A 143,889-nucleotide genomic window follows, 5' to 3' on the forward strand; every position below is an offset into this window, starting at 1 on the left:
GCCAGCCCCTCCATGTCCTTCTTGCACCGAGGAGCCCAGAGCTGTCCCCAGGCTTTGAGGCGCAGCCTCAGCAGTGCCAGCACCGGGCCGCGGTCACGGCCCTGCTCCTGCTGCCACAGCCCGGGCGCCAGTGGCCTTCTCACCCACCTGGGCTCACCCTCAGCCACGGCTGAGCAGCACCCCGGGTTGACCGAGGGATTCTGTGTCTTCCCGAGCTGGGACCCCGGTCCCAGAGAGCCCCGAATCCCCCGCTGTCCTGCGGGGCCGGGCTGCTGGCAGCACACCCCTGCCTGGGGTGCGAGGGGGACACGGGGCTGGGTCAGCCTGGGCAGCCGGGCCAACCTCTCCTGACCTCTGCGGTGCTGGAGCACAAACCCGAGGTTCTCACAGGATTTTATTCGGTCTCACAGAGGCGCTCACGCTGTGGATGCTCCAGGGGATCCCGCTGCCATGCCCGGGGCAGCCGGGCACAGACACGGCCTCTCCTGCCGGCTCTGTCACCGCGCTCAGCCCTGCTGCGCTCAGCCTCGCTACGCTCTTCTCTCCAGCTAGAATTATTATTATTTTTTTTTCCCCTGACAAAAGGAGCTGGAGCCCTCTTGTGTTGACTTCTGCGGCTTGCAAGGATCCCTTCGGAAATCCCCTCGGATGAAGCCACCCCAGCTCCACCGGGATGCTGCAGGCGGGCTGCTATTAATAGGAGCCCATCTGCGCTGCTTGTCTTTGCTTCTGTAGCAATGCTGTGTCGATGTGTTCGAGGCTCCCCAGGACAGAGGGAAGAGATGAGGAATAAGACTCCATGTTTCAGAAGGCTGATATTATATTATATTAATTATATTACATTATTACATTATATTATATTATATTGCAATATATTAATTACATTACATTCTATATATTAATATATTATATTACATTACATTACATTATGTTACATTACATTATATTACATTACATTATTAGATTAGATTACATTACATCATATGAATATTATATTATATTGCATTATATTAATTACATTACATTCTATAGATTATATTATATTATATTATATTATATTACATTACATTATATTATATTATATTAATTACATTAAATTATATTAATATATTATATTACATTACATTACATTACATTATATTAATTTTACATTACATTATTAATTTATATTACATTACATTACATTATTAACTTATACATTATTATATTACAGTATATATTACAGTATATACTACATTATATTATATTACATTACATTCTATTATATTATATTATATTACATTCCATTATATTATACTATATTATATTATATTATATTAATTACATTACATTATTAATTTTACATTACATTATTAATTTATATTACATTACATTACATTATTAATGTATACATTATTATATTACAGTATATATTATATTATATTATATTATATTATATTATATTATATTATATTATATTGCATTATATTATATTATATTGCATTATATTATATATGCTATACTAAAAGTATATTAAACTATAGAGAGAAAGGATACATCTGAAAGCTAGAAAGGAAAAAATAATAAAAACTCGTGACTGCTCACAACCTTGACACAGCTAGTTGTGATTGGTCATTAAGAAAAAAACAGTTCACATGCAGGATAAACAGTTCTCCAAATCACATTCCAAAGCAGCACAACATGGAGAAGCTGAAGATTCCCACCTTCCCAGGAGAAAAAGTCCTGGCAAAGGGATTTTTCAGAAAATATGACAGTGACAATGTTGCACATAATAATGGGAGGAAATGGATTTCAGCTTCCAAAGCCAAGTGTTTAATTATAAAAAGATAAATAAAAATCCTATGATTAAAAGCCCTCCTGCTCTAATCCGATCTTTTGAAAAATGTGTGTTTTCATAGACTCAGAGAATCACAGAATTGTTTGGGTTGGAAGAAACATTAAACATCATCCAGTTCCCCCCTGAAGGTGTCCAGGGACACCTTCCACTATCCCAGGTTGCTCCAAGTCTCATCCAATGTGGCCTGGAACACTGCCAGGGATGGAACAGCCACAGCGTCTCTGGGCAATCTGTGCCAGGGCCTCCCCACCCTCACAGAGAAGAATTTCTTCCTAAAATCTAACCTAACTCTGCCCTCTATCAGTGTGAAGCCATTCCCCCTTGTCCTGCCATTCCACACCCTTGTCCAAAGTGCCTCCAGCTTTCCTGGATCCCCTTTGGGCCCTGGAAGGGGCTTTAAGGTCTCCCCAGAGCCTTCTCTTCGCCAGGTGAACACCCCCAGCTCTCAGCCTGTCTGCAGAGCGGCTCCAGCCCTCTGTGCATACTCATGGCCGCTGGATTTGCTCCAACAGGTCCATTTTTTAATCCCTGCTGTTTAATTAATAGGGTACAGTATGCTCCCAATAGGTAGGAAGCATGTGCTAGAAAGATGGCTGTAGGATTTGCAATTTCACTCGAATTTCAAAGGTGCATGAGATAATTAAATCTGCTCACACCTGCTACAGAGCTGTGCAAAATAACTGATTTCCACTGATTTCCACTCAGTTTGCCTAAACCTGATCTTCCACTTTGTGGCTATGGTAGAACAGCACACATATTTGGGAAGGGGCAGCACCCTAATGGCTGAGAATTTCTGAGATTATTGGAAACTGATGCAAATTTGGTGTTACTTTTCATTATTTTTATGCATAAATAATGCATTTCTGCCTCATTTAGTAATAGCAGCTTGACAGTGAAAACTGATATTGAAACCACTTCAAATAGAAGCATCAGGGATTTATTTTGAGAAGTTATTAATTAAACAACAACAATCATTAATTTGCTCAATGTTGGGATGATTTTTGCTTTAGGTTTGTGTGTTTGGAGATACTTATATTTGTTGTAATACCATTCTGATAAAAATGTATCTGCAGCAGTTGGAGATTTCTGAGCTGGTAGGACAACACAGGGATGTGGCTTTCTATGACCACCCCTCCCAAAATTCAGGCCATTTAAGATGCTTCCAATTGTTTATTTATGAAAAAAAAACCCCAAAAACCCCAACCATTAATCACTAAAACAAAATCTGCCTGCATTTGGTTGGAAACAGATAAATTCAGTACAGGTGAAGGTCATATTTGATCCTTCTCCATTTTGCCTCCTGGTTCTCACCTCATGTCAAAGCCCTTGATTATAATCTGCCACAAAAGCATTTTTGGCACGTGATGCATTTCCTCTGCCTGTGGTTAAACACAACACCTACAGACAAAATGATCTTTTATGGTTCAGGACTGCTGTGGCAGCACCTGGAAGAGGTGATTGGTTTGTATTTCAGCTTTTATGCTCTGGGTTTCAGAGCCATCAGGGCCCGAACTGCTGTGAGCAGTGCCTGAGTCCCACCCAGCACAGCTGGAATGGAAATAATTGATGCTGATGGTACCTTTAACTGAGAGAGAGTCCTTAATACCTCCTGCCAGCAGCAGCTGAGTGTCTGAGCCAAAGCAAGGAGGGAAAGCTCTGACAGAAGACATTATGGTAATGTGCTCTAATGGGACTTGCTGATTTGAATAAAGTAGCATGTTAAACACTCCTCAGCCTCCTTGCTGCGTGCCATGACCCTATTTACAACTCCATATTTAAGATATTTGCACTCAATACAATTTGAGACAAGCCAACACGCCCACATTACACTATTTTTCCATTTGTTTTATTCTTAAAAATTTAAAAAGGGTGCATAGAAACTTTGTCCCTTGGTGGAAACCTGACAGCTCAGAACAAGCTTTGCAGCAGCATTCCCATCATTTACCTCTTGGATGCACCTTTGGCAGTGGAATGCTTGTCCCAAGCCCAAGGTCAGCACAAAGTCACCTGTCACTTGTAGGCAGCACTACTGATCTCAGGAAAGAGCTAACACTTGGGTTTGTAGCTGTTAGAGCAATCAACATGCTTTATTACCCACTCATAATGGAAAAGAAGAGCTAATATTAATAACTGCACACGCTACTGGCTGCAGAGCACCATAACCTGTGTTACACAGGCCCTGGAGAGCACTCATGTTCCAGCTGAGTCAGAACAGCCCCAGATGGGTGTGATGATAATAATGATTAAATCATTAAAGATTACACTCTGCTGCTTCCCTGACCTGTGCAGAGCTTTGTTCTCCAAACACCCTTTGCAATCCAGCCTCTCCTTTCACATCCAGATGAGAGCATCCATTCTTCCTCCTGCTGCTGCACAACTCCTGTCCCAAACACCTCTCTCTACCACCTTCACCTTCTTAAATCATGGTTGGCTTCAGCACCAGTGGGCCAGGGGCTGTAGGTGTCTGTCTTGTGATGGAGCTCCTCCTGCTCAGCCCCTGCACGGCTGGTCTTGGACCAGAGGAGAATTAGGGCCTGATCCTCTTCCCAGAGGAAAATTAGGGCCTGATCCTCTTCCCATCCCTTCCATCCCTTCAGATTTCAGCCTGCATTTATAAAAAGCCAGGGTTTCATTAAGCTGCAATTGTCGTTTGTGGTTTTAATTTTATCTTGTGTTTAACTTGAAATGGGAATCCTTTGTTTTCCTCAAAGTTCCTTGATGCAGTTTTCCTTAAAATTAAAAATTCTCATGGAAATAAAAATGTTTAATATTACTAATGGCAAAATGGCTTTTATTAACAGCTTAATTGCATCAATATGATTTATAACTTACTGAAATATTTCAACCAGTGATTATTTGTTTACTCATTAGATACTCATCTTGGTCGAGACATTCTGAAGCTAAATCTTTCTCCCTCTTTTACCTGAGGAGGCTGCTGAGCTCTCGAGCTCAGAGCTGTGTGTCACACAGTGATAGAATAGTTTGGGTTGGAAGGAGCCTTAAAGATCATCTCATTCCAACCCCTGTCAAGGGCAGGGACACCTTCCACCAGGCTGTCCACAGAAGTTGTGGCTGTTCCATTCCTGGGAGCCTTCAAGGCCAGGTTGGATGGGACTTGGAGCCACCTGGGAGAGTGGAGGGTGTCTCTGCCCAAGGCAGGGGGGATGGAACAGGGTGATGTTTAAAGTCCTTTCCAACCCAAACCCTTTGAGCCTGTGATTCTAATTTGATGGCTGAGGGTTGTCTCTGGTGGCTGCAAATGGGTAACTCTTGTCTTGAGGAGATCAGTGCTGATGAACACGTTGCTGGAACCTGCTGACCGTGGCCAACTCAGGCTCTGCGTGCAATTTCTCTGCCCCTCCTAGAGGTGCAGATGGTTACGAGCTGACACCATCCACCACAGGATGCCATGCCATGGGCTGTGAAGCTGAACCAACCCCAGAGCCCGTGGTGGGGCAGTGCCCAGCTCTTCCCAGGCTCCTGCTGCTCCAGGAGCCTTCTGCAGTGGGAGTGGTGGGATGGGAAGGCAGGCAGGGGCTGGCGTGGGGGCAGCAGTGACACTGCACTGCAATGTCACGGGCTGCTGCTGCTGCTGCTGCTCCTGGGGCCCTGCAGAATTCATGAGAATTGACAGTGAGGTCAGGGAGATAGTCTGAAGGAGCTAAAGCAGCTGGAAACCTGGAGAGAAAAATGACAAGTTCTTTTGCACTTCTTGAAGCTGAACCTTATTTACTTCTGGGGACAGAGGATCAGAAGGACTGATGCACACCAGTGGCTAAGGCAGAAATTCCAGGAGACTAAGAGAGCATCCCTTTAGAAACATGTGGGTAATGAGTAGCGGAGGAAAAAAATGCAAGGATAATTTTGGATCTGAGATCAATGCTGCTGGAATTTTTCTTTTGATTTAAGAAAATTTGCAGAAGATATCTCACAGTTCAAAAACCCCAGCCATATACCCGGATGCATTCAAGCATGGCTAGATCTGAAGTGTAATTCTCTCAGTGACACGACCGTCACCCTGGGTTTTTTCAGCAAATATGGGGCAGGAAGGAGACAGCAGTGAGGAAGAAGCTTCCCTGAAAAGGCAAATCTTTCATTTTGCATAAACCTAAGGTAATTCCTTTCTTGCCTCTGAGTTCCTGGTTTACAGCCCTCTGTGAGCAGGTATTTTAGGGCACAGGTTTGTTTAACACAGAAAGGACTTGCTGAGTGTCCCAAGTTTAAGTGCATCACCTTTTGGGTTCTGTAAATGCAGGAATACAAACTGGCCAACAAACTTTTGTGAATTGGACCATGAGTCATGATTAATTTATCAAGCTGTTCTAAATGCATCAACTAAAATAACAGAAATATAAACAGAAGTTATGCAATTCCTCCTTGCCTGTGCTTGGGCCTTGCTAGTGATGGTGGAAATATAAACTGAACTAGAGGGTATAAAAAGATTTCCAAGAAAAAGCCTTTGTTTAATGTTTCCTATGCATCAGATATCCCACTTGCCTCCCAGACACATATATTCCGAATCATGCTTTTGCTGTAAATTCCTCCATCTATTTATACTTTCAAATCTATGATCTTATACATTAATAAATAGTAATGAAGTCCCAAAGTAAATACCAGTGTGACAGTTTCACTGGAGATCTTGCTGACATTTATAAATATCTGCAGCTTTCATGGTTCAGGACACTGGCAGAGCTCACAGATTCTGTTAAACTTTATCGTATAATTGTACATATGGTCCCTCTTTTGAAAGTATAATGCACAGGGTTTATGGAATATTTCTGTTAGGCAGCACTGCCTGTGTTTGCCTGCTTTATGAAAAGCCATGTTCCTGTGCAGATGTATTTTAGCTAAACCCACCATTTTTCATCTCAGCTGACACCAAACAGCACACACAGTCTGGACTTCCCCAAGCTATGGAAATGCTGCTATCTTGTGCTTACTCACTGCTCTGACTGAGTCATCCATTTATGTGTCTGTGCATTTATACTCCAGGAGATAATCCAACCAGACTAAAAGCCATTGCACGCCTTGTGTGTGCCTTTGTCTGTCAAAGGGATTGCAGGACTTAGGTCCCCATGGTGGAAAGCTCAGCTCAGTGACCCAAGAAATACCTTCCAATTGGATTCTGCCATTGCCCTGCTCCAAAGGTAAACACAGAGGAATTTCACAGGACAGCCCAGAACTGAACCTTGCATGGGACAATCCTGGGCCAGGGATTTTGTTGCTGGGATAAGCCAAGGCGAAGAGCTGTAAAGCATCAGTAGCAATGAGTTTGAGTCCTGCTTTTCCAGATGTTTACGTGACCAAGAGCAAAGGACTGCAGATGGAAATTCAATTCAGCCTCACATTCAGGGGTGGCACAGGGATTCCTGGCCAGTTTCTTGCTGGAAACATTCAGTACTGCCTAACTGTGCAAAAAACCAAATTTCTCCATAGACAGAGCCCTACACACTCAGTGTCTCCCAATTATACCATGAGATGGGGAAGTGGGAAGGAATTCTCCACTTCAGAGAACTCTGACAAAGTAGGACTTTGCTCCTAATGCAGCAGAATCACAGAATCACAGAATTTCTAGGTTGGAAGAGACCTTTAAGATCATCGAGTCCAACCCATGTTCCAAGACCTCAACTAGACCATGGCACCAAGTGCCACATCCAGTCTTTTTTTAAACACATCCAGGGATGGTGACTCCACCACCTCCCTGGGCAGATGATTCCAGTATTTGACCACTCTTTCTGTGAAAAACTTCCTCCTTAATTCCAGCCTGGATCTCCCTTGGTGCAGCAGGGAAGGTCCTCTCTGGCTTTAGTCTCCCGAAGCTCCTGTCATCTGAGCAGGAATCAAATCATTGCCATCCCTGATGACTACTGGCAGGAAATTGATAGCTTCCATATAAAATAATGGCAAAAATTCCCTTTTTGCAGTTAAAGTTTCACATTCTGAGGGAGTTCCATGCTCAGTCGTGCCCCACCTGACATTTGGTGGAGGCTTTGGGACAGCCAGAACGGGGGAACTGTTCAGAAAAAAACTCCTCAGTTTGTGTGCAGAATGGACACAGACAGAGCTGCTCACAGTAACTCTGGGATGGTGAAAGGAACTTCCATCTCCTGCTAGATTGATTCTGCCAGCACTTCTGAAGCCCCAGCACTGCTCACATTTAAAGTCAGTTTAAAGTGTTATGAGCTATCTCTCTGGGAAACTCCTTAAAAACGAACTTCTGAGAGCAGTTGCTTTAATCCTCTGTCACTAGGGACATGAGACCTGTGTTTGCCACTGCTGCTGCTGAGGACGAGACTGGAAGAGAGCAGCCAAGGCAAATGGGGTGGGCTGCTGTTGAAGCAAACAGTACACCCCAGGTCAGGTGGGATTTCTGCTTGCAGGCTGCAGGATGGAGGCTCTGAGCACACTACACAAACCCAGCTTTTTCAAACAGTGCACAAAGCACCTTTAGACTCTCTCCAGATTTCCAGAGATGTATTTATACTGGTCTAAAATAAATGTAACACAGAGGAAGGGAGAAGGGCTTGTGCATATGCCACAATACAGATCAAGTCAAGCGAAAAAGCCAGTGTTGGTGGCACATGAAAAATTAGCTCCCTGGAGCAAAGTAGGCAACAACTTATTTATGCTGGCTGGAAAAACTGCTTGTTCTACACACTTGTTTTCCTCTTACCTACAGCTCTCCCCAGGTAAGGGTAACCAGCCTGGTAATTTTGCACGTCACATCATTTTGCTGGTAATGTTTGCAGGTTCCAGATGTGTGAGTTAAGCAGTGATTCACTGCCCAGTGATCTAAGACTTGTAACCCATCCCCAGTTATCATTCTGATAAAGGGAGGAAAAGCAGAGATGAAAGTGTGTGCCTAAAGAAAGGTTGTGAAGTCTTGTTCTGGTCTATATGTCATAGGTCACAGGATCAGAGGATCCTGAATTGGAAAGGACCCTCAAGGATCACCAAAGTCTGACTCCTGGCCTTGCCTCTGCTTTGCCTCCTCTGTGGCTGAAGACTTTGTCCAATTTGTAGACACGTGTGTGACTCCAACAAATGCTTCATGTCACCACTTGAGACCCAGGGGCTGTGCAGGGCAGCTGGTTGGTTTAAAACCTGCAGAACTGAGGTGTAGGGTAACCTGGGGCAGGAGGGAAGGGTGAGGGCAGCTGGGTGTGCCACCTCTGTATCCTACCAAGGGAAAGGTAGCCAGGGGCAGGAGGGATGGAAGGGGCCTCAACTTGCACCAGGGGAGGTTTGAGATACATATTAGGGAAAAATTTGTGACTGAAAAGGAAGTTGGGCATTGGAACAGGCTTTCTCAGGACTGTGGTAGAAACACCATCCCTGGAAGGGCTCAAAAAAATGTGTGGATGTGGCACTTGGGGACATGTTTTTATGGTGAACACGATGGTGCTGTGTTAATGGTTGGACTCAACAATTTTAAAGGTCTTTTCCAACCTTAATTACTCCGTGATTCTATGAATGTTGCTAAAAATGACCACTGGAAAAATGAAGCTTAAACATCCTTAGGTGAACTCACCACATTAGTGCCCTGGTTGCCTCAACGGATGGATCATGAAATTTCTCAAGCTGTTCTCTTGCTAGCATGGATAATTACTCCCAGCTCAGATAAGCCCAAAGGTACAAAAATAACATCCTTCCCACAATAAAAAAAAATAAAAATTGATTCTCCAAAGACGAGGTCTTTTAAAGGTCATATCTTGACAGAATTCCCCTTCCCACCCCCCTGTTGTGCTAAACCAGATCAGTATTATTGACCTTGACAACAATGCCTGAAAGGTTTAGTGACAATCCCTTCTGTATCAGCGAGCACACAAAACTGCTGTTTATGGGCTGGGGCGTTCTCCCCGCACAGAGATCGGCTTCTCCTGCCAAGGCAGGGAGTAAAAAGATTTAATGTATCCATCTGAATGTGAATTGGATCGTACCCTCCTGACATGAGATCCCCAGCCCCGGGGAGAGCCCTGCCCGGGCTGTGGTGCCGCATTAGTGGCTCCACGAGAAGAAACAGAGCATGACAAGAGCTAAATAACATCGGAGAGGGGAAAGGGCCAGGGTTCCCCCAGCCCCTCTGCTCCTCCAGACTTTTTAAAACGTGGAAAGCTATGAGATGCGTTTAAACGGGGTTTATTTTGCCTTTGAAACAGCTCTTTTTTTGGAAATAAGCAGTGTGGAGGTGGATGTGTCACGATGAATAACAGCATCCACGGGTGGCTCGTGTTCAGCTGCTGTCCTGTGAAAAATGCCAATCGCTTGTTTTTAAAATTTTCAAAGTTTAATAATAATAAAATGGTTATAAAAATAGCAATATAATTAGAGTAATAGTAATTTGGACAGTTCAGATTAGGAAAATATGAGACAATAAAAACAAAGAGTTACAGACAGTCCAGGTACCTTTTCTGGGCAAAATAAACCCAAAAAAGGACACATATTAACCCTTAAAAACAACAGCCTGTTGCATATTCATACATCTCATACATGATGCATAAATTCCATTCAAACACAGGATTCTGTCTGTTCAGTGTCAGCTTCTTCCTCCGAATCCTGACGGCGTCTTCAGGGCTGAGTGAGGTGGGAAGAAATTAATTTCTTCTGATAATGGAGCAATTAATTCTTTTTCTCTGAAAGATTTAGGTATCCTGTGGCTGCTATCTCACTGAGAGTCCTTTCTTTAAAAAAAAAAAAAAAGTACCTTACATAGCATAGTTTCTATTTTAACATTATGTTATAACCTAAAACTATATTTAACACACTACTTAAGAAAATTAATACAGCATAACTTTCTAACATAACACATATAATATTCATTTTAATATTTACAAAAAGCCAATCACAAAATACATATTTTTCACATCTCCAACACTTAACTCCAGCCCTCAGCCTGTGTGTGCTCTTACACCTGCTCTGGGGCAAGAGGTCCCTGTTAATCAAATTCTTCTTCTCCTCTTTTCTTTCCCAATGACCTCTCCAAAATGATCAACAAAAAGAAGAGTTGAAACTCTGGCCTCAACAAGGGCAAATTGAATGTGCCCCTGGTGTTGGTGGGGGCAGGATTTCACTTGTTCAGTCAGAAACAGGTTTTGCCAGAATCCTGACGCTTTCCCCTCGAGTTATGGCGATTACTGGGGGAGAGGGGAAGGGGGAAGGGAGAGGGAAGAGCTATAATAGATAAAGAGATGCATAAAACAAACAAAAAACCCCCACACACAGTGGTAAAATGTACACTGACTACTGCTGTTCTGGTGGTTTATAATAAAATTTGGAAAATGAGGCACATGGATTAAAGCAGACAAGATAAAAAAATTAAGGGTTTTGTTTCAGAGTTTACCTTCCTCTGGTTTAAGGAGTTATAAATAATCCCTCCTAAAGGGCTGGGTTACCTCCCATCATCAGTCTTATCTCCACAATGCCTGTTTCATCATGTTCATTTCAGGGTCAAAAAATCCACCTTGAAAAGCCAGCAGCAGCCAGCAGCTTTCCCCAAGGTCCATGCAGGGAGGCTTGTTTGTGGAGATTCCTGGTTTGCCAGCCCTTACACTATTCCAGCACTGGGAAACCAACCCAGGCTTTGTGTGTTTGGCCTCAGGGTGCCTTTCCCTGGATCATTGTGGCTGGAAGCAGCATGGAAGCAAAATAACAGCTCTTCGTGGGCTCTTCTGGAGATGCAGGATTGTTGCCCAAGGAGTCTTCTCTTTCAGTACATGTATTATTGAATTGGCATGATTGAAAATAACATTTGGGAAGAAGAGGGGTCATTCACTGCAGCACAAGTCCCAGGACTGGAGAACAGTGAGTACAGGGACATCACTGTCCAGGGAGGCCACAAAGGTGATCCAAGGGCTGTACCCCTCTGCTAAGGAGACAGGCTGAGAGAGCTGGGGCTGGTCAGCTTGGAGAAGAAAAAGTTCCAGGGAGACCTTAAAGCCCCTTCCAGGGCCTAAACTGGCTCCAGGAGAGCTGGAGAGGGACTGTTTGCAAAGGCATGGAGGGGTAGGACAAGGGGGAATGGCTTCAAACTGACAGAAGACAGTGCTAGATGGGATGCTGGGAAAAACTTCCCTGTGAGGTTGGGGAGGCCCTGGCACAGGCTGCCCACAGAAGCTGTGGCTGCCCCATCCCTGGCAGTGTCCAAGGCCACATTGGACATTGGGGCTTGGAGCAGACTGGGACAGTGGAAGGTGTCCCTGCCATGGCAGGGGTGGGACTGGATGGCTTTTAGGGTCCCTTCCAACCCAACCCAACCTGGGACTCTCCCAGAGATGGGGCAGCCACAGCTTCCCTGGCAGCCTGTGCCAGCGCATCTTTAAGGTTCCATCCAGCTCAAACCACTCCCTGGTTCTCTGATTCTTCCCACCTGTGTGGGGATGAGAGACTAAACTTGAATGAGCATTTGCCTGCACACACATTTCCAAGCCTCAGTGTTTATGCAGAGACCCCTAGAAATCCCACTCTCCTTTCCTTCTCCAAAGGAAGAGCACAGTGTTACTCTCTCAGTTAAAGATGTTTCTCTAGTTCATGTTTCACCTACACGAGCTCATTTGATTCCTGCGGTGGCAGAAAGTACAAAGAATTGCCAAAAGAGAGTTTTGACCATGGTGAGCTCAGCAGCACTGCACATCTCTGACAAGCAGAGAATCACCACCACCACTTACAGCATTAATTTAGTGCCACAGCTGCTGCAGGTCCAAGAAATCCAGCTTGGGTGGCTGGTGGAGCTAATTCCTGCTTCAGTCATTCAGCCAGTTTGCAGATCAAAGGGGTCTTGGTGAAAACTAAGGCACAGGTTATTTGAAACTCAATCTCAGCTGGAATAAGCCACTGTAGGGTTTCCTACCTCCAGTTGTTGCTCTGGGAATGAAAACAAAAGGGGGAGGTAGCAGAGGATGAACAAAGCCGCCCAAAAGTCAAGGAAAGAAGGAGGAGGAAAAGAGAAATTCCATCACCAGCAGACTCCTGAGCGGTCCATTTGTTCTTCCAGCAGGAAAAGTCCTTCCTTTGCCATCCACAACAACCACCTGGCCTCTGGCTTGCCTTCAGCCCTTCCCCCGCATTTCAAGCCCGTAATTGCCGGCTCCAGGTGCCTCCCTGCAGCCCATCCCTGGTGCCTCGCCATTCACAGCGAAGGATTGCGATTCCCAGCCTCCCTGCAGCCCATCCCTGGTGCCTCGCCATTCACAGCGAAGGATTGCGATTCCCAGCCTCCCTGCAGCCCATCCCTGGTGCCTCGCCATTCACAGCGAAGGATTGCGGTTCCCAGGGCTTTGTCCCGGCCCGGCCGCAGGGCTGCATCGACAGGGCCACGGCACAAAGGGGAGGGAAATGGAATTTCCCGCGGAACAAAGGGAATTAGTGCTCCCCGCCTCCTGCCAGGTGACCCGCAGAGCTGCCCGCAGGATCTCTGGGGAGGGACAGGGCTCGGGGAAGGGAAAAGCCCGGGGATGGCAGCAGGGCTGGCAGGCAGCCACACCTGCGGCAGCCACAGCTGCCTGCGACCCCGGGGCCCACAGCCCCCCGTGCCATCGCTGCGGCAAACACTGCCCGGCCCATTCAAGCTGTCATTGCTGAAGTTGTTGAATTGTTTGTTTTGAATTGTTTGTTTTGAATTGTTTGTTTTGAATAATTTCCTGGTAGGATGCTGCTGATGGAGGGCGCTCAGCCCAGGCAGCGTTCACCTGCCTGGTCCAACACCAGTCGTGCCCCTAAAAGGAGAAGATTCGCTGTAGAACCCTCCTTAGACTCTTCAGCCGTCAGCGTTAGAAGCTCCAGATTAAGAAAATCGGGCCACTGAAACGACACAGAATCTCTTAAAATGAAAGAACCTCTCCCTCCTCACTTACCTTTACTATTAAATCACAGAAGTCACAGAGTTCACAGAATTACTAGGTTTGAGAGGAATGACAGATTTGTCTTTACAAACAAGCTGTGGGTCTGCTGGTAGATAAAACTGGCACTGGGAGATAACAAGAAACAATGGGGAGGATTCCACTGATTGATGAATGGAAAACGATATTTGCTTTTACAAACAAACTGTAGGTTGGCTGATAAATGAAACTCGACATGGAAAGATGAAAGAGACAATGGGGGAAACCCCTAAATTCCGTAAGAATTAAAAATTAAAAGGGAGGATTATACATTAGAGGGGAATCTTTGGTATCAGGCATTCTGGGAAGTCTGTACCCCTCAAGTACCTCAGCCAATGGGGAAAAAGAGAAATGAAATACAGCCAGGAAATTGGGATAAAAAGGGAGGCTGCATCCTCCAAAAACGTGAGAGACCCCAGGGGAATGCCCCATGGCCTCTCCCTTTATTTGAATAAAGTAAAAGGGCTCCTCTGCCTCCTTTTTGGACATAAACCCCTGATGTTTGTGCATTGTAGGATGCTGCTGATGGAGGGTGCTCAGCCCAGGCAGTGTTCACCTGCCTGATCTAACACACATTGTGCCCCTTAAAGGAGAAGATTCATTTTACACCCCTCCTTAGACTGTTCAGCCGTCAGTGTTAGAAGCCCCAGATTAAGAAAATCAGGCCACTAAAACGACACAGATTCTCTCTTAAAATGAAAGAACCTCTCCCTCCTCACTGTCATCTTACCTTTACTAATAAATCATCTTACCTTTGCTATTTCCCACACCTCCCAGCCCCTGCCAGCAGGGTTTCCCATCTCTGGGTGCCTCCCTGGCTGCTTCATGCTGCCTCTTTGTTTCACAGAAGCTCCTGGAATTTGCCTGTTGCACCCACACGGGGCAGGAGCCATCCCTTTGTTGAGTGGCAGGAACTCTCCTCAGCCAGGGCTGATCCACGGCTGGTGCCCCTGGGCTCTGCTGTAAAACAAATTAACAGGGACCATGATAATCACAGGAAAGTGAGAACTGAGATGATTTAGGCTTGCAGCTCTGTCCTTGGATTTGGTTTGATGCAGCAAGTCTAGGCATGGATGAACGAGGGAAGAAGGGATGAAGTGCTCCCCTGTTAGCCCTGGCTGAAGGGATGAAGGGATGAAGTGCTCCCCTGTTAGCCCTGGCTGAAGGGATGAAGGGATGAAGTGCTCCCCTGTTAGCCCTGGCTTTGTGGCACGTAGAATCACAAGTGGTTTATGTTGAAGGGACTTTAAAATTCATCTCCAACCCCTGCCATGGTCAGGGACATCCTCCACTAGACCAGGATGCTCAGGGCTCCACCCGGCCTGGCCATTCCACTGCATGTGAGATTTCTTTGCACCTACCTGAATCAAAGGTGTGTCCTGTCTTTCCATCACAGAAAAATCCAAACAAAAATCCCAATGGCCTTGAGCTGAAAGTCAGTAGGTTTATGTGGGATATTAGGAAGGAATTCTTCCCTGTGAGGGTGGGGAGGCCCTGGCACAGGGTGCCCAGAGAAGCTGTGGCTGCCCCTGGATCCCTGGAAGTGCCCAAGGCCAGGCTTGGAGCAGCATGGGACAGTGGAAGCTGTCCCTGCCCATGGCAGGTGGGTTGGAACAAGGCAATCTTTAAGGTCCCTTCCAAGCTAAACCATCTGATAATTCCATGGTTCTGTGATCCAGGGGAGGGCAGCAGTACTGAAGTTGCTTTCTCTGAATGTCCCTAAGGCAGCAGCTCACAGCAGACGAGGAGAGCAGCTCTGGGCTCTGCTGAGCTGAGCACAAGCTCCCCCTAAAGCCCCTGAGTTTCCCCTGCCAGAGCTCTGCTCCCCCTGCCAGGAGCGCGCCTGCTGCTGGCTCAGGAAAACTCAGCTCAGGCACCTTCCTGCTCTTCCTGCAGATGCTTCTGACTCATGCTGATCTCCCAAAGATTAGGGAACGCAGCTTTTTGAAGTGCTCTGAAACATGTGTTATAAAAGAAAATAAATTAATTGAAGCAGCATTGGTCTGAGCCCTATCAAGGCCGAAATCAGCCAGAGGCAGGAGGAATGTCCTTTTTTCCGTGGCTCCCTCTGACCATGGGCTGGAGGAGGAAGTGGGCAGATATTTATAACAGAGACATTACATCACCATTTTTTTTTTTTACATTCTCCATCTGTATGAACTGTAGGACAAAGTGGAGCCAAGTGTAATTATTCCTAAAGAAATGAAGGCACGAGCACATGCACAGCATCAAGGTGGAGACCCCAGTATAGGAATCTTCCCAGTTTGGCTTCTCTCTGGGCCAAATGAAGATAGGTCCCTCTTTCCTACCACCTTCACCTCCTCCCTACAAACCTGCAGTTACCTGCAAAGCTCCCAGGACACCTGGCCATGCCCAGGACCATCTGTGAGCTCACTGAGACCGGTGTGACTTAAAACAGGGAGCCACTGGGAAATAAATCTCTTGAGGGACACTCCTTCTGTTGGGTATTTGAAACAGCAGTCTCAGCCTTGCCACTTGATGCAGTAAGTATTTCTCCCATGAACAAGTTATTCTAAATTGGAAATCACCAGAAAAGAAAAAGAAAAAAAAAAAAGAAAAATAAAGAAAGTAATAAAACCTGTCTCCAAATTGGACGGGCTCACCAGTGGGATGAGGATCTTATTCCATGTGAAGCCCTCCCAGGTTTTTGCCTGTTTCTCCATGGTTTGCCCAGGTCACCCCACAATGACCCTTGGAGGTTTTCCTCAGCTGCTGGGCAGAGGAGCACAGAATGGGTAAGAGGCTGCTCTGCAGCATTCTTGGAGTTTTCAGGTTCACCTGGGTCCCAGACATGACAACAGCCTGTCTGCCTGTCCCACCCCACTGCCTCCCTCTGCCTGCCTCTCCCAGAAGAGGATTTTTCCAGCCCAGGAGCAGAATTGGAGACATCATGGAAAGGCTTTGACATCCCTGAGTGAAGGAATTTGCTCAGTGAGAAGCACTGCAGACCACAGGTGTGGGTTTACCATATGGCAACACCCTGATTTTCTGAGCACACTGAAAATGCAAGGTTTTTTTTTAATTTTTAATCAAAGACTACAGGTATAGCCTGTATAAAAACAGGAGATCACCAGCTTTTGTTTGTCTATTAATTTTCTATTTATTACATTTGATTTACTATTAACTTTTAATTAATTCTATCTGTTTTTCTATAATCTTTCTAGTTTTAGTTTTCCTATTTTGTTTTAGTTTTTTTAGTTTTCCTGTTTTGATTTTCTGATTAATTTCCTCTGCTGCTTTTTCATCTTTCTGCTTTATAATCAGCTGAGATGAACAGACAGTTCTGGCCTCTTCCCATTGATTACATGGGATTGTTTTGGTTTTCATTACCTTTTTTCTCTCTTTTTGTTCTGGAAATCACACCCTGTCTGCAAAGAGAAAGAGAAGGCAAGAGCAGCGTTTTGACCCTCAGATTTCTCTCCAGTTTTCTACTGCTGAGATGTCTGGACCTTGTCTTCACATCAGCTGCTTTTCCTACTGCTCAGCTCAGCAGCAGCCAGCATCCCAGATCCAGCATTCCCCACTAACCAGGAGAACGAGGCCATCCTCTTCTAGGACACCTCCCTGAGAGCACACAGAGAAATTATTTGAAGCACAGGAGGGAAAGGGGTGAGGAAACTTCAGCAGTGAGAGAGAGGTTGTTCCACAAGCTTTTACAAGTCTTGTTTATAAAGAGGAGATTACTGCAGGGAAGTTCGGTGTTCACAGCTGGCTGGAAAAACCCCTCAAATATAGTTTCCTTTGACTCTCCCTTCTGCAACAGTTGGGACTCAGTCTGAAATTCAAATTAACTTTCATACCCGGCCTACAATTCCATTTTGTGCCCCAAAGCAAAATCTCCTGCATAATTGTGTGTATTTAGGTCACTTCTCCATTGTTTGCTTCTGCAAAGAAAATCGCTGATTTGCCAGCGGAGAAAATTCCTAATACAGTTTTCCAAAGCACTTCTTCAATTAGAGATTGTCCTCCTAAATGAGACTGGAACATAGGCATGGATTTGCTTGGGTAATGTCTTGAGACTTTTTATGTCTGTTTTTGACAGCAGTGACTTCATTTAAACACAGACTGTATTTGACATTTATACAGGGCTGAGCTGTTTGCCAAACTTTATTAAAAGAAGTATTTATCCTACTTTCATACTTTAATCAAATATTAGCCGTAAGTATGCAATATGCACAAATATGAATCTAACTAATTAACATTTAATCTGGAGAAATAAAATCATCTTTTGCTGTTCTAAGGTGCTTTTCACCACAAATTTTTCCCTGCACTTAATGTTGAGTGAAGTTCTTTTGTTTCTAAATTTCTGCTGGGGTTGGTATCTCCTGTTTATGCCTGACTGTACAGCACCAGCCACATGTATGGGCAGATCCATATAAACATTTTAACTGCTCCAGGTATCAAATTAAAACATTCTGAGCTGACTGCAATGACAAAGAAACTCTCCTGGAGGCTCAGTTAATTGGCTGAGACCAAGGATCTATGAAAAGCAAAGCTGTATCTCTGGGTCTTGCAATGAACTAAGCAGCATGACTCGAAATTTATATTTTTTTTACATCTTAGAAACCCATGGCTTGTGGCTTCATAAACATTTTTTGTGAATGTGCTCCAGAGCAGGCCCAGACATTGAGCAAAAGGCCCCACCAGGGCTGCACTTCAGGGCAATGACACCAAAGGTTGGGCGGTGGAAAGTCAAAAGCTGGTGCTGCATGAACATTTCTAGGCACTAATTAAAAAATCAAATCAAATCACTGCCACCCCACCCCCTCCAGATGCGTGCTAGGGACAACAAAGCAAGGCAGATCTACCTCAGGATGCTGGGGGAGAGGGGAAAAAGAATCAGGTCAAAGCACACAATGTACAAATCCTTGCGATGCCGCGGGGCACAGTATGCAACGACCTCAGACTGTTCTGAAAATCGATTACAGAAGGCCTTCAGCTGAATGGAGTCAATGACCCTCTCCCTGCACGGCAACAGAAAACAGCCACATCTTCCCTGAGCTCACACAGACGAGGGGTCCCAGCCCAAGACCCTCGTGGTGGCAAGGAAAAGGGGATAATGATGGGAACAGCCCCTCCCAGCTATCCTTCCTCAGACCAGGAGATGAAAACATGGGCTTTCTTTGCAAAAAGATTTGATGTCCATGAGATCAAAACAGATGAACCCCAGTTTTCCTCTTCCCCTTCGGGAAAACATCACCAGCTGTGCTGGGGGTCAGGATGTAATAGACAAAGAATGTGTTTAATTCAGGAACTACAACTGCCTAGTGAAATACATGTCAAAAGAGACAGCTGGCCTGAAGGCTTGGGCTGCCCTGTGCCTTTGTCTTAAGGTTTTCTCTGGCTACAAGTACAGGAGAACTGGGACTGGTGAAATGGGGTGAGTTTCAGCTGGTATGTCCAATTGCCAGGGTCTGCACTTACAGGATTTGTAACTTCTGGCCAGTTACTCTGGATTTGTAACTTCTTCTTACAGGATTTGTAACTTCTGGCCAGTTACTCTGGATTTGTGACTTCTTCTTACAGGATTTGTAACTTCTGGCCAGTTACTCTGGATCTGTAACTTCTTCTTACAGGATTTGTAACTTCTGGCCAGTTACTCTGGATCTGTAACTTCTTCTTACAGGATTTGTAACTTCTGGCCAGTTACAGCTGCTCTGCTCAGCCAGTGAAAGCTGTGACCAGCACACAGTGATGAGGTTTGGTGCCAGGGAGCAGAACCGTCAGACACAGGAGAGAACCCTGAGTCATTCTCTGGGGAGAATAGAATGGTGATTTGGGTAGCAAAGAAGTGGCAACTCTTAGACTCTTGATGCTCCCAACAGACACAGAAAAATGAGTTTGGTTGCGTTTCTGGTGGGCAGATACTCTGCTTCTGGTAATTGTTTCCATCATCCTCATTAGAGAGAGGACTGGTGAAGTTTTTGGTTCAGTGCCATGCATTGAGGCCGCTCTCTCCATCAGTGCTGCACCTCGAATCCTTGGGTCAATTTTGGGGCCCTCAGGACAAGAAGGACATTGAGGGGCTGGAGTTTGTCCAGGGAAGGGAACAGAGCTGGGGAAAGGTCTGGAACTGATGGGGAGCAGCTGAGGGAGCTGTGGGGGCTCAGCCTGGAGAAAAGGAGGCTCAGGAGGGACCTTCTGGCTCTGCGCAACTCCTGACAGGAGGGTGGAGCCAGGTGGGGGTCAGGATCTGCTCCCAGGGAACAAGGGACAGGACAGGGGAAATGGCCTCGAGTTGTGCCAGGTGAGATTTAGATTGGGTTTTAGGGAAAAATTTCATCAGAAGGGTTGTCAGGCACAGGAACAGGCTGCCCAGGGAAGGGGTGGAGTCACCAACAGCAGGGGTGTTTAAAAGATGTGTGGATGTGGCACTTGGGGACATGGGTGAGTGGTGGCCTTGGCAGTGCTGGGTAAACAGCTGGGCTTGGTGATCTTAGAGGTCTTTTCCAATGCAAATGATTCTATGATCCAGTGAATTGAGAATCAGGTTGGAGAGCATTACTTCCACAGAACTCATAAATTGGAGCACAGGGATTACATCACTTAAAGCCACACGCTCTTCAAACACTGAGAACATGATACAGCAGCACCAGTTCACCAGACAAACATTTCCCAGGAAATTGTGCAAAAAAAACTTTTGAAGTCAAGCAAGTACTGAAATTAAAAAAAATCAAAAAGGGTCAGAAGCAGCTCCATTAATCTTTTTTTGCGTCAGCTAACACAGACTGTGCAACTGTGTCTTCTGTTGTTTCTCTTTCTTCTCTCAGAAAAATCCCCCAGAGCAGCAGAAGCAGCAGAGGAAATGAGTTGTGAGTTCCTGGCACACAAACATCTCAAGGGTTTTACTCCTGAGCACGCGAGGAGCTGCCTGGCCCCAGCTGGGAATGGATGCTCAGCACATGCTGCAGGGCTCTGCCAGCAGGGATCTGGCCAGCGGGAAGGGGCACAGATGGGCTGGGAGGGCTGCTCACACCACGGTGTGAGTTACCTGCCTGCAGGAAACTCAGTTTGGCTTTTTAGCAGTGCCTCAAAGCCTGGGAGAGGGTCCAGCCTGCAGAGAACAGGGGAGAACCTGATCACTCTCCACAGCTACCCGCGGCCTGGTGGGAACATGTAGAATGATACTATTCCTAGAACTATTCCTGTTCCTAGAAAACGCAGAGAGGATGCAAGAGGGGACACAGCTCCCAACACTGAGGGGATTTTCAGACTTTTACAGAATAGTCTGGCAGCTTCAGGCCAAAAAGAGATGGACAAGGGAGAAAAATCAAAGGGATCGGGTGCACAGGAGAGGGGGCAGGAGGAAGGTGCTTCACTCCAGGCAGGGCAAGAGGCAGCCACAGGACAAGACCCAGCTGATCCCTGGGTAAAGGGAATATAAAAATCAGGCTAAAGGCTACAGTCTATCTAGAAACCAGGTGATAAGGTGAGCACACCCCTTATCAAATGCTAATATGAAAGCTCAGCATTGGCTATTTGACAATAAAAGCTGGGCTGTGGCCTGGGGCAGGTTTATTCTGGCACTGAACTCATGCCCATGCTGAGGTTTTTGGGTGCAGGCAAACTGAGACCCTCAGCCTAATATCTGAAACAGGGCCCATAGGGCTGGCACCTATCAACATTTCCTTACAGAACAATAAAGTTTTCATACTGAAATTCCCATGAGCTTTAAGAGTGTAGAAGCATTAAGTTAATACATTTCTGCAATTAAATATTTACATTATTTAAATTCATGCTGCACATTTCATTGATATTACTATCACTAAAAGCCTTCTAAATCAGCCTTCTGCTTTGGTTTTATTTTCTCCCTGAAATTGATTCTTGACATCTGACCAATCTCCAGTTCTTTACTGGGAGTTAACAACAAGCAGCTGGGGGGTGACTTCACTTGCTCTCCTATTCCAGTTACATATAGTTTGCTAAGGCAGCTGTAGGTAAGCTATAAAATCCCCCAAATAAAAAACCAAACTTCATAACAACTGCAAATACAAAGATCCAAAAACCACTCTGAAGTGCACACTTCCAGATACTTGCAACATGAGCTAAAACATTCTCAGGATTAAGACTGATTTAAGCTGACGGTGTCACTTCATATTCTTCAGGTAACAGACTCCTCTAGCCCTGACAGGGATGATCGCCAGAAGAATAAATTACTCTTCTAAAATAATACTTCAAAATGCTTCTGGCCTTTTGGAAAAGGTAATTTGGATAAGAGGGAAATGCAGGGGGGAAAAAAACAAACCCACAGCTCAAAAGACTTGGAGGATAGACTTGTTCAAATAATCCTATTCCTCTTGGCCCAGAGACTCCACAGGTTGTTTTCAAAACAGACCAGAAAATGTTTTGTTTCCTTAAAAGCCTTTTAACAAAATGTTTTATTGCATGCTTGTGATATACCCTGAACTGTTTTGCTACCTTCTTATAGCATGGGACAGGAGGAAGGTGAGTGTTCTCACTGAGTTCCACTTGGTGCTCACGAGCCAGAGCAAACTCTGGTGCTCTGTTCAGAGCAAGAGGGGAGAGCCACGGTGCAGCTTCAGCAAGGTGACACCTATAAAGAGACCAGCAGGACACTGGACAGTGCCACAAACACTTCTATTGCTGAGGAGCAGAGGTAAAGACAAGAAAACACAGAGCTAATTGTATTTTCATCATATCTGCTCTACTGTTCAAATAAACTCCCCGTTTCAAATGTCTGTTCAGCAAATCCTTAATTCCAGACAAGTCTTAAGTTGTAGGTCACAAAGTTTTCAGTCCTGTTTAATAGGATTAAAAACCTGTAGTAAGCATTTTCTTCAAGTAGAGCACGTACCCCAGAGAAAGCTGCTAATTGGGAAAAGAGAATAAATCTCTCCCACAGCTGTGGCTAAGAAGGACATTTGAAAGGCTACAGATAATTTTAAGCTCTCCTACTTCCAGTAAAAACACAGGAAAGTTTGCACTAAAATTGGTATGTGCAAATTAACTTCATCAATATAGGAATTCTCATTGTATTGGTGAACTTCCAGCCCTGCAAGCTCACAAATGACAGCCAAGCAGCATGTTCACCCAAGTCCCAGAGCCTCTCCTGGGTATGTGGATTTGCAGGGACAATTGTCTGAGTATTTTCTATCACAGAATCAGGAAGGTTGGAAAAGACTCTGAGATCGAGTCAAACCTTCAGTAAATGTAAGATCATCTTTCTATTTTTTGCCAAATTCACCTCTGTTCCTTCAGAAGTTGTTAGAATAATCTCCTATATTCTTAAAAATTGCTGAAGACTAAAACTGAAATGAGTTCAATGACTTAACCAGGCTTCAGGGTTCTGCTTCTTTTAAATTAGCTCACATAAATGCAGCCTCATGAAATTCAGCCACGATGAACATCTGCAGTTGACCTAATATTTCTATCTAAACAGCTTGGATGGCATTGAAATTTATTATTACATGTCAGGATTAAAAAAACCCCATTTAAACAAACCAACAATGCTATTCAGGGGTATATTATTCTTTGGCTTTGAGGGAAAACACATAAAATGCATATTTTCAGTTAGATCAGATAAACCAGTCTTTTTGTACACTCTGAGCTGGAAAATGCAGGGATATATTTTGTCTCCCACGTCTGCTCCATTAATGTGAACCAAGGCTAACAGTCAATCTTATCATAGCAATTCCATTTTTTTAATCCACAGAAAAGACTCTTTTCTTTTGCTAGACAATTCAGTGGTTCTGAGTTTTAATCCTTAAAGGGATGGGGCTGAATCTTTAAGTTCTTATAACAGACAAGTTTGCTCCAGGTCTCAGGCGACAGCAGAATCCCCTCCGGCCCCCTCCCCAGATTTAATTTATTGAATCCAAAATCCTTCCAGTTCTGTCTATAAAGATTTCCACGGATGACAAATGTGAACTGGTTACATCCAGGCTCATTTTTCCTTCCAATCATAAAGGCTAAAGCCATATTTATTTTAGCCTTTAGCGACCCTAAATTCTTAGAAATTCTATCACAAAGGTCTAGCTTTTATTTTACAGTACTGAATTCGAATCAGGGCAAAAGATACAAATGTATTTTGCTCCTGCGTGATGAAGTATTCCAGAAGTTGGGCATCCTAATCCATCCCTAGTTCTCTTGAAAGCCCCAGACCAGGTGGCCTCAGGGGAATGCTGGGGCTGGAGCCAAGCACATGCAGCTTTATCTTGGAATTTCAACATGAAAGGGAAAAAACAGCAAAAAGGAGGGATTTTAATAATTGTAACTAAAAGTGATCACGATAAGCCCTCAGTATTTCATTTTAATCTAACTCCCTTAAGCCAGGAAACTGAAGGAGGCCTGGAAAGTTTGTAAATCAGGGACAGTAAAAGAGATGCGAGGATGGTTTGTGTAGCACTCAAATACACACACACGATGTAATTGCCTGTTTTATTTAGTGGAATCACTTTTGTAGATTAGAAATATTTCCAATTCCCGTTTACTCCAATGCAAGCCTCCACCATCGACAGGCGTAACGCAGTTTGTTCAACTGATTCCAAACCAAAAAAAGAAAAAAGAAAAAAAAAAAAAAAGAAGAAAAAAAAAAAGTACAATCTCAAAAGTTAAGTTAGAAACTAAGTTCACACATTTTCTTTGGGACCAGGAATCTGTACATAGTACAAAATATACATTTATTGAACTTTCTGTAAACACACAGTTTGAATTGTGTAAAACTGTAAATAGTGGGTGAACTACGTGGAGAATAATTTATTATATATTGTTATACATTCTACTTAAGGAAAATAGTTATGCTCTTGTATATTACTCTGTTAAATTTATAAATTCCATAATGAAGCTGTGTAATCTGCAAACATGCTTTTCAAGCTTAAATCTCTCCATTCGTAACACACATTTATACAGGTCATCAATGAAAAAAGTTACACTTTCCACAAAATAGATATAAAGAGGTCATGAATTTTCTAAAAAGACAGGCACAGCATGTCACTACAAACGAGACTCTTATGGTACGGTGTGGAGTCAATTCTGTGAGAAGACAGGTGAAAACTCTCTAATTCAGCATGTTTGTACGTGGTCTTAGGAACAAGACAGATGCTAGAACCCAAAATCTCTGCTTATAAAGATTTATCAAACAGCTGGTCCTGGAAGTCAAAGCTCACACGTTTCAGATATGCAGCACTCCCCGGCTGGGAGAAACTCAGTTTTTGTCTCCTATCAACTCTTGGTCACAAATAATTGAGTTTTCCAAGCAGTGAAATACCCGGCACCATTTGCTGAGAACATTTGCATAATCCAGCACTTACTCCCAAAAGTGGATTCCTGGCACCAAAGAGTTAGATCTGGTTAATAAATACAATTTAACTCTTGGTGCCCAAGGTCATCAGCAAGAACAGGCTGGGAAACCCCAACTCCCACGGGCTGCAGGGCATTAACCCATGGAATGTGGGGTAACAGCATCCCAGCAATGGGGACTCTGGTGTGCAATGCCCAGTTTCCAATTTAAGGGGCTGGAAATTCCAAATTGCAGCAGACTTCTCAGTCTGGCGTCACTCAGCAAGAATAGAAAGTTCCCCTATAAACACTGTCAAAGATCCTTTCACAGAATGGTCCATAGAATGGTCTGGGTTGGAAGAGCCTTAAAGATCATCTACTTCCAACCTTTCAGGAGTCCATCACTGGGCATGGATATAATTCTATGTATATTCAGGACATTCATTCCTACATTTTCAAGGTCTCATTGTCTTTCCATCCTGGATATGTCATTATGGATTTCATTTATTTACAGCTAAATGCACTGCATCAAAGATCAAATCTCTAAAACTGTGCTCTTCTGAGGTTTAAAAAGCAAAAAAATTCTCAGACATTTAAAGAATTAAGAAATTATCTCAGATTAACCAAACATTTTGCTTTAACATTACCACTGTCTTCCCTTTGGCTTTGAAAAGCTTTTTCAAAACCTAAACTGAATAAAGATTACATTTGTTTTTCATTCCAAGAGAAGTGGGATAGTTAAGGCTCTAACAACATGTGCAGAATTTGAATGTTGTGAGCAAAAGCTCCATCGACGTCAGCAGGATGTAAAGTTAGGTTTGTGCCTGATTTTCCCAAGCCTATCTGACTCTAATTTTCCCCTGTAGTGTGAACAGAAATATTGTGATCCAGCCCGAAATCCCAACAGTGAAAATGAAATTGGGTACTCAGTATTTGCACTGCTCAGACTGGCTGGAATTCAGTAACAGCTGAACTGAAACTCTGGCCCTTGCTCTACAGGCATCAACAGAATAAAAGCATTGAATGTTTGAGGACCTGCCAGTCTGTTTTCTCATTATTCCTAAAGGTATTTCTCAAAATAAATAACAATGGCAGCTCCTTCAACTCCAGAGGCCTCCTCACAACACACATGGGGAGTCCTGTCCACCTGGAAAAACCCCACATTCCCACCAAGCTCTTCAGAGCCAACACTTCAAGGGAAAAAAAAGGCATTTCAGCTTTGCCTCGATGTTACTGAGCAAGCTGAGAAGTGCTGATGTCGTGCTCCTGAAGGAAAATGGTACTGCCTGACACAGCACCCACACCTCAGACAAATGGCTGGTCACACAGTAGTAAGGATCATTGGTTTTGTTCTTCCCATTTTGGAAAAAAAGGAAAAAAAAAAAAAAAAAAGCAGGTGCCTAGTGATATTTTAAAAAGTACTTGGGCAGGAATCAGTTCAAGTTATGTGTAAAAATCTGGCTATGCATAAACCACTCTAGAAACCACCTGTCATCCCACTTCTACCCAAGTTTTGACACTTCGAGATTTTCTTGGTTCTATAAAAGGCATTTGTTAAGTTAAGCCCACTTCCCCAACTCCTGTGGTGTAAAAGTTGAGGGGTTTTGTGGTCATTGCATTTAAAGCAAACCTCTCTCAAAACACTTTCCTAAGACATCAATATCACTCCTGTTCCCTTAGCCTGGAAGCAAAGACATTAGAAGAATGTGTACAGGAGATGGGGAAAAGAAAGATCTGTATCACTGCTACTCAAAAGGAACATCAAACAAAAACACAGGGCAAATGAGGAATATGCACAAAGCCTAAGTAACTACAAGTCAACACCTCTGACACAATCAGGAGATTAAAGCTCCAGACATTTTTTTCACTTATTAAGCAAACAGTAGAAACACTTGTCATTTTTCTAGAAACAAATTGTCAGTGGGAGACAATGTAAACTCAACTTTTAACATGTCTATGTCTATTTTTTTTTTCCTACTTGGATGCATTTAGTGGTCCATGATGCTAAAGAGAAGCTTCAAGTTTTCCTACAGCTTCCTGACCTCCTGAGAACACGTGCCACAGCCCAGGTGGCTGCTACCTCATTTATAAAGCAACGTTATTAAGCAAAATAAGGCCACAGAGTGCTTCAGATGTGCACACCTGGGTCTGCAGAAAGCTGCAGACTGTGCAAGCACTCCACAGAAAAAGCTCACAGAAGACTGGAGTCTCTGATCAGTATTTCAGACAGGTCAGTCAAAATTATTTAGCCACAGAGTGATACTTTTAAATTCTGCTCCTTTCTTACAGCTTATAGCAGGAATCACACTCATTTTTTTGCGCTACAGCATCCTGGAAATTCATGTCTGGAGCCTCTTTTCACCACTTAGAGAGTCAAAAAACCTCTCCAGCCAGATGGAGAGTTTACACCCTGAACTGGTCCATCCAGGCTCAGCTATGATCACCTCAGACACAGGTAGTTGTAGTAACTAGGAGCCACACTCATTATCTAGCAGACATTATTTTCACAGCTGGTAAAGCTTGGCACCAAGTAACAATTCATTCTCTACACAAGAATGTCAGGTACAGCCCTGCAGCTCTACAGTTTTGCTGTTTCTGAACCTATGCAAGGTACAATGCAAGGTCCATCGGGTTTGTACCCAATACTGTATTTGCCAAAGGATGAGGAAAAGGGCACTGCCTTTCCTAAAGGTTAGCCCCTTTCAGCCATGGCCAACTTAAAATACCAAGGAATTGAAACACACCAAGTCATTTGTGCACAAAAGCAGTTCAAGAAGGTGCAGGCAGAGATGGAGGTGAGCATCTTGGCATGATGAAATCCTGATGTACATTGAACTAAGGTAAGCTGTAACAACCATATCATTAACCTAATTGTGGCAGCCATGCTGTCTCCCACGGGACAGAGCTACAAACCTCCAGAGCATGTGAACACAGAGGAAGGTTGTCAGCACAGAACTCACACACAAGACATGGAGACTGAAGTTTGATGGTTCCAGTTTAAAGAAAAGAAATGTTTATAAAAAAATATTTTTGTCTCAAGTGGGGAAAGATCTGCAAAGGCTTCGATGCTCCCTACACAGCCATCATTTAGCTGGGTGTGGTTTCCCAAACTGTGGCAGGAGGGGTGGGGCAAGCATTCCTTTGCTCTCCGTCCTGTCTCCCCACTCTCCATTCTTCCCTAGCACCAGCACCCCACAGCTGGATTATCATTTTATCCAGCTCAAGAGGACAGTTTTTTCCTTTCTCCTAACTGCACACGCACTTAAGGACAAGCACTGGCACAAAAAAAGGCAGTAGGGGCAAACGAGGAGCAATGGTTTAGTCTTGGCCTAAGATCATGAAACCATATCCTTAAACCATAAACTACTAAAAATGGAATGCAGGAGGAAGTGTCTCCTATCCCGGTATAAAATTAAGGCGGGATTCTTATCAGGGAATCAACTGAAGTGAAAACTGATCCCTAATTTTGTTAAATCATCTTAAGCTTCCAACCCTTGAACTGAACAAAATGGCTCAGACATGAACCTATATAGTGACAGCACCAGCTTTGCAATAAATAATGTAATGGACATTGAAGTCAGTTTGCTACAAGTAAATGTTGAAAAGATCAGCTTTGGCACCTGCAGGGACTCTCAAGGTAATGCTCCCATGACTCATCTGCTGCTCAGAATTCACCAGGCACCTCGCTGACACAACCTACGCCTGCCGCAGTTCAGAGCACTTGAACCACAAGCTGATGAAATTCCCTCTCCAATTCTGACTCCAGCTCAAAGTTTAACTGAGTGGTGGCTGTGCCTCAAGGTGGTGGTGCTGCTGCTCCTGGGCCAGCTGAGAGCAAGCCCAGCTGAGAGGCTCAGGCTCTGTTCCTGCCCCAGCAGAGTACCAGGGACTCTACGGATACAAAGCATTTACAAAGCCTTGCAAACCTAGGATCCTACTAAATGTCACTGCATTTAGTTCATCCAACACTGGTTTAAAGCACATTTTAGAAGCCTCTGTCTTGAACATATTTTCAATGCTGAATTAGCGAGAATTATTTGGAACAGTTGTCTATAAAGCAGTTACAGGTATTCTCCCAGAACGATCAGCCAAACATTTAATCTGACTATAACAAAACTCACAGAAACTGTAGCCAGTGAAACTGTCAAATGTAGAAGGAAAACAAAGTTGCATGGCATACGAAGCAAAGTAGCTTTACAAATGTCATTTCCTTTTAAAAACAAGCAAATCGGGACCATCCTATTTGAACATGTATTTAAAAATACATCTGTTAACATCACACAATTTTCATTTTTGTCACACATGAATCTTTTTCCAAGAGGGAAATAAATAGCACACAATATTTCAAAATAAAAATTGCTGCCTTGCCCCTGAGGTGCTAATGTTTTTAGCATTTGAAAAAAAAAAAGTTTCTGGTGCAAGAAGGAGATGCACAAAGGTGCAAAAGTGCCTTTTTTCTTTTCAGAGCAGTGAAAAAAGTACAGCTTGCCTCTTTTCTAGGACGCTTTATATACTTAACTCGTTTATTCTGTAATCAAAGTCTGTATCTAAAATGGCAGTGTTTATGCATACATCACAGTTCAGTGCTCTGAGCTCATCAAAACGCTGAACGTAGGCGGGAGAGAGAAAGGCCTGAAACGGGCTTTCTGCCACTACCCTCAAACCTACTCACATCACCTGTAGCAACAGCAGAATTATTTTCTTTCTAACCTTCAGGAGACCTCGTCTGAAGAGGCGTCAAAAATCTCCTTTGTCACTGAGACAGTTTAAGTGATTATGGTTTGAAGTATGGCTTTTCACACCACAGTTTTGCTTCCGATTTTTAAAGTTTAAAACTCAAAGGTTCCACAGTCCAGTTCAAAGTTTTGCAGTTTCCAAAACTAAACTTTAGTCTCTATGAAAAAAAAAGGACAGAACTTTATCTGCCTACTCCTAAATTAACTTTAGCTTTTCGCACTAATACACCATGTATTATTAAATATGCTCGTTAATTAGGTGCCTGTGAAGCTATAACTTAACATCATTATAGTTTTGCACTCTACAACAAAATTAGACATTTTAAGCATTTATTCATAGGTAGGTAAGGAACTGGTTCTTTAAGCAAAAATTGCTATAAATTTATAAATACAAATAGTGCTTATGTTTTCTTCATTCATGCTTGAACAGATTACAAACTGAATACAATGAAGTTACGTTTAAGCACCCCACATAGACAAGAGGGATAAAATAAAAGTTTGCTGGTATATACTATACTTAGTTCCAAGACACTATAAGTTACTTTTTCACTGTTCAGTGTTCCCTAACTCTGCATTAGTTTTAAGGCTATATATACAAATATGTATATGTCAAAGTTAGGGAAAGACAAATATAGCAAAATGCATTGTACTACATTTTCCTATCAAAAAGTAATTATACACCAAGTTCTGATTCTGTTTAACTGCAGTAAATGTTACAATCTACTTGTTTTACTGATTTTCCTTTTGAGGAATCTGCCTACTAAATGAGTAAACTACATATTAAATACAATATTCTCAACCAAAAAGACAATACAAGGTGCACAAAACAGCAGTTTTGCAAACACGACTGACTTGAAAACTTAATTTTCGTATGCTCAATGGGAGAAAGCTAAGCTTAAATCAAATTAGTTTATTATCTTATAAAATTTTAAATTAGAATTTTAAACAACAAACAGTTAAATATTGTCAACATGCTATACCTCAAATCACAAGTACTGTTTAACCACTAGTCTCTCATTCTAAGTAAGTGGGTCAATTAAAAACACACACCATAAAATGTTAAAGATTGTCAGGCTTTGACAAATGTATTTTTATCAAACAGTAGGCAAATTCAAACCAATGCACATCTTCAGTAGGGAGGGAAAAAAAAAAAAAACCAACAGCAAAAAGCCTGAAAAAACCCACATTTGTAAAAAATAGGGTAACAGATTAATCCCACATCATCCTCTAGCATATGGCTATGTCTTGGGCAATAATCAAAATCCTTCCCATTTTAAAAATGGGCTACCAATTAAGAAAAATATTCTTCCACAAGTAAAATATCATTTACAATGGCACTGACATTTTAAAAGGCAGGAAAAGAAGGAATTACACATTTATGGGTAAATGTCTTGTTTGTTAAATCAAGCTTTATTGATAAAATGGAATTCAAGAGTATTTTTCTTGGAACAGCAGCAGACCCAGCCAATCAGGATTGTAAAAATGCTGCAGACTCCTACTTTATGTAGAAAGTTGTCTTTGTGCTCAGTGATTAGTAGTTTCAGGTAAGGGTTAATGAAAAAAGAGGTGCAAAGAACCAAGGTGTTCTAATCCCAAGATTGGTACGTGTATGAACAGGATACTGTTAACAGGGCATGATTTAACTCCCACTGAACTCAAAATCACAAATCCCTTCGACTCAATGCGAGAGCAGGAGTGCATCCAAGAAAATGATGTATGTTTGTTGAAGAATGTGCACTACTCCTAAGTTATTTTTCCATTGCCAAGCGAAATTCACACACTGTAATTTCTGGTAGGTTGCCCATGAGTTCAGCTTCCATATAAACCAAAAAGTTATCTTTAACAGTTTTGTGCACCTCTTGAGCACCTAGCTGGCTAGGCTGCTGCTCCTTGCAATCCAAAACCACAACATGATTTTTAAAAGGGATATATATTGTTGCATCACACAAGCCAAAACATTTCTTCTAACCTTTATAGTGATTTAAAGCGGTTCATAATTAAATATGAGCATTTGTACAAAGACAATTGCACTTTACAAAAACAAAATCATACAACATAAATTGCTGGAGTCTGATTTACAACATGGATTTATGGTTTGAAATCACGTTTACAGAAGTCTGTTTTACAAAAAAAGATCAGTTCCTGGGCTAGATGTTGTACTGCTGTAGTCACTCTCACCAACACATCATATTCCCTTCTTTAATTAAGGTTGAGGATGGATGTTAAGAAGGGTCACTGAGGTTGGGCTGCACTTTCATTTGCAGGATGAAACGTGAACTCCACAGCTAGATGAGCAGTTTTACCACATATCATCAGTTGAGGCAGAATCCTTAAAGAAAAAAGAAGGAACCCTTTAAAGTCTGGAGTGCCCATCCTTGCGGCAGTTTCTGGATAATCCAGACTGAAAAGGGTAAAGACTTAAATCATTTCAGGAGTCTCTTTTCTCTCCCCTTTCATAAACAGCTTTTAAAAAGTATCTAAACCCCACATATTCTTAATTAACAAAACATCAGAATCAAGAAATTTCAAAATATGACTGAGCATTTCATCAATCCTGAAAATAAGATCCTAGGCATGTTACTCAAAAGCATTTCCAGAGCCTTTCTAGCTATTTCCTGAGCAGTAAGAAGTAACACAAAATGGATACACTCAGCTCACAGGTGTGAGAAAAGAGCAGGATGTGCTCATGTCATGTGTTATCACCATTATCATCTTTTGTCTTCTCAGCCCTCCCTCGTTGCATGGGAAGATACAGACATCAACTGACACCCTGTTATAACTCAGAGCTATTTTAACACTTTTAATTTAAGGTTACAGAAGTGTAGTTTAGGCAACTGAAGGAAATTGTAATTTTGGATGGTAATAAAACTGCAAGGGGAAAAAAATAAATTTATATAACAAAAAAAAATATTGAAAGTAGAAGCATGCTTTGCTCCAAGTCATAATTGTATGGTCACACCATTTGGTATTTCAACTTATCCAATAACTGAGTGTCCTGAAAATTCATTCCATTAAGGCCCACAGGCAACAGCAGATTTTGTATAACTACCACAAGCCTGACAAATGTTTAACCAAATCCTGGTTTAACCAGTATTTAATTTTACCAAGTGTTTTTTAATCCATTTGCCTTTGTGTCAGGCCTGTTTCCTTTTCCCTTGCTTAGACTGCTCTGTATTCAGCTTTCTCTGCCTCGTCAGGTGGGCTCACAGGTTAACCACGAGCAAGCGGGGCCACAGCTCTGCAGCTGAAGTAACAGCTGAATCAGCAGCACAGGAGTCAGAGCAAACTGCTCCTGTGCACCACTTCGGTGGTTCCAGCATCATCTGCTCCTTTTCCCTAAGCAATTAAGGGGCAGGATGGGCTTTTACAACAGCTCATCCTGGTGCTTCCACAGCTACGCCTCCCCATCATTACTGAGGCTGCAGGAGGTAGAAATATTATTACTTCTCTTCAAAAGCACTGCCTTGGTGACTCCTTGGAGAGGAAAGAGGCTAATTAAGTCTCAAGCAATGCCACACATGATAATTTCTTAGCACTGAAATTCTGCACCCTTCATTCAAACTTGCACACAGAATCCATTGCAAACCAGAGAGGAACAGTTGGCACGGAGGTGTACTTAAAAAAACACAAACTGAAATTGCCCTTTGCAAAAGTACCACCTCCAGCTTTTCCTTCAAGACCAGAAGTAGCAAAGGAGAGCAATTATATGCAAGAGCAAAATGGTTGTTTCAAGAATGAAGAATAAAAGCAGCATGAGTAAAAATGCAGGAGCTGCTTGCCAACTATTCCATATGCAAATTTCTGTATCCCGGTTGACAACACGATCACAAAGTTTGTGTACTGTACGTTTGTAGAACAGCAACATATTACAGAATGTATTTTGAAGGTAAAGCTTCCTCTTTCAGCCCCTATTTAGGAATTTTAATGCTAAAAATAGAACGAAGGCTGCCAAATAAAACTAGTGCACAGTTGTAAGGCCAACGCACAAGCTTTATGTCTGGCTGCATTTCACTTCTGTCACATCCAAGCATGGAAGAAATTTCCGCTGATAGTTAAAGGATCAGTTTAACTGCTCCATGAGATACTGTATTTTCAGTGACAGAAAGTTGTTTCTGGTGGTCAAACTGCCACTGGAATCATGCTCATGCTCACTGTTTGGTTTCTCTTCCCCTCATCCTGACAGGGGATTTATGCCTCTCTCAGCACTGACGCGTAAGAACCCAAAGTGTTTGCTTGCTTGAAGATGCTCTATGCTTAAGAATAAAAGTGTTTACACAGTCCATTTGGTAAACTAATACATTCTTAACACATCCATTTAACCTTTAAACATAGCATTTTTCTTCTTGATATTTAGGAAAAAATGTCTCCTATAAAGAAGAGGAAAAAAAGGCCCCCCCATGACTCTTTCCACCATTTGGCAGCACTTGGAAACCCAACCAGGACTGAAATAATGAAATTCCAGAGGATAAATGAATCAACCCTACTGGAGTTTTGAGATGATGATCAGCAGAAGGCAGCAGAAAACAATTACAAAACACAATCCAAAAAGCACAACAGTGTTATTCCTCTCTTGGGGGAAAGGGTCTTTAACAGGAATTTGCAATACCTTTCTTTATGAAACAGCTCAAATAATTGGGGTGGAGAGAAAGAGAATGTAAGAGAAAAGATACTTACAGCATCATCATTCCTGTAGGGGTTCAGTCTGTTATACACAGCTTCAATCACACTCCGTCTAGAGCAAAGAAAAAAAAAAACCCACGAGATTTTAAGGCTGTGTATTTCTTTTTTGTTTTTTTTTTTCCAAGTCAAATTCCCAATTTTAATTTAAATGCAAACTTTAGAAGATTCCAAATTCACAGAACCATTTTTACTGCAAGTCAGCACTTAAAAACCTTTAAAAAAAAAAGGATTTTTAAAAAAAAACTTCAAAACCTTGAGGCTCAAGACAAACAAGGCTGAATGTCCCTTGGAGTTCAGCTGGAGAAGGGCACAACCTGACAGTCAGGTCTTCCCTTTGAAAAAGGGCAGCAGAAACCTCAGTGGACACTGAATGTCCTGGTCATTTGTGCCCAAAAACCACTGCAGTAGTACCTCATGTATTATGGCATGTATTTTGTATTACTTCCATAGGGGAACAGTGTTGTGTTATTTTCTGGACACAAAAAAATTACATTCTGAAGTACATTTTTGTTTATGTTATGTCCTAAAACGTACTTCCCACGTGCAAACATGAAAAAAATAGATCTAGAACAGTACTTTTCTACCATGACACGGCCAATACTCTCCTGCAATTTTTTAATAAAAAAAAACCAACAACAATGACAAAAAAATTGCAGGTTTGTGTATTGTATCTTCAGAAGGAGATAAATTTTGTCTGGTAAAAAAATACCAAAAAATTTATTCAAGCATTTTGGCAGTTACCTCCTTTTAAAAAGACCCCTGCTTAGCACACTTAAGACAGCTTGAAATTAACCTTAATCTCTGAGATTCTTGACTTTTCTAAAATTGATAAGAAATAGATTCATAAAATATGAATACATTTGAAATCAACATGCAAATGAGCAAAGTGATTTTTATTTATTTCTTTTAACATAGGGTGAAAAACTGAGAGTCAAAAAACCCCTTGAAAACAGGTAATAAAAAAACCCCAAAAAACAAAACACAAGCGAATGTGAGGCTGAAGGAAGAAGCTGTCTATGCCTTTCCCAGTATATAAGGAAAAAACTTTGAAGGGAGAACAGGAAGGAAAGAAGGGAGTAAAAACCAGAAATGACATATTGAATTTAAATGCAACTTTCTTTTGGATCCCCTTCTGCAGAACCAAGTAAGATGAAGTAGCAGATTGTGATGCAAAACAAACTTCAAAGAGCAACCTTTAAACTGTTGATGAATGCATGCAGAGCAATCACAAAGGAGTGCAAGAGAAGAAAAAAAGCAGATGACAAGCTCTGTAATCATCCTGCAACACTGAAGAGTCAGGAACTACCATGTATAAACATCATAGTGAATGGTTATAGGGCATGAAAGAAGAGGTTGGATTTAAAGCAATAAAATCAAGCAATTACACACAAGGTACATTACATACATGGATTGGAAAGTTTCCCATATCTTTCAAGAAATAGGTATCCTTGATTCTAAATACAGGCAGGTTTCTTGGAAAGCATTATTTTCCTTCCAAATTGGCAATAGTGCTTTAAGTTACATAAACATCCAATTAAATCAATATTTCTACAAGTCCCTATTCAAACTAGCATCACTGAGACACAAAATCCTGCTGAAGTCACATCACTTCAGCATTTCTTCACAGCCGTTCTCCTTCCAGCCAAAGGAGATGAAGAAAAATCAATTTGTATGCTGCATTTCATGAGTAACTGACTCACTCATACTTCAACACTACAGCAGCCCATCCTAAATAGATGCTATTATACTTTAAATTGCCATCTCTTCTTCTCCTAGTCAAACAGTTCCTGTAGGAACAATATTGTTTTCTAGAAGCCATCTTTGCCGTTATCACTTTGTAAATTATTCAATTTATCCCTTCATAATTTATTAAATTTTTTAATTTATTCAATTATGTGCCTAAAGTTTTGGTGTAACAAGACAAAAATCACACTCTGAAAAGTCAAAAACACTCTGTATCATATGTGCCCAATCCACTTTAACACAGCAGAGGCTCATGAAGAATCTTTTGAATCAAAAAGCACTTGGTTTAGGGTGCAAACAAGCTGAGCACATTGCTTCCTTAAAGACTGAATATTTGAGAAACAACAGAGCATCACCACCGAACCCTTCAAGGACAAAGTCAGCTATATAAAGCTACAAATTTAACTTCCCACTTTTCTTTTTTGATAGATTTCTATCTCGCTTGAAGATTTGTCACAAGCAGAGAGGAACAAAAGCAAATTTTTAAGCAATTACAACATGGCTACAGACAAGAAAAGAAAGCTGCCAAGCAAAACATTTTATGCATATCACTTCTTGCTGAAATGTATCACACTTCAACCCAAGTAATTAAAGTCAGGGCATTATTTGCACATGTTCAAATGTAACATTCCCCCAGAAACCCCAGTTAATTACAAAAAACAGACACTCAGGCCACCCTTAAAAACCCCTCATTCCTTCCCAAAACTTCAGTTTGACATTTAATTTTTGCAATGATTCATAATCAACTCCATTCTCAGCCTTGTCCTTTTCATCCAGAACAACTGAGTAATCAAAACTGGAGAACAGATCATCACTTTTTGTCCTGTGCCCTTCCTCCCCTCCCTGCCCCCCAACTTTTTTAAGAGTGGCCTTGCAGTTACAAAGTGATTTCAATCAAACCCCACATGTACACTGATGTGAACTCACTTGCTTGCCAACTCCCCCCCCGGCGGGAGGTTTGGGATGCTCTCAGTTGCTAACGTACGCATCACGTGGACTAAGTCTGGCACTCCTTCACCCTGCTTCTTTATGATCTCTGGGAATCAGAAGTACTTTTTTTGTAAGTGCAGTCCAAATTTAACTTCAAAAGATTGAAACACTCAGTTTTATAAAAAGGCAGCTTAACATTAAAAGTTATAATAATAATTAAAATAATAAAAAATTAAAGCGACAGACCGTACTCAACATGGTAATTGTTAATTTTGGTTCCATAAGTAAAAACCTGTAACAGATTTGACAGATTTACTGCTGTTCACATGCTGACTTGGTTTTAGAAATACACAGCTACCTAGTAACGTTGGGGAAAAAAAAATCTTTAATGGCTTTCCTGCTATATATTAGACAGAAGATGTAATATCTTCCCACAGTATGCCCAAGGCACGGGGCAGATATTAACATCAGCTTTATCACTGCAACACAAGATAAAATATTTCTGCCATCACAGAAAACAAAGTATTTTCAAGAAATAAAAGGTTAGACATGCCAGAAGTAATTCCCATGGCTGTATGTGTATTAACCAATACTTGTACCTCACTGCATTACAGCAACATGCAAATTTTAAGGACTATTACACATAAATTAAAAGCCAGGGACATCACATTTAATTGACACTTTTATCCTTCACTCAGGTGATATTTAAATTCAGGGCAGAAACTTAAAGCTGATCCACTCCAGCTTCTGGGTGAAGAGACTCTGTATTGCAGCCACAGCCACATTTGTCAAGACATTAATCCTTTATATTCTTGGGCCTGGTTGGTTTGGGTTTGGTTTTTTTTTTTTTTTTTTTTTTTTTTTTGTGTGTGTTTCTTTTTTTCACTTTTCTCCTCAAGTCAAAAGCACACAGTTTTATTTGAATTCAAGACATTCAAGATCACACCACCCCTGAAGAGTCATTTCTTAAAGAGGTATTTGATGAAATTTAAAGAACAAGAACATTTTTTAAAATGCATCTCATTCATTTCTCTGTAAACAGGAGCTCTCAGAAGTTGCAAAACGTGAATTATTAAGACCTGGTGCTTTTCACCCTCAAGTGAATACTGCAACATGCATACAATAATGTGTACATATGTGCACATCTATACATGCATGTACATACATGCACACTGTTCTTCATGTAATAAAGCATTTACACAGTTTGAAAGTAGTTGGAATTCATCAGTACCACTTTTGAAAAATACTCAAGCATTCAGATTTTGCCCTAAATTCCAGAAGAACATACCAAGTTTCCATTTTATAATTTGTGAGATAAGACACATTGAAAGCTTTTAAAACCAACATGTATCCAGTCCTTTTTAGTCAAAACAAACAAAACCTAAAAAACAATTGTGAATTACTTTTTGTGTATGTAATGGTTTTTCAGGGCTGTGTGTGTTTACAAAAACCATCAGCTCTGTTTTGCAGTCAGGCTGTGTAAATTATTTGCAAGGTATAGTAGAAACACTGCCTAGTCCTCAACCAGCATCAAACTCTGCAGCACAAAGCTTTAAGCTGAATTTTAAATACATGACACTGCACACCAGAGACACCTCAAAAACTTGCCATTTCCTCAAAATCTACAGCCAAAGTTCATTTTACCATCTTACATTTAGCAAAGAAATAATCTATGAATCTTAAATCTGAATAAGAAGCCAAGATCTCAGATTTGGTTTGCCAAGTTCCTTTATTGTGCAATTTTGAACATCTAGAATATGCTACATTGTGCTAGTTCTAAAGTTCTGCTGTACAAAAATAAGGAATTTATAGTTGACCTATGCTACACAGTTTCACAACCTGTAACTGCAGTACATTTAACATACAGTCTCCACTAAATGAATACATTTATATTTTGATAAAACTATAGATACAGACTGAATGAACACTGAAGACACAACAAATGGAGTCGGTCTGCTAGCTGTGTTTAATTTATTGGAATTATCTTGTTTCAATACATCTTCAACCCTCCCCCCAGTCTTTAATTTACTTTGAGAACCTTCTACACATTTTCATGGCATCAAGTACTGGAAAAATGTACTCACAACCCTAAAATAAAGGATTCAAAAATGGGAATTCCATACAAAGTTTAAGAAAAAAGCCAGAACTTTGTTTATGTGAAAATTAGGGAAGGAACATGTAACAGCTAACTTAAAATTATTTACCTCTACAAAGGTATAAATATTGCAGGGAATACCTATTATGGAATGGTTTTATGTAAAAAAAAAAAATAACAGAAAAAAAAAAGCTTAGACAAGTTTCTGTTTAGAGGCAACACATTGATAACACATATTAGTGCAAATAATAGCAACACACTTTGGAATGACTGATTAGTTCTACCATGAAGTCCACATGATACTTTAGGAGTAACATTGATTTATTGCAAGTAATGGCACAAGGATGCTTCTCCACACTTGCTGCTTCTTCCATTATTTGTTGCAGCTACAAATCTGGACCACAAATACATCAGGAGAGTCTTGACATAGTAGGTAGAAAAGTTTCTACATTTTTAAAAATCTGAATTATCTCTCCTTATTCAAGATGATCATCATTATTAAATCCTATTCAGTCTTAAAATTTGCACTAGTTTTTAACAGTATAAAGGTATATTCTGGGCCAAGGGGATAAAAATACAACCAGAAAAAAATGCACATTCAAAAGGATCTACTGTCATTACCTGTTGGACTTCACTGAGTACTGAAGTGCATAAAAATATGTAATATGCATTTTGACCAAGTTTCCATTTTAATGATTTTTAAATTTAAATTGATATTACAGATTAGTAAGATCATTCTAAAAGTACTCTTTATAATTTTTAGTTCCTTCAGCCAAAAATCAGGCTTTTAGAGTTAAGCACTGCCACTCTTATACTATCCTAAGATAAGAGCAAGATTATTCACTGTAGTGTATAAAGTTTCAGATGCTGCAGCAGTCCCACCTTACTAGTCAACAAGGCATTATCCACTTCAGAAACAATGCAATGGCACATAAATGAATTAATTATATATTAAATATAACAAAGTTATCAACTCCTGTTCTTGAAATTCTGCCTTAGTTCAGGCCTTTCAACTTTCTTCATGCATAAGTCCTAAAAGGCCACATTCTGCAAACAGCTGATACAAATCACTGCTGGGTTGAGTAGTGTTTACTAAATATTCATTCATTTAAATAATATTTTTGTGCAACAACAGACAAAAAGGTTGAGGATAACTCTAAAAATTAAGCAAAGACCCTTGAGAGGAAGTACAATATATTTCCTCAAGTTGTTCAGACATCATCCTATTAAATTATTATTAAAGTGCTTTATAACTACATACAGAATCCTTCTGCCTCTATGCAATTATCACACTTTCATCATTCCAGCAAATTTCCTATCTGTATAAATGCAAAGTACCAGCAGCCAAATTGCTCGTATGTACCATAACCACATGCAGGTCCAGTGTTTAGGCTGTTCCTTCACAAAATGAAGCAGCTGTACAAAAATGCCAGCTTTCCTCACTGTAACATTCCTGGGGTACGATGAGGCCAGCTGAAGATGCAGCCTTGGCTTCATCATATTTTCATAATCTAGGTCACGGGTTTGTCTGAGCTCAGACACAATATCTAAGATAAGAAGGCAGCACTTGCCCAGATAAGGAGAGTTACCACGCTGTGAATCAATGTGTGAATGTACAGCACACTTGTTCTTCACCAGATCTGTGGGTGGGCACACACAGCGAGCTCCTCACACGCCTGGTGCCAAGCTGCTCCCTGCTCTGCTGACACCTCCCTCCCGCAGTGTGACTGCACTGGGACATTCCTGCCACGCTGTCAGGGAGATTCACACCAGCACTGACTGTGCACCAACCTCTCCTCTCAGGCAAGTGTGGAGATTAAAACACAGAAATGTCTGCCTGGGCATTTGTTCAGGGGCAGAACAGATGCAGTTTGCTGAGACCTGGCGAGCGAGGCCTTCGAAAAACGTGGTAATTTCTGCAGGAGCACTTACACAGGTTGTAAGTGCTTTAAAAATTGCACATGGATTTGTCTGAGCCCAAAATCCCCATGCAGGCAAGTTCTCTGTGAAATTTCTGGAGCTGCACTGCGTTACCATCATGCAAGTTAAGGAGGAAAAAAGTGCATAATGTACTCCTCTAACTTACTAACCACTGCTACCATAGCTGTGGAGAACTCTGCCTATCGTGCCCTGGGTGCTATTAAGGATTCTTGGAAGTATACACACACATAACTAGACTTGTAACATATAGAGGAGTCCACTTCAAAAATAGACTTCACCTATGCAAATAATGCATACAGCATGTCTTAGATTTCAGAAACAAACTCCAAGATGTAGTTGGTTTTAAATATCAAAAGGCACTATAAATGCAGTTTAAATCAGAAATTATTTGAATCTAATTGATTTCAAATATCATTTTTATGTGATCCAAAAAGCCCCAGACTCACAGTTTCAATTTTTCAATTTAAAGTTTAAGAACTCTTGAAATACAAATTTAAAGAAAAAATTTTAAGTTACTATCAGAGTAAGATGAGTTCCCAGCTTTTGTCATGAATGCTTAAAGATTAGCTTTGACAAATTTCTCATGTACTTTCAAATAAGTAAATATGTAAGCAGGTGCTTAAAGATTATAGTAATCAAATTGTAACCCTATTATTACTGGATAATAAAATATTACAACTAACTGATTTGTACTTAACTATAAATGGCACTCAAATGACCATCTTCACAGACACTTCATAAGATATTCTGATTATTTTCTTTAACTCCATCTGACAGGAACCAGGATTCACTGGTCTGAAGTCAGTGCTGTCAACAGACTCAGGAAGAACACTGGGCACAAATGAATTCTCTGCCATCCTGAATAATTCTCAGGGTTACAGGCTGCTGCACTTTCATAGCAGAACTTTTTCAGGACATATATGAGTGCCTTTTTCAGAGGTACACAGGATGGCCAATGGCACTTGAAGGTCTATTAAAAAGCCTGTAGGTGTTAAGGGTTTAATTGTTGGAAGGGGAAGGGGGCCAGGGGGTCTGTTTAGAAACAAAGTTACTTATTTTTTTTTAAATGATCCACCTTCTACTCTGCTTTCCAGGTACTTGTCCAACTCTGCCTCTCTTTTCACCGCCTCTGGTGATACCTTTGGTGCATTCGGAAAACAGATCAATATCACACTCATGTTGTCTCGACTTCCCTGGTGGAAAAGAAAAAATGATTTGAGAAATGTATACACACCAGGCTAAAAGCACATCAAAGCATTTGAAATACAGAAATTCACAAATCGTATGGTATCAGAATCCAACTTGCACTGTTATGGATTAATATAATCATTAGAATTAATCCCCTCACAGAATTCCAGGCCCATTCATTCAGTACAACTCTTCAGTCATTGTTTTTTCCACTTTTATGGTCTGAAGACTACATGGAGCCAGTCACAGACACCCCGTTGGCATCTAAAAACTGACATTAGTAATGAGTGATGTGTAATTACAAAGTTGTGCTCCATCTTGTTTTAAGTGCCACCCAATCATTTTGGGAGAACAGCTGAATGAGTGAACAAAACCATTACTGCTCAAAAGCACTAATCAGGAAGGTGCTGAAGGCAAACAGTGCTTCCACTAAAAATCACAGCTATTAGGTTTTTTCTTCTCCTTTTCATTTAAAACAAGAAAAGCTGAAAGTGAGAGAATTTGTTAGAAAACCAGCTGTAAGGTACCCAGATCTTTGCAAAAAAACGTTTACATTTAAAACTCCAAATGAAGGAACTCCAATAATTGAATATTTAAAAATACAAACACATTCTGCTTATGCAAAGTAACTGTTTGGTTTACTTTCAATACCCCTGTGCTTTGGCCTACAAACATGCATCCACAGGCTTAACTTTTAACACTAATTAACTCCACTGATGTCAGCAAGATCAAGAACAAGCCAGTGTGCAAAACAACAGTATATGGGTGTGGGGGGATGCTGACAGTTGGCTCCTGCAAAGCTTACAGCAACCGCAAGCCGCTGTTCCTTTTCTGATATTTGCTTTTAGGACTGCCAAAGAAAAACAGTAACCAAAATTATAACCATTATCAATCTGCCAAGGTGTTGGTAAGCAATTACAATTTTCCAGATGGGAAACAATGATCCTGTTAGCCATGTGGGAAGAGCAGGGATGTTGTCTTGTTTCTTTAGAAAAAAGTTGGCTCTTTTGCTCTATGACTGCCAGTTTGCCTTCGCAAAATAAGTATCAAGCTATGAAACTCAGTAACTGCATAATGCTGCAACTTATTAATACAAAGTAGAAGTTAATGCACACAAAGTTACATAGTTTTGTTAAACCAAATAGTTTCCATCTACTAGAGCTGGTTTCAGAGCCGTATCACAAAACAGCGAGTAAGAAACACAATAATTAAATCAAAATAAAAAACTAACTTAGGAAGCCAGGTCTTCAAAATATGAAGTCAAGGTTCACTGATTCAGCATTTATCTTGATGTAAATATGACATTAATGTTAATGCTACGTGCCCAAGAAAGCAGGGGAAGATTAGGAAGGGGAAATATACTCTCTAGCCTGATTAAGACTTAAGAGTTGAGGTTTTGTAAAGTACATTATGAAACAGAAAAGGGCAGTTATTGTCTTTAGCTTGTCCATAAATTCCCATTAGCTTCTAGTTTTCCACTGATCACAGTGTATCTGTACATGATTATAACACCTTAATTAACCAAAACCACCCAGAAAAACATTGTTTCTGTTGGGTGTTCATTCCCCCTCTATCATTTTTGTAGGAAACATGGTCATCACTGTCAAAGTCATGTTACCATAAACCATTGAATATTTATAGACTGGAAGCAAAGTTATTATTAGCTTGCTCATAAACTTCTAATAGGGAAAGCACAGTAAACTCCTTCTCTCAAGTCTGGCTACCTTGTACAAGCAGGTGTCAACTATCTCATTGCAAACTTTCTCAAGGTCATCAGTGACTTCAAGTCTGGATCTTACAAAGTCACACAGCTCTTCATTTCCCATAACATCCCAGATACCGTCGCAAGCCAGGATGATGAACTGATCATCTTCTTCTGATCTCTCAATTTCATAAACTTCAGGCTCGGGTGAGACCAGCTGTTCTGTAGGACCTTTCCCATGGACACATTTGTAATCAAAGTCCCCAAGTGCCCTCGAAACAGCAAGGGAGCCATTCACACGCTGAATCATGACGGAGCCACCTGCGTTCTGTATACGCTCCTTCTCCAGCGGGTTACTTGGTTTGTGATCCTGTGTGAAGAAGTGAACTTTCCTGTTTCGACAGAGCAAACCTCTCGAGTCTCCACAGTTGATGAAGTACGTGTGTTGGGGAGAAATCATGACACCCACAGCTGTTGACCCACTTCTGTCTGCGCCATGCTTCTTCTCAGAGATGACTCTCATGTGTTCGTCAATTTGCAGAAAACCTGTTCTGATGCCGTTCTTTACACTTTCCACAGATGGTGGCCCATCTGGCCCTTTAAAATCCTGGTTGCTCGTGATGTGATCTAATAAATGCTCACAGCAGTACTTGGCAACCTGGGATCCAGCGTGCCCATCATAGACAGCAAAAAACGACCATCCGTCAAGTCCGTTTGGCAAACCAATCACAGCCGTGTGCGCATCCTCCATTTCCACGCGCCAGCCCTGCATGCTGCTCAGACCGTAGCGCAGCCCATTCCCCTGCCCCTGGGCGTTATGCTTCTCCATCTTTGGCTTGTCTAAAAATGCTCCCATGGTGACCTTCCTTCAGTTCTACAAAGGAAAAAAAAAAAAAAAAAGATTATTAAGATATTTCTTAAATGCCTAGTTTAAAAATCCTCTTGGAAGACATTAAATAATGGTACAAGTAATGTTAAGATGCCCAAAGTACACAGCTATAAAGCTGATTTTTCTGTGTCTCCAGTCAAATTTGCATTGCTTTCATCTTATTGAAACAAGGACACTACTACTAGCTGAACTGCACTTTTCATAATTTTGTATGTTCAGCTGCTTTACTTGAAAAATTTATGTTCACTGTCATTCATGGTTCTGACAAAAGCCTCTAAAAGAACTATGTATGAAACCAATTTGAAAGAGGACTTGTTAACTGGCACACATCTGAATGGCTGTTCCCTGCAACTACTGAGCCATGAAAGAGTTCAATGTTTCCAGGACACTGGCATTCCCTAGATCCCTACCTGCTGGCCACAAATTCTTGCTAACACTGCTTTTCTGGTAGTGATGGGGAAATGAAAGCAAACTGATTTTTAAGACAGGGGTTTCACAGTTTTTTGGGTTCGGTTGTTATTTGGCTTTTTTTAAACATTTAAATTATAAGAATCACCCAAGAGGATGCCAGAGTCTGCACAAAGGAAAAAAGCAACACTGGATAAACTAGCAGCAGGACTGGGAAGGAACAGAGCAGCTGTCCCTTTAGGCAGCAGCAAGCCATTAGTTTGGCTCAGCCATCTTGTGAAAGCTCATCCTTAGATTTTCGGTTAAATTACGCAGCAGCTTCTCAGATGTCTGCGCTGCAGATTTACTTAAAACCCTCGTGTATTCATGCTTCACTGAAAGACAACTGCCCCGGACAAATCTGAGGAAATCTGTTTGGAAATAAAATCACATGTATTGTGTATTCTTGTGTGAATCAAGATTCAAGCCAGACCCATACACTGCACACTGTCTCCTCCTTCACCTCCTCCTTGGGATGTGATGCAGCGAATATTCATGCTTAAGAGAATAAGTGATATTTGCAGGCAGTGTAAACTGACTGGTTTATCTTCATGGTTTTCACACCCTAACCATTCAACCCACCCTTCTAATCCACATCACTTTATTTGTGCATTCGTTATTAAAAAATCATACAAAATAGGTCACACATTTTACATACTTGCAAATTATGCCTTGGGAAGCATCAAAGAGTCTGCAAATCACTGTTATACAATACAAAGTAATGGAACCAAACGATGAGCTTTTCTGTTTGAAGACTGTAGACAAAAATTAGCTGTGAAAAGAACCTCAGAAACAGATTTCACCTGAGGCCCCAACTAACAGCTGCACTAGCAGAAAAATCAGTACACCAGGGGTTTCAGAAATGTTTAACTTGACCATGGAATATATTTGATCAGTTTTCTAAATGACAACATCACGTCTTTATAACATGCTTTTATTGCAATACAGCACCAGCCATTAGTGACACCATATATCCAACAAAGCTCTTCACACTGTCTCTTCCAGCCACTGTCAACCTTTCTGAAACATCTGTGTTAAAATAAACAGTCAAGAAATGTTTATATTTGATCTCACCACAACAGTGATTCAAATGTAAGGCATGGGGACTGGTTATGCACTCCTTGGCTCACATGCTTTGCTAACAAAAACAAAACACATACTTCAGCTGTAGGGGGATGGCAGCAGTGATTCACCTCTGCTTCCCCTCACCCCAAACCCTGCTCTGGAGTTCTCCCTCTTCTCAAGTACGCAAAATATTGATGCCCAAGCAAGCTGTAACTAACCAACAAAACAGAGTGTGCACCGTGTGTCTTGTGTCCCAAGCACATGCAGGAGGTTCACATTACTGCAGTTGCTAGGAAAAAAATACGACTTAAGACTTTTTTATCTTCACATGCAACTCTAGTGAAGTCAGAGTGATCAAAATAATTACAGAATGCTGCTATAAATCATGTGGGTAATTATTTTGCAGAATAACACTTTTAATTCATTCTATGATAGGAGCAGAGTTTAACACTGAACGTTCTCTTTGTTGAGGAGAGCATTAAACAGAATGCAGATATTCAACTTTTTCACCTTAATTTAGAGCTCAAAAAGCAGGAATTGCCCTGGCAAATATACTTTTGTGAGGTATTTGACATCATTGCTGTATTTAAAATACAACAGGAAAACATTAAGAGCTGTGCTTCCTAAACTGTTTGTCCTGTTCAGTAGTTTATCACATAAATTATAAATACCCACAGACAGTCTGGGTGAAGTTCTAACAGCTACAGAACTGCCAGCACACCTTCTAAGTTAACAAATCCCTCTCCATTTAAGTACCAAATTGCCTTATCCTTTCCCAGAAGGCAACCTGAAAGCTGGTGGTCTTTGAAGCTAAGCTTTGTAGGTGAGATGTTGATCCAGGATTCTTCAGGGGTGAGAGTTGCCCGCCATGGATAAGAATACAGCTGGGCAAAAGGAAAACCACAGTGTGGCCACGGAACAACTCCTTCAGAAGCTGCCCTCAGCAAGAAGTGATCCCCCTCTGAAACTGCAATAACAGACTGCAGTTGTCTTCCCTGCCATATTCCAGCTAACCAGACTTTTTCTAAACCTGCAGGAGAATCGGGCATGTTTTCAAAATCCTCACTGTATCTGCAGAAAAAGCATTGCTTACTTGTGGATAGGATGAATGTGCCAGATCTTTAGGGTTTTTCCCAGAATTCCAATTCTCATTCAGAAAAAAATTCAGTTAAAACTGACCCATCTGAATTCTGATGAATTGGAGACTACCTGCTACTCCTCCCCCCATATCCTTAATGTGTAATTAAAACCTAAAGAATTTCAAGAGTCTTAGCTACGAACAAAAAGAATCTTAGTTTTACAAGAAGCTATGGACACACACAAAGAAACGCTGACATAAGAAATCCATGCCTCCTTCCTACTAAAAATACCTTTCAGACCTGGTTTTGAGTTCATATCTACGGAAACATCTTTCACACACTGGTGTCTACCTAAATTATGAGCACATTTGTCATTCTTTGATGAGGTGCTTTGTGAGCTACGGTGATTGAGTTGGAATGACACCTTTGGTTAAGCACACAACTCTGTATGCAAATCTGATTAACCTATAGCAGTGCAAGTGTCCAAGTTACAGCATGACTTTGTTATGTAAAAACACAGACCCAGAACAGACTGCATGCAATGCGTGCAATACATAAACCAGACCTTGAACACGGCTTAACTCGGCCTCTCTTCATGTCTTTAGTCATCTTGCTTAAGAGGAGCCCTCATTTTATGATCTTTATTCTCCAAAGAATTTTACTCTCTTAATCCAGTCACACATTTCTACAATCACGTCAGAAAACTGCAATCTCATGGTAGGAGACAGAACCAGTCCTCTACCCTGGAAGCCTCAACTTTTGGAAGGCTTGAATGATGCACATATGTACTGAAGGAGACAGACATTCTTCCTCTTCATTTAAAGGCAAAGTAAGAGAAAAGGCACTTTAATCATGAAGTTTAGTGGCAAAATACACCACCATTTTTTTTTTCCTTAAAGCAGGACCATTCTGAACAGTTTTGTAAAGGTGGTGCTTTGTAAAAAGGTCAGAGGTGCAACATTTTCTTCATAAGTGGTGATTCTCACACGTCACCTGGTGCTACAACTGCACAGCCATCAGCCAAGCAAGCTTCAACTTTAATCTAAGATGATTCTTGGATAACCATTTCCAAATCAGTGACTTCTATTAGTTTTAGGTCCTAAAAGAGAAGAGCTTTCTGCAGTCAAAGTTTCTGGATTTTGGCTCTGAAGAAGAGAAAGGCATCTGAACAAAACTAGATATGAAAACGGACCCCTGTGAACAGAAATGAATGTGCAGGGGGTGCATCTCTGCATCTGCAAGTGCATTTTAACCCCAATTTCTGAAGCACTGATTTTGTGGAGGTCAAACCGAAGGACAGCCTCTTCAGAAAGTGCACAGAAAACTCAAGTTGCAGTTTGCAGACAGAAAAGTAAGAACACTGTACACAACCTAGAAAAATCAACACCAATAATAAGGTCTTGGATAAAACGCAAGAGTGCCAAAATTCAAAGGACTGCAGCATTAGAAACAAAACTGAAATAATGAATGGAGCATGCCAAAGAGTCAGTAGCTAAACTCCTTGAAAGTAGATGCAACTGGAGAACAGAGTGGCAAAGAAAAAGGAGGGTAATTAGTATACTGGGCCATGGACAACCACGGACAACCACAGATCCATCACTGGAATGCATGAAATCTCTTTGCCCCTTCATTTGTTCCTCAAATTGTGCTATCCAGGCAGCACAACTGTAATGCTTTCTGCTACACAGGCAAATAAATTTTACTGCTTTGCTATTTGCCTGTTCATTCACCTGAAGGTTCAAATGAAGATAAACCCTAAACTGTTCACAAAGAACAGTTAATGCAATTCCACATACCCCTACAGAAATACAAATTTACTTCTCCAAGGAATTTGGACAAAGATTTGATCATTTTGTCCCAGAAAACTAACCACCCCCATCTGAAACTTTCCCTTGAACAATATGTAAATTAATAATCCTTTTTAAACAAAGTTCAAGCTGTATTCCTTCCACTAGGATAAGCTGCTTACATGAACCACACTGAAGTCAGGCACTTGTTCTAACTAAGCTGAGAAATACCCCCACACTCCAATTTCCTGGAAAAATTCTCTCAGTGACACTACACCCCATGTGTTGTAATGAGGACCAAAGAGAAAGATTACAACCTTTACTTGAACTACAGGACACGGAGCAAGTCACCAAATCATACAGACTGCTACTGACTACAAAAAGGGTGTTTGTTCACTTCAACTGCAGCCTGATCCACAGTACTTTTCCCTTAAGAAGGCTGGATGCAGTAGCAGACAGCATGTAATAGTGCAAACGTGGAAACATTTTCAGAAGTTACAGCCTCCTGAATGAAAAACTGACAGTACATACTGGATGCACCAAATCAATTAATTTTAACAAACAACATGTCAGAGAACATCCCAGGGATCGGAAGAATGACTAAAATAAAACAGAACACGCAGATGAGGAGACATAATTACACCACAGTCATGGGCTGAATGAAGTCATGAAAAAGCTTCTTGCCAATGAAACTATTTAAAAGCTATTGGAGGCTATATGACTGAGTTCTGGCACTCACAGTTCGAAACATCAATAAAACACAAAAAAATTACAGTTGATGTTTCTGAATGTGTACTTTTAGACACAGGGATACATGGCAGCTAGGAGACATGAACCGTTTATGTAAAAGAAGTAAAAGAAATAAAATACAGAACTGGGGCCATTCCAGTAAACACAGACTAACCCACCATTTCCCCACCAGAACATTTGTTTCTTGGGGATGCAACTGTAGTCTGTGTTCTACTTTCGTAAGAACTGCAAAAGGAAGAACATAAACTACCCATGTGGGTAAGAAAATTTCTATTAACATTAAGAACTTTTGGTTCAGAACAGATGTATGAGGTATGGCTTGTGGCAGACTAAAAAAAAAAACCCAAAAAATAAAACAACAGAGGGAGCAAGTTAATAACTCTGTGTGTATGGAGGAAAGTATGAACTGTTCCAAATTTCCCCAACTTACCCTCCCTCTCTCCCAGTAATTAATATGCAACAGTGATGGCTATTACAACTTCACAGCACGGCAGAAAATACTAAATCACTGCACTCTGATACAAACACCTATGAGCTCTGACCTCTTAATAGCTGGTGCACAGGCACTGCCATTTCACTGAGCTAAGTTGTTTGGAGAGTTGTTTTTTTACACATCTGCTTAAAATCCCTTCTCCTTGCTAGGAGCTGACAGCCTTTCCAAATGCCTCCCTGTACTAAGCAGCAAAATATTTTACCCCACGTGGTGTGTATGGCAGGGCAGGTAGGATTTGGGAGAGGATTATTAAAGCCTTCTGGAACACAGAAGGTAACCATTTCTAAGTTAACACCCTCCCTCCAACAACATGTTTCAGCTTCTTCTTCAAACATTATCTTCTGCTCCTACCTACCCTTCCTGCAGACAACTAAACCTGTTCCAAGGTTAAATGAGAAGCTTCTCAATATGAGTGTATTTTGGCTGAGGTTCAAACTCTCTCCAGCAGAGACATGTGTAATCTGATTTTTGCAAAAGGAAGCCCTGGACATTGAAATGGATAATTCACCTCTAACAAATTGTTCCTTCAGAAGTTTGAAAGATGGTGATGTAATTTCAAGACTTTTTTATGGAGTTAATTTTGCAATCTGGTCAGTTATGGAAGAAACGAAGTTCTTTCCAGAATTACCAAGAGCACTGCTGGGAATGAAAAAAATCACTACACTGATTCTGAGAGGAGACACAACTTGCATCCATGAGTGCCAGTCACTCATCAGGAATCCTAGCATGACTGGCACCCTCAGAACACGAGTAAGTGAGTATTTCTTGGCCCAGACAGAATTCTTGCTTCTTTCTAAATATCTGTACTACAAATTAGAAGTGGGAAGGCATTAGAGAAAAAACCACAGCAGCATCAAAGTATGAGCAGCCCTATCACTACGAAAAACTATGTAGACAACCAAAATGGCACTAACAAGAACTATGAAAATCAATGAGGTAGCTCTGCATAAATTCATGTGCTGCTGTCTGAACAGCATGAGAATGAAACACCAAGGTCCTTGCTTGAAAGCATTAATAAGCAGAAAACATGCCCATGCTGCTGCTGAGTTCAGCACCTTTCTGGTTATACTTCATCTTCCAAAGGTTTCTTACTTAGAAGTGTTGGAAATAAACAAAAGACACCCATTTGAGACAAAAAGCTTAGACAACTGCTTTGTTAACAGTGCAGAAACTCCCGCAGGCTCCAGCCAAAATTCAGAGCCCCATTGAAACAACAGAAAAAAAGAACTGGAAGATCCAAGGAAGCTGCAGTCTGTGTAGACAGAATTTGGGAGAAAGAAAGGCCTTGCTTCAGTTTATATATCAAGGAGATGCAGTAAGATTCATTTTTTTTGAAAGAGCAAGGCAAACAAGTGAATTTAAGGATTCCAACCAAGCTGCTCATGACAGAAGGAGTACACAGTGCTACACAGCCATTCCAACAGAACTCCACACAGCAACAGTTTCACCACAAAGAAAATGTGGGTGAAAAGGAAACAGAAAGAGGCAACCCAGAAGAATGGACCTATGGTGTCATAAAAGTTGAATTACAATTTTTTCCAGTATCTGTAATACCACGAGTGCTCTGCCACTGTCATTTCTCATCACAGCAGATCATTTCCCCACTCCTAAACATTGTGGGCCTAACTGAAAATTCCTACTCGAATACAAGCCACTCAGAGTGCAAGAATTTAACAAATCTGAACATACCAAATTATTCAAATAATAGCTAAAATCCTCCTTTTCTCTAAACTGCTTTTTTTGATCTCTTATTCACAGCTTGCAGCCTCAATAATTTCATTCACTGTCAGTTTTACCAATCAAACAATACCTGCCACAAAAAAAGAAAGTTAAAGATTCACAGAGGAATGTTTTCTTTAAAGGAAGGCTCACATAATTCCACTGCCATTTCTGTGTCAAAGGAAAAAAAAACCAAACCCAACCAAACACAAAGCATTTACTTTTTTTTAATCAAGTTCAACTAAATCTATTCAGAAAAATCAAGACAACTGGGGTGTCCTAGCCCATCCTGCCCCTACCCAAAAGAGTGAAGATATTGGATAAAGAGCCTCTAGAGCAGAATGGGTTTTGTCCACGACTGTTCTGGTTGTTCAAACGCACCTGAAGTCAAACCACTGCCACTTTGTCAGTGTTTTAGCTAAGTGTTAAAATAAACCAGGAAAAAGATGCTCCATGGGAAAAGGTCCCAATGGGATTATTCACTGAGACTCCAAAAACAAAGGGAGGCTCAAATAACAATAATTTTAAAATCAACAAAACAGCGACTGCATTGACTGAACTATTCCTGAAATATGGGGAAAAACTTATACTCACACAGTCACTCTCAGTTCAGGAAACTGCCATTTTTTTACCGTTGATATTGTTTGTTGCCTGTGGCAATGTGTACAAATTCTTACAGAACGCCACCATCCCTCTGCTGTATGGTTTCACTGATAACCTCACCACAAACATCTTAACAATTTAGTTAATACAGTCCTAAATAGTTCAAGAAAACTGAACACATGGAATCATTCCTCTATCCGCTCCTTAATTTCTCCTCTCTGTGTTTCTAGTTCCTCACCAATGTCACTGCTTCTTTTAAAAACTAATTATTTAAAGCTTTCAAACTTCAGATCTTCCTAACTTCAACAAGAAGCAACAGCCAACTGTTTATGGTTTGTCTTATGAGCAATTTATTTTAACAATACGGCTGAATGAAACCCAAGTGAAAATAAAGTTTATACAGATAGAGCTTGGGAGTAAAATAAAAATAAACTATTTTGAGAAAACACAACCAGTATGCCTGTGCCCAATAATTAGAAGATGATGTTTGCATGCAGGCCCCAAAACTTCCTGTTTAGTCAAGCACTCAATATTATGAAATAATACACAAGCAATTTCCCAGACCCTTCATTTCACACGAAAACATTTGTGGGGTTCTAATCTCAGCAACATTAACACTACTCTGGTGAGGATATAGGAAAAACAGCATACAGGAGAGACTTGAAACCTGATGACTACACACGGGAATAAAATGGCAATAAAATAGGAAATGTTTGAAGTTACAGCTGGAACCTGGCTTTGCTTGCAAGGAAATGACATCAAAACTATGCCAGAAGCACATTAAGACCTGGAAGTTAAATCCTCAAAGCTGAGGAAAAGCTGGAGTTTGCTCATTTGTACATACACAGAGCTTTTATTTACAAAGCTATTTTGCCCTCACGTCCTCAGCATTCCCATCTCAATAAAAGAACAAGGACAGAGAACGACTGCTGCAATAAAACAGATTTTTCGCCCAAGACTACATAAAATATAAAAAAAGAAACCAATGGAAAAAACAATCCTTGTTCTTAGCCTTTTATGCAGACAGAAGTTTTCAGGAGAGAAGGCTTTCCTCTGAGGGCACACTGATTGCCAAGTCCACTTCTACCACTACCAGCAGAGAGGTGATTTGCCCATGATAAACGAGGCAGTAAAGGTGCTCCTCTCGCTCCAAACCAGAGTTCATGACAGCTCCAAACATTCTGATCACTTAATGAGGACACTGTCAAATTCACCTGTTTTTCAAAAATCAAAGCAGTGCTAATGCCAGCATCTCCTAAGCTTACAGGGCCTTGCTCTGTAGCCTCAGAATGGTTTTTTACAGAGAGCAGCAGCAGTTGATTTTTAACAAGGGTCTGTCCAAATACTTACTGTAATTGACTGAGGGGACCAGAAAGTTATTTAGTGACAGCAGCTGATTCTTTCTTCATTAAATTTTCCTACAATTTAATGCTAGCTGCTTAACCGCCCACATTTTTCCACATTCTGCACTCCTTTCCAAAGACTGGGTTTTACTTAACAGCTGGAGAATTCCTTAAACTCATCTCCAAACACAAAGAGCTCAGGCACAGTTTACACAGTTCTTGTGGCTACTGGATTTTAGAACATTTCTAAGGAAAAAATACCACAGAACTTACTGGACAAATAGCTATGATATATGGTCAAGAAGAACACAGGCTGCCATTTGAATTTCAGATGACAAGGACAGTTGGCAGTAAAAATGAATTGCACGCATAGATACAGAAAATCCTTCAAGTTACAGCTGAGACCCAAACACGAGAGCACATTTCATTCTCTAGGTCACAATCCAGCAAGGCATTGAAGATGAGAGAACATCACAAATCTGAGTAGTCCCACATCATTCAGCTGCACGTGGCGTATCACCACAAGCACACTGAAGTGCTTTGCTTTATTTAAACTGCAGCTATCAAAATACAAGTCATGTTACGCTTGAGTTTGTTTGGTTTGTAAATTATTATCTTAGAAGACTTTAGAGACCTTTTCCTCCACTAAAAATTCTTACTTTTGAGAAGTAACCTGTTAGCAATGAAGAGGCTAATGTACTTTTTCCTCTCTCTGTAAACTGCATTTCTCTGTGTTTCAATACTGAAACATGGTTAGCCAGTTTCGCTTGTTCCTTTGTAGCACTCTTAGATGCTCTTTTGCAACATATAGATATATTCTGCTATAAAGTTTACACTCTAAACAGTAGAAGTGTACTTCATTGGAACTGTCTGTCAGTGAAAGAAGTTTTTATTCTGTTGTTTTAGTCACATATAAACACCTTTTGAGAAGAGCTGTTAAAAAAATCTGAGCAACTGTTTCATGTATTTATAAACACACTCTGTTCTGTAGACTCCAACAGGCAGCTGAAATATCCATTAGTGAATTGTACTGGTATTTGTGTTTAAACACAAACAAAATAAATACGAAAAAAGATAGCAACTTGACAGAAATCTGTAACTTGGTATGTGGTTTAACACAGACCAGAGTTTAGCACACAAATACAGAAAAGCAGACCTTGCAGCAGCAGCTTAACACCAGTAACACCCAGTGGTTACTGCCTCTACCCAGGAACAAAAATCAGCCTATTCACTCCCACGGTATCACCCTTGCTTTCTCCTCCTGCCCTGATTACGATTCCCTTGGCCTAAACATTCCTCCCAGTCTTAAGAGTCAAGTGATTTACTCTAGAAACATTAAATCTTATTAAATGCTAAATTGTTCCTTCACAGACTGAGAGCAACATAAAGAAGCTCCAAGTTGCAAATGTTATCTCCACTGTGATCTGCACCACATCATGGCTCAAATATACGAATCTTCCCTTAAAAATATTTTTAGCTGGTGAATGGAATGCACATAAAAAATGCCATAAAATGTACATTTATGCACGTTCTCTGCATCTTCTAAATATCCTAAGAACACTGTCATTTTTTCAGGGATTACATATTGTACACACAGACTTGATACTTTGCATTTGCCATTCATTCAATGAAGAGGACTGTCGTTAAGCATGTGTAAATGTTACAGAAGTTTATTTCTTATCCTACTATTCTAAACTGAAATTTGGATCATAAAACTACAGAGATCAGTAATAGTTCAGCAACCAAGTATTATCCAAAAAGAGACTAATTTCCAAAAGAACAAATGAGACTTCAAGTTGTGTCATTTAGAATGAAACAGATGATACATAAATTTTTTAAAATAAAAAACTACAAGTCAAGTACGATTTATGAGAAAAGAGGAGCAAAAATTACAAAGGTCCACATGCCATCGTAAGAATAAATGCAGTTTGGCTCAGGTTTAACCATGATAATCCACTATTGTCTTGAATTGAAACATTACTACTATTTAAGTCCTTAAAATGTCTCTGGTTTGCAGAGGTAAAATGAAAACAGTTATTTTACAGTACTTCCCATTCTAAAACTTGTTTATTTCTTAGCACAACCTGCATCATTCCATCACTTAATTGCAATGCCGGTCTGCTCAGCCAATTACGTAATATTTTGTACATCAGAATTGACCTGAACACATGAAAATTAAGCCAATATCCATGTCAACATTTCAGTAAGAAATATGCTATTCTTAAATTATTTATATTTAGGTCATCTTGTAAAAGCAGCTGCTTTAGATTCCCTAGTTCTACTAAAAAAGAAAAGTGCAATAAGATCTCTTATTGACAGCTGCATTCAAAAACACACCAGTTACATAAGTTTGCAAATTATACTGTGCCAGAGTTAAATATCTAAGCATTTTAACGACAGTTCTCAAAATGCTATCTCAGCAAGAATGACTCAACTCCACTGTATAAGCTGCACTCCAGATAAGAAGCAACCAGCTCAATTCTATAGAAATAAAAAAAAAAAACAAAACTAAACGCAACTTTTTAGTATTCTGCTTGAATTCAAATTGCTCTGAGTGAGTTCTGCTTGTTTGGACCTGCAAGCTTCACCAGTCATTTGGCATTTCCATCTCTCCTCGCTTTCAACAAAAGTATCCCAAGCATACCTAGAGACAGTTAAGGAAATACTTGGAAAACAGGTATAGTTTTCTACTGTACCTCCAGGGGAGAGATTTACCTGACAACCACCAAGCAGAGGACTAGACCTGTACACCAGAGCTAGGCTTGCTTGTATGTGAGAAAACCATGGCTATGCCACAGGAGAGCGAGAGGACAGACAAACTCTCTCCACGTTCACCCGAGGATTTTAACAAAGATCTCTGTGAGGAAAACATTAATAACTGGCACGATGCATCAGCAAGCCTTTTAGCCCAGTCTCATATACAAAAGGGAGACCCAGAAAGGCCTGGGAGTGAAAACTTTAGGAGCAGCTAATGCTGGTGCACCAATCCAAGCTGCTGTCCCTTAAGACCTTCCCTTGAACACTGCTGTGATGGATAGGTAGAGTGCAAAACTTCCCTGGCCCACGTTTTCTCTGATGTTATTCACAGAAGAAACTATGAATAGCAACAGATGGGAAGCTATCAGAGAAGAAATGTGGCTAGAAATTGCAAAAGAAGTAACCAAATTCTTGGTCATTTGGCAACTCAGGGTGCTGAGTAACAGTAGCCATCCAGCCTTAGTGCCACCAGTACTTCACAAAACCTGCTTCAGCCACCTGATCACTGAAACAGCTCAGGAAAGTGCTACAAGGGCTCATATTTGGAAATTCATTTCCTAGAATCACAAGAGTTAGAACTTCTACTTCATCAATTGATTATGCTTACTCTGATGCTAAATGTCACAATCTAAGGAAAACATATCACCTACCTTCTTTCCAGCTACTGCTCTCGTGATCTAAAACTGCCTTCTGCTTAACAAAATAAAAATTTCCTTTGGATTAAATACCTTAAGGACTTTAAACTTTAGGGTTACCACAGAGGCCACCCCAGAGCACAGCACTTTTCCATTTGACAGAAGATACAGCTCAAAAAAATTTAGTTTTTCCCAAGTGCTACTGTAAACTTAAACATTAGTTCTACACCCACAAAATTTTGCCATCCTCATGGCAACACTAAGAAATATTTTAATCGTACCAAATAAATACAAACTCATATTGAACAGATGTCTGCAAAATCAATTCTCCTGAAACTGTCAACCTCTAGCTGTTGTATCACAGCTACTAGAACACAATCTAATGCAACAAAAAGGTTAGACCTATGCTCAGAACCTCTGGCATTTCACATGCAAGCCCAAATACCCAGCAGAACTTTCTCACCGAGGACAGCATTTTCTTCCAGGGACTTTTACCACGCACGCCGTGACAGATCACAGATCGTCAGCGCAACCTTTGCTCACGACATTGTTTTCAAAGGCACCGAAATCTCTCACAAACTTTAAACGCCCGAAAGGCGTTGGCGAGGGAAAGCCGCCCGCCGCCTCACAATGTCACTATTTGGGGAGCGCCTGATGCTCCGACCCTCACCAGGGTGGGGTGCTTTATAAATAGATGCGTGTTGGGGGTTTTTTTTTGGGTTTTTTTTAGGGTTTTTTTCCCCCCCCCATCCCAGTCAGTGCCGTGCCCCGAGCGTCAGGGTGGCGATGGGAGAGGAGGCTGTTTATAGCCTTTATTAAATGAACTCTGGGCGAGGAAAGGAGGGGGCAGGGAGAAAGGGAAAGCTGCTGCTCCTACCTGGGCCAGGCCCAGACCCCGCTGCTCACCCTCCTCCCGCCGTGCCCGGGGGGCTGCGGGGACACCCCCACCCTCGGCAGGCGCCTGCAATGCAGGGGCTGCGCAGGGGGCTCCCGGCGGCGGCATCCCAGCGGGATCGCTCCCCCCGTCCCCTTCCCCATCCATCTCCCTCCCTCCCTCCCTCCGGCCGCCCGACCCGCTCCCAGCTGCGCCGCCGGGGATGGCGCCGAGCTCCCGCGCTCTCCGCGCTCCGCCGCCCCCGGTTGTTTACAGGCCCCGGGGCCCCGCAGCGCCCCGGCCCCGCCGCCCCCTCACCCCGCCCCGGCCCCGCACTGCGCAGCGCCACTTACCCCCCCGGCCGCGGCGTCGGCGCCGGCTGTGCGGGCAGGGCCGCGCTCCCGGCGGTGCGCGGGGGAGAAGGGGAAGGAGGGGGGGACGAGGAGGAGGAGGAGGAGGAGGAGGAGGAGAAGGAGGGGGGCACCCGGCTGGCGGCCTCGCCTCAGCTCATTCACAGGGCGGCTCTGTGCCCAGGGGGAGCCCAGCGCTCATCTCGCCCCCGCCGCCGCCGGCCCCCCCCCCCGTCCCCGTCCCCCGCCGGAGCTGCTCCGCGCCCACCCGCGCAGCGCCGCGCGGAGCGCCGGCCGCGGACGGACGGACGGACGGACGGGCGGACACACAGACACACTCGCAATGCGCTGCCGCCGCCGCCCCTCTGCGCAGGCGCGCACGCCGCAGGGGAGGGGAAGCGGGAGCGCGCGCGCGCGTCCCCGCGCCCTTTCCCTCCTCGCCGCCTTCCCTCCCCCGTTAAAAAAAAAAACAAAACAAAAACAAAAACGAATAATTAAAACACCCAAAAAAGGGCAAATGGAGCTTTTCAGATGAAAAAAAAAAGAGAGTAAAAAAAAAAAAAAGGCGGAAAAAAAAAAATAGCAGCAGCACCCCGGCAGGGTACCCGGATGTCGGACGGAGCAGGGCCGTTACGGGTATTACATCACCCTCCGCCCCGGGTCCCGCGCCGCGCCGCGCGGGGCGGTGACGTCATCGGCCCCGCCCCTGCCCCTGAGGGGGAGAGGCTGGAGCGAGCGCGGGGGAGGGTGTTCCCCGTCCCGATCCAAATCGCCATCCGAATCGCGGTCCCCATCTCGATCCGAATCCCGAGCCGCATCCCCATCCCGGTCCTGTTCCGATTCCCATCCGGATCCCGGTGCCTGTGCGGTGGCGGCAGCAGCTCAGCCCACCTGAGCACGATGGAGCGCGCAGTGGGTCCCGAGGCGCTGGCGGGATCAGCCTCGCCTCCCTGAATCACAGAATCCTTTAGGTTGGAAAGGTTCTCTGGGATCATCGAGTCCAACACCACCGCGTCAACCACTGAGTGCCGTGTCCAGTCGTTCCCTAGCGATTCCATCACCTCCCTGGGCAGCCCATTCCAATGTCCAATCACCCTTTATGTGAAGAGATCCCTCCTGATGTCCAGGCTGGCACAGCTTGTGACTCTGTCCTCTGCTCCTGAGGGACTCACACTCGCCTGAGCCGGAGCCCCGCAGGATTTCCCGTTGGAAGCACAACCGCTGGCAAAACCAGCAGCGGATTACCAGTAATGAACGCGTAATGGGTTTAATAATCCCACGGGTTTCAGCCCCCTTTGATGAAGGCTGGCCTGTGGACAAAAGACATGGGAGTGTGTTCATGAAGTGACTCCCCCATCAGCCCGCGGGGAGCAAATTGAGAGGAGAAGCTTTTAGACAAACCTCTTTTTTTTGTCTCAAGGAGGCTGCGATGGGAGGGGGTGATTCTGGGAGGAATGGCTGATTCCAGCAAGCCAGGGTTAAACCTTGTGGCTGGGGATTTCTGAGATGGAGTGGGTGCCAGGAGGAGTGCTTCAAGGGGAGGATTAGGAATGCACAGTAGCTCTGAGGATGTGAAGAAGGAATCGAATACAGAGGGAGAGATGCTGAGGATTGGGAAAGGTGAAGTGGGTGCTTGGCAAGGTTGTCTAGATAGTTTCCATCTCGAACAGTAATCGCAGCAAACAGCCATATGTTAATGGCTTTAAGATGAGAGTAGTTTTAGATTGGAAATTATGAAAAAATTCTTTACTGTGAGGATGGTGAGACCCTGGCACAGGTTGCTCACAGAAGCTGTGGCTGACCCATCCCTGGAAGGATCCCAGACCAGGCTGGATGGGGCTTGAAGCAACTGGTGTAGTGGAAGGTGTCCCTGCTCATGGCAGGAGGTTGGAACTGGATGGTCTTTAAGGTCCTTTCCAAACCCAAGCATTCCCTAAACTGAATGTTCAGAGAGGCCTCCAACTGCAGGTTGTGTTGCCACTGTCGACAACCATCAGTGCAGTTCATCAGTGACTCAGGGCAGTTTACAGCAAAACCCTACCAAGAGAGGTAGAAGAGCTGTGAAAAATACAACCAAACCTCACTGCTCCATGACTTTTCTGTGCTAGATAACTGACCATGTTTGGTCCAATTGCAGAATCTCCATTTCCAGTTGCTGCCTGTGGCTGGATGGAATGTTTGAACCCAATCTCCCTGTATTCAGCCTAACTGTGATCCTTATCACAAAACTGAGTGCTGCTCAGTCCTGCTCCATGTTCTGGTAACTATCAAGGGCCTTTAGTTTAGAAATTTCAGGCCTTTGTAGTTAAATGCAGTAAAATTTATTGATGGAAACAGATCTTTAGAGACATTTAAATGCAAGCCCTAACTCTTTCCTTCCCAAGATTACAGAGTTGTTCCTGCAGGCACATGACATATTCCTTTACCCTCTCCCTTTAATTTTTCACCCTTCTTTTCCACTTGAACAAAGCTCTCCTAGCATTTGGAATTATGTACAATCATGGATTTCATTTAGATTCCATGTTATTACATCCGTGTTTTGAGTGCTTTTTAAAAAAATAAAACTGAATGAAAACATGGCCCTGTATCTTTTCGGCAATGCCCTCATTTTAAGCTGCAAGAAAGTAATGACAGCAGAGAGTTTGCTGCTCTCATTTGCTATTTATACATTTTTCAGGGGAAATTGGACTAAGTCGAATTACTACAATATTTTCTTAAAGCATAACTTTTATTTAGCTCCCTAGATTTGCTTGGCCTGTTGCACTGACAATAGTAATAAATATTTACAAGAAATTCAAGCATCACTTTTAATTAGGATAAAACAGCTGTGTATATAATATCCCTCTACTAAATGTATTTGTAGTTGATAAGACTACACCTCCCAGCGTACAACTATTTATTTTCTCTTTAGCTGTACATCAAGTTGTGATACAGATGGTTGGGACCTGTAGTCACCACACTCATTAGCACCACAGTAACAAGAACCATTGTGAAACTCAACCCTGTATCATAAATCATTTATGAGTTATTGAGAAGGATCATATTTCACTGTTTGGAACAAGAAAATTCTTTTAGCATTATAGTCATATTTAAAACGATCTGCTGCTCCCCAGCCTATTTATAGAAAATATTATTTGGACAATTATAATTCCATTTCCTGTTACAGCTTTTTAAAAGTCTTTAGATGGATGGTAATTGCCAAGAGTATTTGTAAAAAAAAGTATATATATATATATATAAACCCCTGTGTATCTAAATAAACAGCTTTTTGTCACCGATGCACACTCAGTTATTGCAGGCAGGAGCATGACTTTGTCCTGTCTATTCATTAAAACTCAATTTAGAAAATTCCACGCTTAGCCCGATGAAGCTGTTCCCAATGACATCATTTCCCATAAAAAGAGAAAATGGGCCTGCAGTTGCTGCTGGGGTCACATGGCAGTGTAGCTGCACTTTGGAATCAGCTTCCATCGCAGGGGCCATATTCTGTACGAGCCTGCTGTAACCTCTGCATGCTGGATTGCCCAACACCCCTTTTAACTCTTCCTGGTTTAATACCAGTGATTAAACTTCTTTTATTGTAAGGTGTATCGTGAAGTACCACAGTTTTGTCTGTGTTTTTGCCTCAAACAAGGGACATTTAATACCAATATCACAGAATCACAGCTTCACAGGATCACAGAATCATGGAACAGCCAGGTTGGAAAGAACCGCTGGAGATCACCCAGTGCAACCCCCTGCCAAGGCAGGGTCACCTGGAGCAGTGACACCGGAATGCATCCAGCGGGGTTGGAATGTCTCCAGAGAGGGAGACTCCACAACCTTCCTGGGCAGTTTGTTCCAGTGCTCTGCCACTGTCAACATGAGAAGTTCTTCCTCGTCTGGTGGTGAGCCTTGCTGTGTTTTAGTTCATGGTCTTTTCTCCTCATCCTGTCTCTGGGCACCACCAAAAACCATCTGGTACCATCCTAATGGCACCCACCTTTGAGATATTTGTATGCGGTGCTGAGATGCCCTTCCAGTCTCCTCTGGACTAAACGGGCCCAGCTCCCTCATCTCTCCTCATAAGAGGGATCTCCAGACTCATGATCATCTCTGTGGCCTCTGCTGGACCCTCTCCAGTCTTTCTTGAACTGAGGAGACCAGAATTGAACACAGGGCTCCAAATGTGGCCTCACTAGGGCAGAGTAGAGGTGGAGGATCCCTGTTGTAACTGTGAACTGTTATATTGCACCATTTAGATTTTTTGACTTCTCAGAGAAAAAACCTGAACTTCTCTCATCTGAAGCCTTCATTTCATCTTCCCTTACTGTCCCTGTTCCTCCTCTCTTTTATGGTCTGCCATGAATATCTGATGTAGGTGGGAAATAATACATTTCAAGTTACTCTGCAGCTAAAAAGTTGGTAAACTGTGGGGTTTTGTTTGGAAAAGGATTTGTATCACCTGGTAATACTCATCTAAATATTAGGTGTATAATCAAGCTGTTGTCCAGGTTGCCTTGGTTTGGTGGAAGGAGACAGGTGATCATTACTGTCATGTTTTTGCCAGTGCCTGGAGCAGGTTGGGTGAGTCCTTTGAAGGTGACTTTTTTCTCTTCTGTAGTTTCTGTGAGTTCAAAAGAAGCGGAGATGGCTACTGAGACTAGATCCTTAATTTTTAGCTTAAATTAATTAATTACCTTAGACATTGGAGATATTTAGTGGTTATCTACAGAAATCTTCATATTAATGACATGTGGGACCTGAAAGAGTGGGATGTTGCCATAACTTCATGCTTGACTTGGGAAGTACTGATGCCCCGCCCCATCCCTTCTCCGGGGGGCTGCACCTATTTTTGGGATCCCAAAGCCAGATGGATGATTATCCTGCAGGCTTTCCATCTTCCTGGTGCTATTCCTGCAGCACCCTGGTGTGATGACACCTGTAAGGATCTGCTCAGGCAGCTGTGCCTTTGGGAACTCCATAAAATGCTGGCACTGTGGCGATGATTAATAACCACATGATGTTTAAATCATCAGAAGCACACACCTAGGGTGTATCCTGCATTCAACCTGAATTTATCTGAAGGCTGTCATGAAGATTTTGGTTATCACAGACAAGCATCCTGCATTCCTGAAATGTAGCACTTTTGATTTCATTCCCTTTCTGACAGACTTTTGAAAAGTGCTTCCCAACCTGACATACTTTGTTGCCTCTGAGACCAGATCCATGCTCTGCTGATCACTTTAAAAAACAACAGTTATGACCTCATTTAAAAACCAAATGCTGGTAATTTTTCAAACTACAAAATTAGGTACAAAATCATTAGAGCATCACAATGTGGTTTTCTTATTTTAGCTGTAAGAGAAAGCAAGTGATGCTCAGTCATGAGTTTTATTTTTCCAGGGAGAATTTGCTGATGGAAGTAACCTATAATTCAAGAAAATCAGCAAAAATAAAGTACAATAAAGACCAATATATCAACAGAAGCAAAATCTTTTTATGCTGAAAATTAATATAAAACATACTCAATTTAGAAACCTAAAAAAATTCAAAGCTTGTAAAAATAAGTATAATAAAAAATATAAAGCATAATAAACATAAGCATAATACAAAATAAAGCATATAAAATGCAAGCATATAAAATCTATATTATAAATTAATAAAAGATTAAAAGGGGTATAAAGGCAATATATTTACCATTAATGTAAATTAGTATATAAAAACATTAATATGCTAAAATATTGGGGAAGGGTCATCCCACCATTTTTCTCTTTTTTGTATATGAAATATGGGAAAAGCATGGCCTCTCCCAATTTCTTCAAAAGCCCAAAGACAACAAAAATCCAGGCAGCTCAGAAAGAGAAATGCAGTTTATCGAGGTTTTCAGAGCTCGTCTGCACAGCACCTGCATTTCACATGGCTCCTTCTATCTGTAGCAAAATGTCACTGAAGACCCAGTGGCTAGAAAAATTTGCTTTTCCTGTGACATGGGGAAATTAAAAAAGAATGTCAATATAGTCTACAGGAATTTTAAAGAAAATGAAAAATGTGGGGAAAGAAGAAAAACATTTAAACAATGATTCTTTCCCCTCCCTTTAGAACCTCTGCTGCCTTGTTAGTTGAAATGGAAAAACCTTGCTGGAAAGCCTGTGTGTCCAGAACTTGTTATGGAAAAAGGGACAAAATAACCATGTTTGGTGTCTGAAGAAGTGCTGGCATGGCTTGGCTGCCTGTGCCAATGCATTTTGGCCCCTGTCCCTGAGCTCTCCACCAGTTTCTCAGCAGTACAATGCATATGGTCTCTTTGGGACCATCTGTGCTTCTCCGCAGCACAGAAACCATCAATCAGCTTAAAGCCACATTAGGAGACAGCATAAGTTGATTTGAAGTATTTAAAAGGCTGGGGCAGATTAGAACACACCAGGACTCCAGCAGGGATACCTTCCACAGCTCCTTCCAGCATGGAGGGGTACACATCATTTAATCCTCATCACTGGACACCAAGAAATAGCTATGTCTTGGTATTCCATTTCTCAAAGTCTGATTCCCTTGACAAGACCATCTTTTGCTACAAGACAAGCTGTGGAGAACACCCAGAATACTTTATCAGCCAGGTTTTCACCTATTCTGTCCATTAGACTCTCTTCTCTTTTCAAAATGTGAGAGAAGTTGCTGGTTTTGTTTGCTCTTGGTCCGTGCAGGGAGGCCGGTGACAAAGCTGCCGCTGACCTGGAGCCGCAGGATCAATCCCCCAGTCATTAGCGCGTTGTAAAAACTGCTCTTAGCCAGCCAGTTGTAATGGGCCTGCCCACAATTGCCGGGTGTTTAACCTAAGAATTAGCTTAGCAATCACAGCTGAAATGACATGAGAGACTGGCGATGCGTAAGAATACTTCATCCTGAGTCATCGAGAGTCTTATGATGCTCTTAGGGGCTTCAAGATTATTAACATCCAGGCAAGACACTCTGAAATTTGATAAAGACTGAAATTCCCAGATGTGAGGGAGATTAGTTTGGATGAAAGGATAAGATTTCTATTCTGTAAACTCCCTTTTCCCCCCTTTTGTCTTACCAGTCCTTTTCTTCTTTCAACATGTAGTCATCTTCTTTGTGCAACCACACACAATTCATGCTTTGCTACGTTCATTCACATAAATGTGTTTAATCAGTTCTCTCTTTTAACAAGCTGTTAGCTGGGACACAGCCGAGCAGAAGAATTGTTTTTTTTTTTTTATCAATTAAACAGTTAAATTAAGCTAAAAGCAACATGTCCGAGTCAAATAACCAAGGCAGGGATATATTTAAAATTTAAACATTACTCAGTATTTTGCAAAATAAGTTTTCTGCAGTACCAAGGATTCTGGAGAGTCCTGTATTTACAGGATAATCCTGGTCCGGACCTCGATTTTTGTCACCCATGCCTTTTTTTTTATTTCACAGAATAACCAAAGTTTAAATTCAGTTTCATTACATAGGTGCTGAAGGGGTATGACTAAGAAGCAAAGACATTGTTTCATGTTTGCTGGCATAAAGGACATGGCAAAAATGGATATGAGATCACAAGTTCCATGTGTTGGCTTTCTTAGGAAAGCAAAACAAGCAGCAATTTGGATTTTTAGCATTTTATGACAACCCTCTCCCTGCAGTGATGGTGTTCTGTTTTGTTGGGGATGGTGCATAAGAAAATATTATCAAAACAATGAATGAATGTGAATGAAAAGAAAGTGCTCATTGTGCATTTCAAGCCCAGAGGTATCAGGAAAGGAAGATCTGTATTGCAGGTCACATTAGCATACGTTCTTTTGGAGAACATTTAAGGTGCAGCTTCATATCAAAGGATTACTCAAAACATGGATGCTACTTGGAGATAATCCAAGTCTCCACCCTAACCAGAAAAGTATCCTTCCTTCTCAGGAAATTTCAGTTAATCCAAGGGATTAGGTCAGCTACTTCTTGAGGGATTGTGAATGTGATTTCTTTTAAGGATTTGAAACAAGTTTGTTTCCTTGCTTGTTTTCTTTCTTTGTAGTATATGACTCCCATATTTATTAAAATAAATCTATGTTTCCATTCTCTTTGTGTGTGTAAAGGCATTCACTATGTTTTTACAAAGTCATTGGCCTTTTTTCATTTTTAACCTTCAAAGGAATTATCAAAATAATTGGCTAGTACTTGACATTTATTGTGTTGTAATTACTCCCTTGTGTTGTTTCCCTTGTGTTGTTTTCCTCTGTTTCATGTTGAAGATAAATAATAGGATCCCTTGTGAGAGACAAGATAAGGAAGGAAGAGGGAAAAAGCTTGTCTTACAAAGAAAAATGATGAGGTGAAAAAGGGAAAGCAGTGGCCATGTTAATTCACAGCAGTCTGCTGAAAACAGGATTGGAACCATTAGCTCACTCTGCAGAGGTCACAGGATTGCCAATCTATGACATAAATTTCAATTATTATAGACAGTGTCTCAACATGAAAGCAGCAGTTGACCTGAGCTGAACCCACGTTAGACAAGAGGCTCATTACCAATAACACCTGGCAAATGGGAATTTTCCTGCAAGTGCAAACTGAAAAGTGGGGTTACACCTGCCCCAGAACACTGAACAAAAACTCCTGCTCTGCTGGTGACCCTCTGGGCAGGATTTGTGACTTCTCAAAAGAGAGCAGTTCTCATCTAACTGCAGAGAAAACCTATTGAGAAACTCACAGTCTAAAAAAAAAGGCAATTTCTAGTGTCACCTACAAAACCAAAGTTTAGTATCTTTTTTGAACATGAATCCTGAAAGCATTGAAGTTGATCCAGTGCCTTTCAAGTTAAGCTCAAGATTCCCACTGACTTCAGTGAGTCTGGATTGGGTTTGAATTTCTTATTCACTAATTAGAACTGTCAAAGTAACTTCCATCAGGTTAAGCTGGATTAATGATCCAGTAGTCACTTACCATAAAATCATGGAATATTTTTGGTTGGAAGGCACTTCTAGAGGTCACCTAGTTCAATTCCTGGCTCAAAGCAGGTCCAATGAGGAGTTGCTTAGTTTTTTGTCCAGCTGAGCCATAGAATCTTGGAGTATCCTGAGTTGGAAGGATCATGGAATCCAGATCCTGACCCTGCACAGAACAACCCCAGGAATCCCATCCTGTGCCTGAGAGCATTGTACAAACCCTCCTTGAGCTCTGTCAGCCTTGGTGCTGTGACCACTGCCCTGGGGAGCCTGTTCTAGTGCCAACAACCCTCTGGATGAAGAACCTTTTCCTGATATCCGACCCAAATATCTTTGAGAATGGAAATCTCACCTGACTGACCCGGCACTAGTTTTTGTTTCCCACCAGAATTTCCTGTGTTATAATTTGTGTTGTGTCTTATCACTGTGTATCTCTGAAAAGAGTCTGTGATTGAAGGCAGCAATAAAACCTTCCCTTACCTTCTGCCCTTACAGCTGAGCAGTGACAGCTCTCTTAAGTCTCTCTCCTCCTTGGCTGGCCTCCACTGCACTTTCTCCAGTACTTTCAAGAATTTACTTACCCAGGGCAGGTAACAGGAGGCTGCTTAAAGAGCTTTGATTTAAATACCCGTGGCCAGGATCTTGCCTGTTTCTGTGACATGTGAAATGCTTTTTTACCATAATTAAAAATCCTGCAAACCCATGCAAAAAAACCCCCATTATTGTCCTTTGTGACTCTCCTGAACATCTGTGGGTTGACACCTGCGCTACCACTCTTTTCTGCCTGATTCTGGGCAATGCAGGAAACATTTTTAGGTGCTGGTATTAGTTAGAGCAGTCTTGGAGCTTCTTTTCCTTAGTTTTGGGTAGCAGAAAGGAACTCCTGGATTAGCAGGTGCACCAAACTTCCTGCCTTCCAATGCCAGCATGTCCTGCCCTTCACTTGGTTAAGAAAGCTTTAATTCACTTCTCTGACATCCAGGGATTTCCCCAGATAATCAGATCTCTGTTTTACAGTGTTGCTGGAATGGGTGCTAATATTTAGCCACCTCTTTACCTGTTTATCTCCTTCAAATATGTGCTGTCTGAGCAGGACTGTGGCCTCTGGATTTTGTTAGTGAGATACACAGAAAAACCCCATCCCCAGCAGCCTATGCTTCTCGAGCTCCTTACATAATATCTTCATTAAAATGCCAATCACAGGGTTCTGCTAAGAGCCAGATCAGGCTGGGATCAGCTTTTCAGGCCATGTTCACTTTTGGACTTTTTGCCTGAGAAATTCCACAGGTTCACATGCTTGATTATGCAATTATTTTCTTGAATTGATTTTTAAAACTGCCCCTATGCTGAGTTCACAGCCCCAAAGCTGATCTTCCTTGTGATTTAATCTCTGCTTGTAAAAGGTTAAGAAAGAGAAATCTGGAATTTTCTCTTAAAAAGGTTTGTTGGTAATGAAAAATCCCTGGTATTTTGTGTTTTGCTTTGGGAAGACCAGCAGAGGGGGCCTAAGCCAGAGAGCAAACCCCATCCCAGATTTGTGCTGGAGTTGTGAACAGTATCAGTGTAAAAAACCCAAACCAGCCCCATTTATTTTAATTGCCTATTAAAACCAAAGCAGAATACACCTATGAAAAGGAAGGGAAAGCGGCTGTCTTAGGAAAACTGCACTATAACAGGCTGTCCAAAAAGTGGTACTAATTATTAATGAAAAAAAAATTGGCAATTAGGAAAGAAATTTTAATTACATGATTCTGTCATTGGCAACAGCTACTAAAAGACTGACTACTTGAAGTATCTCTTTTTTGGAAGACATTCCCTCCACAAGCTACTCCTTAAGTTACCTCTGTGTCAGGAGAGGCAGGAAATTTCTTTCAGTGCAGGATTCAGAGCAGGCTCCCAATTTATGTTCCCTGGCCACCCCCACCGTGGAGATTTTTTTTCTGCTGATTATTGCAGGTGCCCAGTGAGGCAAAACTCTGCAGAATCAGCTTGTTGGAAATACTCCTTTTCCTCCTCCTGCCCCTCACTCACAATATTCAATGTTGCAAGAGAGAAAGTTTTCCCTGTGCCCTTTGAGTAATCCTTCCAGTTCTAGTGCACTGAGAGAGACCACATGGAAAAAAACCCTTCTAGAGTCATCACAGCAGATTTAAATGGAATAAATATTGTATATATACACACATGTAGAGATATATAAGTATATAAAATTCCAGATGTGGAAAGGGAATACAAACCTTTCCATTAAATTTGGTGACCTTGGAAAAACCACCCCAAGTTGATAGACACAAAACAGGGATCTAAGAATCAGAGTGTAAATAACAGTGATATTGTCTGCCTCTTCACCAAGAGAAGATGGTTTGTTCTGTAGCAAGAAAGCTGTTCCTTTAAAGCAAAACAGAATCAACAACTTCTATCTTGACTTCTTCTAATGTTTCTTTTGAATAATCATAAAGAATTATGTAGAAGCAATGTCACACAAACAAAATGCTATTATCATCAGATGGGATTTTCTTCAATTTACCTGGAGATGTTCTCTATTTCTGTTATTTAAATAAACACAGGTGATTTAGTCACATGCCTAATGTAAACTAAAAAAAGTATGTTATGAAAAGGAAATGGATAATATGACTCAAGAACTCTGGGTTCCATCACTGTCCCTTCATAATAAACAAATCTTATCTTCATATAGATGGCCCATCTCCTGCAAACAACGTTGAAGTTTTTCTGGATTTGTCTTTTTATTATTTCTCTGAGTAAAAGTGCTTTTACTGTCAATAAACAGGAAGAGAAGTCAAAATAGAGTGGTCTGGAGGAATGTGCAGGTCCCAGGCAGACCTGACTTGAGTTCACCCTTATGTGAAGGACACATCTGGATCACTTCAGTCACAATAAAATATCCTGTTGGGTCAGGGGGGAGACTTGATGTGCAGGAATCCTTTGTCTGGAGGCAAACGTTGTCCTTTAAAAGTAATGTGCCTCTTTTAAACAAATACAGTTAATGCAGGTGTCAGTGAATGCTCACAGAGCACTTTGCAAACAAAACCCAAAGCCAAGCAGTTTATAATCAAATTGAAAAGTCATGGATGTGAAATTGGGAAGGAGGGCAGGGCCAAGTGGAGCTGCAGGTGGCCGGGATCATTGCAGAGTTTTACTGCTGCAAACACAAGTGTCACACCAGGTACAAGGTGGAAAATGGCTCTTGCTTCTTATACTGAGGAAATCCTGCCCAGGGTATGCCACAAAAAGTCACTGACCAACACCCAGGAATCATCTTCTGTGCCAAAAGATGCTCCTATTTTTGTCCTGGCTGTCTGAATAAGCATTGTCTTACCCCTGTGTATTTTATATTGCTATTTTCTATTTTTCTGTGATGCTTTGTTGTTATAAGACATTTTCCTATATATTTTTCTTTTTCTTTTCTTTTTTTTTTTTTTTCTGAGGGAGCAAACAGTGAGATGTAAGGAGGGGAGAGGAGGAGAGAATGATTTACTCACCACTGCACTTCACTTACCTAAACAGTTGCAAAGACTTCTGTAATCACCTTTGCTCTGTCTTTGCTAGCAAGTAAAGCAATCTTTGAGCTTTCTAGTACTGAGATCAGCTGGACTGACCTGTCCTGTGTGTGTAGCTGATGTCCCTCAGACATGCCCCACATTCCTGGGGACAGTGCTTGTGTGCAAAGCCATACCAGGAACCTCAGAAAGAGATTGAAAGTGTGGATGAGCATATGCCAGTGTACAACTCCACACTCTGGCCCTGTTTGACTGACTGGTACAGATGCAGCTCACTCTGGCAAAAAAAAAAGTGCAATGTCTCTAGTTTACCATCTACTGCTTGGGAACAGGCTGTATTGAACTATAAAACAGTGGCTCACAGCTGTATTTACTGTTTTACAAGTGGATAGAAGACACAGTATTTCATCTTGTCCTAATTGTTCAGCCTGGAGAAGGGAAGGCTTCAGGGAGTCCTTAGAGAACCTTCCAGTGCCTAAAGAGGCTCCAAGAGATCTGGAGAGGAACTTTGGACAAGGGCCTGGAGTGACAGGATAAAGGGGAATGGCTTTAAACTGACTGAGGTTAGATTAGAATTTAGGAAGAAATTCTTCCCTGTGAGGCTGGTGAGGCCCTGGCACGGATTACCCAGAGAAGCTGTGGCTGCTCCATCCCTGGAAGTCTCCCAAGCTAGGCTGGATGGGGTTTGGAGCAACCTGGGATAGTGGAAGGTGTCCCTGCCCATGGCAGAGGGGCTGGAACCGGGTGATCTTTAAGGTCCTTTCCAAGTCAAACCATTCTATAATTCTATGATAATTAGAATTAGACTTCAAGTTTTAAATTGATGGAAGCTCGCACACAAAAGTTTAACTAAACAAAGTGAAATGAAATGGATGCAAGTCATAAGCAAAATTAGGGAATGATTTGAAGGAAGAAACAATGGGAGTTATTTTCTTCAAGTCTCTAAATTGCCTGAGAAAGGCAGCAGGCAGAAGGGGTTGTGTGTGAAAAAACATGAAGGTGGGTGCTGCTAAAAGCTGTAATGAGAGGCAATTAGGGGAGATAGGAATGCAGAGGCTTAAGTGCTGAAAACCTCAGAGACTTGAATTCAAGAAGGTAACTTGGATGCAGAAAGCAGAGGAGCTTGTGCTGTTTGTAAGCAAGAGGAAAAATTTCATTGATGTAGTGTCAGCAGAATTGTTCCTTGTATCAACATCAGGTCACAATGATTGCCACATTTAAAGGGCTCAAATGGATGATTCTTACCTGGGATACCATTTTAGGTTTTCAGTAAATGCCATTACAAAAGAGATGACACCTTCTGAAATAGTAATATGTGGTTAAACAGGGTATAAAATAAAATCAATAGAGAAAAGGTACATATCCATTGTCTGATCAGACAGATGTATGTAAGAAGTATTTTTGGCACTCTGTTACATTTGCATGGGACTGTCTTTGCCTGGATGTGTGTTTCTTTGTCTCCTCTTCAGGCAACACTAAACCATACAGCACAGATCACATTCTGAATCAGATGGGATGGAGACATGGCCTTACTTCACTTGCATTCATTTTATGAGAGATTATCCCTAAAGTTTTGTTTTCCCAAACAAAGCAAAGAGCTTTTCTCCTTATAAAGTATTCTGTTTTGCTCATGGTGAAAGAGAAAATAGAGGAAGAAGGTGCTCTACTTACTGCTGTTCATTTTAGTGTTATTGTTACTACTCTCATAAATAATTGAGTGAAGTAAGAGCGTTTTTCAAATCTATGTTTTACACAGACACTGAAATAATCTCAGATAATTGCTCTGGAGCTTTATTCACTCTAATGTGGATCAAAGAAATTGTATCACAGCATTGTGGAAAATACTCACACCCATGCTGTCACTGTATTATTAGCAGGGCTGGCAGCAAGTCATGTGAGGCCCACCTTGTGAATATTCCAAGAAGAAGCACTTCACACATAAATCTGTGCAAATTTACTTATTTTATAGAATCCCAGAATGGTTGGGGTTGCAATGGACCTGAATGACCATCTCATTTCAATCCCTTGCCACGGGCAGGGACACCTTCCACCAGACCAGGCAGGTCCAACCTGGCCTGGAATACTTGCAAAGCAGGGGCAGCCACAGCTTCTCTTTGCAACCTCATCATCCTCACAAAGAAGAATGTCTTCTTAATATCTAATCTAACCCTGCCCTCTTTCAGTTTAAAACTGTTGCCCCTTGTCCTGTCACTACAACTTTTGCAACCTTTGTGTTTCTTAGAAGTCCCTTTATATATTAACAGGCCACAATAAGGTCTCCATGGAGCCTTGTCTTCTCCCAGGTGAACAACTCCAGCTCCCTCAGCCTTTTGCCACAGGAGAGGTGCCCCAGCCCGCTGACCATTTTCATGGCCCTCCTCCAACAGGTCCACACCTTTTTTGTCCCAGAAATCCATGGCAGGACACAGACCTTCTGTCTTACCAGTGTAGAATAGAGGTAGAAAACGTGGGCTGCAAGCTCCTATTGCTGCCTCGTGTCCAGTTTTTCACCCATCAGAATCCCCAAGTCTTTCTCTGCAGGACAGCTCTCAGTCCTTCCATCCCCCACTTCTACTTCTGCACAAAGTCTCCTCAATGCTGCACAGCTGGAGAAAAAAATAAAAATGCAGAAAGAGCAAGCCAATCAAATCTATATTTCTGCCATATTGCTTTAGAGACAGAAGGCACCTTATCTCGCTTTTATTTACGCTAAGTGTGTCAATATAATTTGTGTAACTCTTGAAAATAAGGCTCCTTATCATATTATGTGCTGAGTTTAATTGACCTGTTATCTGCTGCCACCGACACAGCAGGGGAACCTCAGCAAGGCTCACGGAGGATGTGGGGCAAGACTGTGATATCCCACATCAGTAACTGCTTGTGATTTTGTTTTCAGGGCCTCTCACTCCAGCTTTACATTGGCTCTTGCACTTCCCAGCTGGAGTTAAGCACGTTGTGCAGATATCAGAATGTGTTTGCTGAACTCCGAAGTGCCATCTGCATCAGCCACAGGGCAAAGTGCAGCAGAGCTGTCACTCCTGCTGCTGATGTTCAGGTTGACTTTGGTTGACTTTTAAAAGCTGGTAGCAGTGATGGCCTCTTCAGAAAGTGAAAATTAGCTTCTCATGTGGAAACTAAGTTCAGGCATTATAAGGAGAAATTTTTTTTGGTCTTCCTTGGAAACGAAGATGTTGGTCAAATCCAAGGGCTCCATTATGTTGTTATCCTTTCAGAAATTATAGAATAGACTTGAACAGAAAATTCCTTAAGAATTTTCCCAACAACTCCTTAAGAATTCTCCCAACCTAGCTTGGGAGACTTCCAGGGATGAAGCAGCCACAGCTTCTCTGAGTAACCTTAAGATAGACTTACCTATCATTAAGATAATACTAACGAGATGAGTGTATTCACTTTTTGTAGGTTGTAAAACAGCAAGAATGGACATTACCTTGTAAAGGATGTTTTAAGTTTTCTGAGTGCTCTCCTTCTGAAGCTCAGGTTGACACCAAGCAGGAACTTCATGCCTGTCTCAGGGCAGGACATAAAATCTCCACTGATGGAGACTGTGCAGGTGTACAAATGCACAAAACCTTCCTGACATAACATTTTTTTAAACAAGAGAAATATATTTTACTCTGCTTTGTTGTAAAAGAAGGGTTGAAGCACAGAGTTAAAGCAATAAATTCTCACCACTAACCAATCACAAGGTGCTGGAACTTCATCGCAAGATGCTTGTGAGTTTCTCCTCATCATCTTTTCTGTGCTCAGCCCCAGCTGCTGCATTCCTGTGTCTTTGGGGGTAGCTGGGAAAACCCCCACTGGGAACGCACTGTGCAGCTGCAGTTTGCATCCTTTTCCAGCTTGATGCTGCCTGTTTGGGTGTGCTGTGGCACAAAGCTCCACAATTGTGTGTGCACCCCCTGCATTTAGCACAAGTAGGAAATGAGACCCAGAAAACAGTTTAATTACTTGCTATTTATTTATATTATTTATATTTTCTATGACATTAGGGTTCCATTACTCTGTGCATTGCATTAACACAAGATAAATAGTTCTCAACCCAGTAAAACAGGAAAAAACAGAGGAATGCAGAGAATAGCTGTTACCTGTAACTGTGTAACTGCTCATAGTTTTGTGACTTCCTTTATAACATTCAGAGAGACCTGTTTCTATTCTGAACCACCACGACCATTTAATTCACAATTATTAGTTTGGACATGGTTGATGACTGGGGCTATTTACAGAAACAAAGTATGTTGATGGTGTATTTTTATTTTCTGTCACATTTCCCTTGTTGTCTGAATTACGTTTGGACTGATTTGCTGAAAAATCAGTAGGAGCCCAAAGGTTCAAAGGTAGATCATGGCTGTGTTTTGCCTCAAAAAGCTGTAATGCAAATTTTATGGTAATTCAGGAGGTGATTCATGAATTCTTTGCTCAGTGGTGGAGCTGGAGCAGACTGAACAGCTGCGTGTGGTAAAGAGCCATCCTGTGCTGCATCTGCTGACAGATCAGGGGCCTGAGCCTGTGGGATTTTGGGAACAGGATGTATGTCCTGCCCTACATAAGCTCTGCATGCATTTGTGTCGTATCTGGTGAGGAGCCAGGAATGACTGTGGGTTACCCTTTTCACAGAATCACAGAACAGTTTGGGTTGAAAGAGATCTCTCAGATCATCTTGTTCCAGCCCTGCTGCCGTGGGCAGGGACAGCTCCCACTATCCCAAGGTGCTCCAGGCCCTATCCAACCCGGCCTGGAACACTGCCAGGGATGGGGCAGCCACGGCTTCACTGGGCACTCTGTGCCAGGGCCTTACCACCCTCACAGGGAAGAATTTCTTCCTAATACCAAATCCAAACCTATCCTCCTTTAGCTTAAGGCCATTCCTGCTTGTCCTATCACTGTGTGTCCTTGTGAAAGGTCCCTCTCCAGCCTCTTTTTTTGCGTCTATACCTCCTCTTGTGAAATACTTTGGTACATTAAAGCAGTAAGAACAGAGTTTTTCACGTCTGCACATAACCGCTAACAAATCTGTCATTAAGAACTGTAGATGAGTGACGTGATGACCAGAAATGCTGCAGTCCCTGGTGGTTTTAGTACTTGGGGGTATCCACCACCATGAATTTTGGAGCCCAAGGTCTGAAACATTGACCAGAGTGGGTACATGTGAGAACTGGGGTGGGGAAACAGAAGGCAAGTCCAAGGGCAGCATTCCTGTAGGAACTGGGCAGGGAAAGGATGTGACCTGTCACAGGGGCTGGGGGTGGCTGCAGCTGGGCTGGAAGCCTTCGGAGAGCTCCAGAGGGAAAAGGAATCGCCGGTGTCTCGTAGAGATAGAACGAGGCTCTCCAGGAAAACGGGCTCTGGTTTTTGTTCTCGGAGCAGCGTTTGGTCTCTGCACACCGAAGCCAAGCCCTGGACGCGGTCCCGCTGCCCGGGTCGCGCGGTGGGCAGCGCTCTTTGCCGCGGGGAAAGGTCGGGCAGCCCCGGCTGCCCTGAGGGCACGGCCGGGAGGGGAAACAAAGCGCTCCGCTCCCAGAAACCGACCTTCACCGCCGGCGGCACGCTCGGCCTGTGCCCCGCGGACCCCGCGCTTATCGCCGCAGCCTTGGGGCCGCGGGGCCGGGCGGGGAGCGCCTCCCGCCGCGGGGGCAGCGCGGCCGAGCGGAGCGGCCGGGGAAGGGAGGGACGGGGCTGGAAGGGAAGGCAGGCAGGAGGGAGGCGGGGAGGAGGCCGGCGCTGGCTGCGGCAGCGGGGGCGGCTCCCGATAAAGGGGCGCCGTGCGGGTGGGTGGCGGTGCGGCGGCGATGGCGTGGGGGTGCGCGCTGTGCCTGGCGCTGGCGGGAGGGGCCCTCCTGGCGCTGCTGGTGCAGCTGCTGCGCTGGCTGAGGGCCGACGGGGACCTCACGCTGCTCTGGGCCGAGAGGTGGGGGAAGAAGCCAGGTAATGCCGCCCGCCAGCAGCCCCGGCAGGGCACCGCGGTGGGACCGGGGGTGGGAGCGGGGCGCTCGGGAAAGGGGGTGGCGGGGAGCACAGGGGTGCTGGTGGCATCAGCTGTCCAGTGGGGTTATCCATAAACATAACCATGCCATAAACATACTCCAAAAGTGTGCTTTACCTGCCCTTTACCTGGATGAGGCTCGTGGTGCCCCTCGTGCCGGCAAAGCGGCTCCCAAAAAGCCACTTCGGGGCAGCCGCGAGCTCCCGCGGCTCTGGCCCGAGGGCTGGGTCCTTTGGCCCAGAACTGTTTGTTTTGCACAGTTTCTGGGCAGGTTCCCGGCCCTGGCAGGGTCCCACGGAGCGGCTGAGCACAGGGACGGTGTGGAAGGAAAGCTCGGGAAGGGACGAGGGTGCCTGGCCCGTGTGGCCCAGACGAGTGGCTTTGTAGCCTGTTTAGCTGCTGCTGCAGCCTGTCCGGCGATCTTGAAGCAGATCTTGCGTTCGCAGGGCTGTCGGCAGTGTTTACGGTGAAGTAAACATGAGTGTTAGTAATGCTGGGGCTAACAGGGTTTCCTGTTCCGTGGATTGTGCTCCGAAGGGCTCCAGGGAGCAGCCCCGGCACGCGATGCTGTCAGGGACTGTCCCTGCATCTCCGTAAGCGGCTGCCTTGGTCACCAGTGGGACAAAAGTTCAATGAAACGCTGTCAGACAGGCACTTTTGGCTCTTGCTCCTCTTGAACTTTCTATTCTGACTGCGATTCTCCCTATTTCTGGACCTAGAAACCTAGAAATCAAAACCCTAGAAATCATAGGTTTTGTTCGCTTAATAGAGGCTTTTGGTCAGAAAAGGCACAAATTTGTGACTGTCCCCCCTTGGTTTAGCCTGCTGGGGTGGTTTGTGGCTGCCGTGAGCTGCTGGCTGTGGGTGTTCAGCTGGAGGTGGAGATCGGGGCCAGAAGGTGGGGTGAGAGGCACTATAGGATATCCCATGTGGGAATTGAAATGGGCTGTTGGGTTGAGATAGGGAGAAGGGACTGCGTGGAATGAAGGTGGACCGGGAGTGGTGGAGTGAAGGTTTGAGCTTGGGACCATGGTTCCTTAGGGGATGGTGGTGCAGGTGAAGTTTGGTGTGAGGAACAGCTGGAGAGAAGAGTGGGACAAACTTGAGACATCCTTGTCTCCTGCTCTCAGTAGAAGCTTCCTGCGAATGAGCATCCTTTTCTGTTCTCCATTAGGTGGACTAGCACAAGTAATAAAGCACTAAAAATACTGCATTTAAATCAGTGTGAACAATCTCTTACAGCTAATTGAGTACTCAGCCCAAACTCCATCAGGACATTCCCTTGCTGTAACAGAACTGCAAAAAATCTTAGTGTGTGGACTTTGTAAAGAGCATGGAAAGAATCCGGGCAGAGAAGTGAGATAAATCTTGACTAATACAAACAGAACTGAAGTTTTGTCCTGAGGGATCTATGTGCAATATGCATCAAGATGTAGGAGCTCTCTTGGGTGGACAAAGTGTTATTTGAATGTAGCCTTCAGAATTATTGAAGGCCTGTAAACCCTTTAAGTAGTCTAAAAATTCCCATGCAAAGACCAGTGTAGTGTAATTTTATGATGGGGTTGATTTAACATGTAATACAAAAAGAATCAGGCAAAATTTTGTCAACATGAGAGGTCAGCTGTGTTTTGGCCACCTCCCCTTTGCCCCCAGTGCCTGTGCTTGTTATTAAGTAATATATTTAACTGAAATGGTGTCATTTAACAAACCAGGTAGGAAAATACAAGAGACAAACACTAGAAAAGACGTTTCATGAAATCCCCCTTTTGCTTCTCCCCATATTGTGCATGTAATGTAGGGTGCCTAGGTAAATAATGTGTGGATCCCTTAATTTTTAATTAAAGGTGTTGTTAGAGACAGACAACAATATAATTCTTGCAGACAGATAATATAATTCTTGCAGACATTATATTGTGTTATCACTTCTACAACATTATTATGGGTGTTGAAGTTCTTGGAGATGAAGGCATTTAGAAGAAAGTGGACTAAACTCCTGTGCTTCTTGTGCTATGAACTATAATTATAAAGAAAGGCCTTAATATAGGTAAGACTTGTTCCAATTCAGTGATTCAATTCTATAGGGAAATTTGACTTTTGGATTTATTTATCCACGTGTTGGATTGCTTCCCATCCTCTGAATATGTGTGTGGCCAGGACAGGAGGATTTTTGGGTGCTGGATGCCTTTCCTTGTTTTGTGTTTCTCTGCATAGAAGTCACCCTAAACCCTGTGCTTTTCACAGGCAGCTTAATATTATCAAACTAAGGGGAAACCTTCCATGTATGAAAACCCGGCTCTTAAATTTAGGAATAATGGTATGATTCTTTAGGGCTCTGGAGTAGATGTTCTGTTTTAAACTTCCCTACTTCTAATAATTTTCCTGAAAGAAATGACACTGCAACCTTGTGCTATAAGAGCCATAAAATGTTGGAAAAAACTCTAAGCAGAACTACAAACCAACTTTTTGGGTTACTTGCAGTGCTAGTCAGTTCAGCCTCTCATTTGTTATGCCTTGTAGCACAGTAGTTAATAGTTAGTAATGGCATAATCTACTTTTATTTTTTAATTTGGCATGGTTAATTTTTAAACTCATTTCCAACAACAACAGGACATTTATTCTGGAGCAAAGTTGATGGTTTGGTACTTGTTCTGCACCAGCATTTGAGGTTTCCCATTGTGTTAACTCTCAGCAGCTCAGTGCTTGGACACAATCAGCTCTGGGGAATTGGTGGGAAAACTCTCCTTATCTCAGTTAATTATTCTGTTCACAGAACAAGATCCTGAATAACTGCTGAGAAGCTGCCCAAGACAGGTTGGGAACAGGGAAACTAAGTGGTAGGAGGAGGAAGCGGATTTGTTTTCAGTAGCAAGAGGAATGAGTGTGGTAAGCAGGGCTGAAGTTATGTCTGTGTGTTGTTTTGTTTGTGTAGTGTTTGTGTTCCCGGGTTTTCTGCAGGAAAAAATGCTGTAGGAGAGGCAAACTCCCATGTTTATTGTGTTTAAATCAATGAATTTGGAATATGTTGGAATAAAACTGTAGGGAAAGGGTGTGAATAAGCTTTACAGACAGCAGCCATTTGTTCTAATGATGAGCACAGTGGATATTTCTACAACTTCAACAGAATCTCTTTCCACCTCCCTAGTTCATCACCTTAGAATCCATCTCTCCTTTGGGAAGTGGCTCCTGTTGCTGTTTTTAGTGTTTTTAGAAACAAGAAACTCCAAACAACCCCAAGCCACAAAAGCCTGGGTTTAGGAGGGATTTTTTTGGCTGAAATGCAGTCAGCTTAAGAAAAGACAAATAATACTTACTGCCAGCCCCACAAAGTCAAGCTGAGCTCTGACAGTCAGTCTTGAGTGCTCACTGCTTTTGTCTGAAGGGTAAAGGGCTTTGGTGCTGGTGTCTTTGTGGGATTTGTGTCATTAAGAGTCCAAAAGTAGAAATTTGAAACACAGTGTGGTGTAGAGAGAACCAGGAACTGATTACTGGAGAGAGCAGGAAGTAAAAGCAGTCTCAGCCACAGTGGAAAAGGAGTATTTTTTCCTAAATTAAATTAGTGGTTAAATTTCAGTGAGCTGAAAAATGCTACTCTGGGCCTTTTCAGAATGGAACTGGCTTTAAGTCTCAGGAACTGCATTTGGCTCGATGTTTGAATTATGCCTTGAAATCTTTCTTGGTTGGCTAGATGTTGGAATGCACAAACTTGAGAAACAGAGGGAAGAGCTCCTGTCAGGAGTGCTCTGAGTGAGTCAGATTTTCCCCAAGACTGATATTCACTATGGCTGATCTTGAGAAACCCAGACACGTGTCAGGCAATGATTCCTTCTGGAAAGTGCTCTGATATTTGTGATCTTTCATCCCTAAATCATGTTCTAGAATTACCTGAGTGATTTTTCAGCCATCTGTGGTATTGGATGATTTTGGATGTAGGTCTGGAAAGCAAAGGCTTTTCCCAGTGCCCAGGTGTACCATGGAGTGGCAATGATTATAGGCAAGTGGGAACAGGCATTATCAGCAGAGCTGTAAACAGAGCAGGATGCTCTTAATTTTCCTACAGGTTAAAAACACGTGTCAGGGCAGGAGCTGGGGAATCCACGTGTGAATTTACACCTTGGAAACTCTGTGTGCTGTGCCCTGGCCAGTGCAGGAGCTAACCTGCATCAGATGCTAAACAAAGTGGATGGAAACACATTTGGGTTTTTGTGATTAGCTGTCTTTCTGTTCAGAGAATTTTACTCAGTCAGCAATTACTCTGGAACATTTTTTTAGGATGAAACATTTTTTTGAAAGACTTGCTTAGGCTTTTGTTTGTATTTGCAATACAGTAACTGCTTCCTGTCAATTCCAAGAATTCTCTTCCCCCTTTTCCTCTGAAACTGTTTTTTATGAGGTTAGTGGAATTGTTATGTGTGAATGACCTGCAGAAATGCAATCAGATTCCTTCCATCAGGTAAATAACCTGTGTTTATTCAGATCAGCCTTGGAACAAAGTTCAAACGGCAACAGAACAACTATGAACAATTTCACAACTGCATGTGACTAAAAAATAAAGAGGTCAGGATTTTGTAATACCCCCCAAAATGAGCATATTTCTTAAAAACAAAACCAGATTCCAACCCTGCAGTGAGTTAGATGTTTATCCTAGCATTGGCAACGTGTGAACTGCTGTCTTGATTCTTTTGATAGAACATGAACTGCGTGGCAAAGTTGTCTGGGTGACAGGAGCCTCAAGTGGCATCGGAGAAGAATTGGCTTACCAGCTGGCAAAGCTGGGAGCCTTGCTTGCCATCTCTGCCAGAAGGGAGGATGAGCTGCAGAGAGTGAAAAAGAAATGCCTTCGTAAGTACAACTTAGCACTTCATGCCAGCAGTTCCGCCCTGGCTGGGCTGGAATTGCCACAGGAACACTAACCTACATATCACCAGAATAAATTTAATGGGCAAAGTTAACTTTATACAGAGCTGGTATCTTCTTTTTGTGAGTGAGAAGCCTTTGTATAGACATGCATTTCAACTTCCTACATCAGCCACTGTTACCTAAAAATCTCATTATCAGTTGCAAGTGCTCTTGTGAGATACTAGATTAAGAAATGGAATAAATACTGTGGGGAATGGAGGAAACAATCCCAGGGGTATCATCCTGTAAAGAACCAAACCACCTAGCTGCTTGCAGCTAAGGAATATTCTTTCTTCAGATTTGTCAATGTTAAAGGCAGAGAGAAAACTGATTTTGCTCTTCCCAAAATGGACTAATAAAAATGTTCAGAAAAAGTTGTTCTAAGAATGTGGAAGAAGGAGGATCTCCTGTAATCAAGAGAAAAAAAATGTGGAGCAAAATTTTTAACTGTTCCAGTTATCTTCCAGTTAGCTTTAAATATGCCTGATGACTCAATGGTCTGGCTTCATTCCTCCTGTTTCTCTTTTTCCCTCCTGTTTTCTGGCTTGGCAGCAAGAGGAATAGGCAGTTAATTCACGCTGATAGATAGAAGGTTTGAACATGATTAACATTATGCATTTTTTCAGACTATTTATCCTCTACAGATCAGGATGGAGTATTTTATGTGGAATGTGTTATCACACCAAGAGTTCAGTCTTAGCAATGTCGACAGAATGTCCACAGTCTACTTGGAATGTGTACTAGAGAATAATCAGATGTTTTTCTTGGATTAGCACCTAGACATGTCTCGAAAGCTGAAAGCTGCAGCAGCCTGCTCAGAAAAGCTTTCAAGGAACTTTCAAAAATTCACAACTCCTTTTATCCTGGTTTTGTTTTCTGAGGGCTCCAAAAAGCAGTCACCCAAAGAGTCTGATATTTAAAAAGAGGCAGGGGACATGTGATGACAGTGTGGTGAAGTGGCAGTTGTGACAAAATGCCAGTGCTGTGTGATGCAATGGTCAGCAGAAGTCTGCAACACCATTTACGTCCATGGCTGTTTGTTGTGATTGCAAAATTGATGACACGAGACAGGCTGGCAGCAGCTGCAGTCCTGGATAGGCACTTTCAGGAAATACTTGTGGGATGTGCTGAGGAGTATTCAGAAATATTATTTCAAGTCATGTGGGCCAAGAGCGTTGATTTATCTGAGATGATTTCTGCCTCTGCCAACTTTCACTGTCCCTGTGAATGTCTGAGCTGTGCTATACATACATCCTCGGAAGTCTTATGCAGCCCTGTGCTTTGCAAATGTTTGCTACTGAACTTTGCTTTAACTGAAGGTCTGATTAGTAGGAATATTGGAAACTCTTCAGTAACACAGAAACATAACCAGGGCAGGAAGTGACAGGACAAGGGGGAGTGGCTTTAAACTGACAGAAACCAGGTTTGGATTAGATATTTGGAAGAAATTCTTGCTTTTGAGGCTGGTGAGGCCCTGGGACAGGTTACCCAGAGTAGCTGTGGCTGTCCCGTCCCTGGAAGCATCCGAGGCCAGGATGGATGAGTCTTTGAGCAACCTGGGATAGTGGAAGGTGTCCCTCTCCGTGGCAGGGGTTTAGAATGAGGTGACATTTAAGGTGCCTTCCAACCTAAACTATTCTATGACAGTTCATGTTTTCTACAGCCAACTTCTAAGTAGTGGAAGGTAGTAATTGGACCCACATCCACTCTTATCCTTTCCTTCTCAAGGCTGTGTAAATCCAGCTTCCGACTCTTTCCTTGACTGTTATGTGTGCCAGCCCCCCAACCAACTTAGCAGGCCTATGCTCCAGTATCTCCAGTTTATCAGTATTTGTTTTGAACTAGGGGGTCCAAAATTAGGCACAGTGCTCTAGGTGCAGTCTTAGAAGCTCATAAAATCACTTTCACTCAGTGTGCTTTCATCAGTGCAGCCCATTAGCATTTGTCCTTGCCAGAGCCAGCTGCTGGCTTGCACTCAGCTTGCTGCTGTCCTTCCATCAGGACCCGGGTCCTGCTTGGAGATCTGACCCTCTGGGTGTTGGTCTGCAGTACTGCAGAGCAATGTCCTGTCCCAGGTGTGAAAAAAATCTGCATTTTCATTTATTGAGATTAATGAGGTTTGTCAGACTATTCTTAGAACTCGTTAAGGTGCCTCTGCATGGCAGTCCAACCCTGCAGAAGGACTGCTCCTCTGAACTTGATGTTAAAACAAAATTTTATGAAAACCTGTGTTTTTTTCCCATCATCTGGGTCATTAACAAAGATATTCAAACATATTGATCATGGAGGGATGCCACAGCTGATCACAAAAAGCAATTGAGTTGGTCAGGCCATGCTAAATCTGTGGTGGCTTTTCCCACACACCTTCTTGTCCTCCACTTCCTTGGAAATTGCTTTCAGGAGGAATTGTCACGTCATTTTCACAAGGACCGAGATTAGGCTTTGTGACATTTGTTTTCATGCTGTCCCTGGGGAGAGGAAAATTCCAAAGAGGAGGGACATTGGTCAGCTGTTGGAAATCACGGGTGCATATCTTGCTCTGCTTGTAGGTGCATTTTGTCCCTGCTTTGTCTGACTCTGGTAGTGTTTCTTTCCCCAGAGTGTAGCCTCAGGAGTGTGGGAGACCTGAGAGGAGATCTTGCCAGAGAAGACTGGGGCAAAGAAGGCATTGAGTACCTCAGGTTCTTCTGTGCATTTCTTCATTTCTTCCTCACCATCCCTGTCCAGCAGTGAGCTCACTCTGTCTTTGGCCTCCCTTTTGTTGCTGCTGCACCTGAGAAGCCTTTGCTGCCCTTCCCATTCCTCAACTCCAGTGGAAATTCCAGTTCCAACTCCACCTGGGTGTTGATCTTCCCGATTCCATCTCTGCATGCTTGTCCATGTGCTTCCTGGGTGGCCTGTGCCTGCTTCCACCTGCATGTTTTCTTTTGGCAGCTGAGTTCAAGACTGTCCTGTAAGGTTTGAGCAGCACAGGGTGGATGAAGCCTGAGCAGCAATGTGCAACATCAGTGTGAATTTGGCTGATTTATGGGGCATAATTTGAGCTCATGGGCTGCAACATGCCTGCTGAAGAGGTTGAACACAGCAGCAGCTGAGCAGTGCCAGAAACGAGCACATATATCTTGTTCAAAGTTTAGTGACACCACCCTGTGGTACAGGTTTGTGCATTCTACACTGCTTAAAAGCTGAGGGGGAGAGAGAGAGAGAGGGAGAGGGAGAGGTAATCCCTGTTGAGTCATGCATATGCTCAACACTTCACTGCACTTGGGCAGGAGGGAGAGAAAACAACTTGTATAACTCTCTCAGCTCCTGTAAGAGGCTTCTCTATTTCCCCCAACCACTCTTTCTCTTTCTTTTCTCAGAAATGTTGGAGGCTGTTTTCTCTCAAAAACCCCAATAAGAAAAAAATAAAGTAGGAGGGGATGTTTCTCTGTTTGGCAAAGGTCAAATATGATTTAATTATGGATAGGCCCAATGAGTGACAGGCAACCTATAAATTCAAGAATTATACAGTAATTGAGGTTGAAATGGACCCCAGGAGGTCACGTTGATCAGCCTCTGCTGGAAGCTCAACCTCTGTCAAAGGCCATTTATACAAGGGAGAAAGAAAAGACAGAAGAGAAAATGCAGAAGAGCTGGAAAATGCTACTCTGAGCTATAATCTTTATCACGTTATGAGAAACTGCTACCTGGGATTAACATCTATTGAAAGCAGTTGTTAATCTGAAATTCAAGCAATGAACTTTAAACTAAGGTCTCCCACTTGGGACCAAATGTTTTTTCTGGATATCGTAATTGTTGCCTTTAAAACCTCACTTTGGTAGCAGGCAAAAGGGGCAGTGGAATATTAGGGTTTGTAGGTAAAAGCAATGAGGAACACCAATTCTGGCAGTGCATAAATTGGGACCTATATGTGCCTTCTGCACCGGGCACAGTGCTGCTCATCAGCCAGAAAAAACAGTGGGATAGTGAATGGGAGAGGGAGTTCAGAAAAGGGTAACAGGAATGCTTGGTTTTTGTAAAAGCTGCCTGAAGCAAGGATCCCTCACCCTGCAAAAGAACCAAGGAAGCTGCTGGAGATGCAGTTTGAATGTGGAAATCCTGGTTAAGGTCTCTGGTTGAAAGTTTCCTGATGTCAGACATTTCTAACATCTTATAAAAGAGCACCTCCTTCCTTGCCAGCAGCCCGTGTCTCTTGCTCTGCTCTTTCCTTTCTCCCCTGTGTAGATTTCACAGCTGGGCTGGTCCTGTGGTCTTGTTAACCCATGGCAGAAATATCCACACCCCAACAGGTATCAGCCATGCAAATCTGTTTCAGGCAGCCTAAGGTAGAGGTGTGCCCCTGAGAGGGCAGCTTAAACTACATTTTACTGCTGTGTTTCTGGAAGAAATGGAGGAGAAAATGCACAAGGAGCAGTTGGAGGGAGCAATAAATGGAAATGCTACTAGCATTAAACCAGACAGTTGGGTTTATTATTTATTTATTTAACCAGTGGCTTAAATACTTACGACCTTTGAACAGAGGCAACTCGTGGGTTTAAGTAACCTCTTTATTTCTATATCACTGTTAAGACAAAGTTCAGCTTGCTCTGTATTTGCAAGAAGTAGTAATTAAAAAGTCAAAGCCTGGGGCTCTCTGAAGAGGGCAGCTGCTTAAAGGGGAGCAACCACACCTAGATGTGGCTAGGAATTGATTCATGGAAAAAATAGCACTAACAAACGAATAGAAATCATGTAAAAATTCTTGTTAGATGTAGTTTAAAAAAAAGCTTGAAACGATGAAGATTTTGGTTTTGTGAGTCATCTGCCCCAAAACCCCAGGGTAACCAAATCACTGCTCAGGAAATGCCTTCTGTGGAAAAGGTCAGTTGTTCTGAAGAGACAGTGGGGGGAAAACGTGACAAAAAGGCTGGAACTTGATGGCAGCTGACTTTTATTTCAGGGCATGGATATGTTAAAAGCTGCCAGTTAAACAAAAGTCTTCTACCTCCTCCCAAAAAGCCCCCAATAATTCAGCTTCTGTAGACTTTGCCTCATAGCTGCTCAGGTATGTATGTTGTGTTTTGGGTGTGAATTGTCCAAGTCCTGCTGTCAGGAATAAACATGCTTGACCTGTTGACATCCAAGCAAAGTGTCAGGGCTCCCAATATGCTTCTGAATCCCTCAGTGGAAATTTCAGTTGGATTTTGCTCCTAACTATTGCAATTTATTTGGAGAAGTGAAACTTCTGTATTGTGCTACAAAGCCTGTTTAATAAAGTCAGGCTTTTCACATACTAAAACATAGTGAGAAAAACACTTGGTAGGAACAGATTAAAAATAGATTCTGTGAGGGGGTCAAAATGGAAACAAAGCAAGCATTTTATTTCCAACTTGATGTTATGGTTTCTTGGTGTCTTCTTTGTGAAAATGTGGTGTTTAAAAGCATGCTATGTTTCCCTCAGTTCTAATGTTGGGAATCTTATCAGCTCCCTTTCCCTTGATGGTTGTTTTTTAGAGATTAGCAGCCTGAGTGAAAATGATATCCTTGTTCTGCGTCTCGACCTGACTGACAGATCCTCTCATGAAGCTGCAACCAACAGTGTGCTCAAGCACTTCGGCAAGGTAAGATGTGCTTCTGGGGTTAAGCTTTTATTTCTTTGTCTCCTAGACCTGCATTTATGCTCATATTTCACTTTTATTTTACTGTATGATAAATTCAGAAGCCTCTACACCTTCCTTCAGCTTCAGTATTAAACTTGCCAAAACGTACCTGCATTTTTATCCCTTCTGTTGCTTGCTTCTGGTTTTCATCAGCAAACAAATAATCACCGCTCCTTCCCAAGGACTAAACACTCACTGAATTGCCTGAGGAAGCACAAATATGAAAGGAAATTGTTTTTATATTAATTTATCTTCTTATCTCTCTGGAGATTGACGTGCTGGTCAACAATGGTGGGCGCTCACAACGCTCCTTGTTCGTGGACACCAACCTGGATGTCTACAATGCCATCATTGAGCTCAACTACCTGGGCACCATCTCCCTGACCAAGTATGTCCTGAACCACATGATCCAGAGGAAGAAAGGGAAGATTGTCACTGTGAGCAGCGTGATGGGCATCATGGGAGCTCCTCTTGCCACCGGCTACTGTGCCAGCAAGCACGCTCTGCAGGTGAGTTACAGGCTGGAAGTTAATTAAGTTAATTAAGAGGACCAGTGCCAGTGCTGCAGCAGAGGGCTTTGTTCTGTGCAGAGAACACAAGTCTCACCTGAAATTTCACACAGCATATGCAACATCCTCAGGTATTGAAGGTCCTTCAGAATTAATTTGCTCTGAAATGTGAAATAGTTCCCACTGTAGATTTTTTTCCCTTACTGGAATGCAAGTGCCAGCTTAGTTGATTCTAACCACTACGTGGTTAAATTCCAGTGTGAAACACAAAACCTTGGTCTCTGGCCTTCAGATGAGGGAATACCTCTGTGAGAGCATTATTCTGCTCCATACGGAGCCCTAAAGTTCTCAATTCTTTTAGGAAGAAAGAGTCACTGGTGAGGGTTTTATGACTTGAGGAGATCTTTAGGACAGTGAAGTGAGAACAGCGAGTGGTAAGGCAGACTGCTCAGAGAAATGAGAATTCCTGGGAACAGCTGAATGACTCTTCCCAAGAGTTGTGTCCTTCTGTGGTGTGAAGAGCTGCCAGCTCACAGTGCCATAGGAAGTTACCTTCTGCCTAACACTTAGCACTCAACGCTGCCTGGAAAAAGTTTTTGAAAGCAGTGTCACTTGAGTAGAAAAACATAAAAGAGGGTTTCAGAAAATTTTCTGCCTGTATCATTGAGGAATCTCTTGTTGAACTAGTAAATTTGTTTGGGCATATTTGTCTTTCACCACTGTTTGGCCTCCTGCTAATGTACATTTTGATCTCAGTAAAACAAACTTCAGGTGTGCTCAGTGGTGATTTAAAAACTGGCATCTTCTTACTCCCTGCTGCATTTCAGCACGTGAACAGAACAAACAAGTGCTTAAGCCAAGGGATCAATACCTTTTTGACAATTTGACCAGCAACAACAAAAAGGTAACAAGTGGCTGACACTGCAAAGCCTACTGAAAATATAAGATGTAGAATATGGTGACAGGTCTCTGCTAAAAATATTTTTCAGTTAGTGATGGGAAGAGATCTGCTGCTCTTCACCAGAGTGGCAATGCTGGACTTGCCCTTTACAGGCCAGCTTTTGGGTTTAGCCTGGCAGATTAAAATTAGAAGAATGCAGTGAGCAGAAGCCTGACTTCCCTTCATGCTCCTATATTTATTAAATGTTCTTTCAGTTGAATTATCTTTGGGTGTGGTGCAGTTGGGCTAAGCATGGCTAATTAATTGCAGAGCACAAGGAATTCACGTGTTGCTTTAAAAATACTCAGAATTCTCAATCTCATGTTCAGATTGAGACCACAGACAAAGCTTTAAAGAGATACTTTACTAAAATTAATTAAAATAAGCTGACTGAACTGTTTCTATTTTTATTAGCTTCTACCTCTGCTCAATAACTAGGCCAGGCTCCAAACCTACTTCCTTATTTCTTTCACAGTAAGTCTAGAAAGGCTAATTGCAGGTGTTGAAACAGGACTTGCAGTATTGGTTTTAGAAATACTCTGCCTGAAAATCTTTGATCAGTCTGGAGTTACAGCTAGATGGGGGCATGAAGCCCCCCAAAACAAGAAAAAACTTTTTGAAATAACAAACTTCACCCGGGCAGTTCAGATAAAGGAATTCTGTAGGAATGGCAGCCCTCCTTAGCCCTGTAACCCACTTCTGATGGTGACCAAAAAGAAATAGAGACTGGAAGAAGGGAGGGGAAAAATAAGCCAAAGCAAAAAGTGGTGCTTTCCCTGTTCAGGTTTCCCAGCATGTATCCACCTGTCCTGTATTCTAAGATCTTCTTGAAGGTTGTGTTTTGGCCACCAGTTACTAAATATGTGAGCCCATCTGGCATGGATTTGTCTGTTGTGGTTTTTGGCTTTTTTTGGTATTTTTTTTTTAATTTATGCCTTGGAGTCTATCACAACTGACACACTTAATGCTGCAAACTTAATTACACCTCTTTTTGAAAAAGTCCTTTCTTTTGCTTGGTTTTGTTTGGGTTTGTTTTTTTTGGTTTTTTTTTTTTTTTTCTTAGGGTTTTTTGATTTGAGTGGTTTTTCAGGTTTTTAAAAATTCCTTTAAATGGCAGTTGTAGGAGGAAGGAAGGAATTCTGCCTGGAATTAGAATCTGTCCTTGAAACAATCATGCTTTGATTCATGCCAACTGGAATTCTTCACAACAATGTTCTACTGATGAAATTACCCTTTATTCCAGTGCTGGGAGTGCTGTAAGAGCATGAGTCAAGCCCACGGGAGTCTGCATCTGCCTGGTGCAGTTTCCCTCCGGGAGGGAGGGTGCTCATGGAGATCATGTGCCATTCACCCAGCTGTAATTCATCTCCTTGGTGGCATGGATCAGGAATTGTGGCCTTCAAAATGTTCCTTCATCAGGAACTTGTCTAAGAAGCACACAGACTGAGCAGCAGCAGCTCCTCTCTCTGTTCACTCTTTGGTCTTTAGTGGAATTTCTTCATCTGGGCTTGCTGGAAACACTCAGGTCCTTCCTCTTGTCCTGGAGTTCCTTTACTGCTCCCGAATCTGGGTCTGTCCCTGCCCGAATTTCAATAAGAGGAAGCCCTTATTTTTCTTGCTGAGGAATTTAAAGCTCCTCTTCTGGGAGGAAGCAGAGGAATTTCATACCAGCTATCTTTGAAAGTAAAGGATAAGTGCTGGAATTGGAAAACATGTGCATACTGTACACAGAGCCTCCAGAGGGGACTGAGTCTATGTGAGATTCTGGTTTTCAAGAGGCCCTTGGCAGTGTGCATCAGCCAGGATTTAGGGTGAGTGAGTGTCCTGGCCCTCCTGTGTTGCTGGTGAAGACTGTGCCACTTGTCTGGTGTAAAACCTTGGAGCAGCAGCATGAGGGAAGGATGTGGGGCAGCAGAATGGCTGCAGAGCAGCACCAGGAGCTCGCTGGCATCTCTGGCCACTTGCATTTTGTGTTTACAGGCTGTGCAGCCTTCAGTGGAATCACCCTGGCTTTGACAGTGCCCTGGAGCTGCCTGCTGCTGCTCCGTGCCTCTGTGTGGCTGCTCAGGTGCCCAGTTTTAGGTACAGCTTGGATCCCAGGAGCCTCCCAGTATCTGAGCAGGTGTAGGAGCTTTGTCAAAAGTGACTGAGCAGTGCTCTGGCTTCCCTTCTATCATTATCCCTTCTATTCCCAGACACATGCTCTTCCCCCTCCCTGACTCCTGGAAGTGCATCTTGAGTGTGTTCCCTTCAGGCAAAATGGGAGCCAGTTCTGTTCCTCACCTCCAATGGCAGGGAGTGGTGGGCACATGGGGGCTTCCGTGCCTTTTTGGGTGTGATTTTATCCTCAGCTGGACTGAGTCACCACCTTTGTGACAGCACTGCACAGCCTGGGGGTTTGGGGCTTTTCTGAAAGGAGTGGGCTCAGGGTCTCTCAGGGAAGGAAGGGGATGAGGAAGGTGCAGGTTGGGATGCAGGATTAGCCTGGAGTGCTGGATGAAACACTGCCCTGTTTGTGCACACGAGGCTGGGGGAGCCAGGGGAGGGCCTGGCTTCTTAAACCAAAACTGCTGGGTGTTCAGGAGCACACTCCCATCTGTCCAGGAGCAGATTTCTGGGCACATGAGTTTCCAGTATTAGAATTTAGTCCTCTCCAGGCTTTGCTGACATGCTCTGAAGATCCAGCCCCAGATCTGGGCCCTATGGGTACTCACAACTTTAAATTCATGCTCAATGTTTTTAGGGAACTGAACCGCAAAGCCTGTATGGAATGTATAAATTGGAATTAGCCACCAGCCACTGGGAAACTGGAGCCCCTGTTGTTGGTCAGAGTGTGCTGCTCCTTGCTGAGCTTTGGTGGCTTGTCCCAGCTGCTGGTTCTGTGTCACCACAGGCCCATATCTGACTGGTTTTAGCCTGTGTTGCAGCTCAGGGAAGAGCTCTGAGCCAGACAGTCCTCCTCCAAAGCTGGATGGGAGTAAAGTGATAAAATTTTACTGCAGTGGGAGAAGTTTATCAGCCTGTGCTCACTCTGTGTCTCTGTTGTGACACAAAATTACGTGTTGGAATAGATACGGGGGGCTGCTGGTAGCCAGGTCAAAGATACGACACGATGGGGTGTTGGCTAAATCATCCTCCAGAGTGCTTGACTACAGCTTTGGAGTAATGCACCCTTCTGAACTGGCCATGTTTCCCATAATAGTTGCTGTTTGAATGTGAATTGCTACAGCAAACCTTGTACTCTCTTAGCTTAAAGAAAAGAAGTACTCACAATTTTTGTAATTTTGGTTTAACTTGGATACACTGGTAGCATATTCCTGAGCTGAAATAAGATTTGTATCTATGTGGCAGACAATTTCAAACTCAGTAGCAAATTCAGTGCTGCAAATTACCCCCCTGAAATGTCAGAGTGCATTTTTGACTTTGCCATGCTGAAAAATTTCCACCTTTTCCTAAATAAACTAGTGCCACTTACTTCATAGAAACTGTGTAAGCTCTTTATTGTCACCTCAAACAGCAATTGACCTGCAAAAGGTAATTTCCATGATATTGCAATACTTAGGGTTGGTGGCCTTTCCGCTGCCAAACAAAGGCTTGTCCTCAGCACAGGGACAGCAGAATATGGCTGTAGTTTAGAGAAATTACTTGGTATTTGGTCAGATGAGGTTGGATTCCTCACTGGTTTATATATCAATGTCTGTAACTGCTGAAAAAATGCTAAATTAGCCATTGAGTGTGAAAAGTCAAAGAAAACAGAAGGAATTGCTTGTAGTGGAATCTTGTTATCTTTACAGTATAAGTTTGTATGAAATGATGTCATCAGCTAAACCTTGCAGAAAACACGGGAAAGGAAGATTTCACTGTATTTTTGTCTTCTAGGGATTCTTTAATTCTCTGCGGACTGAGCTGACTGACTACCCCGAGATAAGCATTATCCAAATCTGCCCAGGGCCTGTGCAGTCCCAGATCATCCAAAATGTCTTCACTGAGAATCTTGCAAAGGTAACGACTCAGTTCTGCTGTGACAAACCCAACTTCTGCTGTGGGGCCAGTGATCCTTTTGTGGGGTGCTTTTTTCTGGTTTTGTCCTGCCTGCAAACACTAACCTCGTCTTCTTACCAAGGAATGCTTTGAGTTGTACAGAACTCATGTAATTCTTGGTGCGATCAACTGAAAATTGAGTTTGATAATTGCTGTTCCTTCTCTCTTCCAACACAAACAACCCAAGTCTAGTAAAATGTATTGTACAGCCCCTGTGCTGCAGTTTTGGGGGGAAAGCTGGGGTTTTCTGGACACAGCTCTGCCTGGGAGTGCTGTCCTTGCTGCGCAGGTAGGGTTTTGTTTGCCCGGGTCACGCTGTGCCCTGGTGGGTGACGCTGCTGCTGGCACAGCCCCGGCTCAGCTGACACGAGCTGTGCATTCCTTTCCTGTTAGGGATTGTTCCAGGAGGAAAAGCAAAACCTTCCAACTGCACAATGGCTTTTAGTAAAGGCTGTCTGACAAAGCAGCTGGCAAAAATTGCTACCGTGATACATCAGACTGTAATCTGCCCGAAATTCAATCGATTTGAAGCTCAGGATGACCCACTAGTGAGGGGGAGGGGATCTCCCGTTGTTGAATCGAGTTCTGGAACGATTTTTGTGTTGCAAAACTTCTGACTTGCGTGGAAGAAAAGTGTACTTTTTGAACAATGGTGAAAGTTGCAAAACACATTCCTCAGATTTCGGTGTGGCAGAAGACCAGGGAGGAGGAGCAAATCTAGGCCAGAACTGCTTTTGCCCTGTGAAACAGAAGGACAGAGTGCTAGAGTGGCCTGTTATTGCTGGAGTGAAATGTGCGCAAGTTCACAGGGCGGTGGTTTATGTTCATTAAATGATACACAGTGACAAGACAGGCTGATGTCCCTGCTCCGAAGCAGCTGGCTGCTTCTCTCTTGGTTGAGAGGGAGAGAACTGGCAGGAATATTTAACTTTGTGGGGAATGTGACCTCACCTACTCACTTGGCCACTTGAGTAACCTGTAGTAGAATGGGGCAGGCACAGCTGGGAACTGAGGAGTTCCCATTCCTCAGAGCTGCAGATGGGGGAACTTGTTCAACAGTCCCCATCAAGTGGAAGCCCTGCTGAAGCCTTTAATAAAACCTTTAATCCGTCAATGGAGGCATTAATTAAAAGGGTTAAAATTTGAGCCAAAGGAAGGGGGAAAGTGTTCCCACACTGAAAACCAGAGGATAGCGAGGGATGGGCTCCCCTGCCCCATTCTCTGGGTGAGTTCTTGTGGGGAAACTAGGAGGAATATATCTGTGGCATGGATCGTGGCCCTTTTCCTCCCTCTGTCGCTCGTAGGGCTGCAGTTCTAACCCCTCCCTGCTCTGTGTCCCCCCTCAGTCCATCGAGAACAGCGGGGACCAGTCCCACAAGATGCCCACGGATCGCTGTGCCCGGCTCACCCTGGTGAGCGTGGCCAACGACGTGAAGGAGGCCTGGATCAGCGACCACCCCTACCTGGCCGTGTGCTACCTGTGGCAGTACGCGCCCACCTGGGCCTGGTGGCTCATGAACAGGATGGGCAAGAGGAGGATACAGAACTTCAAGAGTGGAATTGTGAGTGTGCAGAGTGCCCCTCGCGCCCCTGCTGGCTTGTGGCACTCTGCTGCTGTGGGAATGTTGGGATTGCACTGCTCCTCAGTCACACTTAGAGCCCTGATGTGCAGGGCAGTGATCCTGCCCTGGTAGATGCTCTTTATTCTTTTTTGGTACAAAAAACTACTCCCATCTTCAAGTACTGCAAGAACAGGAAATACAAAAGTAAGGGTGGCACACGCAGCTTAAAACTTTTTGTTTTCACACTGTAACTGCCCATGGTCACAAGCTGTTTCAAAGGAAGTCTTGCCCTCACGGTGTTGTTTTTAACAGAGGGTGGGGAAATACTGATTTAATGTCCTCTCCCTCCAGGATGCTGATGCCTCTTATTCAAGGAAGAGGAAGTAAGGACGAGCATGTAAGAAATCCTGCTGTACTTGGGCTAAGGTTGAGAAACTTTTCATATTGCATGACTGCAAAAAAAAAAGCTTTTTTTTGGTTTTGTTATGTCTTTGTCATCCTGTAACTTGACAGATCTACAGAGCTGATGACATACTCGACTGAATAAAAATCTCTTTCTAAACACACCTGTTTCATGTCAAACTCCCACAGGCTGAATTTTTAAGCTTACAAGGAATGAAACACAGGAGAGGCTGGGCTGCTGCTCTGACATGGGCAAATACCTGGTGAGCAGCCTAAAGTGATAGACCCCAGGATCCTGTTTCCCTCACTTTCATTCTTAATTCATGTTGATTAACAAAACCCCACAAGAAGAAGGGTGTGGTATAAAGGGTGTCTGGTCTGTGCTTGGGGTGTGTTCCTTGAGCAAAATCTGTGTTCAGGGCTAAATCCTTTCATTTCTGACACAACATCAGGACTTACCCTCTGGCTCCTTTCTCAGCTCTGCTGCCTTACACTGCCCTGTGTGTGATCACCATCACAATCTAGAGCAAGGAGGTGCTGGAAAGAATTAAATGAAGCTCTACACCCACCTGGTTAGAAAACAGGGGTCACATGGGATAACAGTGGGTCCCAAGCTCAGTCCCATTGCTGAGAGCAGGATGCCATCAGCAATCCCAATAGCAGCCTGTGAGCACAGACAAGGCCAGAGCTGAAGGTGCTCCAATTCCTGAATGCCAGATAAATCAAAGAAATGCCCCAAACCAAACAGGCTACGGTTCAAGAGCACACAAACAAACCCACAGCTGAACAGGGGCACTCAGCTGCACAGATCTGTGAGACAGCACAAGAAGCTTTATCTCCTGTTTCTGCCAAAAGCAGGGTGCAGACAGGTTTAAGGTGAGGGTACCGTGCCTCAGGGCTGTGAACACCCTGGGCTGTGCCAGGGGGCTCTGTGAGCAGTGAGTGGGGCGGTGGCACATGCTGCCTGTGACAGCAGGGGACGGGATGTGGCAGGGCAGCACAGCCCAGCTCCACATTCCTGTGCTCCAGCAGGAACTCTGCCCATTGCTAATTGTGCTGCTCCATCTGGTGCCAATCAGGATCTCTGCTGGAACACTGGGCTCAGTTATCAGCAGCTCTCAAGGCTGGGGACCAGATGGACAGAACCCAGAGAAAGGAAGGGAAAAGGATCACAGCTCTCTTCAGCTCTTTCTCAACTGGTTTATTCAGTTTACAAAGGACAAAGGAAGAGGGCAGAAATTACAGCCATCTTGGAGTAAGAACTGCTGCAAAAAAAGATAATTAAATTTTCTGTGGCCATATGGAAGACAAGTAGTAAGAGATTTACAATGGGGCAAGGGAGGGTTAATTAGATTTAGGAACTAGTTCCAACTTTCCAGCTGCTGCAAGAGCAGCAAAGAACTGGAACTGCTTGAGGAGTTCATGACACTCCTCACCTTGGAAGTTTTAAATCAGAGTAAACATTTGCCTCCTTGTGAGAGGGAGCTGAAATAGGTGCTCTCTATAAGCCCCTTCCACGGCTCTGTATTTCCAGATGCAGCTCAGGGCCCAGCATAGCACCAACCTGCTTTAGAAATCCACCACACCACCTGCATAGTTCTCAAAACCATTTCTGGCCACTATCTAAAGGAACAGCCAGCAGCCCAGGACAAGGTTCTGTGGCAAATTTCATGAGACAAAAGGTCTTAAAGGTGAGGAGTAAAAGTAATAAATGTGCTTGGACTCAGACAAGGCTGGGTGTTCCAAACCCGTACTGAGTTACAGAGCAGGTCTGATTTAAATTGATTCTGTAGGAGTAGGAAATACAATTACCTATCCCTGCTCAGCATTTGCCTACAGTGTAACCATGGAATTGCTGAGAAAACACAGTAATGTGCTAAGATTGGTGGTAGTGAACAGGATAAATGAGCCACTGGAAACTGGACCTGGACCTGTTTTCAAGGTGACATGCACTGTTACAATCCAGCTGTCCGGGTCTGTTCCAGCCTGCAGTGAGGTTAAAAAAATAAATACTTCTAGCTGGATTTACACCCACCCCCCACCGTGAAGCTCTCAGTGCATTTGTGGAAGACTGGTTAGGGAGGTGGAGAGAGGTTGAAAGTAACAACATATATAAACAGATGTATATGATAGATATCATATATATGGGTACTGGAAGAAGGAGACGAAATCATACCATTTGTTCTTAAAATTTCCTCTGTCCCCTAGTTATATACATTTACTTTTTTCATCAATAAAGTCACCCAGGCTATCAATGTGTCAGAGCACACACTGGTTTATATAAATTCTTTTTACCAAAACAAGTAGTTTGGTAAAAATTGTCCCTTAGAATTTAGTTAAAGCATGGCTGATAACTTACTACACATAAGGAAGATCAGTGAAAGTCGTATAACAAATGCTAGAACTGAACTCAGTCCAATATAAAATGGCCAGAATAAAAAAATTCATATAAATAGTCCTATGTACACTTTGGTTGCCAACTCTGGGGTTGACAACACTACAAGAGGCTGTAACCTGACTGGCAGTGCAAGTCACCTGTCCAAGGAGAAAAAAAGTAAAAATAAATCAGAAGGCACCAGAAATAGTGATCAGAATTATGTTAGTGATCAGAATTCTGGTAACAATAAGAATCATGTTTCTCTTCTCTAAACTGGAGAAAGGGATTTCAGCATGTGCCTCATCAGCCACAAGGGCAATGGTGTCTCACGTTCCAGCAGCAAGAATCCAGTCCCCAACTTCCTGCCTGCTGAAGGCTCTGCAGCACCACCTCTGTGCTGAGGACATGTGCCGGCCTGGCACCGCCACCCTGAGAGTAACACCTGATCTGCAGCACACAGGGGAGCGTGGGCATTTGATTCCAACACGCAGAGGAAAAAGGCAAGCCAGGAACAGCCGTAACTGAGAAAAGGACAGCCTAGAAGAGGGGCAGCTGCAGGAGCTGTGAGGAGTAGATGGGGTAGCCCAGGGGCGGGTCGGCCGCCTGCACGGTCAGGTTGCGCAGCAGGGCCGGGTGCGCCTGGATGCTGTAGCGCTCCTCGTCATCGTTGGTGGCATAGAGCAGCTCCCAGGACAGGTTGGCCCACTGGCCTCGAACAGCTTCAGCATTGAGCTTCCCCACCTGGACTAACAGCTCCTGCAGAGTGAGGACTCGCCCCGTGTAAATTCCCTACAGGAACAAACAGATCAGGATGTCCAGAACATTGTCCGAGAAAGAGACAAGAGCATTTTGGTTATAAAGCACTGAGTGAAGCTTGGGGGCTGCACTCTATGAACACTTTAAACACAGCAAAGTATAAACCAGTCCCCTCAGTTCAATTCCTCCCCTGGAATATAATCAGGAAACATTGTTGCATCTGAAAAACAGTGCAGTGGGGTTTTCAACAACAGCAGAGCCAGTTCCTCTTTAGTACAAACCAACCTTGCAGAGCCTCCATGTTTTAGAATACAATTATGAGGGGGAAAAAAAAAGAACAATGAAAAAGAAACGCAAACTTTGACCGAGTAATTTTTCTCCTTACCATGCTTGGGTCGTGCCCCAGTGAGAACAGGTATGGCTTTTCCTGCAGAACTGCTTGCTGCCACTCCAGGTCTGACACCAGCCCAATGTACCAGTCGCTTTCATATTCCTCCAGGTAATTCACCAGCTCTTTGAAGCTCTCCACTGGGCCCAGGCTGGCTTTGTCCAGCATGAGTTTAAAGGTGTATCTGAAAGGTGCAGAACGTCACACAGTCAACTTGTGTGGCAAAGACAGCAGGGAGAAAGGCTCTTCAGGCCACAGAGGGTGGAGAGGCTCCACCAACTCTGTCAGTCCCTGCTTGCCAGCTGAGTCACTGCCAGTCAGTCTCGGTGTGCTTTTAGCTCACCCACATGTAAAACACATCAGCTTAAACACCTCTCATTCACTTCCAACACTTCCCCACTGCCTGATAATAGATAGTGCCAAATATCTAAATCCAGCACAACTAGTGAGATGTGGGGACAAAGAAAATAGGTTGTTTTTCCCCAGCTAACATAGCAGATTTGAGGCAGCTGCTGTGGAGGAGAAAGAAGAACCTCCATACCACACGCCAGGCAGTATTTATACAGGAAAAACCTATGAATAAATTTAAACTATGTGGGTTTAACCAACCATTAATGAAGTGACACTTCTCCATATAAATCTCTAATCTCAGGAAACTGTTTTCTTTTACCTGAATGCTTTTAATGCCAGCTGGAAGAGCTCTGGTTTGCCCATTAGCCAGTCCAAGCCGGCAGACCAGGGAATGCCACCAGTGTATGCCCTGAAGACGTGGCGAGGGGCAGGCACGGCGTTATCCAGGCCAAACAGACCAAAGCAGCACGACAGCACCCCGTGGATGTACAGGTCTTTCAGAGCTTTATCTCTCATAAGGTCTGTGAGTAAACTGGAAGGCTTCTCTTCCAGATGAAAAAAGTCCAGCTGGCTCAAAACAAAGTGGTACCATTCCTCAGGAAACCTCTGCCTCATTTCACTGACTTTGGAAGAAGGCACCGGTGCTGTTCTCCATTCTTCAGGGATGCTCAGCAGCTCCGAGTAAGAGCAACTGAATTCCACACGAGGTAAAATTTCTGGCTGTTTCCCTTTGTCCACAGCAGGCAGCCCAAGCACCACAGCCCTGTTTAATTTATCTTCTGGAGACATTTCTGGTAGGAAATCTTGGCTCTGTGTTTCTATAGACCCTGGAATAGACAGGTGCACTTTTGGTGTCAGTCCCAACTGCCCAGGATCTTTTCTGTCTCTTGTTCTGCTATTGGGTTCAAAATCAAAAATGTCACTATCATCAGTCCAGTCCTCCACTGTATCAACACTGAAGCTGTCTTCTTCCCTCAGAGCTCTGGATCCTTTCACTGCACCACCATGCTGATTTTCTAGAAATGATCCTTGTTTGTTCTTGCTGGCACTGCCCGGGCTTTCCCACGTCTTGGATTTTTTATAACAATACTGGACAAGCATCCATACAAGCACTTTAACAAAATCATCTTTCAGGTGCTTTAAATTCTCATGGGAATCAATTATTCCAGATAACACATTCCTGGCATCAGAATACAGCCGCACAGGAACAACAGTACAGGGAGTCAGGATGTGTCCAAAATGGGGATTGGGAGACAGAATCCTTGCATGCTCCTGATGTTCAAAAGCCATTTCAAAAATTTCATCCACTCTGTGAGCTTCAGCAGCATGGCAGGATGTTTCCTGCAGTTCTAGCCCCTAAAGCACACATGAAAACAGCTTCCTGTTAGTCTTCACCAGGATGTAACTTTAAATGGCAGCAAGCTGTTTGCCTGCAACAGAAATATTCTGAACAAGGTGACTGTCAGTATTTCCACAACCGAATCTACAAATCTGTCTAGAGATAACAGCAATAACAAAGCACTCACTGCAATATTAGGCGCAGATCAATGTCTTAAATAAATCTTTGCCTGATGCAAATCTTATTAGCCAGCTTATTAAAGATATTCTGTCACAAGCTAAATGATAAAAAAATTCACATCTGCTACTCATGTAAATTGCAAGGCTAATTAGTACAACACTCATCTTAGAAAATTAAATGTAAATCAGTTACACTGCTGAAATGTTACACAGCAAAATGTTTGCACGATTTCCAAACATCAGCATCTCAGTGCTCAGCAAGCAATTACCTTAATGTTAACACCACAGTATGTGAAGCCTTTTTCCAGCACCAATATCCACATCAGCCTGTCCTGAAAGCGGCACAAGTAATGCGACCCGGGCAGAGAGAGACCTAGGCAAGGAAATAAACAAACAAAAACGACATATTACCTTTTCTACATGCCAATGAAAGGATTCAACAGCAAACACAAAATATTTCTGCATCAGCATCGCAATCAGTTAACACTGGGTAACTAGCACCTTAGAGTCTTGAAAAAACTGGCAGAAATTGCAGCTTTGAAAAAGCTGTGGAAAGTAGGAAAACCTCACACAACTGCAGGACTACATTATTCACACCAGACCAGGGTTAAACAACTCCACCCTCAATTCCCTTTGCAGAGATGACTCTCATGATTAAAGATCATTTTTGGCTGCATTTCCAACCACACAGTTCCCACTGGAGTGCTCTCTGGAGACCTAAAGTCCTCCTTACTGAGAATACATTAAAGAATCATTATATAGCAATGGAGTTTCCTAATGGCCCAATTTGCTCTGGAGTAGGAAGTTTATTTGTTATCAGAGAAATAAAAATATAACTGAACTGGAATTTGGAAATCAGGTCCTGCAGCCAATTAGTACTCAAAAAAACCCCCCAAACAACCCAAACTTTTTCTTTTTTTTTTTACCTATGTCACAAAAACAGCAATGCCAAATTTCCTAAGAACTGCTGGTTCTACTGCATTTAAACTATAGCTGAATGTCAGTCCTCATAACACAATGGTTCTATTCTTAAGCATGACATTTGCTGCCAGTTTATGACCTGCTTCTACTGTCACTCATCTGGTGACCACTCGCAGAACATTTTAGTTTTAAAATGCTGTAAGGTGAAATTAGTGAAACCAACCATTAAGCTGTAGTTAAAATTTAAGTAACCTTTTCTAACCCACTGAGCTAATGAAGTGCATTTTCTTGCTAACATTTTGCAAAGACTTTAATTCCTTTCTTGCAAGCAGTTAAAACTACTAAAACTCCTTTACACAGAAAAAAACCGATGGGTTTAAATTAATGACACACAAAGTGGTATCGCTTCCTTCTGAACTCTTCTGAGAACACCACAGTTTTTCTTGCTTCAAGACATTCATTCACAGATTTTCCCATTAAAGAAGAGACTTTTTACCCCTCAAGACTAGTGTTTTAAATTATTTATTCTAAGGCATACATGCCACCACAGTCATGATGGGAATGGGGGAAAAACAACCCTATTAAAATATGTATATATATATATAAAAATATAGATAGATATAAGAGATAGAAAACATATATATAGGACAGATAGCTATATATAACAATAAGAAAATAAATATATCTATTGTAAATATAAAACATAATGGACTAATGCAGTAGACAAACTGAAGTATTCTTCATTAGAGAAAAAAGACTTCCTAGTTTTATTTAGTACCTGTCTCTAATCTGTGATGAAAGTGCAGCACGTATTTCCTAGTAAAGCACCTGGATATATTCTTCACAAAAGCATGATGAAAGTTAACTTCCACTGCCTTCAAATATTAGGCCACTTTTTCCAGCCATAAGCCATTTTCTAAGAGGCTTATGTAAATATTTGCCTCTTGTCTAAGGGCTACAATCTTTTGATTATTTAGATTACACAAAGGCTGTTTTCAAGAAAATGACCTTGCAATTTTAAAACAGTTACTCTGTCTCCAGCTGGGAAAAAGATTGGGCATTTCTTCACCTCTGTCTCTGTAAAAACCCCATCTGGGGTTGATGAAAACCCCATCACAGTGCCTGTACCAGGCTGTAAACCCACAAGTGCTGCTACAATCCCACCCTACGTGCCTGCAAAAGAAATGACATTATATCTTATCAACGGGTTTGTTCTTGGCTGTTTACTGCTACTTAGGGTACATCATGTATTTCACAAGCATCCAGTCAATATTCACCATAACCAATTAACACAGCCAAATTAGCAAAGCCATCTTCTACATGCTGAGTAATGGGATTGATGCAGAGACAGACAGACCTACAGAGAGCAGTCTGACACATATCCTTCTCTATGCTGTCTGGCTAAAGAACCCAATTTATTGCCTCCAGTTAGGTGGGATCAATGCAGTCCATCCTTTTTATTCAGTAGAGAAGATTAGGATTGATACTGTTTCATCACCATTTAGGTAACAAAGGTAAAAAAAGAGTTATTTTTTTATAGGATGGTAACAAGTAGACATTGTACAATCATTAGCTGGAAAAGATCTCCCAGATCATCCAGCCCAGCCTTTGACTGAATACCACCATGTCCAGGAAACCATTTCACAAACTGCTACATCTTCTTGTTTCTTAAATGCTCCCAGGGATGATGACTCCACCACTTCCCTAGGAAGCCAGTTCCAATGCTTAACCATTGGTCCAGTAAAGAAATTTTCCCCAATATCCAACCTGAACCTCCCCTTCTGCAACTTGCAGCTGTTCCCCTTTGTCCTACTGTTGGTTGTGCAAGAAGGATAGAAGTAACCCCTTTTTCCTGAGCAATCTCTGAATAGCACATTTAACCCATGCTGTGAAAGGTGGTTTTCAACCATGGATTCTCCTCCCTTCAGAGGGATCCCATCCCAAGGGGTTTGGGGCCTTGGGAGGGATCCCATCCCATGGGGCTTGGGAGGGATCCCATCCCATGGGGCTTGGGGCATTGGGAGGGATCCCATCCCAAGGGGTTTTGGGGCCTTGGGAGGGATCCCATCCCAAGGGGCTTGGGGCCCTGGGAGGGAACCCATCCCAAGGGGTTTTGGGGCCTTGGGAGGGAACCCATCCCAAGGGATTTTGGGGCCTTGGGAGGGATCCCATCCCAAGGGGTTTTGGGGCCTTGGGAGGGAACCCATGCCAAGGGGTTTGGGGCCTTGGGACAGATCTGACCCCAAGGGGTTTTGGGGCGCTGGGAGGGATCCAATCCCAAGGGGTTTTGGGGCGCTGGGAGGGATCCAATCCCAAGGGGTTTTGGGGCGCTGGGAGGGATCCAATCCCAAGGGGTTTGGATGGAAAATGACATTTCCTGAAACGTGCAGCTGCAACATTTCAGGGTGTTTGTTGCCTGTACGTACCCAGGCCGCCGGCCGCCAGCGCGGACTGCAGCGCCGCGGCCAGGCTGGGCACCAGCTGCCGGTAGTAGACGGTGTCGGAGCAGACGCAGGCGGTGCCGCCCGCGGGGCCCGGCCAGCTCCGCAGCGGCCGGGGGAAGCCCACCAGGAACACGGGCAGGGTGAAGAGGGGCAGCAGGGGCGAGGAAAGCAGCGCCGAGACGGCCACCAGGGCCAGCAGGACGGGGAAGAAGGCGACGTTGAGCGCGATCAGGGCGGCGCTGGATCTGCGGCGCTGCTTCTTCTCCGTCCACGAGGTCAGGAGGATGGCGATGGCGAAGTGCAGCTTGGAGAGGAACTGGAAGAGCCGATCCCGCAGGAGACCGACCTGCGGCACACGGGCAGGAAGCACGTGGTTTGTAGCCTGTAGCACGCTCAGCACAGCTACAGTAATTTTAGGAAAATGAAGCATGGCTATCATTGTTGGGTGTGAGAATATATCTTAGTACAGTTTTTAGCTTCTATCTGGTGGGTCCTGGCCCCTGTTGTAATTCTAGAACAGAAACAGAGACTTCAGATAACAATTATCTGCTTAACTTTACATTATGACCATTACCAGCAAGAGTTTGATTCCTGTATCAAGGCTCCTGTTCCACCAGAGGTCTGGATTAAACACCAACATTTGTGCTGCTGACACAACCACCATGTCAAGTAAGGCATTTTCTGTGTTTTGCCAGACCTAAAATAGAGATATGTTAGAAGTACATTAAAAAACATATCTATTTATCTCTGCTTTCACGACCCAGAATATTTCTTCCAGGTCACTTTGGTTCTCAAGTCACGTAGAAGAGCATTTCTAAGGCTAACATATTTAAAATTCAAATTACCATCCTAAACATCCTTGTGAATCCAATGGAAACAGACACGGAATGCAGGTTTTGTAGCGAGCGGTCAAGTGACAGGAATGCTATCATAGCAAACGGAGACACTGCAATTGAAACAAAAGAATCACTGACCTCCTTCCAAAAACATAACAAAAGTCAAAAGAGGTAAGCAGTCTCATTGCAGGATGGAAATCCCAGCACAAAAAGGGAAACCTTCCCTTCATCATCACAAACTCCTCTTTGTATTACACTCTCACACATCAAACAATTTATTTGACTAATGACCCAGGACAACAAACATTTACATTGATGCTTAGCTCTTACTTGCTATTAGTTCTTTTGTCCTTTATTTGTTTCTCCAAGAGAATACTCAAATAAATAGAAATAAACATGGAATAGCAGTTATCAATCTACTTTCCCAAACTAATGCTCCTTTATGAAATGAAATAATTTAAATCAATTTTTTATTCCCTCAAAGTAGATGCATTTGTCTCTAACCTACCAGAAAGGAGGCTTTTCCCTTTACTAGCAAGCTCTAAGAATCAAATATTTGGTCAGCTTGAAAACTTTCTACTAATTTTGTTTCCAAGTACATATTTTCAAAAGTTGGTACTGCCGTCGTAACTAAAATTCTCTAGAAGGCCCTGCTTTCTCAGCTGGGCTTTTAAAAGGCTCAATTTTTTAGGTTCACCTCTATAAAAGAAATAAATCAAATCACTTTCAAATTTATTCACTTTCAAATATGCTGGACCAGTAACTTTGACCTCCATGCACAGTTTAACAAGACATCAACAAGTATTTCCAGCCACTTGGTTTCCCTTGGTTCATTCACAGAATCTTGAACACAGAGCAATTCTAGAGTTTCAATCTCCCTACAAGCATCATCTAACAAACAACAGACAGTGGTGTATTCCTACCTAGTGTTAGTAAAATCCTCCTGACAACACCAACTTTCATTAGCCTTCTTTGCTTCTCCATGAACACAGCCACAGTCCTGACATCCTTTGGGTAAAAGGGGTTTCGGAAGACTCCAAACAAGTACACTCTCTGAATCTCTCTAAGAATCCACAGAATTACAAGTAATAGGATCAGAATGTAACTTGCTATGGCCTGGGCTCTGGCTTGGGAAAATGACGAGGAGCCTGCAAATCGATGCAGCAGGCTCGCTTCTGTGAGAGCAAATGTCAACACAGTCACATAGAAAACGAATTCCCTCCACCCAAATTGTATTCTAAGACTTCTGTGAGCATTTTTAGATTTGCTGGAGGCTAAATGGCTGATCATGGTGTGTTTGAAGGCAAACCCAATCTCACTTAGGTTAAGACTCAGTATGAACCCAAATCCAGTCATGAAGAGGATCACACCGAGGGGGCTGGGAATGAAATACGATGCTATTGCTGTTCCAGCAGAAATGAGAAACATTACTAACAACCTGTGAAGGAGAAAATAAAGAAGATTTGCTTGAAAAGAAAAAGGTTATAAACAACACTGATATATTTGACAATTGTATAAACATTTACTTGGTGTTACTTGACATAGGTGAACCTCCTAGTCCAAACTCCAACAGTTGTTCCATTCCCCAGAGAAAAAGCGCATCAAGTGGGGGCAGAATTCCCACTGCCCACAAGAATGGCAGAAAAAGAAACAGGATGTGCAAAATCTGGTTTGTCTGCTCTAGAATGGGAGCGTTGACAGCAAACCTGGATAAAAGAAGAAATGGATTTGATTTCTGTGAAAGGAAAAATAACCTTTGTGTGGGAAGACTTCCTTTTTAATTACTACAGCAAATCCCAAAGTAAAAACCTTACACATTCAACCTATAAAACCTAACGAGGATCTTTTAAAAGGAAAAATAAGAACATATTTATGCTTGGGACAGTAACATATTAATTAGAACACCAGAACACAGACTATATTTTCACTTAAAAGATTTGAAGCCTTCAGATGAATACAGTGAGGCAATTCTCCCGATTATTTTTGTTACCCTTGTGATAATACACTGAAAAAATACTTGTGCAAAAAAGAAAGGTCCACAGGCTCCAAGGCCTTGACTGTTTAACAAAAATTTATAAAGTATTTTTTCAGAAACACAAAAGCAAAATTTTATGCAATTTCAAGGCCCATGATCTAAGCTTTAACATTGGAAGAACTGGCATGTTGCCTGTACACCTATAGATAATATTGTATATTCCTAAAGAGGGTTTATTTCTACATAAAAATGTCAACATCTTCCTGCAAAACCACAAAGGTCAGTATTAGAGATTTGCATAAATCCTAACCCATATGTAGTTTACCAGTTAAAGGTGGTAGACTGCCAAGATATTTGGTTTCTCTCTCCTTTTTAATAAGTAAGCGAGCCTCAGAGGAATTTTATCAGGAATTTCGACAATGTCTTAATCTTCTCCTCAGGAAACTGAATAGAAGAATGTGGAGTCCAAGACCACATGTATAACTCTCATACCTCACCTGAAGTGGCAATTAGGGTAAATCATTAACAAAGACATCTCCCAGTGCAAAACTAGCACATTCAAACATGCTTTTTTAAAATGCATCTGAAGTAACCCACCCATGAAATATCTACATGTGACAAAGTGCTATAAATATCACCTGATAGGCAGAAAGAATGCAGAGAGTAAATCTAAAAGCATCTTGTTTTAGGAGCCTGATACTACAAATACTTCAGCTAAGACACTCATCTGAAAAACAGAAAAGTGACTCTCCTAATTTGTAGACTGACACAGCTCTTTCATATTGGAAAAGCATTTCAAATCCAAATTCAAAATCTGTATCACAAAGACACAGCAATTCCTATTTGCTTATTCATTCATTAAAACCAAATTCAGAGGTTTTTGGTTTTCTTTTTCTTTTGTTTTGCTTTTGCCTGTTGTATAAAAGTCCCTGCTATCACTTTACAGAGCTTAGATTAGAAAGTATTCTAGGATGAAATCTGGACATAAATCCTGTAATCCTGAAGCTTGCAGTGTTTAGATTTATGATTCCAGGTCAGGAACGTGTGTTTTCAAAACACATCCTTTAAAAGAATATATTTGCAAATGCTCCAATACAAAAATATGAAAAATGACACGGTAGAAGATAGTTTTATCTATCTCTTACTTACAAACTGCTCTTCCTAGTTTACATGGAATGCTATAAAAATTTAAGAGCCTTTTATACACAGCACAGAACCTCAATTTTTATCATATATGCATCAATCTTCTTCCTTTGAAGTTACTACAGTCGATTAGAATCTCAAAATAAATTTTCCTCAGAAGAATAATTTAACCTTTCCCATCAAAAATACACAGAATAACCATCACTTTAGGTGCCTAAACACATTATTACGTTTACCTGTGTGCAAGATCCACTGCAATAAAGACAAAAATGTAGAAAGGTCTCATCAGAGCAGTGATTTCGTAAGTATCCAGTGCTTGGAAAGTGGCTGTTTCGGTGGCTGTGTTTATGATTAATGAATACTCTCCTATGCATATGGTCACCCATCCAAACACAAAGATCACAACAGTTCCTCCAATGTTGCTATATAACAAGGTTATTCTGTTTGGCAGCAAATACCAAGTTCCCAGCCCACACAATACCCCTGCCAGAAGGGAATGGAATACAGTGTTGATTATGTACTTCTTGCCAGGAATAATAAATTTTACTGTCTCTGAACCTACACAGCTGGAAAATTCAAACTCATCTTCATCTGTCAGGGTATTCTGAATTTGCATTCTTTCTACTGTCACTGTTTTCTGCTTTGCATAGAGGTTTGTCATCTGAAGAGCAAGGGCGGTAACAAACATGAGTCCTCCCGACAGCGCTGCGGTGCAGAAGTCCTTCATCACTCCCAGCTGGTACAGGAGTGTTCCCACTCCTCCCCAAAGCCATGGTGTCAGGAAAAGGATGATCTGGTTCACATAGATGTAAGGAGGGGCACAGTAGCCTAATTTGAACCTGGGACCTCCCAGCACGGTCTGAGGGAAGCGCTTCAAGAAGAACTCCTGCTTGTAGTCGTTGAGCAGGGGTACATCTGGCCCCATCCTCGTGGCTCAGGAATGCTGGCTGGGGATCATCTTTCCTGCAGGAGGACAGGAAGGAATACACGGACACATTACTGATTCTGGAACTCAGAACCCAGGGAATTCTTGTGTCTTCTTTTTATTTACCAAGCTCCAGTGGAATTCTGACACGTTGCTGTTAGAATTTCTCAGAATACAACTGATAAGCAAACATCTATTTGAAAATGTGAACACATTCTTTCATCTGAAGGCTGCAAATAAAAAAATATAACCTGTTCTTGGGAGATGAGAAAACCATCTCCCCACCAGAACACTTTCCTAAAACTGACATTCTTCCCACCCAATCTGATTCCAATCACACCTTGCCACAGACCTCCAATTCCAAATCCTGTTAAGGACCTCTGTACACACAGTCTGTGATTCCAGTGAACAGCCACACAAATGCAGGGACTCTGGGACCTTTCTTTACAGAGGTCCCTGTAAAAAAAATAATAAATTAAAGCTTTATGGAATAAAGCTTTTTCTACATAAATATTGTAAAGTATGTAAGTAGAAGTATCACACATTGTTTTCCACATCAGCATTGTTACCGTCCTCCTTACACAGCCCAGTTGCAGGACAGGATCTCAGTGTAAAGTAAAATAAACAGTTCACTTTCTGCTTCCTAAAACATAAAAAAAGAAACCAACAACAAACAAACACAATGCTTGTGAGCTGTAGCAGAATTAGCATATATTTTCTTGGTGCCCATGGAAAAAAGAAAGGAAAGGAAAAGAAGATGCTTGTAGACATTTACAATGACCCATCAAACAGAAATAGGTTTGAATACTCATTGAGAGAGGATCAGGCAATGTAGAAACAATGAATGTGAGGTGATAACTATGATATTCAAATATAATTCTATGCTACTAATCATGAAAGCAAGAATCTATGAGTGACAGTCAGAAATACTCAGGCTAAGAAATAGGGTGAAAAAAACAGCACAAAAAAAAAGCAGTGCCAATGTCATTAATAATAGCTCTATAAAAGAGATGGTGAGCATTAGGAGATGTGCAAGGACAGAAATTCTGACTGACTTTCTTCCACCGGAGCTGTACAATCTGATGAATACCCATTGCCATCACTGGTGGGACATTAAAAATTAAACATTTGGCTGCCACAGAGTCCTCAAACTACTGTGATCCCTTTTTGCTACAATACCAGACCTTTCTGAGACCTTCTGAGAACAATTCACCCCATTTATTTAAACAGGTATCAGTCACTTGAATGTTGGCAGATGCTGATCATTGGGGAATGAAGTTGGAGACAGTGCAAATGAGATTTTATGCATTATCATGACTGAAAATTTACATTCTACATCCATTAGGTCAATACACTCCATCATGGAAAGCAGGACCCCACAGGCTCTGTAACTATTCTTTATTTAGGCTGTGGATTTTTTTTTTTCAATAAAATATTGAAAACACAGGTTTTTTTGGTCCTACTGTTTTAAGCCACTGAAAGTTTCTTAAATGTAAGGAGAAGGCAGCAGTCAGTCCTACTGGAACTAATGGAAAAGACACATGTTGACAATGGAGAGGGGAATTCATCCCAGTTAGCTCAGGAATTTGAAAATGTAACAGCGACACACCCAACTAAAAACAAATTTCAAATGTAATTATAAAATATCACAATTGAATCAGTCTTCTTTAGCAAAATAAGCACAGTTTAGAGGGTGCATGGGCGTGGAGCTTAAGTTGCTGGGATAGTTACATGCAGTAGAAGATTTATAGGAATGGAATTGACAGAAGCTGAGTTTAAAAAGAAAATATAGAACCAATAGGTGCAGAGTTTTCCTTGAAAAACAGTGTTTGGGCAGCTGTGTTTTTCTGCTCTGGGAAGGGCTATTTTAGTTTCAAGTTCCAGTCTGAATTTGTGTTTGTCAGTTTATATTGCTAACCAAATGTTAACAAAACATTCCTCTTACAGTTTCTGTGTAAACAATAGGCATCTTTGTGTGAGACACAAGAATCTACGCACATAAACAATATAGTTCCACTTGGCTCTGCTCCAAAACGAGCCATAAAAAGAGGTGAATTTATTTGCTGAAGCTCACTAACTACAGAAACTCTTCCCTCTGCTGTTCTCCTGGCTTCCAGCTACTCAGGTAGCACATCAGGACTTCAAAGAGGGACTCATCCACCTCTTATTCCTGTGCAAAGCCCTAGCAACAAGGCTCCACACATTTGTGAGTGTTTACAGGACCTGGCTTCAACACACATTCCTGACATACAGGCCTGGCCCCACTTTGACAACTTGCCTGGATACCCAAACAACCCCTAACACAACAGTCTCTCATCACCGGGGGGATCCGTGCCACTTGGACACGATCACAGCAAGGATGGAAAAAGGGCTTTAATACCATAAAGTCACATCACAAGTTTTCCCTGCAATAATATTATGCCCTTGTTTTAAAGGGAAAAAAACAAACTTTGCCACAAAATCAGGCAGGAATTCGCAGGAGGGCACGAATTTTTGTCCAAATGAACACCATCCTTCACGTGGGCTGATGATGGATCAGCTGAGTTTAGTTTGCTTTTATTTTTAGCAGATTACAGAGTATGTATACAGCTGTCTGCCACCTAAACAGCTGAAACACACAGGGCTTAAAAATCCTTACCTCGGTGGTCTTACAGGTGTTTAAGGGTGGGGCTTGCAAAGCACCTGCTAGCCAAGCTGGAGGAACAGGTGGGAGGTGAAGGGGAGGCTGTGGCATCCTCTGCCCCACCAAATCCAGATGAACCCCGTGCCCACACACCGGGTTAAAGATTCCCTGGAGGAACATCCATGGCTAAAGATCCCAGTGTGTGGCAGGCCAGTTTCTAGCCAGGAGGAACAGGCTGCGAGCCCCTGCTCAGCAGCGTTGACTCTATTCCCCAGGGGACACAGCATTTAGGACAACACATCCCATCCAGTTATGGGATGAGCATCCCGGCATCACCTTTGGGAAGGGTCGCTGGCCGCCTCCTCCCGAGGCACCGCTGCCCCTGGCCAGAGGAGCTCCCACCGGGGCCACCACGCTTCCCACCCGCCCAGCTCCCCTCGCCTCTCCTGCAGGCGCTGAATACAAACACCCAACACCCAGCGACCACAAAAAACACCTCTGCGGTCTCCGGAGAGGAAGGGCCGGGGGGCAAACCCGCGGCAAGGAGCCCTCGGCGGGGATAGCACCTACCTGTGGCCCGGGCTCGGAGCGGGCAGGGGGCGGCAGGGCCGGCGCCGGCAGAAGGAGGAGGAGGAGGAGGAGGATGGCGGAGCGCTCCCGTGCTCTGCCCGCCCCCTTTTCCCGCCCCTCAGCCGCCGCCGCCATTTTGCCCGCCTGAGGCAGGCGGTGGGGACGCGCTGCCTGCGGGAAATGGCTCCGGCGAGCCCCGCCGCTGCTGCCGGTGCCGCTGCTCCCCGTGCCGCTGCTGCCGGTGCCTCCTCGGCGGGGTCGGTACCGGAGCGCTGAGGGCCCGCTGCGCTCCCGCTCCCTCACGGCGGGCAGGGATCCCCGCAGCATCCCAGAATGGATCCGGGTGGAAAAGACCTCCGGCATCATCGAGTCCAGCCCATGGCCGAGCCGACGGTGCCAGCCGGACTGTGACAAACGCCAGTCACTTGGTTTTAAAATTTTAAAAAGTTTAAAAGTAATAAAATGGTTATAAAAATAACAATATAGTTAGAGTAATAAAAATTGGAACGATTGAGATTAGGATAATACGAGGCGATAAGAACAAAGAGTTACGGATGGTCTGGGTACCTTTTCTGGGCAAAATAAGACCGAAAACGGACACAATGAACAGAGGATTAACCCTTAAAAACAATAGCCTGTTGCATATTCATACATCTCATATATGATGCATAAATTTAATTCAAAGAAAGCATTCCGTCTGGTCAGCATTAACTTCTCTTAATCTTAATGGAGTCTTCAAGACTGAGCGAGGTGGGAAGAAGTTAATTTCTTCTGATAATGGAGCAATAAATCCTCTTTCTCTGAAAGATTTAGGTGTCCTGTGGCTGCTACCTGGAGCGAGTACCTCATTCCTTTCTTTAACAAAATATCCCACATACATAGTTTCTATTTTAACACTAAATTATAACCTAAAACTGTATTTGAGAAAATTAATACAGCATAACTTTCTAACATAAAGAGAGGGAGAAGGTCCCCAGCATTCTGACATCATAACAGAATACCCCCAAAAGTTCCCTAAATCTGGAATAATAATGGCATTTATGTATTAACTAATTCAAGACACAAACATTGACTTTAGCCTCTGAACCAAATTCATTCTGTCTTCTTCTAGGTTAAGTCAGATTGAGCATTCAGTGGCAAATGAAATATAAATCCAGATGCTGCCATACCCCTTCAAATTATGCCTGTTAAACATTGAGAATATGTAACAGTCAGCACACATAATATAATTCATATCTAATAAAACCAAAATGTATAATTCAGTGTATTAACACCAGGGCACACATGTCTACCTTAAAACCTCTTAGAACAATCATCATGTAGATAGTTAGGAACAGTTATATTCATTTTAATCTGAATACGTAATTTAACACACAAGCATGTGCTTGGAATTTTAGACAAAGGAGTGACTGGTAGCAGTTCTCATCAGAAGCATCATAACCTTTTCGTTAATCTTAGTTCTTCAGAGATAATAAAAAGGCAGTTGGATTGGGGAATCCAGTGTAAAACCTTGGAAACACCACCAGAGGACAATGACCATTTGTCTTTATTGAATTTCTTTTAAATGTAGCTCAGTGGCACAGATTATTCCATCCTCCGGCATAATAAATTTTAAAAATGTTCTTTTTTCACTATCCCTGATCTAATATTTTTTGTCCTCTCTTTCAAATGTATCTGTTGCAAACCTATTAAAATTATTTATATCTCATAGGTATTCCAAGGTAAATAGCATCTCTTTGCAATTCCCTAAAGGTTGGTAGCAGGTATTTACTTTTTGGTTCTCAAGTTTCATCCTGTCCCAGTTTCCCAATTCAGTTACAGCTTTGTAAAGATGACAATTCTCTTCTGGAATGTTTAAATCCTAAATAACAACAGCGGAGTGAGGGAAGCAGACACTGGATTTATTTCTTTGCAAGCTCTGCTGCTTGTGTTTCAAAACTCACATAAAGCTCCTTCAAAACTCTGAGGAATCATTTCCCATATTTTCAGTCTTGCTCAAAAGAATAAATCAGAATTTCAGTCGGTGCAAACTCCAAGCTACTGCTGAAGGGAGCATAGTAATTTATTTCTCTTAAGAGTTCTATGAATTTTCTTTTTCATATAAAATAAGTTAAACTTGCCAACTGAGTAACTGTTCAAGGTAAATTCTGCTGACCTCCAGCTGTCTTTTTCTGTTTATCACACAATATATAGCTGGAAACATGAACTGTCTCACTGAATTTAGCAGGACTCTTGATCCTCTTAAAATTATGATACACATAAATTATTTCCAGATTTGGGAATTGGTTTTTGGCTTGCTTGTTCAGTTTGTGAAAAGTCTGTTAGTCCTAACTCCCTGAATAATAATATGAATATTTCTGTATTTTTAGTGTTGACTTTGTTTGGAGTAGTACAGGTACAAATATTTTTCTTACTGACCTTTCTTCTCTTCAAAGATAAACCAAAAAAGTGTCTTCTGTTTGGAAATGCATCTCTGTGTGCTGCTATAAGGGTAGGAGAAGCAGATGTTTTCTTGCAATTATTGATTATTAAGAAAGAAAGATCTTGTAGGATTTTTTTAAAGACATTTACTGCTAGAGGAAAAAAAAAAAACTTTACTATCAAATTAGATTATGGAACAGTCTTTTTCCTGATGCCAAAAGTTAATTATTGTTTTATTGCAATCTGCAGGCTGGCATTCCCAAAAGGGAGGATGTCAGAGTGAAATCTGACTCCTTGTTTTACTCCAGCTGTCCTGCATCCTACAGGGCACCCATCCTGTGTCTGTGTGTAGGTTTCTGGAGATCTGTGTGTGCTGGATGTGTGTTATCTGTGACTGCTTTCCTGTGGCTCCCTTGGCAGTGATGCCTTTCGACAACGTGCCTGTAGGCTGGCGGAAAAACACGTGGAGGAGCTCACTCCTTTCTGAGTGACTTTATCCCTTTAAAATAAACTTTAGGAAAAGGTTCTCCATGCCTACACATGGAAGATACCCATGTTTTCCCAAAGGGAAAGGCTTTTGTTGGCATTCCTGAGCAAGGAAGAGTTCCAGGGTACCATCCATGTAATAAGTTTTAGTAACTGAAGTATCTACTCCCTTTCAGGTGCCTTTCCTGCATGGCAGCTGAACACATGCTTCAAGTGATTTCAGTATTCCTACCTAGCTGTTTTTTACAACATTAAAACTTGAGAGCATTTCTCATCAATTTAACTTTGTGTATAAAGTAGTTTGGATTTCCTGAGAATTGTATTCTTCAGATGAAGGATAAAATACTGAGTTTGCAGATTTCTGTTTAATTTGATATTCTTAAAATCAGGAGCTTTGAGCTGAATTCTTTTTGTTGTTTGTCACGGTAGGATTTTCCTTTTTTTCTCCTCTTTGCATCTCATGCTGAAAACATCTTGATTATGGAAGCAATCTAGTTAAATATTGTATGTTTTGGGAAAGACTCACTTCTCTTGGAAGTCTCTTTCAATTGCTGTATTTTGAGAATCAGTCACTGATCCGAGGAGAAAGGGACAGAGAGAGAATTACAAATAGCAAATTTTTGTACTACTGGAATTGTAAGTGACAACCCAGGATTGACTATGGGATAGTCTGCATCTTTAGTTTGACAGGGTGCAACAGTCCTGTGGCCATACAGCCTTCACAGCTGTCATTTATACCCCAGTACGTGGCCACACAGATGCTGTGGATATAAACAGAGACAGATCATGTGGGACACTCTCTGCTCCAGCGACACACAAGCTCTTACAGCTGGAGCTTGGGACACTTCGTAGCTTCCAGTGGAGTAGGAATGTTTGAATCACCAATAGGGTGGTGTGTCCTGTGTCCTTGACCACTTCACCCAATTAAAAATGGTCATATACACACTTGCTGCTTGTCAAAACTTGGCTCAGTTCACCACTGTCCAGCATCCAACTTCTCAAAGACTTAAAAATATTCTTGACCGAGAAAATTCAGAGATCTCAGTGCAGCATTTGGGCTTTGTGGGATATTGGGAAGGAAGGAGGTGTCTCTGGAGGGAGTTGGATGCTCGTTAAGTGTAGAGCTGCCTCACTGGTCATTAGGAAGCATTTTTCTAGAAGCAGGTCTGAGCTGCTAGTTTCTGATGGTGCAAAAAGTGCCTTGATCCACTCAGAACTGGGATGTCCCTGGTGGGGCTGGTACCTTCTTAAGGAGGAATAAAAAGCAGTGGTCTGGTGTCAGGAACTGCCTTGTTGAGGGGGGCAAGTGGCACACCCCAAGAGGAAGGAGGCCAAGGACCTTCTTAGCTCACTGTGCCACTCCTAAAAGATGTCCTAACTGTGAAGCTGTGGACAGGGCTATGGAAGAGCCACTAGCAACTATTCTAGTGAAATCAGACTAGAGAGAGCCTGATCCCATCACTCTAACACATTTCCCTTGTGTGCCTGACTTAAAGTATTAATTACTACTTACCTGTTGTTTCTAATTGTGTCTTCAGAACAGCAGCCCAGGGAGGGAAGGTCTCAATGTGAAGACCCTCCTGTGAAATTCCAACAGTATTGAGAAGTTCAGCCATAATTCCTTGGTATACATAATAATAATCTCTTACTCCTACAGCATTATAGACTATTGGGTTCCACATGGAGAAGGATTCCCAGCCAACCATCCAAATCCTCCCCAGGAGCAAACCTGGACCTTCACAGCTCTTTTGGGTGGCAATATTGAACTGTATCTTAGTAGAGAAGCATTTTGGGTGAACTGGTTGCTATTGTGAAAAGCCATGGGCACACCTCTGAGCTTGTCTAGGTTTGTCCCAGGTAGTAAAACAATATATAAAAAGACAGAAATGGTAAAGTCCTGCGCTGTGCTGCAATAGTGTTTTATTAATCTATGTTATTTTGATGTCCAGTTTTTCTGACATGGGTTTTGATCTAATCTTGAAGAATTCTGAAACTCTCCTTTTTTTCTTTTTATGTGCAAGTACATTTAGGAGAGATTTCCATAATTTCTTTGTGTCCAGCTTCTCTAATAAGGTTGGACAGATTCTCACAGTTTCTGTTGCTAATATGATTCCTGGCAAATAGAGCAGAAGGTTCAGGAGAACAAAAGAAGTGATCTAATTTTAGTAATGGTGCAGACTGAGTCTGTCATTTTCCTCTCTCTTTTATCCTGCTACCCTTTCTGAATGTCAGAACCTCTCCCAGCACTGCCTCTTTTCAGTTTGAATTGAATTCTTGTTCCTCGTCAAGGACTGGTCAAGATGAGTTTTTAGATATTCCTCTGAACAGACACTGAGTATTTGAGAGGCTGATCAGGGAAATTCTGACTTGTCACAGGTAATTTGCTAAGAATGAACCACTTCCAGTGAAGCTTTTCTGCAGATTAGAAACTCTCATATCTGAAATTTCACTTAACATGTATGTCATTTTTCTATTCTCCATTTTAGATCTTAAATTGAAGTGTGAATCTATTGCAGTGTAAAGACAATAAAGGAATTTAGTTTCTGAAAGACAAAGATGGTTGAGTGTAGTGCCGTAGATCTACTCAGTTTGTGAGGTGCTCAGATCTTGGACCAGTGAAGGTCTTTAGCTTGTGCATAATTCAAGTGTGAGAATTTCTGCAGAAGCCTTAACATAAACCAGATTCTCTCAAAGGCAATGGAAATGCAAGCATGTTTTAAATTAAATACATGCTTACAAACTTTTCTAGTTTTGGATCTCAGAGGATTGTTCTGTGAACAGCAATTATACTTGTCTTAGTCAGCCTTTATTCTTGTGCTCCTGTTTTGGATGTGAGAAATAAACAGGCTGTGTATGCAATTTGGAGGATGGCAATTATATACATCTGATGTGCAGAACTGGACAAGAAAGCAAAGAGTAAAGAATAACATGGTTTGAAGTGAAAATTGCTTGAGCAGTAACAAAATGCAGAGGACGTCCTTTGTTGGATGTTTACTGAGTGTGCTACAAAAACACCAGTTTTGCTGGGAATAAATTATAGTTCAACATGTAGAGACATAGTATTTTACAAAATGAAAAATAAAGCCAGCCTAAAGATTAATTTTGTTCCTGAGCAGCTCTACTTAATTAACCATGGTAAACATGATTAAAAATGTGCAATCATTTTTCAAAATAAATAATTCCATAGCATCTAGCTCCAGTTTATTTCATTTCATCTCATCAGTATAGAAAGGGGCAGGCAAGCATTGCAATTGAATCTGTGAAACCTACAACCATATGATGATTGATGTAACAGACCACACTATTAGATCTAAAAATGGGCTGTGGAATACACTTGATGTACTTTAAAATAGTACTTTCATCTGTCTTTGCAGATGAAATGATTAGGTAGACCTTCTTCCCTAACTTACATGATGGACTTAAAAACTAGGCTGAAGGATTTTGAGATGTGATGAGCGTTGCTTCTTAGTTTATGTCTTTAGGAATTATGCTTACATTGCTTTTTCTGAAATTGTTAGGCCTGAAAAAAAAAAAAAAAAAAAGCAAGCTTAAATGTATTTCAGGAACCGGAGCTTGAAAGCGCCCTCTGCCAAACAGCCAAAGCTGGAAACGAAATCTCCCTTTTCACAATCAAACAGCTTATCGTTTAACCTGAAATTGGAAGGGAGGGACCATTTTTTCTCCATTCCTGTTTTCCATCCATGAAGAGGCTTGGATGATTCCACCGAGAGGCTCAGCTGCCAGCCCCACGCCTTCAGCAGTGTTCAGTTTTGCTTATCCCTTACCTTTTCCTGCTCTGGTGCCTGCCATTACTCCTACTCCACCTACAGCCATGGAACAGCACAATATTCCTGCTGAAATGAATGTTCATTAAATGCTTCTCCTCCAGGGGCTGGGTGGCAGACTAAAAATGAACAGGGGGATCTGAGAGCTGCTGCTGGTTTCCCCCAGAGTATGAGAAGGCCAGGTCTGCCAAAGCCTCTCTGTTGCTGCTCTGGAGCCATCTCCATAGTTCCTTCCTATATCTGGCACTTGTTTGCCACAGGGTGGTTTTCTGGCTGGGCTAAGGCATCCATACCCCTTTTGCTGCAGCAGATCCAGTGACACAGGCTCAATCCTCATTTCAGCCAGCCCCTCCCACTGCTATCACATGCAGTTCTTATCAGGCTGCTGCTACTGTGGCTAACAAAGTCGATGTTCTCGAGGCACATGGAGAAATCTGGCACCCAGCCCTCAGCTGGAGCTCAGATTCTGCAACAATAATGTTTACATTGGCAGCCCATCGAACAGAAACTCGCGTCCTCTCCAGCTGACTGGTGTGATTCTAGCAATTAATTCAGCTTTTCTAGTCACAGAAGTTTGTTGATACAGCTTGTGGCTCTTCCTGTTTCCAAACACATCAGTAACTTGGAAAAAAAAACTGGCTCGGCAGTGACAGAATCACAGAATTGTTGAAGTTGGAAGGGACCTTTGGAGGTTGTCTGGTCAAGCCCTGCTCAGAGCAGAGTCAACTTACAGCAGGTTTCTCAGGGCTCTGTCCTCTCAGATTTTCAGTATCTCCAAGAATGGAGACTCCAAAACAACTCTGGGCAACCTTTCCCAGTGTTTGATTTCCTTCCCAGTATAAACTTCTCAGATTCAAATGGAGTTTCCTCTATTGCACTGCATGTCTACTGCATTGCCTCTTGTCTGCTTACTGGGTACCACAGAGAAGAGTTGGTCTCTGTCTTCTTATTCCTTCACATCATGGATTTATGTACATTGATATAATTCTCTGGCCTTCTCCAGACTGAGCAGTCTCAGCTCCTTCAGTCTCTCCTTACATAACAGATTCCCCAGTCCCTTCATCATCATCATGGCCCTTTGCTGGACTCACTCCAGTATGTCCACATCTCTTTTGTACTGGAAAGCCCAGGACTGGACCCAGCACTGCAGATGTGACCCCCACTAGTGCTGAAGAGAGGAGTGTCACTTCCCTTGACCTCCTGCAGGTACTTTCCCAAGTGCAGCCCTGGAGGCTGCTGGCCCTCTCTGCTGAGTGGTCACCTTGCTGGCTCATGGTCAGCTTGCTGTCCACCGGGACCCCCAGAACCTTTCTTGGAGAAGATCTTTTCCAAGCTGTTGGCCTCATCCTGTACTGGTACTTGGGGGTATTAATATCTGGGTGCAGGACAAGGAGCTACTGGAGAGGGTCCAGTGGGGGCCACAAGGATGATCAGGAGTCTGGAGCATCCCTCTTATGGGGAGAGATGAGGGAGCTGGGCCTGCTTAGTCCAGGGAGGACAAGACTGAGAGGGGGATCTCATAAATGTGTAAGAATATCTCCAAGGTGGATGCCAAGAGGACTGTACCAGATTCTTTTTGGTGATGCCCAGTGACAGGATGAGGAGCAGTGGCCATAAACTAAAACACAAAAAGGTTCATCCCAGTGTGAGGAAGAACTTTACACTGAGGGTGGCAGAGCACTGGAACAAGCTACCCAGGAAGATCATGGATTTTCCCTCTCTGGAGACATTCCAAACCCACTTGGATGCATTCCTGTGCCACCTGCTCTAGGTAGCTCTGCCTCAGCAGAGGGGTTGGACTTGATTTCCAGAGGCCCCTTCCAACCAAAACTAGTCTGCTTCTGTGACTTTGCAATTCTTTGAGTTGACTTTGATGATACTGCTGTTTGCCATTTGGAAGTATTTATAAATAAATGCTTGGGATAGAGGGATGGAGATGGAAGTATCTGAGGTTCCCACTAAACCCACACATCATCTTTTTTCTTCACGGCTCTCACACTTGTAAGACCTCATCATCTCTGATGATGAGGAAGCTGTCAGAACTCTGAAAAGAGGACAAAACCAATCCATATGAAGATTACCTTTGTAAATTATACTGAAATGAGAAACTGCAGTTATTTAATTCTCTGTGTTGTAATTTTAGTTCTAAAATGTTGCATTTGTAGCGTTTATGCTTAAATGATGGCAATACTGCCCTGAAATAAATATGTGTAAATGGAATCCCTTAGTTACAAATAAACCACTTATTTTCTGTATATTTATGTGACTGAAGTTCATAGTTTCCTTTGTATTCTGTTTTTTTCTGCATGGTTGGTCTTTCCAATAGCAAGACCTGTCTCTGCCCTCAGCTTACCAATGGTGAGCATATAGATTGTCCATCTGGTTTCCTGAGAACAGAGGATACAGCAAAATGCTGGTTGTGAAATGTCACTGACTGGAATTGCCAAATGTCCTGAGTATGTCCAATTTGTTCTTTGCCTTTATAATGTTGCATGCTGTTTTGGGGTAGAAGGACCTAAAGCCTAATAGAACTCTCTGAGAATTCCTGGTTTTTAGCTTTGATTTGCCATTCACATGGAGCAGTCATTGATTCATGACATGGATTTACACCCATCTGTGAAATCTGTTACTCTGTGCTTTACCTTGAATCCAGACTTTCCTGTCTGTATTGGATGGCTCAGACAATGCACTCAAAACATTGAGAGCACAATCCTGGTTTATGGAAAGTCAGGAAGGAAGATGCTTTTCTGCTGCCTTTTTTCATGTATTTCCAAGCATTTGGAGATCAGGAAAATCCAGGCCTGTTCCTTCATCCACACTGAGAAATTTAAGCACATTCAGAACCCTCTGCCTAGCTTTTTTTACCCAAACTCACTGACTAATTTTTAACAGTAACATAGTTTACTTTTTTTATTTTACTTCTCTGGTGTGAAGTTTCTTGTTTTCTTTCAGGTTTTGTACTCCAAATTTATCAATATGTTCCAAAAGTTAGATTTGTCAAAAAGGTGTGGGACTAGAATAGCAACGTTATAAAGGGGGTGCAGCAGAGAAAGGAAGTAGAAATGTTGCTAAAATTAATTTATGATATTTACAATGAATCTGTTTACTCCTAACTTGACTGTTGAAGAAGGTCAGGGTAGAGGGTCTTCATGGCATGGTTGTATGAACCTCTTTAGGCTCATGAAAATCAAGGCAGCACATTTTAACCCCTCAGCTCCATTCCTTGCATGGCAGGATGTAGTCCAGTGCCTTGCCTGGGGTTGCCTTGCTCTCTGCATTCCCTGCAAGTGCAGTTCCCCCATGGCTTCCCTTCAGAATGCTTCATTTGAAGGGTGGAAGAATGGCCTTGAGTTTAAGATACTGGACTGAGATGCATCCAGGCTAAAATAGTAAAAAAAAAAAAAATATTTTCTTTAAACAGCTGTGATTTCTTGTGACCTTCTATAGATCTGCTAATTTTAGCTTTGCCCCTGCAAATCAGGTGCTGTCCAGCTAAGTTAGTTTGAAACCAGGTAGTAGGAGGGAAAACATAATTATTATTAATAAAACCCCAAATCCTGCTCCATGGACAGAGCTCATCTCTTATAAGTAGGTCAGAGTCGTTTCAGAGAGCGTAGCCACAGTCACACAGTGTTTAATAGTCCCTGTTAATGTTTCACACTTTCCCCCCTTTTAAAACTTCCATTTCAGAGTCAGATGAGTCACTACAATATGTTTTTTTTCCTTCTGCAGTTCACACATTGTCACGGCATCTTGGCAGCAGCACTGGGAAGCTGTGCTGGTGAATCCAGGTCCCCTGGTCTCCGAAGGAAACACCCCTGAGCGGGTCCCTGGGATTAGGCAGGAAGCAGAGGTTTTAATGAAGCAGACTCCATTCTTCCAGGAGGTGAAGGGAGGTAAAGGAAGCTCCTGTTGCTTATGTGATTATTGCTAATTACTGTAATTGAACAGCCTCATGACAGGAATATTTGGTGCCTGAGGTAAAGCTTGTTTGCTTCCATTCCTTTTTTCAGCTGTCTCGTGGTGCCCTCTCGAGGTAGGAGAGCAGCCCCTTTATTCCCTTTTCTACAGCTGCAGCTGCAACACGAACTAGAAACACAGATGCTGGTGAAGAAGCTGAGAAATTGCTGTTTGCTGTGAAAAAACAAATTAAAGGTGCTAGAAATCCATGCCAAATCAGTGGGGTTCGTTATTCCCATTTATAAAAGCACACTAGTCTCTTTGTTTCCATCTTTTCCATGAGACCCGGCGCTTGAAAGGACACGAAGAGCGCAGGGGATGCTTCTTTGCAGTGCCCTGAGGCCACCAAGGTGCATGAACCAGCAGATGATACAAGGTTAAAGACTATTCCATGAAGAAAGGGAATGCATTTCCCACAACGTGCTCTTGTGCCCTTGAGGCAAAGCACAAAATGCATCAGGAAATGCTGATGTGTTTAGATATTAAAGTGGATTAGGAAGCTCGACACAGGAGGAAGGCTGACCTTAGGGCTCAAACAGAGGGAGCTGTGCTTGTGAGGGAGGTCTATGAGTGAGATGCTGGTCTCTCCAGGCTGGAGGAAGCCAAATGCCTTGGATGTCATCACCACCTCACTGTGAAGGACTGCAAACTGCTGGTTTCTCTTTAAATGTGACTGTTAGATGCATGGTCTTGAAATATCTCTCTCCAGATGACAGCAGATTGTCCTTCCAAGGATATTTCATCTTAAATTCATCAAGGAGCAAGGACTGGCAGTACACTGGGTCCTGAAAAGGCAGTGAATTAATAAGTTTTGGTTTGGACTGGGATAGAGTTGATGCTGAATGTTTGGGGCAAGGACATTCAGTTGGAGAGATGAGCACACTGTGGTGCTGATTTATTAAAAATACTCTTTTTCTAAACATCTCTGCTACTTGTAGATAACTTTTGATGGGAATGAATGTCAACAGATGCTGGACAACATGCTGGATCTGAAGGCATAAATCCTCTCCACAGAGCAGCAAATTGAAGACTCAAGGCTGTGGTTGTGTTGAAAAGGGACTTTTGGGCCCAACAAGGGGTAAGATGTTAATAAAACCTTTGTTCACTGTTACAATAGGGAACAGCTAAATGTGGTTTGGGGTTTCTGCCAATTTGACTTATTCACATTGCCACGAATGCCACTAAGAAACCTCTTACCATCTTATTAAAGATAAAGAATGAAAAACAATTCATAATCTTAATTTTAAATACTGGAGTTAAATCAAAAAGTTTCATTTTTAAAACATCATTTGTTTCCTTTCCCTTTTGGTAGACTAGGGGCTTTGAAGAAAATTCACATTTTATGTGGCATTTACTCTCTTTTTGTGGGGAAAGAAAACCTTAGCTTAAGTGGTCTAAAACTGGCACTGCCTTCAATATTAATGGAGTTTTATTTTCTCTAAGGTGAAAGTTCAGGTGTTCTGAATCCCCCCCAAACACATCCTAACCTGGCTTGTTTTATTTTTTCTTTCTCTTTGGTCTGTTGTGCTTTATCCATCGGTGATTTCTCCCCTGTTGTCATCAGCAGGAACCATGAGCAGCACATTCAGACCTAGGACTGGACAGAATTGCTGTGGCAATTGAAATAGTAACAACAAAAAGCCATGGGAAAATAAGACAACATTAAATAATTATTTCCCCTTTTTATTTCTTCAGCAAAGAAGGGCAAAAGGGAGCTGGCTTCTGTCTGCAGTCCTGCCTTTCACTGCTGTTAGGGAATCAGAGGCCACTCAATACAGGGTTTTGGAAACCCTGTGAATGAGTGTGAGGAGGTAGGAGGTGTTGGTTTAGGGGCATCTCCACAGGACATTATTGTATTAACCTGAGAACAGGGAAGAAATGAAGGAGAGAGGTGTCAGGTGTGCCTCAGTGCTCTGGTCAGGACAGGATGTCTGGAGCATCAGGGTCACACAGGTCCCATGGTGTTTAAAATCAGGCTGGCAGGATATGTTGGGATGGCAATCACAATCCCTCCTGCCCTCATACTCTCTGCTCTCGTCTGTGCCACCCCCTCATCTAAGGAAAGGTGGCATCTTTGTTCTGGTAGAATTAACTAATCAAATTATGCTGTTGGTGATTTCAATTATGAATGTTCCCTCCCATTCTTAAAATGTTTTCACTTGTTTTCTTGGCAGGATCTTGAGGATCTCTCCTGAGAGCTCCTTTCACATAGATATGCACAGAATGAATAGTTTATCTCCACCTCCTGCTGACTTTCATGAATTATTTGATGTAAAAAGCTAAGTTGGACTTCTGCTGTGTTGGATAACTGGGGAGTACCAGCTTCTAATATTCTAGCCACAGACAGAAACAGATTTTCTAGTTTTAGAGGACAAAGTGGCCTCTCTGGTTTCCACTTAGTTCAAATACCTAACCTTTCCCTCCTTCTCAGCTATAACCAGGCTCCTTTGGGCTTCCCAAAAAATGAGAGAGGCTTTGGAGGCTTCCAGCTGACAGAACATCCCTTGTGAATGAAAACTCTTTATGTAGACAAAAAAAGATTTAGTGGGATATATGACCATGATTTTTACAGTTTCTTGTTTGCCTCCCCAGGTATATGCCAGAAAATCCTGTGGTGACTCCTGAAGCTGAGCAGCTCATTTTATGGACTGCTTTTTGCTGCCCACTCTCACTGAAGGCAAACAGAATTGCTTATCTGAGTAATGTCCCACGTGTGCCTAAATGATTGCAAAAGACTGAAAGGAGCTGGGAGTAGAAATAATAGCACTACTTCATCTCTCACAGAGCAGCACCAACAAAATAATGAAGCCTCGAATAAAGAGCCAACATAATAATCAAGCTCTAACCATTTTTGGAAAATTAGCACTTCTTCCATAACAGTCACGGCCGCTGGGAAAATGGTACAAAATATTAACTGTCAGGTTAAGCACACCTTAATCAACATGTGCCAAGGCCCACTGATGTGTCCTCAAGCCTGTTACTTAAGTACTTGTTAAGGCCCATTAAATAAACAAAATTTTAAAGCTTAATAGCATAAACCACATAAATAACATAAACCAGCCATAGTGGTTGAATGGGTGGGTGTTTAGCCCTTCTTGATTTAAAACAGTGAAGTGAAAAATGTTGGAGCCCTTGAAGGTGATTTCGAAGACGAGGAAGTGACTGTGCTACACAAACAGCAATCAGAGACAATTAAGAGAACTGGGACAAGTGCCTCATTCTCCCTGCAGACTGCATGGGAAATTGCACTTTACATTTCAGTCTCATTGCATTTTCAAATAAGGCCCCCAGCTATGTCATTTTTCAAGTCCAACTCAAATAAAAAGATATTGCTTAAAATCTTCCTATTACTCCAGAAGTAAAAGGAATGATTGTCTATGCTGATGAGCCTGGAAGATTGTCTTGGAAAGAATTTGACAGTTTTGTCTCCTGGTCCCATTATAATGTTATTACTGCCCTGAAGAAGGCTGACAGAGGCTGAATGCCAGAGTGAGTATGAGGGTAGCTGAGGATGGCTCTGTGCTGCTGCAGATACTGTGTTGGTTCTCTGCAGAAACAGCAGGGAAAATGCTCTACGCTGTGCATGTGTTTTCTCTTAAAGCTTAGTCTGATGAAGAGTCTCAGCGAGACCCTGTGTTAACAACACAACAGAACATACAAGCAAGCTCAAAAAAACCCTCATAAAAATGGAATGAATTAAAAAAGGGAAATTGGAAAATAGTTATCCATGTCTAATTATAACCCTGTCCCTATACAGAAAGCACAACCCACCAGCAGTACTTTTTAAAGAACTTTCTGTTAAGCATGGGAAGAGTTCCAGTACTTGATTCAGAAATTTCCTCATGTGTTGAAGTGGTCCCACTTTTGCAGCCTTCTCCCCACAGATGGGAGTACAATGGTCTTGCAGAGCTGTTGCAGCTGTTTAGGTTTGCCACAATAAGTGATGGTGCCCAGGAATGAGCTCTGGCCTCATCCCTGGCTCCTCAGGGGGAGCCAGGGCTGGCCCAGCCACCGCTGCTGCTCCGGCACAGGTTGGAGTGCAGAGGGAAGCAGGAGGACCTTGCATTCCTCTGACTGCCCTTGGGGTGCCCAACAAACCTTCCCTTAACCAGCCCTGACACCTCTGCTCACTGCCATGGAAGCTGTGAAATGGAGGAGCTGTGGTGCGTCCATAGAAGTGATGCAAGCTTTGCCTTAGAGCAATTTTCCCATGGAAGTGTCTGTGTCAGTCTCATCTTCCTGTTTCCTTTGCACTTTTTTCTTTCAAAGATTTTAACTTAAACTCCAAATAAGCTGCTCCACTTCCCCAGTTTCCCTCTGGTGACAAAGGGACAAAGACAGAGAGTATGGGCTGAGATAATTTACTGACAACAAACAGCAGTGAGATGAGAAATGAACAGTAATCGCAACAATATTTAAAAAACAGTGTACAAAAGGATTATTTACACACAGAGGGTGCTCCAGTACCTCAATGCAATTCCATGTGGCTACTGAGACAAAGACAAAATGGCAGATATTTCCACAGCCTGGGAGTTCCTTCAATACAAGGAGATTTTTCAGCCCTGTGTGGCGCAGACTCATGGCATCACACACATCACAGTAATCCATCAGTCCTGTTGCAGGAATGGTAAACTATCAAAGCCAGCAGATCTGTGTGTGAAAATACACCCCCATGAGATGGGGTGAACCAGATGGAAACTGAGCATTGCATCAAAGTTAGCAAAGGGTTTGACTTAATTCTTGTATTCAGCAGAACTCTTCACTTTTCCACCCAGGGCTGAGCCAGCAGACTGAAGTCTTTGCTTTTGCTGCTTGCAGAAACAATTCAATTTCACTTGGAGCTCCAGGCTGTGCCTGCTTCTCATCACCTGTGAGAAAAACTAGGACAGCTTTAAATGGAAATGTTCATTTATAATGCTAATTAATAGAAAGTTAGCTTAAGATCCCTCCACTCAGATACAATCAACTCTGCATGAATGAGGTCATCGTTGAAAACAAGAATGTCAATCAATTATTTCCAAATTAAGATTCAGACTTTGATGTTTCACTCTATAAAAATTGTCTGAGAGATAAATTATGGTTACAGTGACAATCTGGCTCTTGCTGTCCTCAATCCAGAAAGAACATAAACTACTCATATCCCAGAAAAGAAAAAAGCAATGCTTTGTTGCCTAGTGATGGTTGTAGAGCAAATATGCCCACTGAAATTAAGAGGAATTTATGAAGGAAATAGCCTGCTTCTAAACAAGGGATTTTAGAAGTAATTATTAATTGTGATGGCCCCGAGAGGAAGATTTTTGCAGGGTGGAGTCAGAAAGCACCTCCAGCATGATCACTCACATATGGAACTATGTAAAAGAAAGAAAAATACTGCAAACCCACATTCTCTGCACTCAGAACTTTATCCCAGTCCCCAGAAATGCAATGGATAATGTCTCTAGCAGAAATGAATTTATTTTGGTGAGACTTCCTTGGAGCACAGTACTGTTCAAATGATGTTTGCAAACTTGGGTCCTAAACTGCTTGTTTTAAAGCAGCTTTAGCAAAATTACATTTGGGGCGAGTTCTTGTCACAAGAAGACCAAGGGGATTTTTGTGATTGAGTTTTCAAACTGTACAACAATTACCTTTTGTTACACATTCATATACCTCAAGTAGGTAACTCCTAAGTGGAAGAAACACATTTATGTACATAAAAATGATGTATATAAACATTCAGTATTTATTGTTTTATGTTCACTAGTGTCTCAATGGCTCTGCATCAATATCCCTCTGTCATTTTCTGAAACAGAGCCGAAAGGCTAACGGGAGCGAGATACCAACCTGAGATAGCAGTCTAGCAAGGAAGGCAGTGCTGTCACTGCAGAGGGACTTGGAGCAGAAGAAGTGACACTTGCAGTTACTGAGGCTGTCAGTCCAAATCCGTGTTGCTTTGGTATCCTGGTAGAGATGGGGCCAGCATAAGAGCTGGCGACACGCCACGCAGACAGATGGACACAGTGGTGAGCAGCAGAGACTGTGCTGGAGCATCAAGTGGGGGTTCTGTAGGCAGCATTCCTAGCTGGGAGACTCCAAACAGCTGGCCAGTCTGAATTTTTTAAAAACAACTCATGTTTTAGGAAATGCTGCAGTTTGTTTGGTTCTGGATGATGTTACACACTGAACAAGATGGAGATAGGGAGGGGTACTGTTATTTAATGCTGGTGAATATGGCCTGAGCTGCACAAAGAGAAGGAAGTGAAAAAGGGTATTCCCTCTGAGCCCTGGAGAGAGTGAGGATGAGAAATGAGAATAGAATTTCCCTGTGTTTTTCTGTGACAGGGCAAAACAGATCCCACACACTTCCAGGCAGAGCAGTGGGAGGGAGTGTCAAAGCTGCACATTGGAAATGGGGAGGAGAAATCTCACCCTGGGTTCAGAGGCTGGAACTCATCATAAACTCACACTTCAGCCTTCCAAAGTTAGGGTAGAAGCCCAGTGGAACAACTCCTTTCCTGGGACAAGGATAGACAAAAGATAGCTTGAATTTTTATTACAAACTGAAACCCAAAGGTAAAAATCGGATACCAGTGCATTTCTTTTTTTAAAATAAAATAGTTTAGAGGAGTTCATCTGTATATTTAGTTTTAAGCAGCTTATGTCCTTGGACAACAAACTTTAAACATTTTAATTAAATAATTCAAGTGTAACTAAAAATTAGGCTGCTCTATTGGAATGTGAATGGATGGTCCTCACAAGCTTCAGCATCTCTTTGTCTTAGATATTTCATCCCTTCTGTTTGCAAAAGGTGAAGAGTTTTCCCAGGCAGAGACTTCATCTGGACTGCACCATGTTATGTTTTTGAATAGTCAATCCAAACTGTATGTCAAGCAGTTGTTCTGTTTGACAACAGAACAACTGTTCTCCATTTTCTGTGATTGAGTCCTTATTTACTTCAAATTCCTGCATTGCCTCATGTCTCTTTGCCAGCATAATGCATATTGGGCAGGCAGGTCATTCCAGGTTGCTCTTGTTTGTGTTACTCTTGTGAACTCAGTTTATGCTTAATCCTGGGAATTACAGACATAAAAGGCCAACACAAAAAAAAGAAGAAAAAGATGACGCATCCAGTGCAGTCAATATCATGTCCAGTCATAGAGTTAGAAGGGGACAGAATGAGTGAAGAGGTCGATGAAGGGAAAAAGCTTTTTGGAATTGGTTTAGGTTTGATAAATTAGAAACCTATTATGAAGTAAGATCACTAAATTACTGCTGGGTTCCTCTCTTTGGGACAGAACTCCTGCTGCCATCTCAGTTCATTCTTCCATATTCCCTGGCCACTGCAGCTCCCCCATAAAGGTACCACACACAAAGGCTAGGTGGTGGTTGTGTTGTATTCAGGATGTTTGGATGCCCAGAGGCCCAAGACCACAGCTATCAGCAGTGACATTATCTAATTGCTGGCCTTATCTTGGCTGCAGAGAGCAAGCACAGACCATTGTGCACCAACAGCAGAGAGGACAAAGCTACCACCAAGACCCCAGCTCTAAGACAATGTTACAAAGGAGTGAATCAGGATTTAAGTCCGCCTCATTTTTTTTAAGGTCGCTGATTCTCTTTAGAGAAACAAAACAACATGCAGACTTGTGTGCACACACACACACACACACTTAATAATTAAAAGAATTAACACGGGAATTAGTTTGTGTTGCAAACCAAGAGACTGTTGTTAAGTGGAAATTTGCCATATGCTCTCCAACACTAGACACAAAGAAGAACCTTTTACCACTTAAACCTCTGTTTTGCTGTAGAATTGGGATGCCCAGTGCTGTTGATTGGCTCGTTTAAAGGGCATTAATGTTTGTTGTGGAGTCTGTATATCAAGGATATCAAGGTTCCTTAGAAGGAGTTTTTAGAAACTCTTTCAGGCTGCTGAGCTTTTATTTTGAGGAGAAAGTAACACAAATAATAAAAGACAGAGGTGCCAGTGGGCTTAGTGTAAAGAAGACTTGGAGGTTTATATTTCTTTCCCTTTTTTTTTTAAACAGTCCAACAGTCCAATTATGTACCATGTAGCAGCAACTGGGCTAACACCAGCCATATGATGGAATAGCTTGTAATCCGGTTGTGGGTCTAACTCCATGAGACAGACTCCAAGTAGATGAGTTTTAAATCTCCTTAGAATTAAGAAGGGTTTGGCAACCAAATTAATTGTTTTGGAAAAATCCTGCTTTATGGATCATGAAGAGGATAAAAAGGGAAAAAACATGTCATCTGTAGTGGTTAGTCAGATGTTCTTTTGGAGTTACAACGATTTCCTCTCTAATTCCTCTTCTTGTTGACATTCCCGTTAAAAGAATAATGAGCACGATGTTCGTTGCCTTAGCGCTGCTCATCCCTGTGTACATTACGAAATCTTTGCATTAAGCCACCCAAATGGATTGAATCATACCGTGAGGCAGACGCTGAAAAAACAACTGCACTCAGCTGGGAGCAGGCATAAAAGCCACGTATAAACTGATACAAGCGGCGATAATCGCCGGGACCCTGTACGGGAGTTTGTTTGAAAGCGGTGCCGGGGCCTGGGCAGCCAGGAAAGTGCCTCGCTCTGCTTTAGCAGGGCTGAATTATTTTAAGTCTTTGGGTTGTTAATATTGATGCAGTTACCCTTTTACCAAGGAGGTTGTGATGCTTTGGAAAAATGTGTTCTATGCATTATTAACGCCATGTTTAAATAATGAGAGACAATTAAACGATCGCTGGGTGATAGTTTCCCAGGTGTATTCCTGTTTTATATGTTTTGTAGATCCATACTGTAGTCTCACAGAGGCTGCATTACTTAATTACCCTGTGCTTTTACAGTATTTTGTTCCAGTATTTTGGTAAAAAGTAGGTGTGCAAATAAAGGTATTATTATTTCACAGGTGGCATAAAAGCAGCTTCATTAAGGAGCTTGGTACTAATAGTCCTTCAATTCAGAAAGCCAGGAGATGAGTCTTCACATGGTACATTAAACAGTGAAATATGCCAATTTTGACTCGATTTCTATGCTGCTAAACTACCCCACATTCATTTGCTTCAGCTTTAAGCCCTTCCATTCTCATGTTCTCTAGCCGTGGTTACAGAATTGCAGCTTGCTTTTCACCTATCTCCTAACAGTTTAACATGGATGTCTGGGTCCAGCCCATTGTTCCAATTGTATATAGTTTAAAAAGCTCTGCAGTATTTTACTCTTTCCATTATATCTTGGCTTCCCTGAGCGCTCTGCTCACTGCATTTTGCTTGTACTGGCTCTGTTTTCTAAACCCATTTATGGCTTTTTTTTTTTTTTTTTTCTGTACACGCTTGTTCATTGGGGAGCTTAAATTGACTTCTCTCCATTCTGTTTCCTTAACTAAAAATGCACCATTAAGGTTGATTGAAGTCTTTTGAAAACACTTCATAAAAAATGAAAGGCCACAAGAAATTAGGCTACCAGTGTTTGCAAATACCTGTTTTCAGCCAAATTGGTGGGAAGGAATAAGAACTGAAATTTAAAAATCTACTGATATGTGTTTGGTTGCTGGTTATTTTTATAAGAATTTAAAGTGTGTGTAAAACATTTTCAGGAATAAAATACCAAGACTTTAACAAAATGTGCCAGCCAGTAGCTTGTTGTTGCAGAAAGCCTTTTCCCCAAAAAAACATCAGGCACAGTTCTGAGAACAGAAAATATCAGAATGAACAGAAGTATCTGGATCAGTTATTTTCATGATTTTCCATTATAAAAAAATATTTTTTACTCTCAAGTATTTCTCTTCAGAGAGTACTGAAAACTCTTTAACATTGGAACTATGGAATAACAAATTTATCAGGAATTGGAAGAGTTATTAATGAATTTCTTTACAAATGAGGAAAAAAGTTTATTTAAAGCAGTGAAACTTTGAGTGCCTTTCAGAACGAAAACATCTGTGCAGAAGTTGAGGTTATTAAGTATGTTTTACATTATGTACACATATCCTTAATGAACAAAGCAGCCTCATTTCACAAATCCCCCACCAGGAATCAGGGAAGTCATTCTGAGCAGCGTGCTGAATTGTCAAGGAAACTTTTATGGACATATGGAAATGCATCTGCTTTAAAAAGAGAAATATCAAGAGGGATTTGCACAAAGTTAAAAGCGAAGCAAGTGCTTTAGAATCAAAAGTGATTACATTGAAAATGGCAGCTTGCTTGTCAGAGCAGCTGAGGCAGCTCCTCACTAAACAAAATACTAATCGTTCCAGCTGTTTCCAGGCTCTCCTAATACTGCTGCTTATCATTAAAAAATATGTACTTTATAGAAATGTGGAAAGCTCTAAAAGAAAAATCATTAGATTTGGATTTATTTTTAGATTTTTTTTCAGACAGCTGCCAAACATATTTTATTTACATGATATATGGCTTCTATGGCTTTTTCTCTTTTTCAGAAATATAGATATTCATTCTGACAGTCATCTCACTAAGTGGAGACATCTAAAATGCAGGAGACTTCCAGTATAAAACTTACATTGCAGAATAGGAGCAAAAAATCTGCGTAGAGTGAATTTTACAGTTCTAATGGACTTAAAAAAAATAATCTTAATATGGAAAAACCTCACATCTTTTGAGCCTTAAAATCAAACTCAGTCTTTAGTTCATCAACAAAATTGTAAATGACAGCTGTTCCCAGACTTTCCCTTTAATAATATGATGAATTTAAGACTTTTGATCCTTTTTATTTTCTGAAGGCAATGGAATCAGCCCGCCAGGCTTCGGCTGCGGACGTGTTTGAAGGTGTATGTGAGCACAAACTGCAGGCTGTGTCCTGTGCTTTATGAACTCTCCCCTTAATGGAGGAAGAGAGCAGTGAGATCAACAAGCAAAGTAGCTGAGTACAAGGAGGTCATGCAGCAGCCCTGAGTTCTGCTGCAGAGCTACAAGGAAACCCTGTCAGCTTCCATCCCATTAAACGAGCCAGGAGCTATGTGTTGGACTCACTGGGATTACCAGCAAACCCCTCCCAAGCTGTCTGCTGCCTCTTGCTCACATTCTCTATCAATTATTCAGTTCCTTTTATGCAAATAGTGTTTCATGGAAGCAATAGAGATTCATAATGGGGAGAAGAGTAACATCCATTTAGGAGAATTAAATGGTAGATGAAAAGCTGACACTTTGTGGGCAAAAGCTATTGAAAAGGTGCTGTGGCAGGGCTCTTTAAATGCATGCACAGACGGGGAGAGTCAAAGTTTGGTTTGCTCTTTTTGACAATCAGCTCTATACAAAATTAAATAAAGTGGGAATAGACACAGACTGCAGCATCCCTGGTTCTGCCCAGGGGACAGAGAAGTGAGGCCTCTGTAGCAGAACTCTCTGCAGGCTCTGCAGGCTCTAAGCTCTCTGTTTGTATCTTACAGGGGATCTATGCAGAAAGCCTGCATGCCAATGTGTCTGTACTAAAGAGAGACTTCACTGCTCCTCGGATCAGGAGTCACAAAAAACCCAGGGCCATTTCTGCCTTCTTTTATCAGGCAAAACATTAGTTTCAATGCAAATATTTGTGTTAGCCCCGTTACACTTCACAGGGCCAAACTCAGTCCTGCTTCTTTCAGAGATTTTTCCCACAGAAGAGATTGGTGAGTAAATGCAGACAATTCTGGGTGCGTCCAGCCAAAGGACTGATTGTGCCTCTGTTGCAAGCCTTTAAATCCTTGTCTGGGATTTTACTTGCAGGTTTATCCTTTGTCTTGTCAGTCAGCTCATGGTGGTTTTCCTGCTGAACTGTCTGTGGGCTGTTTGGCCACTTATGTCTGGGTCTGCACAGTCAAGTTTGGAAGTGGTGGTACCCCACTGATGTCTCCACACTGCAAAAGTTGTGGTGGAGCTGCCTGTCCTGAACACAAACAGATCAGTGGTGGTGAGAACACATCCATCATCCTGTGTGCTTCAACATCAATTACAGAAACTTATAATAAAGTTGAATTTTATACCAGCAAGCCAATATTTGATAAGGCAGAAACACAGGAACAGCACCACAGCCTCAAGGCTTCTTGCTGCGCTGCTCTTCTTTGTGTGCAGGGAGTGTGAATCAAAAGCAATCAAAAGTTATTAACACACAGAATCATAGAACCTTTTAGGCTGGAAAGACCTTTATGACCATTGAGTCCAGCCATAAAACCAGCTCTGTCAAGCCCACCGTGTCCCTTCTTTCAATCTTTCAACTCCATTTGGGAGACAACATCCAAGTGCTAAGAAAGTTCTCACATGTTCTGTATTTCCTACATATAGGATCCAGTGTTTTAACTGTGTCTTCTAGACATGAAGACATCTCTTTTAAAAGCTTTGTAATGCAAGTGCCCTGTATATTTATGGCACTTCAGCATTTAACTATCTTTAATAACACTGTTTTTCAAAAAAGTAATTTTTTGCTACACCAAGAGAGACAGAAAGTGTGTTCTAATGGAGTGCAGTTAGCCTCCAAAAGCAAAATAGGCTTCCATTATAAAACTTTGCACTTAAAGGAGCCCTGGCTATAGGCAGAGATGGAAAATTGAAAGACTGTTATGCACAATAGATAAGTTCAAGAGCATTAAAGCATAGATAAATTCAGAGAATCAAAAAGAAGCAGGGGGTACAGGAATATTTTGATTTTGTGTTTATCACATTGTGCTTTTGCAGTCCAAGGAGATGGAAGCTCTTCCCCTGCTACAGGCAGTGCTCTCCCTCTCAGGGCAAGGCAGCAGGCCAGTGAAACTCCAAGACCTTGGGAAACTTTGGCTGCTTTAGGATAATTCTACTCAGGATGACACAAGGGTCTTTCTGTAGGGTTCAGAATTACACAGAGAGCCCAAGAGCAAAACGCTGCTCAGAGAGCTGAGCTCACTCAGCCCTTTCCTCTCCCCTTACCCCACTTAAGGCCAATGGTTAAGTCTTGCCTTAAAATCCAGTTTTACCCCTGTGGGGCTGGAACTGCCCTTGTACACAGATCAGTAACACAAAGCACCAAGTCCTGCATGAGCAGTTCTACTCTTCTTTTCCCTCCACACCATACTTGCACAATCATTTCACTCATTAGGGACTGTCTCCTGTTGTTTTGTGCTGTTCCTCTGCTCACTTCAGCTACATTTGTGTATCTCACTCCTTCAGGCTCCCTTTGGAGGTACAAACTGTGTTCCCATCCTTCTGGCTCAGAGGAAACTGCTGCCAGGTGACAGCCAGGCAGTGACCAGTTTTCTGGACCCAAACCAACCCAAAATTTAGAGAATGGTATTTAAATCTTTGATTTATCCTGTTAGAAATCTGAAAGAAGCTGAAGTGGGTCAGCCCTCGTTCCCCAGTGCACTCCGGGCGTGTGTTGGGATCCCTGATGTGGAAATTCAGCGGTACAACAAAGACACCTCGTGGCTGCCCTGCAAACCACACACAGACAAAGAACCCAGGAGTGTCTGCTCTGGTGCCAATCTTCACCCTCACTCCCTGACAGCTACTTAAAAGTGTAATTAATACCAACCCCTCCTTCAAATCACCTCGGAGAAACAAGGAATGGTACTAATAAATTGAGCACATTATGTTAATTGTGAAGAATAAATAATGCACTCGTTAGAAATGTGGTGTTGGGTTCTGAATTAAGCTTAGCAACTCAAATTATTAGATTAAAAAAACCTTAAAATTCTATTCAATAATTGAATTTGATCTGATCTGCAAAGTGAATGCTGTGAAAGATTTATCAAATATAGAAGTAAGGTTTTATAGTTCTTTAAAGTCTTCTAAGAATTTTAATTTCATACTAACATGCTAAGTTAGCCACATTTGCTTTTAAACTACTTAAAATTTTATTAGAAATCAGCAGGTAGATGTTTACAGTTTTGTATACCAGCATGTATTTTAAACCCCTATATAATACTACACACTCTACCCCAAACACTGTATTAAAAAAAATAATATGAAAAGTGAAATGTATTTTTTAAAAATAGATGGAATAATAAAGTCCATAGTTACATCAGATGTAGTTTCATTGTTATCCTTGACATAACCTCACACACATATATGTGAGAAAGGCTCTACAGATGCAATAAGCCCATTTATTTTAACAAAGTGGCAGGGTTTTTTTGGATTAAACATTTCTGAACAGCAAAACAAAGCCTTGCACAGTGAATGCACCAGCATAAACCTCGAGCTGATGTGGACTGATGTTTTATTTCCTTCCTCACCTTTGCATGAAAATTCATTGTATCATAACCAGGCCAGTAAAAAAAAAAAGTAATTAAGTCAGATCATGAAGCTCTTGGAAAACAGACCAACCCACTGTGTAGTAAAATGGGACAGATCAGATTCTGCCCTCGATTTTTTTTTTCCCAGAGCAAATCTGAAGAAACCATATTAAATCAGAGTTATTGTAAACAAAATTCTTCGATTTTATTGCTGATTTCTACCAGGGTGACTGAAAAGAGAACAAAGCAAAGGCATCTCTGAGTCCCACGGGTATTCTGCAAATGTGTAAATGGTTGCTTCACTGAATTAAATAATTTCTTTACATAATTGATTCTTCATTTCATTATGCATTCACGATCACTGTATTAAAATGAAAGTACAAATGCCCAAACTCTCCCTTTGGTAACACCACTTAAGTCTGTGGAACACTGTTCAGAATAATTTTTTCCCCCCAGAATTTCTCTCATTTTTGCAGTTCTTTTGACCCTTAGGTTTGATTTGGGTGGGGAGGCTAGAAAAACTCCCCATTACACCACAGAGACTTTGTTTTAAAAATATCTATTAATTTAGAGAAGTAATAATTATAATAATACTTTATTAATATATATGTAACATCACATTCAGTCCCATCATGTACCCCCATGACAATAACTTTAATGTGTTCTGTTCATGGATGAAAGCAGGAATTTGTTAATTAAGTTGGAGTTCTGCTGCTAATACAGAAAAGCCAGGGTTTCACCATCCACCTCAGTACATCCCTCTACAAATATCTTTAGAACTTTGTTTTAGAAAGAAGAGGTTATTTGCAAACAAGATGAAATACTGAATTTGCTTCCCTAAACCAGGAATAAAGAGCAGAGGAATGCGCTGTTAGTGGTCCCTGAGCATCCTCTGGCATCTTTTAGCTCCAACTTGTTGATTTCTCTGGTTAATCAGAAAGCTCTTAGCCCTGTTCCAGTTGTGACACCTTTAAACCAGCTCTGTACTAGGGCACATGTGTCCCAGAAGGGGACCTGCAGGAACCCCATAGATAATAACAAATTATCTCATTATCCCTCTCGTCTACAGACCTCTGGTGCATGGAGTGACTCAGTCCAAACCTCCTGCCTGATGCCATCAAAGGGTAAAATCCCAAAATCCCAACAGTCTTAAAACACAGGTGTTTCCATTTGAGTCCAAATCATACTTTAAAAATATTTTTTTTTCCCCTCTACTGAAATATAATTTACAACTCAAACATTTAAAACAGAACAAAATGAAGCCTGGAAATTCTTAATATTCAGAAAAGCAGACAAAAGTGATGCTCCCTTTTAAGCTGGGAATTGTAGGGGAGACTCCATTTGTAAAAGAAAGTTGTTTTACTAAATAAGCAAATTCCTTCTTTTGTACATTAAACAGGGCATGCCTTTGTATATTAAAGAGCTGATTTCCATCCCTCTAATAGAATGGGAAAATTCAAGCATTTGTTCCTTTTTGAAGAACAGTGAGGTGAAATTCTGTCTTTCAAGAGCTTTGCCTTCCTGTGTGGGTTGTTTCTTTTGATCACAGCAAAGGAAAACACTTCAAACTTCTAAGGGAAAGTTTATATATATAAAAAAATATATATATTAAACATAGTCTGTAGTCTATGTATGTAGAATATACATAGAATATGCATATGTATATAATATATTCTATATCTATATTATACATAGAATTCTCTTGCATTAATTATCTTGCAGTAAATTTAAGTTGTAATTAAAAATCATGCCCAAGTGTTATGATTATTTAGGCGACACACAAACCAAGGACAAAAATTCAGTTAACTGCACCAAAGAGTAAGGGAGAAATGCATGGGTTCAGATGGTTTTTGGGGCTGTAATGTGAATAAAAATTTAGCTCAAATGATGACTTTAGCCTTCCTGCTTTGATGCATCAGTGAATCTTCCTTGAAGTTTAAAAAATAAAGGCTGATTAAAAACAGATCCAGTAAGCAGAAACAATGAACTGTGATGACTAACAGCATTTTTGTTTCATTTTTATTTAAGGGCTGTGTGTAAGATTTCTCCCTTTTAATAAAGTCAATTGTAAATAGAAATTAATAAGCAAATATCAGTAACAACTGTAAAAGATGCTACAAATATCATGTCAGTTAATAAATTTAGAGAGGATAATACTTCCAGGCAATCTAACCACAGTAAGATTTAGGCAGTCAAGACACCAGAATAGCTTTATTTTTGCCTAAAGAGATGCCATCTTTTTAAAAGATTATAAAAAAAGGTCTCAATTGCCCTAAACCATCACTTTGTCTGGTCTGGGATGATGTGACTTGTGTTGCTTAGTGAAAGGCAAACACTTTGTTGGTTTTTTTTTTTTTTACTGTCTAGGTGCCTTTGTGTTGTTCTTCTAATTTTAGCATGTTGGATTTAATAAAAAAACACTGTTAAATTGGAAACCCCCAGACACTAAGCATGGAGTTGTAAAGTTACAACAGGCTGAGAGATATGGGAAAAGAAGAGATATGAGAAAAGATCAAAGAGCAGATGTGGCATGTGAGGAAATGCAAACAAAACTACTGGTGGAGGATGCTTGCTGCAGCAGCTCATCTACATGACTTCAAAATACCTGGTCTCCATGTGTTGGATTTTTTAAAAAATGTGTGAGGATCAATTATAAAATAGGGAAAAATTCATAGATGCTGTTTTAGGCCAGAAAAGCCCATGTTTTACATAGCTGAGAGAAGTACCTGGAACAGGATCCTGTGCAGTGGAGGTGGAATCCAGCCCTGTGGAGGAGCCAGCTGAGGTCAGGGCCGGGGGGAATTGAGCTCTGTGTAAATCAGTCATGCTGAGTAATGTCACTTCCTCTGACCACTGCCTTCTCATCTGCCACATCTGAGTCAGCACGGCCCTCCTTTGTTTAAGAGAGGTTTATTTAAAGTGCTTCCCCTCCAGAGGTTTGGTGGTGTCAGTCATGTTCCTGTGGAAACTGCTCCCATCACCACTGGGCTTGTGTAAACACCAGCTGAAGCTGGTTGTGGAGAAACATCTTTGGGAACAAGCCCTTAGCTATCACTTTTTCATTGTTTTTATGGCAAACATGACGTAAAATTTTTAAATTTCTAGCAAAGAAAAATCATAGCTTATATGTGGTGTATAAATATAATAATACATGAAATATACCTCAGAAAAATGTTTGTTTGGAACTAATGTTACATGAAAAGCAACTCTGCAGAATGACTGCAGAAGGAATCACCTCACTGGCTTACACACCTGATTTTGAGGAAATCTCTCCTGGTAATAAATATTAATAATCAAGATGGAAATGTAAAAATTGGAGTTCCAGGTTTGTGCACGTCCCTGTTGTGGAGAAACATTTGATATGATGAGAAATGTTGGTGTAAAATTCAATCATGTGCTGGTTCCAGCCTCTGGCAGTCAGTAATAGCAACATACTGCTGTTTGTTTCATAATTATTATTCATAATATTCTTTAACATAGTATTTATAATATTGACTATAACTATCTTAACTGTTAAATATTTAACTCTAAATACTTAACCACAGTTACAGCTCTACCCATGCATTTCTGCTTCCATACTTAATATTTTTAATTGCTAAGCAAAACTAGATTTCATGCAACAGAAAACAAATAAACAACAAAAAAGCAAAGTCTTGAGTTAGGGATAGAAAAGGATTAAGCATGGATTTGGGAGATACCAGCTTATTTCAGTTAAACAGCTGGCTCCATTTTAGAGTACAGTCATTGTTCTAATGGCAAAATTTTAAATTGTTGTCCAAATGCTTTCTTAGATGCATTGCAAGTTTTATCAGGAGAAAGAGAGTAAATATGGTTTTGGTGCTCTGGAAAATAAAGATAAAGAAAATAGAGAAAGGAAAATAATCTTTGGAGAGATGTACTTTGGCTGCACCCCCCCATCCAAAAAAAAAAAACCAAAATGGGAAGAAACCAGAATATTTGGGGCTGGTAAGAGCCTCACCTGCCTGGATTCTCTGTGTGGCCCTGGTGCAGTTGGCTGGTTCGAGCTGCAGCACTGTGATGCACCAAATGGTTTAGAAGATTAGTTGCTGCTCCTTTGGCTTGCCCAAGAACTCTTTCCACATGGATGCTTCAAAGATTATTTGTTGTAATTCCCGGGTTCTTAGGCTTATCTGTAACACAAAACGCACATGGATATTATCCCTGCATGGCCTCCCCAGCTGCCAGTCACCAAGTTCAGTGTGCATTCTTCTTTTCTTCTCAACTTTCCTCACCAGAACAATGTCTTCATAATTTCTTTTCAGTTCCTAGGATAGTTAAAACTTTAATTTACAGTCTGAAATTGGTTAATAAATTAAAAGGAAAAAAAAAAAACAAAAACAACAAAAACACCAAAGCTTTTGAAAGCACTGAAAGGCTAATTCTTCTATCTGGACGTTCATCCAAGGGTGAAGAACTGAGAAAGATACACGTTTTTCCAGAAAACACATTTTCCAGCTCAGGGAAGGTTGTGTAAAAGTTACAGTTTTGCAAAATACCCAGGAAAGATAAAATTGTACTTGTTAAAAATGCTCTATATGGCCATGTAATATATAGCATGAAGGAGTGTAACTGTGTTAAGTATCCAGAATATCACAGAATCACTGATTAGTTTGGGCTGGAAAGGATCTTAAAGATTATCTCATTCCAACCCTCTGCTATGGTTGGGACACCTTCCACTATCCCAGGTTGCTCCAAGCCCTGTCCAACATGGCCTGGAAAACTTCCAGGGATGGGAAGGGGAAATGAAGAAGTGTAACCTGAAGGAGTGTAACTGTGTTAAGTATTCAGGAATCTGTAATCTTATTTATTTATGTTTGCTTTAATTTGAATTATTGAGGGGATTCTTTTGATGCTCGTGACCAAGTATAAGATCAGAGCCAAATAAATGGTAAATGTTTTCATTCAGGTTCCCATTTGTTGTTCTGAGAGGATTATGTCTTGTAAAGTGAGCTGGCATTCCAGGAAATCCAGAGTCCCCTGGTGAGTTTGCAACTGGGAAATGATTCATAAGAAAAGAAAAAAACTCCCCCAAATAATAAAGATTCTGTATCATAGTCTTTATGATAGAAAAGTCTTTTTGGTTTTGCAGTAATATAAACAGTAAAGATCAACTTCTTGTGAGTAAAGAACTGTAAATCATCTCAAATTTGGCAGTAACAACATTAAAAGAGATTTAATCAATAGCATGAAACAAGAAGATATTATTATGTACAGAGTGTTCTGGTGTCTACCTAACCCAGTACTAAATAGAGTGCCAGCCTACTCTGCTGGGAAAAATCTCTTTTGAAGCTTAAGATCAAAAGCACTTTTTAAGCTTAAGCAACACCATACGGTTTCAATTCTTTCTTTCGAGCAAGCACTTTAAAAAGCACAGCTAAAATGCAACTGACAAACTCAAAAAATCTTTTGTGTTGTTCCACTTGGATGATCTAATGAGAAAATGGCTCAGTTCTGTTGTAGCTAATGAGGTATAACATCTTCACTGAACCTGAATATAAACCAGATACTTCTCTGAAGATATAGTCTGAACATGCTTCTGTTGCTTTGCTCACTCATTCTGCCATGTTTTTATTTAAGTGGTGTCCAATGAATAAAAGCACGGGTCAGTTTTGAAATAGAACATTTACACATGAAATTACTCCATCCAAAAGTGCTTTGAACTCTGTATACAAGCATTGTGGCTTCAAGTGGGAAAATTTGCTAACTCCTGAAGGCCCTGAGTCTGCAAACAGAGATGTTGGTGCAGTCAGACAGAGATCTGTGCTATCACATTTTTGACAGATGAAGTTCTGAGACAGAGCCTGAGTGTGCCTGGGTTTCGACCTACCTGGCTCCAGCAGTGACCTCGGTGAAAACTGAGGTTTGGCAAAGCAGTGAAATAGAGTCAAATCACAGCATTTGTTCTGGCAGAACCTAGAAGGTAATATTGATGCAGCCAGAGATCTGTGCTAAGACATTTTTGACAGATGAAGTTCTGAGACAGAGCCTGAATGTGCCTGGGTTTCAACCTACCTGGCTTCAGCAGTGACCTACTATCAATGTGAAAACTGAGGTTTGGCAAAGCACTGAAATAGTGTCAAATCACAGCATTTGTTCTGGTAGGACCTAGAAGATAACGTCGTGCTAAACAGTTTTATTTATGCAGTAAAATATTTATGGCAAGAAATTTATACAAGGATACAATGAAGACGTAGGTGTGGGAAGCAAAGGAGTGAGATTTAGTGCATCAAGTAGCATTTGTAGCTCAGCAACAGTTTAGATGTGGTTGAGCATGGGGACGGCACCCTGGCAGTAAAACATTTAAGGAGACAATTGGAGAAGAATATCCTTGTGCTGTAGGTGTATAGTGGTAGAGCTTCTTACCATAGAACCATGGAATCCAAGAATGGTTTGGGTTAAAAGGGACCTTAAAGATCATCTTGTTTCATCCCCTGCCAAGGGCAGGGACACCTTCCACTATCCCAGGTTGCTCCAAGCCCCATCCAGCCTGGCCTTGAGCACTTCCAGGGATGGGGCAGCCACAGCTTCTCTGGGTACCCTGTGCCAGGCCCTCACCACCCTCACAGGAAAGAATTCCTTCTTTATCTCTAATCTAACCCTGCCCTCTTTCAGCTTTCTGTGAATACAGGTGTGGATATATCAGCTTCATCATTAAAGCAAAGAGGTGTTAGGAAAAGTTGAACAGGTTGATGAGGATGTGGAAATAAAACTGATTGCACTGATGCTTCTCATCATCCTTAATGCTTGTGTTTCAGATCTGTAAAAGAACTGTTTCTGTGCTTCATAAATACAAAACTGAGACAAAAGAAGAGAACTGGCTTGCAGAACACAAAGTGGGAGCAGACTCCACATCTCATTACTCAGTGGATCCTTCTGGGTAAACCAGAATGTTAAAATGACTACTGCAGGATTTTAAACTGGAAGGAAGGAATTCCACTCATCAAACAAATCTCCAGTGAAGTTTCATGCTGTGATACAAAAAATACAGGTCTGCTGTGGGACAAT

The 143,889-nt window shown here is 42.2% G+C and overlaps 3 protein-coding genes across 7 annotated transcripts; 1 reads left to right on the forward strand and 2 right to left on the reverse strand.

Moving 5' to 3' along the window:
- Positions 1-24,115: 24,115 nt before the first annotated feature.
- Positions 24,116-59,960, reverse strand: PPM1A (protein phosphatase, Mg2+/Mn2+ dependent 1A). 3 transcript variants are annotated; one of them, XM_038137677.1, is made up of 6 exons: positions 59,667-59,960; positions 44,007-44,858; positions 42,170-42,287; positions 37,056-37,164; positions 34,380-34,437; positions 24,116-32,106 (listed from the first exon to the last, which is right to left on the reverse strand). In XM_038137677.1, the coding sequence occupies exons 2-6, from the start codon at positions 44,838-44,840 to the stop codon at positions 32,059-32,061; spliced, it is 1,167 nt and encodes a 388-aa protein (XP_037993605.1). In that variant the 5' UTR covers positions 44,841-44,858; positions 59,667-59,960; the 3' UTR covers positions 24,116-32,058. The 3 variants fall into 3 exon arrangements, with proteins under 3 accessions (XP_037993605.1, XP_037993604.1, XP_037993606.1); XM_038137676.1 differs by lacking the exon at positions 59,667-59,960 and adding an exon at positions 58,779-59,107; XM_038137678.1 differs by lacking the exon at positions 59,667-59,960 and adding an exon at positions 58,779-59,106 and having other exon boundaries at positions 24,116-32,034.
- A 17,024-nt stretch (positions 59,961-76,984) lies between these two features.
- On the forward strand, positions 76,985-95,360 carry DHRS7 (dehydrogenase/reductase 7). Its single transcript, XM_038137999.1, has 7 exons — positions 76,985-77,148; positions 81,893-82,045; positions 87,599-87,705; positions 88,014-88,253; positions 93,073-93,195; positions 94,581-94,796; positions 95,148-95,360. The coding sequence occupies exons 1-7, from the start codon at positions 77,013-77,015 to the stop codon at positions 95,181-95,183; spliced, it is 1,011 nt and encodes a 336-aa protein (XP_037993927.1). The 5' UTR covers positions 76,985-77,012; the 3' UTR covers positions 95,184-95,360.
- A 1,024-nt stretch (positions 95,361-96,384) lies between these two features.
- PCNX4 (pecanex 4) lies at positions 96,385-112,152 on the reverse strand. Of its 3 annotated transcripts, none has more exons than XM_038137996.1 (11): positions 112,026-112,152; positions 108,144-108,870; positions 106,316-106,495; positions 105,713-106,227; positions 104,799-104,899; positions 104,528-104,650; positions 103,936-104,299; positions 100,858-100,961; positions 99,390-100,426; positions 98,717-98,903; positions 96,385-98,364 (listed from the first exon to the last, which is right to left on the reverse strand). In XM_038137996.1, exons 2-11 carry the CDS (start codon positions 108,830-108,832, stop codon positions 98,113-98,115), a joined length of 3,552 nt encoding a protein of 1,183 aa, XP_037993924.1. In that variant the 5' UTR covers positions 108,833-108,870; positions 112,026-112,152; the 3' UTR covers positions 96,385-98,112. The 3 variants fall into 3 exon arrangements, with proteins under 3 accessions (XP_037993924.1, XP_037993925.1, XP_037993926.1); XM_038137997.1 differs by lacking the exon at positions 112,026-112,152 and adding an exon at positions 111,471-111,908; XM_038137998.1 differs by lacking the exon at positions 106,316-106,495.
- Positions 112,153-143,889: the final 31,737 nt, after the last annotated feature.

This window comes from Motacilla alba, chromosome 5 (assembly GCF_015832195.1).
Source record: "Motacilla alba alba isolate MOTALB_02 chromosome 5, Motacilla_alba_V1.0_pri, whole genome shotgun sequence".
In the NCBI taxonomy this organism is placed as follows: domain Eukaryota; kingdom Metazoa; phylum Chordata; class Aves; order Passeriformes; family Motacillidae; genus Motacilla; species Motacilla alba.

Coding starts and splice junctions, on each gene's coding strand:
- PPM1A (XM_038137677.1), bottom strand. CDS start 44,840: ATGGGAGCATTTTTAGACAAGCCAAAGATGGAGAAGCATAACGCCCAG. Junction 37,165..42,169: donor CCTGGAAAGCAGAGTAGAAG/GTGGATCATTTA, acceptor TCTGATTCCCAG/AGATCATAAAGAAGCAGGGT. Junction 32,107..34,379: donor CCTACAGGAATGATGATGCT/GTAAGTATCTTT, acceptor TACCCTTTTCAG/TCTGGATTATCCAGAAACTG.
- DHRS7 (XM_038137999.1), top strand. CDS start 77,013: ATGGCGTGGGGGTGCGCGCTGTGCCTGGCGCTGGCGGGAGGGGCCCTC. Junction 82,046..87,598: donor AGTGAAAAAGAAATGCCTTC/GTAAGTACAACT, acceptor GTTGTTTTTTAG/AGATTAGCAGCCTGAGTGAA. Junction 87,706..88,013: donor TGCTCAAGCACTTCGGCAAG/GTAAGATGTGCT, acceptor ATCTCTCTGGAG/ATTGACGTGCTGGTCAACAA.
- PCNX4 (XM_038137996.1), bottom strand. CDS start 108,832: ATGGGGCCAGATGTACCCCTGCTCAACGACTACAAGCAGGAGTTCTTC. Junction 104,651..104,798: donor TCACAAGGATGTTTAGGATG/GTAATTTGAATT, acceptor TCTCTATTTTAG/GTCTGGCAAAACACAGAAAA. Junction 100,962..103,935: donor GCTGGCGGCCGGCGGCCTGG/GTACGTACAGGC, acceptor TTCCTTGCCTAG/GTCTCTCTCTGCCCGGGTCG.